The sequence below is a fragment of the Muntiacus reevesi genome, chromosome 4 (genome assembly GCF_963930625.1).
Source record: "Muntiacus reevesi chromosome 4, mMunRee1.1, whole genome shotgun sequence".
NCBI lineage: Eukaryota > Metazoa > Chordata > Mammalia > Artiodactyla > Cervidae > Muntiacus > Muntiacus reevesi.
In genome coordinates this window covers 66,595,495-66,719,876 of record NC_089252.1, presented here as the reverse complement: position 1 = coordinate 66,719,876, position 124,382 = coordinate 66,595,495, and the positions used below count along the sequence as shown (strand labels likewise).

The following is a 124,382-nucleotide window of genomic DNA, read 5'->3' as shown; positions in this document are numbered from 1 at the left end:
TGGCTGTTTGGCACAAGAGGCTGAGCTTTCAGCCTGTCTGGGCTTTCGACATGCCTTCCTCATTAAGCTTAATCACTTCTAGCTTTTGATTTAAACTGAGATACATGTGCCTCCTCCTTTCACGTGAACACTTAGGAGGTCATTGAAGGGTTATTAACTGGCCTAATCTCTATACTGTTGTCTGAGGGAACAGGGAGGCCTGCGGAGAGGGAGAGAGATGGGGAACGAGCAGTTGGAACACACACATTTATGGACTAAATTCATCATCTTATATGGGCATGGTTTGTGGTGCCTGAAAACAAACAGTAACATCAAAGACCACAGATCACTGAAAGAAGCATAATAATGAGAAGGTCTGAAACACTGGGAGAATTACCAAAATGTGACACAGACATGAAGTGAGGAAATGCTATGGGAAAAATGGACTTGGCCCACATAGGGTTGCCTCAAACCTTTAGTTTGTATAAAACATGGTGTCTGTGAAGTGCAGTAAAGTGAAGGGCAATAAAATGAGGTGTGCCTGGATTGTTTTTTTTCCCTGTGAAAATCTCTTTTCAATTTAAGAATTTGCTGCTGCTGCTAAGTCGCTTCAGTCGTGTCCGACTCTATGGGACCCCATAGATGGCAGCCCATCAGGCTCCCTCATCCCTGGGATTCTCCAGGCGAGAACACTGGAGTGGGTTACCATTTCCTTCTCCAAAGCATGAAAGTGAAAAGTGAAAGTGAAGTCGCGCAGTTGTGTTTGACTCTTAGCACCCCCATGGACTGCAGCCCACCAGGCTCCTCCGTCCATGGGATTTCCCAGGCAAGAGCACTGGAGTGGGGTGTCACTGCCTTCTCCAAAGAATTGTCGAGGGAACAGAAATTCAGACTTTTAAACTGATTTCCTACCCAGGGCTGCATCTTCAGTTAGTGCTGTTAAATGTCTGTGCTCTGTGCAGAGACAGCTTGTGTATTTAACATGCTCGTGCACCGATACCCTGCAGGGAGTCACCTATGAAGGGAGAATTTTAAAATGTACAAAAGTAACTGATGCCGAACATTCTTGCCTCTAGATTTTCTTACAGTTTTAAAATATTGGCCAAACATTTACCTTGTGGGGCTAAGAGGTGGAAATAGCCATAGAGAGAAATTAAATGCCTAAAGCATTTCATTGATTTGTCATGAGTGGGTAAATACATCAAATGAAACCTGCCCCCCCTCGGGTTTCATTCTATCGAAGAGAATGTGATGGTTCTGGAAGGGCTAAGAGGTGAATGCAGACAACAGAGTGTAAGCACATTCTATTATACTTGGAATACTATTTTTCATCCCCAGAAAACTACTCTTCTTGTTATGCTGGCCGTGTTGCATGTGGCTTTACTTTTTTTTTTTTTCCCCTTCTTTCTCCAGAGAAAAATTAAGCCCAGTTCAAAACTTATAGCTTCAGGAGAAAAACAGAGAATCATTTTGTTGTCTAAAAATTCACACTTAAAAATTATTCATGAACAAAGTCAGCATTCAAAAGAAGAAATAACAACTTCCTTTCAGCTAAAAATAAATGTTTTTTTTTGTTTTCTGGGTGGTTTTTTGGAGGTGAACTTTCAAGGCAACGCTAAGCGTCATGCTCTTGAAAAGCCACAAAGAAAGACATGAGGGCAAGTCCCCCCACCCCACACGGACACAAATGAAACACTGATCTCTTGAAATAGAGCCCTTGAAATTGATCCCTTTGGTGCTTCCAGTTTAGGAAAGGTCCACAGCTGGTTGCAGTCTATTTGGAGGCTATTTCAAGTTGGCTAACGAAAACTTTTACCCCAGAAGCTACTTCCTATAAATGTGGCCATGGTTGTAGAAATCTCTCTCTCTCTCTCTCTCACACACACACACACACACACAGAACATAAAAACAGGCTTCTTCCTCATGACTGTTTCCAGAAACAGACCTCTTAGGTTACAGTTTCTCTGCCTTTCATGGAGACTTAACTGCAATACAAAGCCCTTAAAAATCCACCCGGCAATGTGAGATAATGTAAAAAAAGAATATATATGCTTATATATAAAGTGTATCACTTGCTGTGCACCTTAAACACAACACTGTAAACCCACTGTATTTCAATTTAAGAAAAATTGATACACAGCAGGTACGTGGAAGGTGAATATGCTTCTGCGAGTGTGAGAGCGGAAGATGGACAGGGAGGCAGGGCACACAAACCCTGACTAGTTATTTCAGCTTTTCCTGCAAAACCAGCAAGTCGCAGGCTGTCCGGGGGACGCCTGGGAACAGAACTCCAGAAAGATTGCGGGCAGGTGTGAGCTGCAGAAGCCGAAGCATTGAGACCACAGGTGGGGCTCAGACAGGCCTCCCGTGCCCCCATTCCCCGCAACCACTTTGGACCCACAAGCCAAGAACATTCTTCACTGCTCCTTTCAAAGGTCTGGGGTGGGTGTCATTAGACACTGGAGAAATCCCAACTCTCCTTCTTATACAGGGGGAAATAGAGCTTGGGTGAGGAATCAGAGGAACAGGAAAACCAGCACGAACAACACACAGCAGAAAGAAATAGCACCGCCACATGAGCAGAACGGCGGGGGGCCAGGTCCCGCTCCTGCTCACCAACTACACTAACATTTCTATGGTTTTTTGTTTTTCAAAAGAGGCTCAGTTTGAAAAATCACCCAAGGTACATTGTCATGCCAGCAAGAGCCATCCTGCCCAAGAACACTTCCTCTGAGCGCACATCTGCCTCCCAAACAGGCATCTTCCTACTGTCTCCTAAGAGCTGATAACAATGTTACAAACGATTCAGGCTGGAGCCTAGAGATTTGGGACCTTCGGGTCACACATGTTCCACTCAATATGGGACCTCTGTCTCTGGGGTCAGCAGGATGGTTTTAAGGTGCATGCAAGTATTTATTCTTTGAATGGTTACGAGTTTATTGTAATCAGTGTTAGAAACCAAACCACCAGCGCATCGGCCACGGTGCTCACAGCATCACTTAAGGGGGCTCATTACCAAGCTTCAAGGTTAGGCTCGTGAGATGCTTTTGGTGCCAACTGGTCAGCGTGTGAGAATCATGGATGCCAACGACCCCCAGGCTCGGGGAGATGGATCTCTCTGACACACTGGCCCGTGGACAGTGTCTCCCTGCAGTATCAACCCTGGGCAACCCTGGGAGGGTGAAGAACTCCCCGCAGCCCCCAGCCTCAGGCTTCAGCAAAAGGTCTCCTTTCTTGAATGAGACACCATCTTACCCTGGATTCTGCAACATTTAATCAAAAGAGAATCTAGCATTTTTAAAAGTTCGGTTTATAAACTTGATGCATTCTTCATATCAGTAGTTCATCTCTTTCTACATTGCCTAAGAAAATAAGGTCTATGAAGACAGCAACAAGATAGTTAAAGAGTTCATCAGAAGCTACAGCAGATAAGTATCCAGTTTAATTGTAACAAACCAGTGTGAGCAAATTTAACTAAGTATATAAAAACATTAGTTAAATACAAATCTCTGGAAATATACATTATACCTACAGGTTTGTTTTTTGTTTGTTTGTTTACAGTGAGTCTTCCTTTTTTTCCCCCCTTTTAATTTTCAAAATGGTGAATCACTGTATGGTCCTGGATCTCCAAGCTATAAAACTGAAATAAGTGTTTCCAGCATAGCAGATGGTAACCAGGAAGGCGAAGAACTGGAGAAAACAAAACACAATAGAAAGAAGGTTTAGGATGCATCCTAATTAGCAAAAGTCATCACTTTACTTCCGTTGAATAATGTACTTACAGCACCCCTTGACTCCAAGTTTTCTCATCTAAAACTGCTTTATTGGTTCAATTACCTTCCTTCTGGAATGGATTTGTGCTGTTTTTCTTCCTTGGGACTATCTGGGAAGCCTGTAGTTTTACACCAACCCCCTGCCCTCCTCCAGGGGATCTTCCCAACCCAGAGATCGAACCCGTGTCTCTTATATCTCCTGCCATGGCAGGAGGGTTCTTTACCACTAGCGCTGCCTGGGAAGCCTATATATACCTCTCTATATATAGATATAGATATATATTCTTTCTCATATTATTTTCCATTATGGTTTATCACAGGGTGTTGAATATAGTTCTCTGTGCTATGCAGTAGGACCTGGCTGTTTATCCATCCTATAATAGTTTGCAACTGCCCAGCTAACTCTTGCTGTGTGCGTTAACTACAACAGACCGTGATTTTTAATCTCATGTGGACTCATGCTGTTTACCTTCAAATAGGGTAAAGCACCCGCTCCATCCTTACCTGCAGAATCCCATGAACAGGGGAGCCTGGTGGGCTACAGTCGATGGGGTCGCAAAGAGTCAGACATGAATGAAGCAACTTGGTATGCATGCATGCAGAGATTTTGAAATGTAAGTTTAAAGCGCTGGCACAATAAACACCCATGTATCACCCATGAGCTTTAACATCATCCTGCTGGCCTTCCTGTGTAACTGCCCACTCCCCCTAACACTTCTGATGCTGGTGAAATATTTTAAGGCCAATCTCAGAGCAACTTGAAAAATTCGTTTTTTAAATTTGAAAAATACACACGATTCAAAAATGCCAACAGTACAGAAGTACATGAATTAAAAAGCAGAAGCCTCTCATCCCACACCCCTCATGGTCCATCACAGTCCCTGGAAGGAACCTCCGCTAGGGTTTATCCCTCCAGGCATAGTTGGGGCGTAAACAACAATTTCTACTTAAACAGAATCCTAGAGTGCTCATCTTCTATCCCACCCCACAACTGATGCTGTAGGCAGCAGAATTATTCTTAGAATGCCTCAAATGTTTTCTCTCCCACAAATATTTATTTTGTTCCAGAGTCCGGCTTTCACTCCAGTGCACTATTCCAGCTTCTTCATGCTCCAGGCCATCGGAGGCCCCGTGATATGCAAAGCAGAAGTTCGTTGCCAAGAAGGTCCCCTGGAAGGTGATGCTTTCCCTACAAATGTGCTGTCCTCAGTCACTCAGTAGTGTCTGACTCTTTGTGACTCCATGGACTGCAGCCCACAAGGCTCCTCTGTCCATGGGATTCTCCAGGCTACAATGCTGGGTTGCCATTATACTGGGGAGTGGGTTGCCATTCCCCTCTCCAGGAGATCTTCCCAACCCGGGGATCAAACCCGCGACTCCTTCACGTCCTGCCCTGACAGGCAGTTTCTTGACTGCTGAGCCACCTGGGAAGTCCTGCAGGCAACTCTGTCCTCTGCCCTCTGATCCGCAGCCGGCCTCGGAGAGGAGGAGACCCCCGGGATGACAGGCTCACTCACCGACGAAGCCGCCCAGCTGTTGAAGTTGTGACTGTCTCTCTCCGGGGAGACGGAAGATGCGTCCACAATAGCGGCTGAGAGGTATAAGGCGAAGGCACTGCCGTTAAACCACAGACCCTGGGAAGCAGAGGTGCAGAGTGTTTAGGGAGCCTGGGAAGGTCTGGGCACCCCCAGACCCCAGAAGCAGCTAGAATCGCACTTGGCAAGGTGCTCATGTGGATGCAGGAAGAACGCAGTGGACAAGGCTAATGAGAAGGCGGCTCCTTGGTGCCTAGGGGGTCCCTGGTGCATGCTACTTCCTCCATTCACACAGGCATAAGGGTTTGCAAAAGGGCTCCTCAATGAAAGCAGCAAATAAAATATCCCAACTAGAAGACAGACACACCTAATCTTTATTAGCATCCACTGGCAGTACATGAAATTTTCAAAATTTGGCTGCAAACATCTTCGAAATGGGGGAGCTGAAATAGAAACCCAGATTTCTGGATTCTCCAGGGAGGGAGAAAAAGCCAACAACAGAAGACGAAACACAGCCTATTTCTAGTTGAAGACTATTCTGCAGGTGTTTAAGTCTGTGGGTCTGGGTGGCAAGGATTCTATACTCTTTGAGTTTACACTCATTCATCTGACCTTCTGGTCTCCTCGCATGTGTAAGCATGCAACTCCTGATGCAAAGGGGTCTCCTGGCTGCTGGCCAGGGTTCTAATTACTTCTCATGCAGAGAAACACCCAAAGCAGGATGATGGCAGGAAAAAACTGCTGGGTGAAAGTCGAGAGACATGGGCCCAGCTGTGTGTGAATGTAAGCAAAGTCAGGAAGCTTCAAACCTCAGCTTCCTTATGGTAGAATGGGGACATGCCTCATGATGACAAATTCTGAAAATGCAAATCAGAGCATTTTAAAACTAGGGAGTTTCAGAAGGAAGCATTGTTAAACAAGTAAAGAAAAAAAAAGTAACATTACAGGCAATGTTTTAAATTTTTAATGTAATAGATCAATGAAGGAATCTTAGGCTTGGCGGAGAGAAAGAAACTAACAGATGCTGTAGGCTGAAGGTCAGCAAGATAAAGAATCCTGACTAGCAGTCAGCAGAACGAGACTTGGAGTCCCTTCAGAAGCGTTTAATCCCTTTGTTGCATCAAGAAAGACCATCGCCTCCCTCTCAGGGCTGCTCACCCATGTGTGAAAAGGCCAGAGAAACTCAGTCTACCAGTTTTTTTGTTTTTTACTTTTTTGCCTGCACCGCTCACAACATGTGGGGATCTTAGCTCCCCAATCAGGGATCGAACTCGTTCCCCCTGCATTGGGAGCACTGAGTCTTAACCACTGGACCTCCAGACCTGCCAGTCGTTATGTAAAAAGTTTTGCTGGAGCACAGTCATACTTGTGCACTTGCTAAGTGTCTAAGGCGGCTCTCCCATGATAAGCGCAGCTGAACGACTGCGACAGAGAAAGTCTGCCAGCCTCTGGTCCAGAGCATCGGCTCGAAACCAAGACTTGGGCAGAGGCGGAAGTCAGGGTCCTGCCCATCCCCACGTCTGGACCACTGCCTCCCGTGTTACCTCTTCCAGGCTCATCTTCTTCCCAGCACTCAAGCATTTCCCTCAAGACCTAGTTCAGGACTCTTCTTCCTCCAAAACAGCTTTCCTTACATTTCCCCAACTCACTGTGACTGCCCCTCACCTGGATCCCCTGTGCCACAACTTCGGGGTGCCAGCCTTCCATGACTCCCTCATCCAGACGAGGCCGTCCTTCCTGCGCCTGCCTGGGAAGCAGGGGGCCAGTTCCAATAGGTCTGCCTCCACTGCCCCAGGCCTGTGTGGAACCACTATGGATTTAACTCTCAGAAACTGGACCGGGTTCCTGAAGGTCTTTATGGGGAATCCTCACTTTTGTTTTTGGGTAAACAGATGGGAGTCAGTCAAACTGCTTCCCCAAATACAAACGTGGGCATCCCACTTGGTACATCCCCCCACGCTGGTATGTATCACAGAGTGCTGGAATGATTAATCTGACATGTTAACTTATGCTGGTACACTATTCTGGATGTGTATCAAGGTGTTTTTAGATAAGATCGATGTCTGAATCAGCAGACTGACTGGGTAAAGCAGATTGCCCTTCCCAGTATGGGTGGGCCTCACCTAGTCAGTAAAGGTCTGACTACAAAAAAAGGCTGGCCTTGCTGTGACTAAGAGGGAACTCCTGCCAGACAGCCTTGAGCTGGGACCACCAGTCTTTGTTCCTGCTTTTGGACTTCAACTGAAACTTCAGGTCCTCTTGGGTCTCAAGCCTGCTAGCTCTTGGATTAGAACTTACAGAAGCAGCTCTCCTGGTTCTCAGGCCTGTTAGGTCTCCTGGGCCTCCAGCTTGCTGTCTGCAGTCTCGGGATGTCTTAGGCTCCATAAGCCCATGAGCTGATTCTTAGAGCAAATCTTTTTATATAGATAAACATTCTATTACTTCTATTTCTCTAGAGAACCCCTGATGAATACAGAATTTGGGGCAGAGAGTTGGGTACAGATTTTGGAACTAGAATTAGAGTGTGGCTGTAACAAGAAAAACTATGACCAACCTAGACAGCGTGTTAAAAAGCAGACACATTATTTTGCCAACAAAGGTCCACATAGTAAAAGCTATAGTCATATATGGATGTGAGAGCTGGACCATAAAGATTGAGTGCTGAAAAGCTGATGCTTTTGAACTGTGGTGTTGGAGAACACTCTTAAGAGTCCCTTGGAGAGCAAGTAGATCAAACCAGTCAATCCTAAAAGAAATCAACCCTGAATATTCATTGGAAGGGCTGATGCTGAAGCTGACGTTCCAAATACTTTGGCCACCTGATGCAAAGAACGGACTCACTGGGAAAGACCCTGATGCTGGGAAAGACTGCAGGCAGGAGGAGAAGGGGGCAACAGAGGATGAGATGGTTGGATGGCATCGCTGACTCAATGGACATGAGTTTGAGCAAACTCTGGCAGATGGTGAAGGACAGGGAAGCCTGGTGTGCTGCAGCCCATGGGGTCACAAAAAGTTGGACACGACTTAGCAATTGAATAATAATCTCAGTAGAAGCCATGAATAAGTAAGGGATTATACCAGTAGAAACACTGCCAGTTTGAACAGAAGGGGATGGAAATAGGCCAGAATGAAGGAGGGGTGCTGAACGTCTTGGATTCTGCAGGACAGAACCACAGAACTATATGCCTGTGACAGCTTTATCTTTCACAAAAAGAAAGGCGATTCAGAGATCATCGGGGCTGGCACTCCTGTCACGGGCCCACTGCTCAGTTTCAAAGGGTGGGGCTACTTCTCTGGTTTCTGTGATCTGGCATGTCCCCACCCAGTGTCACAGGGGGAGGTCACCCTGCAGAGGCACTGGGGTTACTGTGCTCTCCTGATGGATCCAGAAGATAGCGCACTGAACCAAAAAGGATCATTATGGAGCCTTAAGATCAGATGGAATTTGCCTTGTAACTTTCTGGGCTTGCTGGAGACCTGTCACCCCTTCCTTCTTTCCTATTTCTCCCTTTTGAAACGGGAGTATCTGTCCTGCCGCTGTATTTTGGAAGCACTCAACTTGCCTGGTTTCACAGGTTCTTAGCTGGAGAGGAATTTTGCCTCAGCGTGAACTGTACCTCAAGTCTCACCCATATCTGACACAGATAATATTTAAAGTAGACTTTGGTTTGGGGGTAGGTTTTTGTTTGTTTTTTAAGCAGGATTAACACCTGTCTGATTTATCTTTATTTTTTGTTTTATTTACTTTTACGTGCCGCATGAGGGATCTTAATTCCCTGATCAGGGGATCAAACTCATGCTCCCTGCACTGGTAGTATAAAGTCTTAACCACTGGAGAACCAGGGAAGTCCCTTAAAGGAGACTTTGGACCTAGATTTTAGTTGATGCTGGAGTGAGTTTTAGGGACGTTGAGATGGAATGAATGCACTTTGCATGTGAGATGGGTGTGACATGGGTGGGCAGAATATTATGCCCACCCAATTTCCCCCCCCCCGAATTCATATGCTGAAGCCCTAACCCTCAATGCGATAGTATTTGGTTAAGGGGCCTTTGAGGTATTTAGGGTCACAGGAGGTCATGAGGGTGAGGTCCATTTGAGAGGGTGAGCACCCTTCTAAGAAATGAAAGGGAGTTCACATCCTCTCTTCTCTTTCTGCCATGTGAGGACACAGCAAGACTGGCAGGCATCTGCAAGCCAGGAAGAGAGTTCTCACCAGAAACCAACTCTACTGACACCTGATCCTAGACGTCTAGCCTAGACGGAACGAAATTTCTGTCACTGAAGGTCTAGGGTATTGTTCCGGCGTCCAAGCAGACTAAGGTTCTGTAATCTATACGTTTTCTTAGCCATCCACGGCCCGCATCTCCGGACTTTGTTTCCCTTTGTTATCCTGCATCCCGCATGGAGTCAGGACCACAATCCAGTCACTTTTGACTACTCCTGCTCCCAAATATGAGCACACCTAGTTGTCCTAACAGTGCTTTTCATTTTTCATTCTAACTCTTTGCATCTCAATATCAAAGAACTCTGCTGCCCAAAGAGTTAAAGCCACGGCATCAGAAGGGGCTGGAAGGATAAAAGATCTACTGCGGCTGTGCCCTGACAAAGCGGTATCCAGCTGTCACTGTTGACTGAGAATTAATAAAACAAGAGGTTACACAAGAGAACAGAGCTTCTCTTGGCTCAGTCTTCTGAGGACCGCTTTGCTACTTTGCCTAAAAGGAATTCCTGGACCTTCCCGCACGATGCTCCACACTCAGGTGTAAAACACCAGTGCGGGGCTCTCCCCGGCTCTGCCCTCTGCTTTACTGGCATAGAGACGATCACAAATTGATTGGAGGACTAAACTCCATCCCATCTCAGGGGCAACGGGCAGAAGAATACTCATGGTTGGCTTACCACCGTGGTCCAGGGCACCTGGGGGATCCTGGTGTAGGTCATCGTTAGGTAGATGATGAGGAAGAAGACGGTGAGGACCCAGTAAAACACAGCTACGAACATGACCCAGCCAAAGGCAGGGACCCGGAAGTACTCCGTTCCAGCGATGAGCGTCCATACCAGCAGTCCCAGAACCTGTCAAACGGGAGAGGCAGTGGGAAGGAAAAGGGAGATGGGAGAGAAAATGAAGGAGGGGGAGGAAGTGGAGACAGAGAGAAAAAACAATCAGGCAAAGTGTCAACTACCAGTTTCATGCATACATATGGATACATGCAACAAATGTGACTGGGGGCAAACTCACATTCCCACGAACACCAGAAAGGGAAAATGAATGAACAGGGCAGGCTGGGCAGAGACCAGGGCAAGCAGGAAGCCCATGCCTCGTCTCTGCCCAGCTCCGGCCAGTTGCTGTGGGCTGGTTTTCTCGCTCTTTCTCCCCGCCTGCCCCCAGGAAAACACAGAAACTCAAGTTTGTATGTGCTGATAATCTTGATTTTTAAATGCCAACCCTGGAATTCCCTGGCAGTTCAGTGGTTAGGACTCGGCACTCTCACTGTGAGGGCCTGGGCTCAATCCTTGGTCAGGGAACTAAGAGCCCGCAAGTCTCATGGTGCGGCATGCATGCATGCATGCATGCATGCATGAATGAATGAATGAATCAACAAATGTTAGCGCTAATAAAGAGGGACAAAACAACACACATCTGTGGCTGGAATCTGTTCCCGACACCCGTCAAGGGAACAAGAAACAAGCTGTAGGTTTATTCCAGCAACAGTCTCCCGACTTCACCGCTGCTGCTGGGTAGGACCAGGCCCAAGCTCTGTCATGTCAGCACTGAGTGAAGGAAGGATGCTGTGGGGATTTCTGGTTCTCAAGGAGGGAGGCCACAACGAAGTGTCTGTCTCCCACCCAGCACCTTCCAGGGCCCGGGAAGACTGCATTCCTGAGTCACAGGCAAGTTGGCATCTAAACCCTATCTCCAGGAGACAGCATCAGGTGTCTGGGACAGGCGCTGGCTGCTATGACTCAGAGCAAGCAGTTTCCTTCCTGTCTCAGCTCTCTCCATGGGATGTGACACAAAATGGACTCTGATCACTCTGGTCATTCAGCCTTGACACCTGAGCACCTACCACGGGCCAGGCTTCCTGCTCATGGGCCCCGAGCACGGAGCCAGGCAGAAACCAAGCAGACCTGCTCATGCACCGCTTAAGAATCTCGTGAGGGGAGATACACGAACAGTCACAATTGTGAACATATGCTATGAAGGAAATGAAGGGTGGGACCAGAGTCTCTAACAGGGGGCCATGAGCTTGTGGGCAGGAAAGGAAAGAATCAGAGGGGGCTATGCTGAGGAAGAGTCTGAAGACCCACTTAGAGCTACGAAGACGGCTGGGCGGATGCTGTCCCAGGCAGAGGGCATGATGTGAGCAGAGAGCTGCAGGGGAAGGGCCTTCTAGAGCCTGTAGAAAAGTGGAGAATGTTAGGACATGGGTACAAGATGTTGGAAGGCTTGGCGACGGTCAGATTCTGTGTGCCAGGACACCTAAGGACTTTGGACTTTATGCTAAGGGCTAAGGGAGGGTTTTGAGCAAGACAATGATATGAACAGGTTAAGTTTTTGTTAAGATCACTTTGGCTGCATGGCAAGAACGGGTATGTAGGTGGCTGGCTTGTGGGGTGGAGAGACAAATTCAGAGACTGTTGTAATAATCCAAGTGGAAGAAGGCAACGATGTGTTTAAGACTAAGATGCTGGTGAGTACTGGGAAGTGAATGACTGAAGGCAAATTTCAGAAGGAGTCAGGACCTTCACGGATTTGAAGGATTAGATTACGATAAAGTGGAATTACACCCGGATCTCTGGAAAAACTCCCCAGTGGATTAGGGTGTTACCTCCTCAGCTGAAAAGATGAAATACAGGAACAGGTTAACAGGGCTGATCTGGGCTCAGGTTACAATCTAGCCCATTGGAGCGAGCCTGGGACCTTGGGATGGGATTAGAAGTGGATGGTCCAGGGGAAGAGTTCAGGCCCTGCTTTAAGAAGGAAGACTTCCTGGGAGCATCACTGAGTGAGCATCACTAAGACAGGTTTCTGGGGGACCTATGAAAGTGCTCATGGAGACAAGCCCACCTCCCTGTCAAAGTCTGGATGTCTGCACTGGGGAGCAGAGTCCAGACTCTCAACACTGCTACTTTCCCTCCTTGGAGCTGAAAGCTGAGGTTCTTCTATCTGCCTGATGTCCTATGTGAATCCAAAGAAGCGTTTATGTACTTTGGGGCTCACACCTGTGGCAAAGGAATTTATTGAAAGCAAAGAAGTATCAAACAGGATAAAATTCCAGAAAGTGTCAAGACTCCCACCCCTGGGGTTATGGTCCAGAATTCATCATAACTGACAGATAACCTACACACACAGATGTGACATTCCATTGTATCAATAGGACAGGCAGCACATGTCATCTGGCATGGCAGGATCTGAAATAACATCAAGGGCTTCTTGATTCAAACTGAAGGGGTGGGAAGGGTCCTTTGTGGAGGATTCACCCAGGAAATAACCATGGGAGGAGCCACTGCTAATGGGGCTGGTATCTCTCCAGGAGCATGCAAGGGTTTGAGAGTTGCCAGGGTAAGCTCATATCCAGCTACATGGGCTTAACTAAGAGCTCTTGACGCTGGATATGAAAATGCTTTTCATTACTAAAAGCAAGTGGAGTCCACTGTCCAGAGATGCTCTAGCATGCTAGCAGTGGTCATCTTTTACAGACAAGGGTGGTATCTCTAAGTGAGTTATCAAAGAGTAGGAATATTTGACCCAATATCTCATCAGCAACACAGGAAAAGAACTGTCAAGAAAAGACAGTTTTCTTGAAAATTGTCTTCAAGAAAATTCCTACCCAAGTGAATTTCTTGGGCAACTGAAATACACCCGGAAGCAACTTTCATCTCTCACTATAACCAACGCTGATGAAAACCACTCTACAAAACCACTCATCTCCTGGGTGTGTGTGTGTGTGTGTGTGTGTGTGTGTGTGGTGTGTGGTGTGTGTGTGTGTGTGTGTGTGTGTGTGTGTGTATTTAAGACAAACTCTACATCTTTATTTGCTTAGACTTCAAAAATTGTGTTTGTTTTTCACTGACAAGCATTATTTTAGGCTAATACTTTTTTTGGAATGGTAAATCTGAGACCTAAAAAAAACTTTTGAAAGTGATAAATGCAGGCAAAAATAAACATGGCAGTAGATAAAGCATATATAAAGCATAAAAAGAAGTTATAACCCCCAGCTACCAGTTGTAAATTCTCAAGAGAAACCAACATAAAAATTTTATGTCTACCCTTCTTAACTTCTTTCGCTTGCATTTATCACTATCATTACCACCTGCCAATTCTTTTCTCTTTCCTTTGAAAATATGGACCACTCGGTACAGGGTGCCTATAACTTCTGTCTTTCGGTCAGCCGTACCAAGGAGGCCCTTCGTCCAGATCTATTTCGATTCTAACAGCTGTCCAGTTTTCCATAATTAATGGGACCTGTTCCCTATGGAGAAAAATTTAACTTGTCACCTTTATGCTTCTACAAAACATGTCCAGGGAACATTCTTATAGAATGTATGCTGCTGCTGCTGCTGCTAAGTTGCTTCAGTCATGTCTGACTCTGTGCGACCCCATAGACGGCAGCCCACCAGGCTCCCCTGTCCATGGGATTCTCCAGGCAAGAACACTGGAGTGGGCTGCCATTGCCTTCTCCAATGCATGAAAGTGAAAAGTGAAAGTGAAGCTGCTTAGTCGTGTCTGACTCTTAGTGACCCCATGGAGTGCAGCCTACCAGGTTCTCTCCATCCATGGGATTTTCCAGGCAAGAGTACTGGAGTGGGGCGCCATTGCCTTCTCCGATAGAATGTATACACCCCTGCAAACCTGAATTCCTGAATAACAGTCTTAGAAATGCAATTTCTAGGCTATTTTAAGCTTTGGAGGTACTGTCAAATTAGTCATCAAAAATCTTGTGCTAACTCATCTTCTCATCAGAGCATGCCTGCTCTTTCTTTCCAACCTCATTAAATGCCCAGGTCTTAAATGATTAAAAACCTGATTTTAAAAAAGAGTGAATGAGATCTCATTTTGCCTTTCACTGCTTGGCTGAAGTACAGGGCAGAGGAAAGTGCATAAATCCTAAGTGAACAGCTCAGTGGATTTTCACAAACCGGACTAACCTCTGTCACCAGCACCCATCTCAAGAAACAGAGCACCTGGGGGCTCCATCCTCACTCCTAGTTAACTTCTTCCTTCCTCCGACGGGAGCAAGGCCCCTGGCTTCTATCATCCGTGGTCTGGGACTTCAAAGACATGGAATCTTATCATCCACGCTTCCATGTTTGGTTTCTCTCACTCAGCAACGAGAGTTTCATCCATGACACTGACCACTGTGTTTTCACAGCACCAGAGAACTGCCTGAAAGGGTCATTAACCCTCAGGTGAAGAGGCTCCATTGCCAGAGTTTGTGATCAGGAGCAGATCTAGGAAGGGACCTGAGAATCTGTGTTTCCAACAAATTCCCAGACGGTGCTGCTGGTCCAGGGACCGCACACTAAGAACCATTCTTATTTTAGTCTGTATTTTCCTGATCAGTTGTGAGGATGGAAGAGCATCAAAGGCTTATTAGCCACTTCCCGTTCTGATTTACGGATATTTTTTTTACAAAATCACGTCCTTACTGATCTGTAGAAATCTTTACATAACAGGAATGGTAACCACCAACACTTGCAGCAATCTTTTCCCATCCAGTTTTTTTCTTAAACTTCAGTCTTCAATCACATGGGAGTTTAAAATTTTTACACAATTAATAGGTCACTCTCTGAGCCTTCTTTTATTCCTACGTGCTTAGGAAGGGCTTCTTCAGGACCAATATTACAAAAATATTCTCTGATATTTTCTGAGAGCTTTGTGTGTTTGCTTAATCTTCAAACAAACTAGAACTGAGTTCTACAGATGGGGTGAAGAAGGTCCAAGTTTCCTTCTCGCAAATGGTCAGGTGATCTGTTATCGCACACTGGTGACGTCTCACATACTGGGTCAGTGTCTGAAACCTTTATTCTGTTCCACGCATCTGTACTGACTGCTATGAGCTGTGCTCAGGTGCTCAGTCGTGTCCAACTCTTTGCGACACTAAGGACCTTAGCCTGCCAGGCTCCTCTTTCCATGGGATTCTCCTGGCGAGAATACTGAAGCATGTTGCCATCTTCTCCTCCAGGGGATCTTCTCGACCCAGGGATGGAACCTGCATATCCTGTGTCTCCTGCATCGGCAGGCAGGTTCTTTCCCACTGAGCCACCAGCAAAGCCCTATTGCGTCCACCTGGCAATGCTATGCTAGTGCCAACTCCTATAGCTTTGGCGTGTATTTCAGGTTTGGGGAGAAGAGATGTCAAAATGAACACAAGAATCTAATTTTGTTCCTTTGCCAAAGGCTTTTAAAACTTTCATCAGAATGAGATGAATAGGAAAGGAGACAAAAGTAACATATTTTTCTGAGCTTGGATGAATGTCCACCTAGAAGGGGCCCCCCTGAGTACCCAGCACAGTGGATGAACACAGACTCCACTGAGGCTCAGCATGAAATCTTAGAACCTCAGGTGCAAAGAGAAGATGCTTCAAACGACCAAAGACTCACCAAGGATCAGAAATCAGAATGGCTTTTCACCTTTTCCAAAAGCAGACAGGATGTTAGAAAATAATGACAAACGGTTTCAGATAGGAAAGTGATTTCTAACCCAGAAATGACCCAGGAAAATTACCAATGAAGAGCAAGAGGCAGAGGCTTTTTTTTTTCCTCCAGATACGCAATGTCTAAAAAAAACCACCTTCCACACATTCTTTCTCAGGAATCTACTGAAGGATATGACCCAACAAATGAGGGCATGAACTCTAAAAGAGGAACAAAAGAGTAAGCCAACAGAACTCTGGTAAGCTCCCAGAGGAGGGGAAATCTAGACATGATAGGCACCCCAGGCACAGACAGTAACCAGGTCAGAATGGAGCCAAGTGACTCGAAAGACAGGCATGATGACGGCCGTCAGCACCATGCTGAATGCTATTTTCCCTACTTTTTCACCTGGTGAGACTATTGGGGAACTTGCTCCACCCCAAGTGAGGGAGGAAGCCAAGAAAGAGGAAGATAAGGGATCCAGGGAACAAGACATTCAGCCCAACAGAAAGGTAGAAAGAGTTTCAAGGTGAAGGGAGATTCCCAGGAGAAATCTGTCCAAGTGAAAAATGAGAACTCTGATTATCTGACGGGACTGGCTTGTGGGAGACTTTACTGAAAGGCTATTGGACAAATGTGAGAGCAATTAGCTACAAAGACAAGTGAGCAAATTTTTTAAAATTATGCATGTTACTGACTTCAGTAAAAACCAAAAGAAACTACAGGAGTTGTTTGTAGTTATGAGTTCACTCTGATATGCGACTCTGATACTTACATAGAGATGATAATAAATATTGGATACTGACCTGAACAAATGATAATACGGAGGAGGAAAGCAATAGGGATGGGACGTCCCTGGTGGTCCAGTGGCTAAGACTCTGAGCTCCCAATGCAGGGGGCCTGGGTTCGAATCCTGGTCAGGGACTTAGATCCCACCTGCCACAACTAAAGATCCCACATGCTGCAACTAAGACTCAGCACAGCCAAATAAATACATTTTTTAAAAAAAAAGCAATAGAGATGATGCAAGGAACTGGATTCTTCAGTTACTACCTTGAGGAATAAGATTCCTTGCCCCATCCCCACTCCCAGCCCCAAATGGTACCAGATATCCGTGTTTTTCTATGAAGAAAAGTTTTTTAAATTGAAGGCCTTCCACCTGGTGACCTCTTGAGGCTGTCACTGAGCCTGGCTGGCCCTCTGCGTGTACTCGCCCACGCACAGCTTCCATACCCTCTGTCCTGCAAACCAAGGAAACAGATGCCTTAGGTTTTGCAAAATGACACTAAGTTTGTCCATGAGGACTCTCCTGCCTGTGAAGCCTCTGAGCCTTGTGACAGCTGTTCTGCTGCAGAGAGTTCAAAGGGCCTCGTTTATTCAAATGTCTACTGAGCATCTCTTATGAGCCAGGGCTTTTTCTAGGCACTACCAGCTGGCTGATTTCTTTCTGACTTTAGCCTGGAACCAGCATGATTACCATCTGTCTTTCAGTCTTCAAAATAGACAGGTGACTTCTGATGACGAACTAGGCTACCCTGGGAGCAACGTACCAGCTGTTCCCAGCTGCCTTTGCTCCTCAGAGCTGCGTTGATCCAGGAGGTGAGCTCAGCACATCTCTGAAATACCTCATTGGACTTGAAATCATTTACCATATTAATTCCTTGCAGCAAAATAGCATTGGAGACCAGCTCCTGTAGATTTACTCTTACGTGTCCTGCAAGGAGAGAACTGAATAATATGACCACGCTGAGTGGTCTCCTCTTGCTATGTTTAATACCACACACACGTGACAACATTCGATCAAAAAGCTCACTGAGTGTGCCCTGGTGGCGTCATGATGAGTGAAGCAGACATTTCTGCCTCTGGAGAAGATCCATCAACAGATATCTGACTATGAACTGTAACAAGTTCTACACAAGGAAACTAGGCTGATGCAAGACCATTAAGCACAAGGTCCCAACCTCATCTGGATGGTCAGAAGCAGTTGAAGACTGAGGAGGCAGGGACTTCACCTTAAGAATCCACCTTCCAATGCAGGGGACGCAGGTTCGATCCCTGGTCCAGGAACTGAGATCCACATGCCAAGGAGCAACTAAGCCCTCACAGTACAACTACTCAGTCTGCATGTGCGAGAGCCCAAGCTCCACGATGAGAGATGCCTGTGCACCACAACTAGAGGAAGCCCGCATGCCGCAACGGAGACCCAGCAGAGACCCAACAGAGGCTGACACCAGAGCATCCCTGCTGCAAGCCAGATGCAGGGCTGGTGCTCAAGGGTCCAAAAGTGAGCAGGGCATGAGTGCCTGCCCCTGAGGACTTGACTACCTCACGTGAGAGATGAACACAGTCCAGTTCCTGCTTCTGCACAGGGGTTGATAACCATGGTCCATGGCTACCCTTAGCCCACTGCCTGTTATGTACAGTCCACAAATGTAGCCAGTGCTCGTTCATTTAAGCACCATCTAAGGCTATGACAATATAAGTTAAATAAGCAGGGTGACAATATACAGGCTTGATGTACTCCTTTTCCTATTTGGAACCAGTCTGTTGTCCCATGTCCAGTTCTAACTGTTGCTTCCTGACCTGCATACAGATTTCTCAAGAGGCAGGTCAGGTGGTCTGGTATTCCCATCTCTTTAAGAATTTTCCAGAGTTTATTGTGATCCACACAGTCAAAGGCTTTGGCATAGTTAATAAAGCAGAAATAGATGTTTTTCTGGAACTCTCTTGCTTTTTCAATGATTCAGAGGATGTTGGCAATTTGATCTCTGGTTCCTCTGCCTTTTCTAAAACCAGCTTGAACATCTGGAAGTTCACGGTTCACGTATTGTTGAAGCCTGGCTTGGAGAATTTTGAGCATTACTTTACTAGCACGTGAGATGAGTGCAATTCTGTGGTAGTTTGAGCATTCTTTGGCATTGCCTTTCTTTGAGATTGGAATGAAAACTGACCTTTTCCAGTCCTGTGGCCACTGCTGAGTTTTCCAAATTTGCTAGCATGTTGAGTGCAGCACTTTCACAGCATCATCTTTCAGGATTTGAAATAGCTCAACCGGAATTCCATCACCTCCACTAGCTTTGTTCATAGTGATGCTTTCTAAGGTCCACTTGACTTCACATTCCAGAATGTCTGGCTCTAGGTTACATCATGAGAAACGCTGGGCTGGAAGAAGCACAAGCTGGAATCAAGATTGCCAGGAGAAATATCAATAACCTCAGGTATGCAGATGACACCACCCTTATGGCAGAAAGTGAAGAGGAACTAAAAAGCCTCTTGATGAAAGTGAAAGAGGAGAGTGAAAAAGTTGGCTTAAAGCTCAACATTCAGAAAACTAAGATCATGGCATCTGGTCCCATCACTTCATGGCAACTAGATAGGTATACAATGGAAACAGTGTCAGACTTTATTTTTATGGGATCCAGAATCACTGCAAATGATGATTGCAGCCATGAAATTAAAAGACGCTTACTTCTTGGAAGGAAAGTTATGACCAACCTAGACAGCATATTAAAAAGCAGAGACATTACTTTGCCAACAAACGTTCATCTAGTCAAGGCTATGGTTTTTCCAGTGGTCATGTATGGATGCGAGAGTTGGACTGTGAAGAAAGTTGAGTGCCGAAGAACTGATGCTTTTGAACTGTGGTGTTGGAGAAGACTCTTGAGAGTCCCTTGGACTGCACGGAGATCCAACCAGTCCATCCTGAAGGAGATCAGTCCTGGGTGTTCATTGGAAGGACTGATGCTGAATCTGAAACTCCAATACTTTGGCCACCTCATGCGAAGAGTTGACTCGTTGGAAAAGACCCTGATGCTGGGAGGGATTGGGGGCAGGAGGAGAAGGGGTTGACAGAGGATGAGATGGCTGGATGGCATCACTGACTTGATGGACTTGAGTTTGAATAAACTCCGGGAGTTGGTGATGGACAGGGAGGCCTGGTGTGCTGCAGTTCATGGGGTCGCAAAGAGTTGGACACAACTGAGTGACTGAACTGAACTGAAGTGAAGGCTATGACGGCAGGGTCCATGGTCTTTGGCTACAAAGCATAAAGCATCTATTATCTGGCCCTTTATAGAAAAAATGTAGCCAATCTTGACCAACGGTCCCCAACTTCTGATATCTAATGCCTGATGATCTGAGGTGGAGCTGATATAATAATAATAGAAATACAGCATACAATAAATATAATGCAATCGAATCAGACCCAAACTGATCTCTGGTGCCTAAAAGGGGGGGGACCACTGCTGTGACCATCACACTTACTCTCCGTATCAGGAAATATACACACGTGCACATACTGCTGTTTTATTTGTTTCCTGCATTGTTTCAAATAAATCAGATTATTAATATATTGGGCCACAGGAGATGACAGAACAATAAGCCTGTATCTCTTCTCTGTACCATCAAAGAATCACACCGTCCTCAAGATGATGGCTCCCAACACCAGTGGAGCTGTGTTTAGTCACCCCCACATCACAGATCAGCAGTGCTTCTCTTTTTTTGAGTTTCTATTGTGTCAGTCGTGTCCAACTCTTTGCGATCCCATGGACTGTAGGCTGCCAGGCTCCTCTGTCCATGGACTTCTCCTGGTAAAAATACTGGAGTGGCTTGCCATTCCCTTGTCCAGGGATCTTCCTGACCCAGGGATCGAACCTGGGTCTCCTGCACTGAAGGCAGATACTTTACCAGCGGAGCCACCAAGAAAGCCCAAGTTTCTATTAGTAATCATCAATAATTATGTTTTATCACATACCGGTTACAAGGCAGGTAGTTAAAATTAGATTTTAAGAAATTTTCCATCCATATGGCAAATGTATGTATCTTAAATTTTTAAGAATCTATTTTTTCTTTTTTTTTCTTTCTTTTAATTGGAGGATAACTGCTTTACAATATTATAAAGCAATTATCAGCAGCATTTCTATTCAGCAAGCATGGCCACGTTTCCCATTTATCCACTAGAGGGTGACCAAACCCTGCTTATGCAAGAGTCAGGAGCTCCAGTCCCTGTTCAGTGGGAAGAAATCAGAGTGTACCATCTGTCTAGAGGTGTTCTTCCACTTGAAGCACATTCCACAGAGGTGGCAAGACGCGGAATAAACTCAGTCTAGAACTTATCCATTAGACCCAGACGTAGCCTGGAAAGAGATCCGACAAGAAATGTAGCCAGCAGCTGCGGTAAGGATTAATCAATACAAAGACTTGGGAAGGCAAATTTAATCTGTGCACCCCTGCGAAGTTTTACTGAAGTGTGCTTAATACCTGCTGCTTTCGCCAACAAGAAACTGTGCCTCTTTGGGCCTCTGCTTTCTGATCTGGGAGGCGGAGAAGGTCGAGTTAGAAAAACTGTTTTCAAATGGGAGTAGGCGGCCAGGACCTAGGAAATGCAGATGGGAATGAAATGCAGATCAGAATGACCCTGGGCAGTGGTGGGGGGGGGGGGAGGGAGGGGGGCCGCTTCTAACCACTTTCTTCTTGGTCATCTTCCTACTTTCACACACGCCAAGGAAGTGGGTGTCTCCCCCTGGCCCTCCCTGATCCCTCCTCAAATGCCACTATAGGAGACCCTTAGGTGCTGCAGAGCAGAACAAGGCTTGAGCTTAGGTGATGCTAGTAGTTTGTGACTTCACCTTGCTTTTACTTAGAACTTTAGTCTGACATGTATGGTCAATTAAATCACTGAGGGGGCCTTCTCTGCTGGTCCAGTGGTTAAGAATCCACAGTGCAATGCAGGGGATATGGGTTCGAGCCCCGGTCAGGGAACTAAGATCCCACATGCTGCAGAGCAAGTACTAAGCTCATGTGGTACAACTAGAGAGTCCATGCTCTGAAACAAAAGGTCCCGGATGACACAGTGAAGACCCCACCTGCCACAACTAAGACTCGACAAAGTTAAATAAATAAACAAATAGTTAAAATTTTAAGTCACTGAGGGAATCCACAGAAGCCCAATAGTGCCAGCAGGCAATGGAATGGAAATCTGCATACTGGGCTGGTTTAAAAATATATCTGTGTTTAATAGGAGGTTGCCTGCCTGAATGGGAGCGGGGTTTGGGGGAGAACGGATACATGTATATGGTATGGCTGAGTCTTTTCACCGTTCACCTGAAACCATCACAACATTGCTAACTGGCTATACCCCAAAACAAAATGGGCTTCCTGGGTGGCTCAGCAGTAAAGAAGCTGCCAGCAATGCAGGAGACCCAGGTTCGATCCCTGGGTCAGGAAGATCCCCTGGAGGAGGGCATGGCAACCCACTCCAGTACTCTTGCCTGGAGAATCCCGTGGACAGGGATGCCCAGCAGGCTACAGTCCGTAAGGTCACAGGACCGAAGTGACTTAAGCAGCAGGAACAAAATAAAATGATTCTGGTGTTAAAAAATAAAATTTTTTTTTAATATATCTACAAATTCTTTGACGCACTTCTTGGATACAAGCGTCCCTCAAACGATTCTGATGAAGTGTGTGGCAGAAATGATGCTGCATGATTTGGGAGACTAAGTCATGGAAAGGGTCATGTTGTGAGCACACGCAAGCGGTCTTGAGCGGAGAACCAGAGAGAGAGGAGCAAGGTCTCCACCAACTTGCCAGCCAGGTGAGCGGCTGCCCTGGAAGTGGATTTCCAGGCTCAGTCAAGCCTTAGCCGACTGCAACCCATGAAGATACCAGACTGACCCTCAGGTAAACACCTGACCCAGAACTGCCCAGCTAAGCAGAACCTGAATTCCTGGTCCACAGACACTGTGAGTTGTAACACGTGTTTACTGCTGTTTCAAGCTGTGACGCTTGGGGGTTATCTGTTACACAGTAAAAGCTTCCCACAGGACGCTAGTGGTAAAAGAACCTGCCTGCCAAAGCTGGAGACGTGGGTTCGATCCCTACTAGGTCAGGAAGATCCCCCGGAGGAGAGAATGGCTGCCCACTTCAGTATTCTTGCCTGAAGAAGCCCATGGACAGAGGAGCCTGGCAGGCTACAGTCCATAGGGTTTCAGAGTTGGACACGACTGAAGCGACTTAGCATGCACGTAACAGGTGACTAATACCCCAAGTGCATCCAACATGGGCTGTATCCAAGAAGCAGAGTGGTAGGTAGAGAGAACCAAAGACCTAGGTTCATCACTAACTTTCTGTCCCTGCTAAGCCTCAGTCTGTGCTTCCATAAGATGGGTATAGCACTACCAAGGTTGCTACAAGGTCTGAAGGTGTTCTGTGATCTCCAAAGATCTAGGTAAACAGCAGTCATTACTAGTCTCATATTTTTCTCCTCCAGAGGATGCTTAACAGAGTCGGCATCTTGGCAGTTAAGGGTCCAAGAGTATTTAGCCAGCCGAAGAAAGTGGGGTCTGTTCTCATAGTCAGAACCGTGGGGCTCAGGTGTCAAGGACATGCTACAGTAGGTGCTGGCACATTTTTTTCTGGGAAAGGCTTCAGAGTGAACATTTTGGGCTTTCTGGGCCACAAGATCTCCATCACGACGACTCAATTCTGCCCCTGTGCCATGAAAGGGGCCGCAGACACACGCAGGAGAATGGGAGTAACCGAGTTCCAAGAAAACTACAAAAGCAGGCGGCAGGGACTTCCCTGGCAGTCCAGGGGATAGGAATCCACCTTTCACAGGAACAGAGATGCAGACACAGAGAAGAGACTTGTGCACACAGCAGGGGAAGGAGAGGGTGGGGCGAATGGAGAGAGCAGCACTGAAACACACACACTGCCACGCGCAAAGCAGCTGGCTCGTGGGAAGTTGCCGTGTAACACAGGGAGCAGGGCTCGGGGCTCCGTGATGACCTAGAGGGGTGGGATGGGGGTGCGGGGAAGGAGGCTCAAGAGGTGGGGGACAGATGTATACTTAAAGCGAATTCACCTTGCTGTACAGCAGAAACAAATGCAATGTTGAAAAGCGATTATCCTCCAATTAAAAAAGGAAAGAGAACCCACCATTCAAACGCAAGGGACTCAGGTTCAATCTCTGGTCGGGGAAACTAAGATCTCACATGCTGCGGGGCAACTAAGCCAGCACGTCCCAACCAGAGAATCCAAGTGCTCTAGAGCTCACGCTCCGCAGCACGAGAAGCCCCCCGCAGACCACAAGAGACCCAGTGCAGCCAAGAACCACTAAATAGATGGCAAGTGGGCCATCATCTGCCAGCCTCTGCCCTTGAGCCTTGAAGAGGCAGAGGGTGTGGTCCCCACTGCAATGCGGTCACATAGGCGCCCCCCATCCTCCCGTCCTGCACCATCGGCGCACCCCACCCTCCCGCCCCGCACCATCCTGAGCTTGTTAGAAATGCACTCTCGGGCCACCCACGAGTTCTCACAAGTCTCCAGCAGCTTGCCTTTAAGAAGGCCCTTCCTCCTCTCTTCCCTCTGACTCCCTCAGGAGCCCCATGCGCCCGGGACTTACAACGGATCTTGGGTGACAATGACTAGATCAGAGATCTCCTCACAAGGGACACACACCAGCTCCAATATTCTCCAGGAATCTGTGAAGAACACTTGATTCATGGTCCTGGGTAACCAATAAGCAAAGGAGAAGCCAGTCCTGGTCAGAGAGCATAGAGTCTTCCAGAACCGAGAGTGGTAGCCACACTCTCGGGGTGAGAAGACTGGATTTGGCAACACCCTAAGGCCGCCTACATCCCCATGGCTGAGGATGCTCTCTGAGGTCAGACCCCCGCCTGGCTCCCAGCCCTGCTGGCTTCTTTCCACAAAATTCCTTGCTGATTTCCTTCCATTTGGGTGAAGTGCGGGCAAAGCGGGGAAGGAAAAGGGATACTTTTTAAGGAACAGTAAAGAGATGACAGGTTTATAGGGACGTCCCTGATGGTTCAGTAGCTAAGGATCTGCCTGCCAATGCAAAGACATGGGTTCAGTCCCTGGTCTGGGAAGATTCCCACATGCCTCGGAGCAACTAAGCCCATGAACCACAACTCCTGAGCCCACACTCTGCAGTATGAGAAGCCCCAACAGCAACTAGAGCGGGGCCTCCACTCGCCTTAACTAGCGAAAAGGCTTCCACTCGCCACAACTAGAGAAAAGGCCTCCGCTCGCCGTAACAAGAGAAAAGGCCTCCGTTCGCTGTAGCCAGCGAGAAGGCTGTGCAGTAGTGAAGACTCAGTGCCGCCAAAAAAAATCTTTTTTAATTTCTAAAAAAAGAAGAAGAAGGAGGGGGGAAAAGGCTTATAGGGAGGAAGCAGCAGGAAGGAAAAGGAAAAAGGAACTGCTACGAAGCAGCACCTCCCTCTTCTCCACGGGGGAAGCTCTCGGCGGCATCACTGTCTGTCCATGGTAGCGCCACTCGCAGCACGCATCTCACTCAGACACACACAGCCGCACGGTGCAGAGGGTCACGGCCCCCTGGGCAAGGTCAGGTCCAAAGCCGTGGTCTCCAAAGCCGGGTCTGGGGTTTCTCTCGGCTACGGACCCTCCCAGGACCGCCCACAGGGGCACAGCTCCATCTGAGGTCAAAAACCCATCTTTGATGAACTAGTCTTCCTGTACGCTGCCACCGCTGCATCAGGGCCCCCTGCAGGCACGTGCCCCTGGGTGAGTCTGTGTCCACGATGCGGGCAGGGATTGCCACCTCTGTCTTCTCTCTGAGGCACCAGGAAGGGAGGAGATTAGACGGAGCGGTTCGCAGCATCAGGAGCCACACGGCCGCTCTTTAATGTCAGCCTTAAAAGCCCTGAAATAAAAGCCAAGCACAGAGGTATGACCTGCTTCCCTCTGCCAAGGATGCCAGGCACTCGCCCACAGCGGCGGGTGTGAAAAGTTACTCTCATGTCAAGGAAGTCGGACCACTGCATTCCAGGTCGGGGAGCTCTGCAGCTGTCTGTCCAGGCTGCTGTCCTTCCCTCGGTCCACACGCTTTGTGGGTATCTGACTGCCTCTGAGTGTAGAAAATAAGGCTGGGCATCTTTGGCCGAGAGCTCGGATCTCTCGAGTGGCAGATCCCTTTCCTTCTAGGAAGCTGGAAAGGCCATTCTTGATTCCGTGGTTTATGATTATCAGGCCTTTTTGTTTCAAACAGAAGGAAACTGGGGTGAGTTATACACCATAATCCCTGGAGAAGGAAATGGCAACCCACTCCAACATCCCTGCCAGGAAAATCCTATGAACAGAGGAGTCTGGTGGGCTACAGTCCATGGGGTCGCAAAGAGTCAGACGCGACAGAGTGAGCACGCAAGCACACATATATCACAACGGTCAGTCCAGGAAACGCCTGGGGCCAGGCAACCTTCATCACGTGCTTGACCCAATTCGCCTTTGCCCTGGGCACCAGCTAGACCAGGCTCAGAGGGGGCTGAAAGCCACGGTCAGTGAGGTTGCAGCTGCGGAAGTGGGGAAAGACAACCATCTGGCCCCTAGAGACAATCAAGAATGTCAAACTCTGAAGTGAGTCTGAAGGTGAGTCCGACCTCCACGTTTTTTGGACACCTCTTCGGAGTCCCACCACCTGCCAGCTAGTGCAACTAATCCCCAAATACCAGCTCAGTCTACACCTGTCAGGACATGAGCACAAACACGCTGCAGGCAGGAAGACTGGCATCAACAGGAAGGCACCATACTGTTCCCGCTCTCCCAGAAAGAGAGCTGGGAGGGCCGGTGCAGAGGGTGCAGCCCCGCACCAGCTGGACAGACCCATGCGCATCCCTGGAGATCAGCTCTGGCCCTTCCTTCCTTCCTTTTCAGACAGGAAAGCCCTGGAGTTCTTGCCCCAGGCTGTCAGAGAGTAAGAAAGAGGTGTGTTCTTTTTGGGGAAGGTGAAGAGGGTTGAGAGGCATGTGGGATCTTGGTTCCCCAACCAGGGATCAAACCCACGCCCCCTGCAGTGCAAGTCACCAGGGAAGTCCCCGGCAGAGGTGTGTTCTTACTCAGAGAGCAGACAGGCACCTAAGGAGAGACTAGCACCTGAATGTTAATTCTATTTTCCATTTTTTGATGAAGCTTTATACGCTTTTTTCCATAGCAGCTGTAGTATTTTACATTCCTACCAGCAAGGCACATGGCTTCCCGCATAGCTCAGTCGGTAAAGAATCTGCCTGCAATGCAGGAGACCTGGGTTTAATCCCTGGGTCAGGAAGATCCCCTGGAGAAGGGAAAGGCTACCCACTCCAGTACTCTTGCCTGGAGAATCCCATGGACAGAGAAGCCTGGTGGGTCATAGTCCATGGGGTTGCAAAGAGTTGGACATGACTGAGGGACTAAACCGCCACCAGCAGGGCACGAGGGTTCCAATTTCTCCACATTCTTGGCAACACTTGTCATTGTGTCTTTTTGACAGTTGCTACCCTACTCGGTGTGAGGCGACATCTCATTTGATTTTGATTTGCATTTCCTTAATGATCAGTGACGTTGAGCAGCTTTTCATGAGCTTGTTGTTGACCATCTGTGTGTCTTTTCTGGAGAAATGTCTAGCCAAGTTTTTTGCCCATTTAAAAACAGAATCTTTTGTTAAGTTGTAGGAGCTCTTTATATATTCTGGACTTTAAACCTGGACATATCCTGCAGATATGTCCTCTCATTCTGTCACCTGCCTTCTTAGTCTACAGATGACTTCCTTTGCTGTGCAGAAATTTTAAAATTTGATGTAGTCTTATATTCCCTACTTTGGCTTCTGTTTTGGGTGTTACATCCAAGAAATCATTGGTGAATACAAAGTCATTAAGATTTCCCCCTATGTTTTCTTTTAGGAGCTCTATAATTCAGGTCTTATCTTGAGGTCTTTAATTCATTTTGAGTTCCTTTTTGTATATGATGTAAGGTAAGTTGTCCAACTTCATTGGATGTATCCAACTTCATTATTTTGCCTGCAGGTATCCAAATTTCCCAATATCATTAGTTGAAAAGACTGTCCTTCCCCGTTGCTTAGCCTTGGCACTTGTGTTGAAGATCATGTGACCATAGATATGCATGCTAAGTCGCTTCAGTTGTGTCCAACTCTTTGCGACCCTGAGGACTGTAGCCCACCAGGCTCCTCTGTCCATGGGATACTCGAGGCAAGAATACTGGAGTGGGTTGCCACGCCCTCCTCCAGGGGATCTTCCAGAACCAGGGATGGAACTCACATCTCTTAAGTCACCTGCACTGGCAGGCGGGTTCTTTACCACTAGCACCACCTGGGACCATAGACATGAGGGTTTATTTCTAGGCTCTCTATTCTGACCCACTGGGCTCTATGCCTGCTCTTGGGAAAGGCAGTCTTGTCTGTGCAGTCTTCTGACCCTCACTCAGCTGTATAAGAAAGAGCCTCGGGCCTGAAATGCTGCATTACCCAAGATAAAGAACCCAGAGAGCCTAAGCAGGACTTATCACCTTGTCTGGGAATATCTCTTCCTGTTTGAAGTGCAACGGATGTTCTTTTGTCCTCTGTTAGTATGTACACAACAGCCCTCAGGCACTCCCCCAGCTTTCAGTATTTCAGACTACACAGGGGAAGGGTTGAGGTCTTTCCGCTGTGGCTTGAGAGGGGTGCTCCCAGGCCAACTGCCCTGTGTTGGCTAATGAGGGGAACCAGCGAATGAGGAGTGACTGATGTCTACTATTGAAACTGGTGTCTGTTCACCATATAGGTAAAGCCTTGGTAACTCTAATACCAAGATACAAAGGCAGAAGAGTCTGGAGTCCTTCCTGAGATTGGGAATCAGTAAGAGACATTCTGCTCCCTTGGGATTGTTAAATAGTGACAGTACTCAGCTTGACATCTGTCTTTATGCCAGAACCATAATGTTTTGATGACTGCAACTTTAAAATAAGTTTTGAAATCAGCAAGTGTAAGGCTTTACACTTAGTAAAAAGCTTTACTTTTCTTTCTTAAGATGTTTCAGACATTTGGGATCTTTTGAAATTCTGTATGAATTTTAGAATTTTTTCCTGCTTTTGAAAAAAAAAGTCCTTTGGGGTTTTGAAAGGATTATATTGAATCTGTAGACTGCTTTGTGCAGCATGAACACCTGAACAATATAAAGCCTTCCAATCATAAACACAGATGTCTTTCCACTTATTTGTATCCTCTTTAATTTCTTCCAGCAGTGTTTTGTAATTTTCACTGTACACATCTTTTGCCTCCTTGATTAAGTTTATTCCAATGTATTTTATTCTTTTTGATGCTATTATAAATGGGATTATTCCTTTTTGGACTGTTCCATGTTAGCTTATTAAAGTAGAATGGATTTTTGTGTGTAGATTTTGTATCCTGAAAGTTTGTTTAGTTCATTAATTTGTTCTAACAGTGGCTTTTTTTTTTTTGGTGGAATATTTAGGGTTTTCTACATACAAGATTATGTCATCTGTGAAGAAAGGTAATTTTACTCCTTCATTTCCTATCTGCTGCTGCTAACTCGCTTCAGTCGTGTCCGACTCTGTGTGGCCCCACAGACGGCAGCCCACCAGGTTCCCCCGTCCCTGGGATTCTCCAGGAAAGAACACTGGAGTGGGTTGCCATTTCCTTCTCCAATGCATGAAAGTGAAAAGTGAAAGTGAAGTCGCTCAGCTGTATCCGACTCTTAGCGACTCTATGAACTGCAGCCCACCAGGCTCCTCCATCCATGGGATTTTCCAGGCAAGAGTACTGGAGTGGGTTGCCATGGCCTTCTCCGCATTTCCTATCTGGATGACTTTTATTTCTTTTTCTTGACTAATTTTGTTAGGACTTTCAGTACTCTGTTGAATCGAAGTAGGGAGAGTGGACATCCTTGCCTCATCTCAGAGGGAAAACTTTCAGTTTTTCACCACTGAGTACAATGCTAATCATGGGTCTTCATATACAGTCTTACGTGGAGTTTGTTCCTAGTTTGCTGAGCATTTTTATCTTGAAAGGGTGATGAATTTTGTCAAATGTTTTTTTTTCATCAACTGAAATGATCACGTAGTTTTTGTCCTTCATTGTGTTAATGTGGTGAGTTATACACTAATTAACTTTCATATGGCCAACCATCCTTGCATTCAGTAACACATTCCATCTGGTCATGATGCACAGTATCTTTAATGTGTTGTTGAACTCTGTTTGCTAGTATTTTGCTGAGGATTTTTGCATCTGTGTTCAACAGGGACACTGATCTTCAGTTTTCTTGTAGCATCCTTGTCTCCTTTTGCTGTCACGGTAACACTTGCCTCCACAGAATACAGGACATGTTCTCTCCTCTTCAATTTCTGGGAAGAATTTGAGAAGGACTGGTATTAAGCCTCCTTTAAATGTTTGTTAAAATTCTCCAATGAAGCCATCTTGTCCAGGGTTCTTCTTTGGTGGGAGTTTTTTGATGACTGATTTAGTCTCTTTCGAAGTTATAGGTCTGCTCAAATTTTTCATTTCTTTATGACTCAGTCATAAAAGACAGTATGTTACAAAAAATTTGTTTCTTCTGGATTGCCCAATTTGTCGATGTAAAATTGTCTGCAATAATCTCTTGAGAGCATTTTTATTTCTGTGGCATCAGTTGTAATGTTTCTTTCATTACTGATTTTTCTCATTTCTGATTTTTTTCATCTCAGTCTTTTTCTCTTTCCTTAGTCTAGCTAAGGATCTGTCAATTTTGTTGATCTTAAAAAAAAAAATTAAGTGTTGCTTTCCTAATGATGAGGATCACATATCTCTATAACACAGATATAAATATATACTCCTGGGTTTTAACACTCACTGATTGAAGCTTTACCTAATACTGCAACAGAAAAGAATTCACATGGAGAAAGAGGCCATTCACCATGTTACTGAAGATTGACCAGGCAGTTTCTCTTATCAGTATATTCCATACTTCAGTATTTCTGACCAGTCATCTAAAAATTGAAATATCTCCTACATTAAGGACTAGTGGAGGCTGTGGAACAGGTTATATAATTTGATAGTTTGGAATGGACCCTTCCAGCTGCCCTCCAAAACTCCCCTGTGTGCCAAATCTGATATTCTGCAACTAAGAAAAATACAATGGGATTACTTTGGCAATTTTATTTCACAGTTTCAAATTCAAGTTTTTTTTCCTAAAAGAGTATCAAGTTGCTGTAAATCAAAATTCATAAACCTCTGAGAAGTGCCATTCACAAGATGCCTAAAATCCTGTTTGGGAGAAGAATTACCTTTTAATTTAGTTTCCATGTAAACTTGAGTTTTCCTGGATTGCACCTATTTATAGCACATCTGTGTAAAACTCCATTTTTTCCCTCCTTCCAACAGCTGACGAGGGTCACTAAGATTACTGGACACCAGGACAAGCAAAGAGACAGGCTTGCACGGGGCCAGAGAGTGTGTGCAAGGAAAAAGACACAGCCCTTTCCCTTGCAGAATGTTCAGTGTGGCCAGGGAGATGAAAGAATCAGAAAATCCTATAGCACAGCCCAAGGGAAGGGCCAAGAAAGTGCAATCACAACAAGAGATACTGGGCGATGCATTCGGGAGGAGCAATAAATGACTCTGGGTGCCCAGAGATGACTGGCAGCCTCAGGAAGGCCAGGATGGGAGTAGCTGCCCTCCAGGCAGGGGCAAGGCTGGGACTTGGCCCCCACCTGCCTTAAGGATGTGGGCAAAGGCCAGAGGGTTGGCAGGGAGACACACGGGGTGGCTGGGGCCACACTGCAGAGCTCAAACCAGCAGGTTAGGGAGTTCAGATTTGATTCACCAGGCAGGCGTCATAGGACCAGAGGCACTTTTGGAAACAGATATTTCTGGCATCAGTGTTTCAGACTAGGCACATTCTCAACATCTCCTTTGGCAACAGCTGCAGGGGAGAGCCAGTCATGTCAATGAGCGTGGGCGAGCTATCGGGAGGATCTGTTTCAATGTAATGTCACCAAGACAGCCAGCGGATGGGAGGAGCGCAGCAGCGGGGGCCCTGCCGGGCTGGCCTCCACACCACCTGGCTGCCTCTGCCTCTTGGGAACAGATCTGCGTCCGTAAGAGTAGGTTCTAAGCCAGCCATCCTGAGCTGGGTTCTTTCATGGGTACTATTAAGTGTTTGCATCCTAGGTGATGCCATCGTCTACCGCTGCTCCTGGGAGGGTGATGGCCCTCCACGCAGTGGGTTCAGATGCCCCACCTGGCATTTTATAGTCAACCACTGGCCCCCGGGGACATCCTTCGATAAGCAGGAATACTGTACACTCACCTAATCTTGCGGAAAACCTGGCACTCTGCCAGAGTATGGAAGTGAAAGCTGCTCAGTCGTGTTCAACTCTTTGTGACCCCATGGACTATACAATCCATGGAATTCTCCAGGCCAGAATACTGGAGTGGGTAGCTGGTCCTTTTTCCAGGGGATCTTCCCAACTCAGGGATCGAACCCAGGTGTCCCATATTGCAGGCGGATTCTTCACCAGCTGAGCTACCAGGAAGCCACATTATCTTAGTAACAATTTAAGCCAAAGATTCAGAGGTAAGTTAGGGGAAAGGTATTATAAGAGATAAATAACTAAGTACCTGCAACAGACTGAACGTCTGTGTCTCCCCCCACCAAATTCATATGCTGAAATCTAACCCCCAACATGATGGTATCCGGAGGTGGGGCCTTTGGCAGATGATTCGACCATGAGCCTGGAGTCGTCATGAATGGGGTTAGGATCCTTATGAAAGAGTCATCAGGAGGTTCCCTCTCCCCTTCACCGAGAAGCCAGCAATCTATCCAGTAGAAAGCAGGAGCTCTCCAGACACCTGCACTGCCAGTGCCATGGCCCTGGCGCTCCCATCTTCAGAACTGTAAGAGAGAAATCTCTGTGGCTGCAACCTCCCTGGTGTACCAGGTTAAAAATTCTCCTTGTAATGCAGAGGGCGGAAGTTCGATGACCGGTCCGGGAAGATTTCACATGCCATGCAGCAAGTGGGCCCACATGCTCTGGAGCCCACGTGTGGCAACGACTTAGCCTGAGCGCCACTATTAAAAAAATAAAAAAGATCCCGCATACCATAACTAAGACCCAACACAGTCAAATAAATACATAAAATAGTCAAAATTTTTTCTGTGCCTTATCAGCCCCCTAGCCTATGTTATTTTGTTATAGTAGCTGAGCAGACTGAGAGAGTACCTTTTCACTAAGAATCAGAATCAGAAATATGGCAGAGGGGAACACTGGCAGGAATTTTAAATATAAAATATAAAAATCACCCCAGTTAAAAAAAAAACAAAAAAAAACCCACCTGGGTTGCTCCAGGCCTAACCCTCAGATCCTCAAGTTTGCTCTCAGAGGTTGGGGATATTTTTGGTTGAAAAACTTGATAAGCCCAGATTCATGGAAACAACACTGGTTAATTTGGACAGGTACTGTCACATCTTCCTTCCACTAAATGTTGGAAGACAAATCCCCTCCGTCCCCTGGGAGAAACTTGTCGTCCAAGAAACTCGTTATCTTCTTTCCCTAAAGAAGAGGCACCACGGAGGTGTTTTTCGAGGCAGTCAATAACAATGCATCTCTATTTCTGGAACTTTTCCTCCTAGCTGAGTTACACCAGGAAGCCCTAAGTCTATTTCACTATTTCAATAGACAGGTGATGAAACTGGTGCTCCTGTGGGGAGAGAGCAAATTATCCGAGATGCTGTATTCAGACTCTCTCACCCCACGTAGTGTAAATGAGGACTATTAACACTGATATCACGTATAGCGCTTTGCATGTGCATCACGAGCTACCGGCTTGGTCACGGACTACTCTGTGTGGTATGCCCGTCTGAGCTTCACCAGCAAAGCCCTGGCGCTGCGGCTACACTGGAGCCATATCACAGTTATGTCATATGAGACCATGCTGTGGCTACATTACCGCTACATTACGGTTATGCAGTGACGGTTATGCTGCTGGGGCTGCTGCGTCAGCCAGGAGACTCCGTGTCATGGCCCCCGTGCCAGCCAGGGCAGAATAAACGTGTTCACAGTCACTACGGCTCCCCGAGTCTCCTTCTCAGCTCCCATTAAAACTGGAGTGAGGTGCTGCTGCCAGCCGAGCTGAAACCATAAACAGGTCACCAAGCTCCTGCCTGGGCATGAGGATGTGAGAGACCCCCAACCTCCTTTTCCCTTAGACGAGCTTAGCAGTGATAATTCCCTAAATGAGAAAAAGAGGTCCAAGCTTCACTCTTGCAGAGAGGCCTAGTAAAGCTTCACGTAAGAAGAGGACAAACAGGTCAATAAGCCCGAGATGATTACACTAAATTGGCAGCCTGCCCACTAGAGACAGAACGTTTCAGCAAACAGGCATTTATAATCTTTATAACAAGTTCATGTTCTCTCTTTGGAAAGGAGAGGCCCAGAGAGTCTTTTCACAGGGGATAACTTGAGGGCATGTGTGGATGGAAGCAGGTTACTGAACCCAGGAGATACAGCTCCCAGACTTGAGAAATGTTTCCATGTTATAAGCAAACAGCGTTGAGCCCAGGCCCCAGACACCACACTTGACCATTCCTAAGTAGACGACCCAATAGGTGGTGTTGCGAACCACCAGTGAAATGAGAAGTCAGATCACTGTGAACAGACGGAAAAGGAAGGTCAGTCCTCATGGAGAAATAAAGCTCAGCCAACTCAGCTGTAGAAACATGAGGCTGGAGTACAAGCCCAGGTTCACCAGAAATGCCCCAAGTCCACCTGGCCCGTTTCAAAGCCATTCAGTGCTGTGTGTGTGAGTGGGCTTAGGCGCTCGGTCGTGTCTGACTCTTTGTGACCCCATGGACTGTAGCCAGCCAGGCTCCTCTGTCCATCAGAATTTCCAGGCAAAATTTGCCATTCCTGTCTCCAGGGCGTCTTTCCCACTCGGGGAACAAACCCGGGTCTCCTGCATTGCAGGTGGATTCCTCACCACCTGGGCCACCAGAGAAGCCCACTGCTGAGTTCACCTGAACATGCCGGCAACTGAAAGAACCAATCGGCCTTGGGTGGGGCCTGCATCATTTTACAGGGGAAAATAAAAAGAAACAGCCAGCATTCCCAGAGTTTGTATTGTGGACCAAGGGATTTCTAAGTATCACCAGGACTCAATTTCCAAGTACCGCGGACCAGGCCTCTTCCTGGGACTGCCATGGGAAGGGAATCCCATCACTGAGCACTGTAGTTCAAGTTTTTTTGTGAAGGGCCAGAGAGTAAATATCTCAGGCTTTTGCAGGACAGACAGTTGCAGTAACCCATCTCTGGCTGAGACCTGGGAGCAGCCTGTATCTAAACAAAGGGGCATGGCCGTTTGGACGAATGTTCCTGAAAACTGGCACCAGGACAGGCTGGACCCCCTGACCGTGGTTTGCCTACTCCTGATCTAGCAGATTACAGCCACCACTTCCCTGCTCTTCAAAAGTAGTTCGGGATACTAAGGTCGGGCTCCCCTACCTGGGAGCTCTTCACCAGGATCGTCCCCTGAAGATGTCAGGGCAGGACGTGTCTCTCCCTCTGCTTCCCAGGAGGGAGGTCTGTGGAGTCAGTCCACACGCACACACTCACGCACACACACACGCACACTTTCACCAGCTGTGTGTTCCTCCCCCTCTCCCCAAGTGCGGTGCTAAATTGCTTCAGTCGGGTCCGATTCTTTGCGACCCCATGGACTGGAGCCCACCAGGCTCCCCTGTCCATGGGATTCTCCAGGCAAGAATACTGGACTGGGTTGCCATGCCTTCCTTCCGGGGTAATCTTCCCAACCGAGGGATCAAACCCATGTCTCCTGCATTGCAAGTGGATTATTTGCAGCTGAGCCACTGGGGAAGCACCCCCTGCTCCCCATACAGTTTTCAATTTGCAGCAGATTGTGAGGTGAACAAGCTGGTGCACGACCTAAGTCTCACTTAGGTCCCCGATGCCATTTAAATAGCACCACATTTCCCAGGGAAGCATGCTGATACAGCTTTTTCACCAGCAGGAAAATACACCTCTGACCTGGGTGTTCTTTTATTTTTTTATATTTTGGTCACAAAACCACTTGGCTTGCAGGATCTTGGTTCCGCAACCAGGGATGGAACCTGGGCCCCCTGAAGTGGAAACTTGGGAGTCTTAACCACTGGATTACCAAGGAATTCCCTTGGGTTCTTATCTTTTTTTAAATATTTACTTATTTATTTGGCTGCGCCAGGTCTTGTGACACGTGGGATCTTAGTTTCCTGAACAGAGATCGAACCCGAGCCCCCTGCATTGGGAGTCTTAGCCACTGGATCACCAGGGAAGTCCTACATGTGTTGTTTTTAAACTCTTTCTTTTTCTTGGGTCACATAAATAAAAGGGGCAGTTTTTTTCATACCAGCACTGATTTCTGAAGACCAAAACAATTGCCAACACAAGAAAACTCCAGAGAAGCAAAGTCACCGACTGTCACCCAACAAGTACAAGGATACTTTAAAACCAAGTTTTGGGGTGGTGGGAGAGAGAGAAAAAAAGAAGTCATTAGCTGCTAAAGGATCCACTGTCCTAACCTCAAATGAAGAGTGGGAAGTAAAATAAGACCACGGGGTCAAATAAAGTCACTTCTGTTTCCCAGTGATCTGGGAGGGAGATAAACGAGATTTGCATGGAGTTTCAGAGAGGAAAGGAAACCACATCTCCTTCCTCCCTCATCTCACCTAACACGTCCCAACCCCGGGGCTGCACCACACCCCGAGTCCAAGACAAAAACCAAAACAGACGCCGAGGAAGAGACTCGGGTACATTTCAAGGCACTGTAAGTAAATCCAGTGCCTTTAAAATATACCTTTCTTTCTTTCTTTCTTTTTTTTTTTTTTTTTTTTTTTTTTTTTTTTTTTAATATTATTTTATTAGTTGGAGGCCAATCACTTTACAACATTTCAGTGGGTTTTGTCATACATTGACATGAATCAGCCATATAGTTACATGTATTCCCCATCCCGATCCCCCCTCCCACCTCCCTCCCCACCCGACTCCTCAGGGTCCTCCCAGTGCACCGGGCCCGAGCACCTGACTCATGTATCCCACCTGGGCTGGTGGTCCGTTTCACCATAGATAATATACATGCTGTTCTTTCAAAACATCCCACCCTCACGATCTCCCCCAGAGTTCAAAAGTCTGTTCTGTATTTCTGTGTCTCTTTTTCTGTTTTGCATATAGGGTTATCGCCACCATCTATCTAAATTCCGTATATATGTGTTAGTATACTGTAATGTTCTTTATCTTTCTGACTTACTTCACTCTGTATAATGGGCTCCAGTTTCATCCATCTCATTAGAACTGATTCAAATGAATTCTTTTTAACGGCTGAGTAATATTCCATGGTGTATATGTACCACAGCTTCCTTATCCATTCATCTGCTGATGGGCATCTAGGTTGCTTCCATGTCCTGGCTATTATAAACAGTGCTGCGATGAACATTGGGGTGCACGTGACTCTTTCAGATCTGGATTCCTCAGTGTGTATGCCCAGAAGTGGTATTGCTGGGTCATATTTTGGCTGTGCTGGGTCTTTGCTGCTGCACAGGCTTTTCTCCAGCTGTGGAGAGCGGGGGCTACTCTCCAGCTGCAGTGCATGGGCTTCTCACTGCAGTGGCCTCTCTTGTTGCGGAGCGCAGGCTCAGCTGGTCCTCAGCACGTGGGATCTTCCCAGATGCAGGATCAAACCTGTGTTTCCTGCATTGCCAGGTGGATTCTTTATCACTGAGCCACCAGGGAAGTGCCAATGGTATTTAATAATAGCTTTACTGAGATATAATTTACTTTTTTAATATTTATTTATTTGGTCGTACTGGGTCTTAGGTGCAGCATGCTGGATCTTCAGCTGTCCCAATAAGAACTCTTAGCTGTGGCATGTAGGATCTAGTTTCCTGACCAGGAATCAAATCTAGACCCCTGCATTGGGAGTACAGAATCTTAGCCACGGGACCACCAGGGAATTCCTGCCTCCTGATTATTTTACTTTGTCAGACAGGCAATACGCTGACACAGCTGGAAGTGGAGAAGTACAAAGTCAGACAGTGAGGCACCTTCTGGTCACCAGATCCCTCTTGGGTTTCTTTTGCCACACTGGATCCCTCCTGCCCTCCTTCCGCCCAGAGGCAAACGCTGCTATTAGTTTCTCCTGCGTCTTTCCCAAATTATACTTCACTTTCCCCCTCCGCCTGCCCTTGCTGTCCTGACAATACGTTTCAGAGATCTCTTCCAAGAACTTAGAAAGCATCTGTGTGTGCATGTGTGCTAGGTCGCTTCAGTCGTCTCCAACTCTGCAACTCTATGGACTGTAGCCCGCCAGGCTCTTCTGTCCATGGGATTCTCCAGGCAAGAACACTGAAGTAGGTTGTCATGCCCTTCTCCAGGGGATTTTCCCAACTCAAGGATCGAACCCATGTCTCTTAAGTCTTCTGCATCGGCAGGCAGGTTATTTACCACTAGTTATTTACCATCCTTAGCTAGTTAATTAGTTAGTTCAGTCGCTCAGTCGTGTCTGACTCTTTGCAACCCCACGGACAGCAGCACACCAGGCCTCCCTGTCCATCACCAACTCCCAGAATTTACTCAAACTCATGTCCATTGAGTTGGTGATGCCATCCAACCATCTCATCCTCTCTCGTCCCCTTCTCCTCCCGCCTTCAATCTTTCCCAGCATCAGGGTCTTTTCCAATGTGTCAGTTCTTCATATCAGGTGGCCAAAGTATTGGAGTTTCAGCTTTAGCATCGGTCATTCCAATGAACACCCAGGATTGATTTCCTTTAGGATGGACTGGTTGGACCTCCTTGCAGTCCAAGGGACTCTCAAGAGTCTTCTCCAACACAACAGTTCAAAAGCATCAATTCTTCAGTGCTCAACTTTCTTTATAGTCCAACTCTCACATCCATAGGAGAAGGCGATGGCACCCCACTCCAGTGTTCTTGCCTGGCAAACCCCATGGACAAAGGAGCCTGGTGGGCTGCAGTCCACGGGGTCGCGAAGAGTCGGACATGACTGAGTGACTTCACTTTCACTTTTCACTTTCATGCATTGGAGAAGGAAATGGCACCCCACTCCAGTGTTCTTGCCTGGAGAATCCCAGGGACGGCAGAGCCTGGTGGGCTGCCATCTCTGGGGTCGCACAGAGTCAGACACGACTCAAGTGACTCAGCAGCAGCAGCACATCCATACATGACCACTGGAGAAACCATAGCCCTGACTAGATGGACCTTTGTTGGCAAAGTAATGTCTCTGCTTTTTAATATGCTGTCTAGGTTGGTCATAACTTTCCTTCCAAGGAGCAAGCGTCTTTTAATTTCTGCAGTTACTATCTGCAGTGATTTTGGAGCCCGCCAAAAATAAAGTCAGCCACTGTTTCCACTGTTCCCCCATCTATTTGCTATGAAGTGGTGGGACCAGGTGCCATGATCTTAGTTTTCTGAATGCTGAGCTTTAAGCCAACTTTTTCACTCTCCTCTTTCACTTTCATCAAGAGGCTCTTCAGTTCTTCACTTTCTGCCATAAGGGTAGTGTCATCTGCATACCTGAGGTTATTGATATTTCTTCCAACAATCCTGATTCCAGCTTGTGTTTCATCCAGCCCAGGGTTTCTCATGATGTACTCTGCGTATAAGTTAAATAAGCAGGGTGACAATATACAACCTTGACGTACTCCCTTCCCTATTTGAAACCAGTCTGTTGTTCCATGTCCGGTTCTAACTGTTGCTTCCTGACCCGCATATAGGTTTCTCAAAAGGCAGGTCAGGTGGTCTGGTATTCCCATCTCTTCCAGGATTTTCCACAATTTCTTGTGATCCACACAATCAAAAGCTTTGGCATAGTCAATAAAGCAGAAATAGATGTTTTTCTGGAACTCTCTTGTTTTTTCAATGATCCAACGCAAAGCATCCTATTTCTCATTAAACTGCTACATAATGTTCCCGAGTACAGAGTCTCGGTTAGTTGCTTCTGGTTTCCTGCTCTGCCAACAGTGCTGCAAGGAATCACCTTGTACAAATATCACTTTGTACACAATCAGGCTCGCTGTAGGGTAAATTTAAACAGCAGTGTAACTCCTAAGTCAGAGTATCTGTGTCTGTCCTTACAAAGAACAGCTGTTCAACTGCCCTTCATAAAGGTTAGACTTCTGCTCACTTTATAATTACTTTTCCACTGGCAATATGTGAATTTCAAAATAAAATCCAGACAATGTTAGGAGTATCTCTTGCCTCCTACCCTTTAACAGTAAGTCTTTCCTCCAACATGAACACTTATTTTCCTGCTAAATGTCATTTTAAGTGCGATGGACCAAGTCAGATGTGAAGAGTTGACTTTAGAGAAGTAATCACTGTTGACTACACTTACTGTTTAATCTATGTTTTAAGTCTTACATAAAAAATAAGCTAACATTTACTGGGCAGCCCCTAAGGGCCAGGTAGGACTGCAAGCCCCTTCCCTGGATCCACATTCTCAGACCTGGCACAATTCTGAGGTCAATTCTACCACCAATCTCAGTTCAGATGAAGAGAGACGCCCGAACCGAGTGACTGTCCCAGGACACACAGCTGGAGAGTGACAGACCTATGTCAGGGGTCCCCCTCTTTCCCCTCCACCGCCCTGAGAGTTGGAAAAACTTACAAATTCAGATCCCAGGCCACTTCCCAATATCCAGGCCTCTAATAGTAACATGTAAGTCTGTGGTTCTGTTTTCAAACACCGTCTTGTCCTGCATTTTTAGGAATAAATTATACACAAAAGCATTTTCTTATCAGAGCAAAATATCTACCATATTGGCAAACAGACTTTCAGATTGGGTTCACAACTGGTCAGATTTCAGCTGAGGGTGGAGTTCTGAAATATTAATAAATGGAAGATGTTTCACATAAAAAAAGGAGAGAGACTTCCCTGATAGTCCAGTGGTTCAGACTCTGCCTTTCAACGCAGGGGGTGCAGGTTTGCTCCCTGGTCGGGAAGCTAAGATCCCTTATGCCTCACGGCTGAAAAACCAAAATATAAAATGGAGCACTAGTGTAACAAATTCAATAAAGACCTTAAAAATGGTCCACATCAAAAAAGAATTTTTTTTAAACCCATAGCAGTCCATATATTCTATGATGTAGAAAAAAAAAAAAAAAGAACTGAACTTAGCACTGAGGTCTCTCACCACGTAAGCAACTGGTTTCTAAAAACTGAACTGAAAAACTCAGCTTTCAACTCAAGTGATTCAGTTCTCCTTCAGATCTCATCCCCCTCAAATACATTTTGAGTCTCAACAAAAGTTGCTGCTGTCCAAGAAAACTACTCCCAAATTCTAAAAGCAGGCACTTGTTTATTCAGCTTCATTTCATATTCACAGAGCTTCAAGCTCACAAATGACTTGACACCTCTGTAAGAGCCTACACGTTTGGCCACAAACTCTCTTACAGAGAAGTTCACATTCTTGTCCTGTCTTTTGTCAACTGGCTTCTAAGTTGCTCTGAGAAGCTGTCCATCTGTCAGGGCTCAAGACCACCCTTGAAAACACTAGGCATGTAAATCCATGGCTGATTCATGTCAATGTATGGCAAAACCCACTACAATATTGTAAAGTAATTAGCCTCCAACTAATAAAAATAAATGGGAAAAAAAAAGAAAACACCAGGCATCGGGAAGGGTCTGAGTTCATCTCCAGGGATATTTTGAGAAAGACAATGGCCTCAAGCTCATCCAATCGGCTCCACCAGGAGATGGATCCCAGCAAGTCAAAAAAGTGGAATGAGAGGAGTTACTGAGTACGATTTTAGACTTCAGTGAATTTCCTTTTGGAACTTCCCAGAGGATGTCTAGTTATTTCAAGGAATGTCAGGAGCTTCTCAAAAGAGAGCTAATTTAAGACTTCCCTGAGGGGTCCAGTGGTTAAGACACCATGCTTCCAATGCAGGGGCTGTGGGTTCAATCCCTGGTCAGGGAACTAAGATCCTGCACGCTATGCAGCCAAAAAAAAAAAAGAAAAAAAGGTAATAGAGTAAACTTTTTCAAAAAAAAAGAACTAATTCATTTTAAAAAAGGGGAGGTGGGGGAAGGGCATTTGGTTTTCTTAAAAGGAATAACATAGGTTGTCAACCCCAGATAATGTAGGAATTAGTGTCTAACACCACAAGTCACCAAAAACTATGCCACCAGCTCCCTAAGTCACATTTTTCAAAGTATGTTCTGAGACAGTCCAAAAAACAGGGTTCACAGTCCAATTAGTCTGGGAAAGGCTGGACTTAGTCTTAGAAATGTAGCCCATTACGGCCTCAGAAGGGCCTCCCAGGAGGCCTGGCCTTTTCCAAGCTGACTCAGCATGTACCCTCTTCCACGTCCAAGGTAACACTGCAGGGATCCCAATGTGATCTTCTTGGTACCACTGGCCCCTCTTTTCTGACGCTCTCTTCATCCTGCCTGTGTCTGGTCAGTGTCCACATCTCTTCTTCCTTTAACTGTAAGGTTTTGAAAACAGCGAAGGCGACTTAGCTCCGTTTTGTTTCCCCATTTACTTTACCCACCGAATGGATGCCCAAAGGCCCACCGAGGTGCTCCAGAGTCGGCGAGTAGGAACACAGAAACGGATGGATGTGATGGGAAGTTCCCCCACTTACTCAAGTATCAAGCTCACTAGAACTCACAATTCAACATCTCTGCAAGAGGCTGTCAATGTCTCCACCACTGATGCCTCCATCAGACCCACAGGCCCATTCTAGAAAACTCTCCCTCCTTACCAATAATGGAAAGAAAGAAAAAAGATATATTAAGAAAAAAATTTTCACAGGGAGCTCCCTGGCGGTCCAGTGGCTAAGACACAGCACTCCCAATGCAAGGGGCCCAACTTGAACTAGATCCCTCAAGCCACAACTAAGACCCGGCACAGCCAAATAAATACTTTTTTAAAAAATAAAAAATAAATTAAAAAATAAAAAATTCCTGTCTTACTCTTCTTACTCATACTCCCTGAGCAGAACCCTGCCTTCAAGTCAGGGTATTTCCTAAATGGTTAGTCCAGAGGCCCAGAGGCACGGTTCAAAGACTGTGCCCAGAGCTGATAATAAAGCATGAGCAGATAATCCCGGCAGTGAAATTCTCAGCTTCCCATGAGGAAACCCCCACACAATAGCAGTGTGACTGCTCTCTTGCATTGCAGGAAAATGCCCCTAGCACAAAGCAGTCAAGGGCTTGTAAGTCCAACCTAGTTTCATTGAACTCCTGTCTTCCATGGGCATCCCTTGCAGTCAGGGATGAAGCTCCTAATTAAGATGCCATTTACTGAATGGGACATCTCTAAAGCACCTCCAGAGGATGAGAGGATTCGAGGATCAGGTGTACTTTCCATTAGAGCAAAAGCATGCTGGACTGTAAAATCAAGCTACTGCCTTGCAGTGCAGGCAAAGTTCCTCTGCTCTACCCCCCACGATGGAATTCTGATGGGATCTTCCAACAACCTTCCCTCAAAGATGTACCCATGTGACTTCTTTTTTTTTTTACCACACCCTGCAGCATGCAGAATCTTAGTTCCCTGATCAGGCATCAGAGTTCTAACCACAGGACTGCCAGGGAATTCTCCCATGTGGCCTGTTAAAATCCATGTAGTAGTTTTGGGATATCTGAATGGTTGAGAAAAAAGAAAAAAAAAAAAACTCAAAAAAATTTTAAAGATCACGCATACCTTCACTGCTCCTTGCCCCACATGTAACTTACATGCAAACATTAGAAAGCAGTGAATTTCCTACTCGGCTTTTGTTTAGTCCTATTTTGAAATGTTCTTTGTTTGCTACCTCTCTCCTAAAGATTAAGCCAGGAAAAGAAAGACTGGATGTGAGAATCCCAAATGATCCTGCAAGATGCAGGGCCAACCCAGCACCGTCAAGGGTTGCAGCAAACCCTCCCCTCACCCGTGGAAGGAGGCTCCCTGAGTGCTGGTGCCACCGTACGAAGCTCCCGGCCCCTACTGGACTTCGTTGTTCACTCACTCAGTTGTGTCCAACTCTTTGTGACCTCGTGGGCTGCAGCATGTCAGGCTTCCCTGTCCTTCACCATCTCCCGGAGTCTGCGCAAACTCACGTCCATTGAGTTGGTGATGCCATCCTACTGTCTCATCCTCTGTCACCCCCTTCTCCTGCCCTCAATCTTTCCCAGCATCAGGGTCTTTTCCAGTGAGTCGGCTTTTTGCATCAGGTGGCCAAAGTATTGGAGCTTCAGTTTCAGCATCAGTTCTTCCAATGAATATTCAGGGTTGACTTCCTTTCAGATTGACTGGTTGGATCTCCCTGCAATCCAAGGGGACTCTCAAGAGTCTTCTCCAACACCACAGTTCAAAAGCATCAATTCTCTGGTGCTCAAGGACAAGGATGCTTCAAGGTCTCAGTGTCCACTCCCGACTTCCTGCTGGACCAAACCCTCAGCTAGAATCGCTGCATCACCAAAAACATGACTGGGCTCTCAGTGAGTGGGACTCCGAGGCAAAATGAGATACCAGGATACCCCAAGTCTGGGACCTTTTGTCGGCCGTGAGTCCAGCAAGGGGGCAAAAGAAGAAACTGGTTTTCAGCTCAGGCATGAGAGCTTCCCAATTTAAACTCAACTCAGCATTTCTTGCTGCAGCACTGGGGCAATGGAGGGAGGCTTTTCACAGCTCAGAGAAGGGGGTTACAGGTGTCTAGAGATCAGCCACTCAAGTCGTATGACCTGAGTGCCAACTGCCCGGGGCACCTCACTCTGTCTCTGTCTATGCTTCCTCACAGCTCCCTGCCCCCACAGGCCAGGGCTGTGCCCACGTGGGTGCTATCCACCCACAGGCACTGCTGACTGCAGCGCTCTCAGGACAGCCTTCTGGCCATAGTGCATCTCCAACCGGCGGGGCTGCGGTGACCCCAGACTGTGAAACCGTTTTGAACCTTAAATTCCAAGGGATGGTACTCCATTATTTTCATTAAAAGGTGACACCATGGGATCTAGCAGATAATATATGAAAATTCACTAAGCTCCACGGTTCCTATCAACCCATATTCAAATCTAATAGCAGGTTTTAGAAAAGAATCTGATGAAGAATACATATATTATATATGTGTAACTGAATCATTTTGCTTTACACTCGAAACTGACACAATTTGGTAAATGAACCATACTTCAATTTTTAAAAATCCAACAGCAGTAAATGCTCAGATTTACTCTAAGCAATCACTACGTGCCTGGCAGTGAGACACGAAGAGTTCAAGTAACCCTGAGGTTGTGAACAAAGTCGGAGTCCAATCTCCCCATGTCCTATGTCAGCGTCCCTCCCACGGGCTCACCCAACACCCGAGCTTCAGGGAAGGACCTGCGTGGCAGAGGCGCCCAAGGATGTGCCAAGGGTTGCTGTTGTTTAGTCACTAAGTCCTTTCCGACTCTTTGCAAACCCATGGACTGTAACCCGCCAGGCTCCTCTGGCCATGGGATTTCCCAGGTAAGAACACTGGAGTGGGTTGCCATTCCCTTCTCCAGGGGATCTTCCTGACCCAGGGATCGAACCTGCATCTCCTGCACCAACAGTAGGGTTCTTTACCACGGAGCCACCTGGGCATTCCTACAAATTTGTCTTGTCTCCTTCTGGGCACAGACACAGACACGGGGAGGAAGAGCTTGTACACGTGTTTCTCCTCGTATGGAAAATGTGACCGACTACTCTGCAGCTCGCTTGTCTTTTCTTCTTTATGCCACTAAGGTCCCTAACAGTCCGCAGACACGAACCTGCTTCTGTGTTGTCTGAAGCTGCTGAGAGCAGGACCACTGAGCCTGAAGGCATCTTCCCACCCAGATCAGATCAGACACGGGAGGAGGCGCGGAGGAAGGGGGCGCGTGACTCTTCATCTGTTTTATTTTTCTGGAAAGGAAGCTTATGCCTCCTCCATCCTGAAGGGGTAATGTTAATAGCAATGATGGTCATAATACGAACAGTAATAACAGTACTGTGTATGGGTGGGTGCTCAGTCATGTCTGACCCTTTGTGACTCCCCAGGCTCCTTTGTCCATGGGATTCTCCAGGCCAGAATACTGAAGTAGGTTGCCATTTCCTACTCCAAGGGATCTTCCTGACCCAGGGATGGAACCCACATCTCTTACGTCTCCGGCATTGGCAGGCAGGTTCTTTACCACTAGCGCCAACTGGGAAGCCCATAATAGTACTATTACTAATAGGAAAAAAAAAAAATCCCACTCTCCATCTCCCTTTTTACTCTTTTCTTCCCGAACTGAGTTCCTAAGAGGAATGACCTTAACTTTCATCTCAGTTCCTTCCTGAAGCAGCATCCTCTTGTCTTCCCAGAGCTTACATCTGCCGGACCCTCTGCAGCTTTATTTCCGTTGGCACACCCTCCCTGAACATGGGCCCCTACGTGTGCTTTAGTCCCACACTGGCGGTTCCCAAAGTGTGGTCCCCAGGCCAGCAGCAACATCACATGCAAGTTTCACTCCAGACCTACCAAGTCAGAAACCCCGTGTGCGTGGGAGATCAATGAGCTTCGATTTAATCATCTTCTGGATGATGCTGAGGTTTCAGAATCACTGCCCTGAACAGTCTCCGCCCCGAGGTCCCTTCCCCCACTGTCTCTGCCATAGCCTGAGCACAACGAACCAGCATCCACTCCAAGGAGGGCCATGCGGCGACGAGAAGCCACACAACGGATGGGTGTGCCGCAAAATGAACCGATTCAATAGCACGGAGCTGCTGGAAAAGAAACGAAGTGAGAAGATTTATGCAAATACACTTGTGTTAAGATATCCTCGAAAGTCAGTAAAAGATTTTATGGGTAAAAAAAAAATTTTTTTTAAAATCCAAGATTTATGTTTAAACCCTAAGTACAGTTGGGAAAGGTACAGAGGGAAAGGTAGTTAAGGGGTAAGAAATAAGATGCCTCGCAGGGGTCAGCGCTCATGTCCGAACAGAAGAGAGGTTTTGTAACACTCTACACTGACTCATTCTGTAAACGCCAACACAGAGGAAGTTCCTGTTCACAGCCGACTGCACCAGCTCCTCTCCAACAGCTAAGGTGGTGTGTAAATAAAACCACGAATGTACCAGAATTTGGTGATTCTCTACCGTCTCTTTTCCCAATAAGGTGATCAGCTTTGCCGTTGCTCAGTTGCTCAGTTCTGTCCGACTCTTTGCGACCCCATGGACTGCAGCACGCCGGGCTTCCCTGTCCTTCACCATCTCCCGAAGTCTGCTCAAACTCATGTCCATTGAGTCGGTGATGCCATCCAACCACCTCACCCTCTGTCGTCCCCTTCTCCTCCTGCCTTCAATCTTTCCCAGCATCAGGGTCTTTTTCAGCGAGTTGGCTCTCCACATCAGGTGGTCGAAGTATTGGAGCTTCAGCTTCAGTCTTTTGAGTGACTTAATTTTCTTCAAACACCTGGTGCCTCATATACTGCAAACATTTGCTGATAAATCATGTAAAAAGGAGCTTTCCCACCTTGGTACTCCTGACATTTTGGACCGGATATTCCTTTGTCATTGGCAATATATGTGGGTGGCGAGCGATGGTGTCTGTTTACTGCTGCATGTTTTAGCAGCTCTCCTGGTGAAGAACTGCCTGCAACGTGGGAGACCCGGGTTCAATCCCTGCGTTAGGTAGATCTCTGGAGAAGGAAATGGCAATCCACTCCAGTATTCTTGCCTGGAGAACTCCACGGACAGAGGAGCCTGGCAGGCCACAGTCCGTGGGGTCGAAAAAAGTCAGACATGATCGAGCGACTAACACACTGCCTCTACTTGGTAGATGCCCATAGCACCTTCCCGGCTGTGACAATAAAAAATGCTTCCAGATTTTGCTATATATTCCTTACGAGGCAAAACCACTCCCTGGCTGAGAGTCAGTGTCATAAAGGATTGGGCTACATGATGCTACGATGCTGAGATGGAACTTTACAAACATCTCAAATGAAACAAACATCTGAGATGACCAAATTACACCAGGCTCTGCAGAATACCTCTCCAGGAGGATTCAGATGGCCAGCATCTTCCCTTAGATGGTTCGCATCCACTGCTCCAAACTAAAGTCTTAGCTCACTTCCCTGAGGGGAAAGAGGAAATACAAAATCCACTTGATGCATCTTTAACTGATACACCTTGCCATACAGCAGAAACTGTAAATCAACTATATGCTAACAAAAATTTAAAAAATAAAAAACAAAATCCACTCAAAGTTTCACATCCATGCAGAGATATTTCTCAGATTTTAGCCAAACCTATTATTTTATTTTAAATTTTAATACACTTTATTTACATTATTGTGTTAGTTTCAGGTGTATAGCAGACTGAATCAGTTATACTTTATTTTTTTTCAGATTCTTTTCCCTTACAGGTTATTACGAAATATTGAGTATAGTTCCCTGTGTTACAAGGTAGGTCCTTGTTGGTTATCTATTTTGCTGTCAAACCTTTTATTTACAAAGTTTCAATGTCCCTTTAAGCCAGCAGTAGACAGTGCTGCCTCTTCTCTGGACTCCGCAGAGGTTGTTTATCCAGCCGGGGCTGCTGAAGCCCACGTCCCTGTTCTGTCTATTAACTAAACATGAAAACCGACGTGTGCTCACACAATTCTGCCTCATTTGTCTTGTGCGCGCCACCAGGGCAAACACCAGGCATTTCTATAACCTCACTCAGACTTTCACTAATCACTGCAGGCTACCGACTCCAGACAAATATTTGCCTTGGAGGTCTCTCTATGGGGAGAAGGAGCCCAACTAAGCTTCTTTTGTTCACAGAGACTGATTGTACACTCTGGAAACTACAGAGCGCTCACAGCATTCATTTCTTGCAATTATACAAATAAAGCAGCAATAGGGATGGTTCTACACAGATTTAATTGGACATCCTTTTCTCCTTTTTTTTCTGCTTTTCCTTGCAGCCTTCAGCAACACTGCAACAGAGCTAAGAAGAACATCAGCGGGTGAAAGTGCATTAGGGTAAAGTACATGCATATGGTTTCAAAATAGGCCCCCGCAGACCGAGGACAAGAGGGCCCCATTTTACAAGATCTCGCAGGTACGCCCGGAACCCAGGGACCACATGCGGCAACGCTGTCCTGGGAACAGCCCGTGATCAGTGCCTCCTGAGGGGCCCTGATCAGAAACACGCAGCACCACCCACCTGTATTCTCGCCCACGTGGTTTAACCTGAATCTCATCACGAGGAAGCAGACAAGCCAGGCTGTGGACCATTCCAGGAAACGGCCTAGACTCCTAAATGTCAGCGTCCTAAGACAAGAAAAGGCTGAGGACACTCCCAGATGAAAGATGATCAAAGAGACACGGCCACCAAATGCAATGTGTGACTCTGACTGGACCCTTACACAGAAGGCAGAGGCAAAGGACAGGACTGGGACATACTGGGGTGGTAAAGGACATTTGCGGGCTGTGAATATGAGCTGCATTAACAATCCAGCATTTGGTCCCTGGGTCAGGAAGATCCCCTGGAGAAGGAAGTGGCATTCACTATAGTATTCTTGCCTGGGAAATCCCATGGAGAGAGGAGCCTGGCAGGCTACAGTCCATGGGGTCGTAAAGAGTCAGGCAGGACATAGCAACTAAACCACCAGCACTGAACTGATGCTATTAATAAATGCCCTCAGTATGATGAAGGGACTGCAATTATATAAGAGTACCTTTGTTCTCGGGAGACACACTTGAGTATTTAGGGAGTGTCATACCTGAAAATTCATAGCAACTGAACAAAAATTAAAATAAGTACACATAAGGAGACACAGCAACTGCAGCAAAATATTAATTGGGAATTTAAATGGAGTCTACAAAAGTGGATTGAAATGTTCTTTCTTTCCTATAAAAAAATTTTTTTTGACATGGACTATTTTTAGTCTTTATTGAATTTGTTACAATATTGCTTTTGTTTCATGCTTTGGTTTTTTGGCCGAGAAGCATGTGGGATCTTACTTCCCCAACCAGGGATTAAACCCACAGCGCCTGCATTAGAAGGTGAAGTCTTAACCACTGGACCACCAGGGAAGTCCCTGAATTGTCCTTTCACTTTTCCTACAGATTTGAAATTTTTCAAAATTAAAGTTGGGAGTAAAAAGAAAGCTAAGTATAGATCTGTTGCTATCCATATGCAATCAAGTCAGAATGCTTCAGAAATGTATCACATGATGGGGAAGAAAGTATTAAGAACCTTATTTTCTTCCTCAAATCCAAAGATAAGTAACCAGAGTTACTTTAAGTGTTTGGAACCTAAGATCTACAATTAAAAAAAACCAAAATCTTTAATCGAATCATGTTTTGACTCTATTACCACATTAAGAATGGGAGCTGAAATCCAAAGTTTTGATGCATCAGAATTCTCAAAAATCCTAGAAATTTCTCACGGCTACATTAACAGGCTTCAAGACGCAGGCATGTACCAAGTGAATCCTTAGCGAAGATTAAAGTCATCCGTATGAAGATTAAAGTCATCCGTACGAAGATTAAAGTCATCTTTGCAACATGTTAACACAAGTGTTCTCATGAAAATATAGGGAAATCTTGCCAGGAAAGGCCTTTATTCCAGCAAGCAGTGACTCTCAGCAACTTAGAATAAGACAACAAAGATTTTCTTTGAAAACCCTTTCTTCTTTACAACCCAAATTTATTTTGGATTCTGGGACTTATGTAGTTGGACTTTGAGTGGGGAGTTCAAGTAATGGTGACCAAGAACAATTCACTGAGAAAAGGAGGAGGCTGCCCAATTGGGTGTGTGGCTGTTTGTGAGGGTTAGGGGTTAGAGAGAGAAAATTACCTTAACAGGTTTTTGTTTGTTTTTGGCCATGCTGTGCAGCATGCATCTGATCTTAGTTCCCTGATCAGGGACTAAATTTGCACTCACTGCAGTGGAAGTCCAGAGTCCTAACCACTGGACCACCAGGGAAGTCCTTATTTTAATAGTTCAATAGGGCCACTGGGCATTAAAGACCAAAGACGACAAGTTTCTACACCAAAGGCCCTGAATTTTTTGTTTAAATTTAGTGAGTCAATCTTTTTCTGTCTGGAGTTTCAAAAGATCCTGAAGTTACAGGAAAAACCTGGTGTGTGTGTGTGTGTGTGTGTGTGTGTATGTGTGTACAACTTTATGAAGAGAAGAACCCTAGATTTCCCTGGTTCTCAACAGACCCCTGACCGCCCCAAAAGGTTAAGGGCCAACGCCTTCTGAGAGCTGCTATGATCGCTCCTCTGGGCTTGAAGCCCTCAGGAGGCTTTACACACCCACAGGGGTGCTGCTTAACTAAAGAGGGCCTCTGATCCCTTACCTTCTGTCTCCATCTCTCTCCCCAAGGTCCTGGCTTGCTGGGATGCCAACCTGCCTTTTCAAAGCTGTGTTTCATCTTCTCCTCCCTTAGCCCAGGAAATCTTTGCTCTCAGACTCAAAAATCAGCTTTGAACCAAGAAGTGACCCTAAGGTATAGGAACAGACAGATCCCGTGAAAGGCACTCGGCAACATAAACTGAACGCCAACAGAGGCACACAATTCCATTTTGTACTTTTCCACCGCTTTCACTAAGGTTTCACAAGCTGTGCCAAAAACAAACAAAAATCAAACAAAAAACTAGTTAACGTCCTATAGGGCATAAAGCTTTTACCCTTAATGGGCCTTCCCTGCATGGGAGAAATCATTCTACACCTTAATTGGACAAAAATCATTTGCAACTTATTAATATCAGCTTGCTTTCATAGGGCTTGTGAACGAAAATGATTTTTACATTTTAAATGGTAGGAAAAATCAAAAGAAAAATATTTTATGACACATGAAAATTACATGAAATTCAGATGTCAACGTCCATAATAAAGTTTTATTGGAACACAGCTGAATGCATTTGTTCATGCATTGTTTATGGCTGAGCTCACAAAATGAGTTCACTGGTTACCTCAGAGACCAAACAGGCTGCAAAGCCTAAAATATTTACTAAGTGGCACTTTACAGAAAAAAAACTGCTGGCTTCCGCCCTACAATGCTCCGCCGGAGGCTTGTTAAACAATGCTCCAGTGGGATATTGAAAGCATACTGAGTAATCTCTTTTTGCCTTATATTTAAGTTTTGGATAAATTTTTCTTAGAAACTCCTTTCCACTGGTTTTTGATGTTTCTCAACGACCCCCTTATAAGAAAAACCTCTCTCTAGTGTAGGAACACCCAAGCTAGATAGAATCCTGGCACTCCTATGATTAACCCAAAGTACTCCAACCTGTTTACAAAATACTGGGTAACCTAAGCCAAAATTATCATTGAGTTAATCCAACGCTCCCTTTTGAACTCTTCTCCAAAAAGGAGGAGTAGAAGGAAGAGAACTTACATTTGGAAATGGTGCCCTGACATCCTCTAACCTCATGCTCTATGTCCTAGACCGTGGACTGTTCTCCATAGGAAACACACCACACTCTTTAAGGTGTGAATCCAACCAAGGTGGGCTTAAACTAGCCATGTGGGACTGGCTGATAGGAGCAAATGAAATATAAAATCAGGACTGTTTTCATTTTATAAGCAGAAACTGGATGTAAGGAAATTCCTAGCTAGGGTTTCCCTGGAAATAGACCCAGAATTCTAAAGGAAAAATTTTAAGAGAAGGGAAGATTTTTAAAAGCAAAAAGTCAAATGTCTATTGCATGCCTCATATTTTAGATCTTCCAATACGCAAAGCTTTTAGCCAGGGGATTATTGAGATTATGCGGAAAATCTATGAGCAAGGAAAACTGCCAAATGACCATGATGTGTGCTGGGAACACAAACCAGACCTCTTTACCTCCATCTACACTTGGGTTCCTTCAGCATCTTTAACTTTTAACTGTTATTCTTAGCTAGGGCTCTCTCAGAAACAAACACTTCAAATACTTAAATTTGTACCCAAACTACTCCAAATTCTTCCTACATACAGATCTTCTTTTCCTATTTCAACTGCCAAAGTCCCCTGAGTTTAACAACCGTATTTTCCTTAACTACCACAAGCTGGTAATTAAATTGTTCCTCCAGATAAGGCTGTTGAACAATAGAAGAAATTGTTATCTTTCACCACCACCATTTTGCACTATAAGGACATCCCTGGGATTTCAGGCAGACAAAGCAGCATGCAGTGTTCACCCCAGCAGCAGACAGGGCTGAGACCAGCCACGAGGTTTTCCAGGTGAGGCTACCATTTATCCCACAAGAGGCTTTGACGTCATGAATGCTGCTTCATAAAAGAGAATAGCCTGTAAAAAAAATTAAAAAAAAAAAAAAGAGAGAGAACAGCCTGGTTAAGAAGTTCAAGTTATGTGTCCATTCAAGGCCAGGAACTGGTGCAATCCCTCTTCAAAAGTAGAGCGCAACTTCCCTAAAATCATCTTTCTACACTAACACATAATAGAGTGACTTTTTCTCTTTGTCCAGTGGCTAGAACACAAATCTTCCAGAAAAGCAACCATCTTTTGAGAGCAAACATATGGGGAACGAGCTGAAAAGGTAACCTCATGAAGCTTATTAAAATAATGAAAATATGGACATTTAGGTGGGCTGCTCTGCTGCCCTCTACTGGCGGGGCCAAGGATCAACAACACACTAAGGCACCCAAACACGCACCCCTCCGGCACCTAAGTGGTTAATCTAGCCACTGCTCTTCCCAAGAAAAACCTGGGTGAACAAAGCAGGGGTCGTGACCTTGGAACCTCAAGTCCGACAGGAACATGTGAAGCAACACAGCATGTTACACTACCCTAAGGGCATCGTTCCCACGGGATAATGTTGACAGAGCTCCGAGTGAAGCCATCCCACGGCCCCAGCAGCTCATTTAACAACGGCTCCAGGAGTGCAGCTGGTCTCTCCAGGGTCACTGGGCCAGTAACGCACCAGAAGCAGAACCCCACTCAAGACAGTGGCAGAGGGAAACCGCGTTCCTACAAAGCAAAATGTTCTCCAAGTGGGCTGGGTGAACACACGAGAACACACATCCACGGTCCATCCTAGGCTTCAACCGTCTTTGCAAGAGCAAAAGCCTGGAAACAGACGTGTGGAGGACACGTGTCACTCAGGGGAAAGCAGATAAGGCTGAGTTTCACTGAGTGCCCTGTTCAAGATGCGTAAGACTCAGGACTTCCCCGGTGGTTCAGAGGTTCGGGCTCAGTGCTGCCACTGCAGGGGATGCAGGTCTGATCCCTGATCAAGAAACGAACTTCCTGCATGCCACGCGGCAGCCAATAAAGGGGAAAAAACACAGCACCTGACAATGAACAAATAAATAGACAGACAAATAAATAATGTGTAAGGAGGCAGGATGCGGGCCCAGGACTTAATTGTGCAGACCGCTGGCTTAACTTAACTCACCACACACCAGGCGGGTGCCAGGTATCTCTGTTAGGTGGAAACAGGAAAATTCAAGAAATAAGGTTTCCAGATTCATTCCTTTCCTGGATCCAGCCGTCACCACCCAGTGAGGCCACCGATCACCCCTGTCTGACAGCTTGGTAGAAGGGATTCGAGCTAAACTGGTGTCCTCCTTTCACTTCCAGCTACGGGGCTTTCAATAAGCCACTTAACTTTTCTCAGTTTCTTCATCTGGTTAAGTGAAACACCTTCAGGACTTGTCAACAGCTGACCTAAGACAAGTCAACTTCTCCACTGAAATTCATCTTCCCCTCTCCCCTCCCATCAGATTGCCAGTGGAGAAAGAAAACTGAAATCCATCATAGTCCAGTCCTATTCAGCATGTTTCAGTACTTCTGAGTCTTGAATAGTATATGAGCCTCTTTCAAGTGAAAACGGGAATTCCCTGGTGGTCCAGTAGTTAGGACTCTGTGCTTTCAATCCAAGGGCCCGGGGTTCAATCCATGGTCGGGGTATTGAGATTCCACAAGCCACATGGCATGGCCAAAAAAATTTTTAATAAAAAAAGTAAAGTGAAAATAATTCTTACAATAGCCCTCAGCGATGGCTAAGCCGTGTAATGTCAGTGTGAACAAGGGCTAAACATAGACTTTTTCTTTTAACTTTCTATTTTGTACTGGGGTGTAGCTGAATAACAGTGTTGTGATGGTTTCTGGTTCACAGCTGAGGGACTCAGCCACACAGACACATGTATCCATCTCCCCCAAACTCCCCTCCCATCAGGCTGCCACATAACATTGAGCAGAGTTCCCTGCACTATGTAGTCGATCCTTGTTGCTCATCCGTTTTAAATACAGCAGTGTTTACAAGTCCATCCTAAACCCTGTAACTATCCCTGCCCCCCATCCTTGCCCCTGGCAACCAGAAGTTTATTCCCTTTAGCCTGTGAGTCTATTTCTTAAATGCACGCCTTCTATTTATGGTTCCTTCACATTGATAAAACAAAATCAAATTTGCAATTAAATAGAACAAAAACCCACAAATCCAATAAACTTCAAATCAACACAACCAGTTATCTTTTGGTGGCCAGATTTTATGAAACTAAACACTCTGAAATTCAGATGTGGTACCAAGCGCAGGGTGGCAGTTGTTTTGTGCTCACTAGCCATGTCATATCCTGTGTGACAATACAATTCTCTGGTCACTTTACTCCAGCTGCTGCAAGCCCCTTCGCAAACTCTGGCATGACTTGACCTCGCTTGGTCTAAGCTGCCCTTTACAAAATCAGTCTGCTTGTTCTTCTGTCATTAGTCCATGATGGATGACTACAGTTCAGCACCGAGGTGACGCAAACACAAATACAAGTGTCTCCCCTGAACATGCCTGGCAACCCCTGGGTAAACCCAGAATGTCCAGAATTTGCTTATAACATTAAAGTTATGCAAAAAAAAATTTGTTTTACATTTCTGACCCAGTCTAATAAACACTGACATAGTAATCATTTCTAAACTCCATAGTCTAGCACCAAAGTCCTCTAAATTTGGTCTCAGACTATCATCCCGCTTCACATGGGAACACATTTTAGAAGCAGCCTAATTTACACATACCTTACACGTACCCACACAAAGATTTTGTGGTTCGGATTGTAATTACTTTGAATGAAATTATTTGCAAAAGAGTTGACATCTGTGCAATATGGATGCTTCCCATTTATGAAAATGGTATAGCTTTCTTTTTTTTCTTAGATCTTTATCTTTCAATGAATTTCATAGTTCTGCACTATAAAGGTCTTAGATAGTAAGTTTTAAAAATTGTATTTGCAAACTATTCATTGTTTGTGTACAGAAATGGAATTGATTTGGCCATCTCTATATGGTTGGGAGAATATATGAACCATGCAGATTTTTAATCAAAGAATAATTTTCTAAAATATTTATTCAGATTCTACCAATCCAATAAACTTTTAAAAGCTTCCCAACAGACATTTAGATATTTTGCTAAACTTTCATCTTCCTAAATCCAATGTCCTAATTTAATTGTATTCTGAATTGGCAGCATAATTATAATTTGTGTCATACACAAAGGCAAAATAAAAAACTTTACTAGTGGACTTCACCCAATCAATGAAACACTAAAACTTATTTGACCACTGAGAAAATAATTTACCTAGTACTAGCTTAAAAGTATTAGCCACTAAAGTATTCCATGATTTTAAGAGTAAAAGTAGTCACTACACTGGCTATTTAGGAACAAAATATCTAGGAGGTTTAAATAAAACTTTTGAGAAAAAAAATTATGACTATGTGTCAGGCCAGTTTTGATAAAGACAAAACATTGAAGAAAAACATCCGACTAAGAATACTGAGTGGCTGTGTGTGTGCGTCCAAAGGCATGGAGACAGTCTTACCTTAGTGCCTTCTAGCTGGGAACTGCCTCACCTCATCTGGGCTCAATTATTACAGAAGGTACCCAATAAAAACAGTGGTTATGTGCTAGAGACCTCATCTATTGTCGGGTGTCAGTTCTCAGAGCAGCCTGTTGATGTCCTCATTGCGTGAGTCTAACTACTTAGGCAGGAAAGGGGATTCAGTGGCTCTCGGCCAGCCCAGATTAAAAGATGAGAAGCACCCCAAACCTGACTCCACTACATATCGCAACTCCAACCCCAAAGTGGGCCCAGTGGGTGAGCAAGGGGCTGAAGGCCCTACTGTGCCCCCTGGGGCTGAGAGGGGCCGAGCAGGCTGAGCCCAAACCCATCTGACCTTCCAGGAGACAAGTCACCCAAAAAGACCACCTCGAGGGGCCTGGAACTGAGTGGGCTTCAGTGAAACCCACACAGGGGAAGGGGCTTCCCGAGGGCGACCAGGCTGGGTCTCCTGAGGCCAGAGGAGCAGCCTTCCTCCGGGCCAGGAGAGGGATCATTATGCCAACCGCTTGTGAGGGGAACATTAACTCTGCCCCCAGAGGCTCGAGCTTCCAGAGCTTCCGTGTGTGCCCATGGCCAGTGATATGGAGAGCAGGCTTGGGGAAAAGGCAGAGTCCACAGGCCCACGAGCTAACGGCGGGTCCTATATTTTCAAAGTGGGGGCGGGGGGGTGGAATAAAAAGAAGGCACACACTTCATAAAGTGAAAACTATATGAAATTCAAGTTCCAATGTCTGCAAGTAAAGCTGCACTGGAGTACAGGCAGGCTCACTCAGCTCCAGATCATCCATGGCTCCTCACTGTCCTGCAGAGCCACAGGGCCTGCAAAGGCCCAAACACGTTCTCTGTGCCAACCCCTATGTGTCACGCTAATTTAAAATCAGCATGACACAGTGTCATGATGTTTTCCTCATTTTTTGCTCTCAGGCAGGCCCTGAGTTCTACCCACATTGTTATCATCCGTGTTCAGTTGCTCGGTCGTGTCCGACTCTTTGCGACCCCATGGGCTGCAGCACGCCAGGCTTCCCTGTGCTTCACCATCTCCCGGAGCCTGCTCAAACTCATGTCCATCGAGTCGGTGATGCCATCCAACCATCTCATCCTCTGGCATCCCCTTCTCCTCCTGCCTTCGATCTTTCCCACATCAGGGTCTTTTCCAGTGAGTCAGTTCTTCGCATCGGGTGGACACAGTATCAGAGCTTCAGCATCTATCCACATTATGGACATTTAATTCTCCCGATGCCCGGAGGAAGAGCCACTGCTGTCCTCGCCACAGGTCAGAAGAGCCTCAGATTCTAAGTCACCTGTGCTACATTCACTCAAACACCTAGGTGCAAAAAACAGGCGCCAGGCTCCACGCTAAGTGGAGGGGAATTTAATAGTGAGCAAAACAGATACAGCTTTCAAGGAGTTTCAAGGGGAGAAAGCAAAGAGCAACATGTGGTTATCAGTCGGGATAAGGGATGGAAGTCACTGCTCAGCAGAGGGTCGTGGGGACTGACGCCATCTCTGCTGCCAGTCCCTGCTTTAAAAATTAATTTCAAAACGTTGTTATTTTAAATGAGAGACTCATAAGAAGTTGCAGAAATAGTACCCAGAGCTGTTTGGTACCCATCACCCAGCTTCTCCCATCTTACATAACCATAGTACTTCGTTAAAAACAGGACTCTGATACGTTAAGACAGGCACAATACCCTTAACCAGTCTACAGAAATTACATGGATTTTATCCACTTTGGCATACATATTTTTGGGTATATGTTTAATGTACATCTCTGTGCAAGGCCCTGCTTTATCACTACTGTATAATGTGCCTTCCAACTGAACCGCCTCCAGCAGGCACCCACGGCTGCCCCGGAAGCAGGAACACGTAGGGGCTGCTCTCCACATGCCCTGAGGGTTCTAAGCTTCCTTCCTGGGTCAGGTCGGATGAGCCAAAGTGTGTGCCTAGATTGCATTGTCGGGGCCTCCGAAACGCTCCCCTCTTTTCAACTGCTCTGTGATGCCAGGCCTGCAACTTTCCCTTGACAAGGAAAGGCTGTGTGGACCCTACGTCTGAAGGTTCTCACAAGTTTCCTTAAGGAAAAGATCCAGGATGCCATTCAACATTCCCAATATAACCGCTCATGTGAGAGAACTCTCAAAGACTTGGGGAAGGGGGGAGCTATAAATTAGGAGGCTGGGATTAACATATACACATTAGTATATAAAAAATAGATAATCAACAAGGACCTACTGTGTAGCACAGGGAACTATACTCAATGTTCTGTAATAACTTATAAGGGAAAAGAACCTTAAAAAAGAATATATACACATACACACACACACATATATATATATCTGAATCACTATGTTGTACACCTGAAACTAACACAACTTAAAAAAAATCCACACACACACACACACACACACATGAAAAACAAAACAAAACGAGCCAGAAAAAAAACCAACCAACCAAACTCTCCCTCAAACAACTGACTGGCTTCTTGCTTTCCAGTAAACAGAACTGTAACACCATTCATTTACTCAATAAAATATTTATCGAGTTCCTCCTGCCTTCCAGGTACTGGAGTACCGAGATGAATAGTCACAGTTCATGGCCTCAGGGAGCCGTGATCTTGGCAGGAGGTGGAGATAGACACCAACCATCTAGAATGTCTATTCAAAGTCCCATATCCACCTTTTTCAATGATGCTATAGAGCCAGTTATTTACTTTTCAGTAAAAAGCAACCTGATGCCCAAAGGGGAAAAAAACCACGCTGGGTGACCAACCAAAGTATGGCAGTCATGAGCGGGAGCACACCTCCCCAGTTTCTGGTTGGTGGGCAGCAGGTGAGCCCCCACTGAGAACCCCACTTCACCGCCCTCCCCCCACCCCCAGGGCTCACTCACCTGCCTCCTCCTGCTCTCCCAGGCTAGAGTTTTCCCCACTGTTGTTAAATTTCAGTGTATATTTGCACCGGGGATTATATATAATCAAAAGGTTACTTCAAACTCTTTTTAGAAACAAGTGAACTACAAATAAAATATCCAGTGAATTACTACAAACTGAGTTTCAGAAAATACTCCAGAGGCATTGCAAACATCCAGAGCATCATATTCCAGCCATAAACTAAGTGCTCTGGAGCCTCTGCACAGATTGGGTCACTTCTTCACTATTCCTTCTAGAAGCCTCTCTGATACCCCAGATCTCTTATGGGGGGGGAGGGAGTGGTCATGTGTGTGAAACACACTGAAGATGCTTTTTCGCTGTCAAATGAATCCTGGGAGCCAGAGGCGATAAACGTCCTGCCACGGGGTGAGGGGCGGGGGAAGTCCCACGTGATGGTCAGTATTAGCCACACTGGATGAGTTCAAGAGACTATGGTTCAATCCAAGAAGAAGAAATTGACGTAGCCTTTCCCTGGTGGTTCAGACAGTAAAGAACCTGCCTGTAATGCAGGAGACCGGGATTTGATCCCTAGGTTGGGAAGATCCCCTGGAGAAGGGAATGGCAACCCGCTCTTGCCTGGAGAATCCCCACGGACAGAGGAGCCTGGTGGGCTACAGTCCATGAGATCGCAGAGCTGGACACAACTGAGCGAGTTCCACTTGCTTGTTAGAATTGATTAGCCAAGTTCTGCTCAGTGACATGCAGCTGTCATAGATGAGATGACGGGCCGTCCCACACGGGAAAAGGCAATAGAACAACACAGCAGAAGGGTGACGGCAGCCTCGAGGCAACCACGTGCTTTGCCGCGACTTGGGCTGGGCCCACTTCTCAGCCGTTTCTCACGACGGTCTTTCACTCCCCAGGAACCTCTGTAAACATTTCTGTCCTAAAGCCTTCCGTTTCTCCCCACCATGAAACATGTCTTTCTTTTAACAAGCGTTTACTTAGAGTCTACTATCTGTGAGGAGCCCTTGGGGTACAGAAATGAACAATATAAACAGTCTCAGTTCTCACATCACTCTCATTCTAGTGGGAGCATCAGACCCCCCCATATTACACATCAGATAGTCAGATGGTGATAAAAGTTTATGCAGAAAAACAAGGCAGGTGCCAGGAGGCTGAGTGGCTGACCCAGAAGGGGAGTAGGACACAGGGTTTTGAAGATTGAACAGACTTTGGCTTTTATTCCAAGTGAGATGGATGGGGTATAATGTGACTCATCTTAGTGGGATCTCTCTGGCTGCTTTGCTGAAAACAGGTAGTAAAAGCATGGAGATCAGTTAAGAGGCAAATATATATATATAAAAAAGAAGAAGACAAGAGAGGACCTAGTTTGACTTCTGGTAGCAATACTGGAGGTGGTGAAAACTGATAGCATTCTGGATAGTATTTTTAAAAAATGTTTTTTCCTAATATAATCAAATCAGCATTATCATGGCTACAAAATTAACAGTAATATTTAATATTAATACTTATCAATATTCAAATATCCTGATAATCTCATAATTTATTTTTTTAACCATTTACTTGTTTTTATCAGTATCCAAGTAAGGTCCACATATCAAGATTGACATTTACCTCTTAAGTCTCTTAACTTATAAGGTTTCTCTTCCATCACTCCCTTTATTTTTTTTAATTTTTTTTTTTTAAGAAATTGGGTCATTTGTCCTATAAACACAGTCTGGATTTTGCTCACTGCATCCTCATGAGTTCTTTTAACATGGTTCTCTATCCTGTGTATTTCCCCAAAATTGGCACTTAGCACTGAGTTGTTGATGAAATATACAAGAGATAGTAAGTTGGTATATACAAATCTGGGATTTGGGGAAGAAGTTCAAGCTGGAGATAGAAACTGGAAGTCACAGACATAGAAAGTATAAAGCCATGATTCTGGAAATCAATAAAGATAGACAGGCAAGAAGAATATTCTAAGGCCTGAGCCCCCACGTTCCCATGTTTAGACTTGGGGAGATGAGGAGGTACCAGGAAAGCAGATGAGGAGCACATCCAAGAAATAAGAACAAATTTAGGACAGCAGCCCAAATCCAAGAAAAGGAAGTACCTAAAAGAAAAAAAAGCAGAATCATCAACTGGGTCAAAGTAGGTTCAATAAGAAGAGGACTGAAAGTTTGTGGCTGGGTTTGGCAAAATGGCACATTGGCGACCCTGACCAATGGTTGGGTGGGATAGTGACAGGCTGACTGGAGTGGGTCTGAGAGTGAATGGGATGAAAAACTTACAGGCCAAGATTTCTGATGAACATAGATGCAAAAAAATCCTAGGTAAAATATAAGGAGACCAAATTCAAGAAAACACTAAAAGCATCCCAGACCATGATCTAGTAGGATTCATTTCAGGGATGCAAGGACGGTTTAACATCTGCAAATCAATCAAGGTGATACACCACATTATAACAATGGATAAAAGTCATCTCAGTAGATGCAGAAGAAGAGTTTGACAAAATTCAACATCCATTTATGATAACTCAATAGCTCCTTGACATCAGTCTTACCCATATCTTTCTGTGTATGTCTCCTCAGGCAAGTTCAACTAAAGCAAAAGCACAAAAAAAAAAAAAAAAAAAGTGGTACTACACCGAACTAAAAAGCTTTTGTACAGCAAAGGAAAACCACCAACATTAGAATTTGGACTGGAAAGGCAATTTACTGAATGGGAGAAGGGATTTACAAATGATGCATCTGATAAGGGGCTGATATCCAACATATACAAAGAATTCAAACAAACATCAAAAAAGACGAACAACCCAGGACTTCCCTGGGGGTCCAGTGGCTAGGACTCCACGCCCCCAATGCAGAGGGCCCGGACTTGATCCCTGGTCAGGAAAACAGACCCCATGTGCTGCAACCAAGGCTCAGCGCAGCCAAAAAAGTATTTTTAAGAAACTGCAAAGTTACTAAAACACAGTGAAGTGTACACTTAAAAATAGATGAAATTTATGGTACAAAAATTATGCCTAAATAAAACTATTTTTAAAAATAGCACAGATAAACCATACATGTTTTTATGTACTATATGTACATATGCTGCTGCTGCTTAATCACTTCAGTTGTGTCTGACTCTGTGCGACCCTATGGATTGCAGCCTGCCAGGCTCCTCTGTCCATGAGATTCTCTAGGCAAGAATACTGGAGTGGGTTGCCATTCCCTTCTCCAGGGGATCTTCCCGACCCAGGGATAGAACTGGGGTCTCCTATATTGCAGGCAGATTCTTTGCTGCTGAGCCAGAAGCCCATGTCCATATGCAACTTATACATAAATAAGAGTAAGGTTTTTTTCACTCCCCCCTAACTGGAATCAGTTTTCCTTCCCTTGCAGATAACATCGCCTCAGTTGGGAATGTGTGTGCTAAAGTAACCAACACATTCCAAGAAAAGAATCCAGCTGCCCAACTCCTCCTACTTCCGTGAAAGTAAAATGAGTTCTATACTGGCCAAGGAAAGTGTTTTCAGAAGTATTCCAGGGAAAGCAGAGCTTATAGCTAAATCTGTAGTATTTTAAGTCTTTATTTAGTTTGTTACAATATTACTTCTATTGTTTATGTTCTGGTTTTTTGGCCACAAAAAACCAGATTTAAGCTCCCCCACCAGGGATCAAACCTGCACCCCTGGCATTGGAAGGTGAAGTCTTAACCACTGGACCACTAGGAAATTCCCCAAATGTGTGCTTCTACACAAATTCCTCCCATGGTGGGGCTATAAGAAAATTCAGTACTCTGACGGTCATATATACGGGCACCAAATCTCAGTTTTCCCCATACAAAGATGGCATTCCAGGGTCATTCACTCTCAAAAAAGTTAGGTGCAGTGAATTAAGCACCCACCATCTGGAGTCAGAAAGACCTGGTTTGAATCTCAGTTCTGCTACTTTCTGGTTGTGATTTTAGGTCTCCATAACCTCTCTTAGCCTCATCTGTAAAATAGGATAAGGGTAGTTCTAGATGTAATGGGCATGTGTTCTTGCCTGTTATCTCCCTCCTTGGAGATCAAGCTTCTCTGCGATGTAATCTGAGTGAGGTTGACTCCATCCCCTAGTACCAGAAGCAGACAGATAACTGGGGTGTGGTCACTGTGCTCGCTGGCCATACTGACTGGACCAGGCATGGCCATGCGACTTAAGGCAGGCCCATGCGAGGCTTCCTCCAACACCTGGTTATCACTATGAAGAGAAAGATTCATGTTCTTCTTCTTTTTTTTACCCTGGAATCAGTAACTATAAAAATAATACAGAACTGTGGGTGACATCTATGTCATCCTGCAGAGAAAGCCTTCCTAAGAACAAAGTCTACACTGAAAAATGCATGGCCAAGAGATGGAGAGTGAGACTGCGATTTGCTATCATTTTATTTCAGCTCTTGGTTTCTGCCGTAACTGAAGCTGGTCCCACACCTCTACTTCTCAGATACATGAACCAGTAAATGCTCCTTTCTGTTGCTGTTCCAGTCAGTCTGGGTCAAGTTTCCATCATCTCCAACTGGAAAGGCCATGACTAGCATGCTATTTCATTGTGGCACATTAAAAAATGTTTATAGAAGTTCTAGACAGTGCCTTTCTCTGAACATTCAATAAATGGTATTGATCATTATTCTGTGTTATGTACCAGGAATCTTGCAGGCTTTCAGGCTATGAAGTTAAGTAACAGGTTAACGTGTAGAATTAGCAGTTTGTGTATTAGGATGGGACAAAGCAGAGAGAACTCAATTTGGGAAAGGGAGGACGAGGTGAGTTATCCTCAGGAGGAGTTTGCCAGGCCTGAAAGGGAGGGAAAGTGAAGATGGAAAGTGAAAGTCGCTCAGGCACGTTTGACTCTTAGAGACCCCATGGACAGTAGCCCGCCAGGCTCCTCTGTCCTGGAAAGGGAGGGAAGGGAATCCTAAACAGAGGCAGCAAGAGTATAAAAGCCAGGGGTATCATGTTGAAAAAGATCATCAGGTCACAGCTGGGAAAGCAACCTTAAATGCGTCCTGGGACCAAGCAGGTAACACAAGTGAGTGAAGCCCGCAAGGAACAGCAATGACTCTTCTCAGTCGTGAGAAGACTGCCCAGGGTGGAGGGCTGCAGAAAGGTGAACACAGGGCTTACGGGGCATAAAGCAAGACCCACGCTCACCTCCTCTGCTCACGAAGAAGTGGGCTTTGGCTATTTACATGGTCATACAGACGGAGACCATGTTTCCCCAGCCTTCGCTGCAGCCAGACGTGGCTACACCAAGGACGTGCTAACAGAGAAGCAACGACATGTGCAACTTTCTGGTTGGATCCTGGAGGGCTGCATCCTCCACTCTGCCTTCCTCCTGGAGCAGAAGTGATGGTGAGCAACAGCACCGGGACCACGACGAACCCCCTGTGCAGGGCACAGTGAATCAGGCCAGGTGTGGCAGGACCCCTGGCACTTCAGAGCCACCCTGTCTGCTCTGAGCCACTAGCACGTGATTGCTGAATGGGAGAGAAACACGTTCCTGCCTGGTTTAAGCCCCTTATCTCGGGCTTTGTCACAACAGTCAAACATGCATGCAACCAGCACTCACAGGCAGGGGCCAGAGGATGATGCCACAGGGACTGTGAGCCCAATGTTGTGCCTTGACCCAATTTTCCAAGAGAAGATGGAATTCTAGATTTTTTATTTGAGGGGGAGGGTTGTGCTAGAGGGCTTGCAGATCTTAGTTCCCAGACCAGGGATCCAACCTGTGCCCCTTGCACTGGAAGCTCAGAGTCCTAACTACTGGCCTGCCAGGAAAGTCCGAGGAAATCTAGATTTTCCTAAAATTTCTGATTTTTACACATTAGTGGTGAATTCTGATTTTCAATGCTATACAGGCCAGTTTCATTTCTATTCCATGGGCTTTTCTGAAGCAAAGACTTTTCATTAGAAACAGTAATATAATTTAAAGTGACAATAATACCCAAGATGGTGGAGTAGAAGGATGTGCACTCATCCTTCTCCTGCAAGAACTCCAAAATTACAACTTGCTGCTGAACAACCATCAATAGGAGAATGTTGGATCCCACCAAAAAAAGACACCCCATGTACAGGGGCAAAGCAGAAGCCCCAGTAAGATGGTAGGAGGGGTGAAACTGCGTTTAGAATCAAAACCCCCCATACCTGCCAGAGACGCTCAGAGGGCTCAAACAAAACCTGTGTGCACCAGGAGACCCCACAGACACTGAGCCAGACCTGCCTTTGAGTGTTTGAGTGTCTACTGAGGAGGTACGGGTCAGCAGCGGCCTGCCGCGGGGGCAGGGCTCTGGGTGCAGCAGACCTGGGTGTGGCATAAGCCCTCTTGGAGGAGGTCGCCACTGACCCCACCACAGAGCCGCCAGAACTTACCCAGGACTGGGAAACAGACTCTTGGAGGGCACAAACAGAACCTTGTGCAACCAGGACCCAGGAGAGAGGAGCAGTGACCCCACAAGAGACTGGCCCAGACTTGCCCGTGAGTGTTCAGGAGTCTCCGGCAGAGATGTGGGTCAGTGGTGACCTGCTGCAGATCAGGGTCACTGCGTGTGGCAGTGTGCGCCTGGGGCCTTTTGAAGGAGGTCGCCATCACCTTCATTACCTCCACCATAGTTTGGTCTCAGGTCAACAACAGGGAGGGAACACAGCCCTGCCCATCAACAGAAAACTGGATTAAAGATTCACTGAGCATGGCCCCGCCCATCAGAACAAGACCCAGTTTCCCCCACAGTCAGTCTCTCCCATCTGGAAGCTTCCATAAGCCTCTTATCCTTATCCCTCAGAGGGCAGAAAGAATAAAATCACAATCACAGAAAACTAATCAAAGTGATCACATGGACCACAGCCTTGTCTAATTCAATGACACTATGAGCCATGCCGTGTAGGGCCACCCAAGACGGACGGGTCATGGTGGAGAGTTCTGACAAAACGTGGTCCACTGGAGAAGGCAAAGGAAAACCGCTTCAGTATTCTTGCCTTGAGAACCCCATAAACAGCAGGAAAAGGCAAAAAGATAGGACACTGAAAGATGAATTCCCCAGGTCGGTAGGTGCCTGGAGAAGAGCACCAGAATATGCTACTGGAGAAGAGTGGAGAAATAACTCCAGAAAGAATGACGAGATGGAGCCAAAGCAAAAACAACACCCAGTTGTTGTGATGTGATGTGACTGGTGATGGAAGTAAAGTCCGATGATGTAAACAGCAATAATGCGTAGGAACCTGGAATGTTAGGTCTATCAATCAAGGTAAATTGGAAGTGGTCAAACAGGAGATGGCAAAAGTGAACATTGACATTTTAGGAATCAGTGAACTAACATGGACTGGAATGGGCGAATTTAACTCAGATGACCATATATCTACTACTGTGGGCAAGAATCCCTTAGAAGAAATGGAGTAGCCCTCATAGTCAACAAAAGGGTCTAACATGCAGTACTTGGGTGCAATCTCAAAAATGACAGAATGATCTCTGTTCATTTCCAAGGCAAACCATTCAATATCACAGTAATTCATGTCTATGCCCCAACCAGTAATGCTGAAGAAGCTGAACTTGAATGGGGCTATGAAGACCTACAAGACCTTCTAGAACTAGTGCCAGAAAAAGATGTCCTTTTCATCACAGGGGACTGGAATGCAAAAGAATAAAGTCAAGAGATACCTGGAGTTGACAGGCAAACTTGGCCTTGGAGTGCAAAATGAAGCAGGGCAAAAGTTAACAGAGTTTGGCCAAGAGGATGCACTGGTCACCCTCTTCCAACAACATGAGATGACTCTACACGTGGAAATCACCAGATGGTCAATACTGAAATTAAATTGATTATATTCTTTGCTGCCAAAGATGGAAAAGTTCTATAGAGTCAGCAAAAACAAGACTGGGAGCTTACTGTGGCTCAGATCATGAACTTCTTATTGCCAAATCAGACTTAAATTGAAGAAAGTAGGGAAAACCACTAGACCATTCAGGTATGACCTAAATCAAATCCCTTATGATTATATACTAGAAGTGACAAATAGATTCAAGGGGTTAGATCTGATAGACAGAGTGCCTGAAGAACTACAGTTGGAGGTTCCTGACATTGTACACGAGGCAGTGATCAACACCGTCACCAAGAAAAATAAATGCAAAAGGGCAAAATGGTTGTCTGAGGAGGCCTTACAAATAGCTGAAAAAAGAAGAGAAGCTAAAGGCAAAGGAGGAAAGGAAAGACATAAGCATCTGAATGCAGAATCCCAGAGAATAACCAGGAGAGATAAGAAAGCCTTCCTCATCGATCAGTGCAAAGAAATAGAGGAAGACAACAGAATGGGAAAGACTAGAGATCTCTTCAAGAAAACTAGAGATACCAAGGGAACATTTCATGCAAAGATGGGCACAATAAAGGACAGAAATGGTATGAACCTAACAGAAGCAGAAGATATGAAGAAGAGGTAGCAAGAATACACAGAAGAACTGTACAAAAAAGATCTTCATGACCCAGATAACCACGATGGTGTGATCACTCACCTAGAGCCAGACATCCTGGAATGTAAAGTCAAGTGGGCCTTAGGAAACATCCCTATGAACAAAGCTAGTGGAGGTGACGAAATTCCAGTTGAGCTATTTCAAATCCTGAAAGATGATGCTGTGAAAGTGCTACACACAATATGCCAGTAAATTTGAAAAACTCAGCAGTGGCCACAGGACTGGAAAAGGTGTTTTCATTCGAATTCTAAAGAAAGGCAATGCCAAAGAATGCTCAAACTCTCGCACAATTGCACTCATCTCACATGCTAGTAAAGTAATGCTCAAAATTCTCCAAGTCAGGCTTCAACAATACGTGAACCGTGAACTTCCAGATGTTCAAGCTGGTTTTAGAAAAGGCAGAGGAACCAGAGATCAAATTTCCAACATCCGCCAGATCATCAAAAAAGCAGGAGAGTTCCAGAAAACATCTATTTCTGTTTTATTAACTATGCCAAAGTCTTTGACTGTGTGGATCACAACAAACTCTGCAAAATTCTTCAAGAGATGGGAATACCAGACCACCTGACCTGCCTCCTGAGAAATCTCTATGCAGGTCAAGAAGCAACAGTTAGAACTGGACATGGAACAACAGACTGGTTCCAAATCGGGAAAGGAGTACGTCAAGGCTGTATATTGTCACCCTGCTTATTTAACTTATATGCAGAGTGCATGATGAGAAATATTGGGCTGGATAAAGCACAAGCTGGAGTCAAGATTGCTGGGAGAAATATCAATAACCTCAGAAATGCAGATGACAGCAGACTTATGGCAGAAAGGGAAGAGAAACTAAAAAGTCTCTTGATGAAGTGAAAGAGGAGAGTGAAAAAGTTGGCTCAAAACTCAACACTCAGAAAACTAAGATCATGGCATCTGATCCCATCACTTCATGGTAGATAGATGGAGAAACAATGAAAACAGTGAGAGACTTTATTTTGGGGGGCTCCAGAATCACTGCAGATGGTGATTGCAGCCATGAAATTAAATGACTCTTGCTCCTGGGAAGAAAGACATTACTTTACCAACAAAGGTCCATCTAGTCAAGGCTATGGTTTTTTCAGTAGTCATGTACAGACATGAGAGTTGGACTACAAAGAAAGCTGAGTATGGAAGAATTGATGCTTTTGAACTGTGGTGTTGGAGAAGACTCTTGAGGGTCCCTTGGAGAGCAAGGAGATCCAACCCATCAATCCTAAAGGAAATCAATCCTGAATATTCATTGGAAGGACTGATGCTGAAGCTGAAACCCCAATACTCTAGCCACCTGACATGAAGAAATGACTCACTAGAAAAGACCCTGATGCTGAGAAAGATTGAAGGCAGGAGGAGAAGGGGACAACAGAGGATGAGATGGTTGGATGCCATCACCGATTTGATGGGCATGAGTTTGAGCAAGCTTTAGCAGTTGGTGATGGGCAGGGAAGCCCGGCGTGCTGCAATCCACGGGGTCGGAAAGAGTCAGACACGACTGAGCAACTGAACTGACGGTGACAGCAATGACAAGACATTCAGAGTTTTGCATGTTTGGGCCTCACTGGAGAGTTCCTACCAGCTCTAACTACTCTCAGTAAGGGCCCCAGGGCAGATCTGCCCCCGGGCCACCAATTGCCCTAGTCTGACAGCAACAGTAGGAGTCCTGGGGTCTTACCTGCCTGCAGCCCACACCCACCATGAGGAGCCTTCACCAGGGTGGACGCTTCCCTTTCTTTCTCTCTTCCCCTTTGTTTTCAAGATTAAGGGACAAACGGCAGTGTCATGGAGATGTCACTCATTTGTGTGAAAAACAGAAAGTGAAAAAGGCATCCCTCACAAGACAGAACCATATGGAAGGTCTGGGAGCCTCACCCAACAGGTTCACCCAGACAGACAGCTCCCTGGAGAAGGACTGGGAGGTGGCAGGAAATGCAGAAGGTGTGACACCCACTGCTCAGCCTGTAGGATCCATGCATGAGACAGGCTGCGGAAAACCACCTGAGTGCCGCCAGGCATGGCTCCAAGCGATCCTTCTAAGTGGTAATCTCCTGCTGATGCAACTTCAGCTGAGCCCTCCTTCTGCCCAGGAATGCAGGGGAGTCACTCACACTAAGGGCCACAGGGAGCCGGAGCCAACCCCTCCCCCTGCCCAGAGGCAGTGATGCCATCAAGGTACTCAGACAGGTACCTATCCTGTGACATCCTCGAGAGCTGATAAAATGATGAGAAACACCAGGGCTTCACTGTTGCACAAGCAACGCCATGAACAGAACAAAACTCAATCACCTTAGAGAAGACGAAGTTCCTATGTCTAACGCCATCCCTCTAGGGAGCTGGTTCCTAGCTCACGGGGCAGCCTATGTTCTGAGGCGCCCTCCGTGGGTTAAGACACACAAGTTGCAGGTAGGAGCTGGAGATGGTTTCCCTGCACAACAGAGGCAGAAGGATTTGGAGGTGAGGAGGGTGAGGAATCTAGGAGGAAACACAAGAAGGGGAAAGGAGGGAGTGGTCAGTCTGCACTGGCCAGAGCCCCACACCCATCACTGGTCACTACCTGAAACTCACCCAGCACGTGGAGAGCCAGGCTTCTTACGGACACTGGAGCTGGGCCACACGGAAGGGCACGGAGGTGGGGAGGAAGCGGGGAAGACGGGGAGAACACTGCTGGGGGCCTTGAGGCTCCTCCTGCAGAGATACTGAGGTCCTGAGCAATTTCACCAGTACCCTTGGCAAGGGGGTTAAAAAATCTGCCTTTCCATTTAGACTCACATGCAGTCTCTCCTTTGGGTCTGGTCTGAGTTTACATAGACTATGATGGGCACAGTGGATCTGAAAAAGGTAAAGAATCTCTAGAAATGTAAAAGAATTTAAATTTGAATATATGAATTAAACAGGGCTCCCGCCGCTAGTGACTCAGAGGTAAAGAATCCGCCTGCCAATGCAGGAGAAATGGGTTTGATCCCTGGGTAGGGGAATATACCCTGAAGGAAATAGCAGTTGACTCCAGTATTTTTGCCTAAAAAATCCCATGGAGAGAGCCTGGCAGGTTATAGTCCAAGGGATCACAAAAGAGTTGAACACGACTCAGCAACTAAAACACAACAATATGAATTAAACAACTAAAGAAAGAATCACTGAATTGGAAGATACAGCAGTAATATTGATATGTATATCAGGAACACACAGTTGGAAATTATCAATTTAAAAGATATGGCAAGGACTTCCTCAGTGGTCTAGTGGCTATTCCACATTCCCAACACTGAGGGCCCAGGTTCGATCCCTGGTCAGAGAACTAGATCCTGCACGCCATAACTAAAACCCAGCACAGCCAAATTAATTAATTTAAAATTTTTTTTTCTTAATACTGTCAAAAAATATAAAAGACATGGCAAATAAAGCCTAAAGACCTAATACACATTAAGAATTTCAGAAGGAGATGAAACAAAATGAGAAAGGCAATACTTCCAACATTTCAAGATATAAAAACTGAGGATTTTTCAATACTGTTGAAAGATCAATCACTGGATTCAAGAATTCCAACTAAACCCAAGAATAAATAAAAAGAAACCCCTCAGCTTGACTGATCACAGTGAGATTGCTTTATATAAAGACAGACAATTTTAAAAGCAAAAACAGCTCAGTTAAAGAGAAATGGCAAACTACATTTTGACTGCTGACTGTGACAACAGCCATGGAAACCAGTGAGACAAAGAATGATATCTTCAATGAACTGGGACAAAAATGACTGTCAGTGTGGAATTTGGCCTAGTAATCTTTCAAGAATGAGGAAGAAAAAGATGTTCAGAAAAACAAAGGCCGATGGGAGGTCTGAGATGGAAGAAAGAACAGTGAGCACGGATGTCAGGCAACTATGTGGATAAAACCAAACTGTCGATGGTATACAAGTGTCATGCCTAGCTTGCAGGTGGGAAAGAGGACAGAACTAAATTCCTAGTACAATTTTAGATTGTGAGGGATGTCATCTGAGTTAAGAGTTCCAAGGTCTTCTTTTTGTTTGGGAGCAGGGGAAAAATACAGACTCATTTTGACTTGGATGACAGACTGTTATGCCTGTTAGGATGGTTGGAGAATCAACTGACAGAACAGACAGAGAATAATTCACAAACAAAGAGGAGAAAGAAAAAAAATGAGAAATACAAAAAAGAGAACTTAATTCATCTAAGACATGGCAATCCAGGAGGTCATCAACACAGAAGAGGGAGATTACAGTATATTCATGTAAGGAACTACAGTACAAGTTCTAAACTGAGTGAACAGCCACATGTAGCAACATGGAAAACACTGAGTGATGGATTAAAGTAGCAAGTCACAGAAGAAAATATGTGATCCCCTATTCTCTTAACATTCAAAAGAAGTCCAGGCTGGGACTTCCTTGGGGGTCCTGTGGTTAAGACTCTGTGCCCCCAATGCAGGGGGTGGGGTCAATCCCTGGTCGGGGAACCAAGAGCCCACATGCAGCAAGGTGCAGTCAAAAACAAAATTATAAAATAACAATAATAATAATAATAATTGTTTTTAAAAGAAATGCCTTTGAAAGGGGTCAAGGCGAAACAATGGCCAGACCATGAACTTTACAGAATGCGGAAGTGGGCAGGCACACCAGGGGCCTCTAAGATCAGGCAATGTTCAGTTTCTTACCCTGAGTGGATAGCATATGGTTACTTGTTGTATCATTCTTTAAATCATACATAGGTTTCAGTACTGTTTGATATTCCACACAAAGAAGTTTGAAGGAATCTTAGTTCTGGGGGCATGATTAAATCTGCAGACAACACTTCCCTACTTCTCAACTGTATGCCAGCAACAAAAGGATTACGGCTCCATCTTTCTGAAGTCCGCAAGGGCTGGAGAACAGGCACGACTCCTATCCAAGCTTCATTCCCCAGCTGGCAGCAAAGCCAGCCCGATCTAACTAGGTAAGCTGAGCTCTGGTCTCCCACCTCTCAGGAAATCAACCTCATCACATGAAGGGAAGTTAAAAATCCAACCTTCGCTTCCCAGGGCAGTGTGAACATCAGCTCCTAATTTGAAATGTGGGTGAAAAGAAAAACCACTCAAGATTCATGTCAGAGTTAAAGGGGCCATGACTTCCAAAGTACAAGCTAGTCGAGGATTAGATATTGCTATTATAGATCTACTCAAACAACCATCTCTAAGGAAACTGCTGGGCCTTGAAATCAGAAGGCCAGAGTCTCAAAGCACACAGACTTTTTCCTCCTCAAGGAAATTTAAAGCTGAAGGAAGACGAGCTGACAAGTCTTCCATATTTTCTCCCTTGACAGCTGCACGTGGTGTTAGGCAACTGACAGAACAGCACTAGTTCACTTGCCTGTGTTAGACACGACGGCGGCTTTCTGTCTCTGGGAACTTCATTCAAGAATGGCCCTGGGAGTCTGTTCAAGGTTTAGTGCTTCAGATTAAGTGTTTCTTTTTCTAACGTGATCTTTGAAACTTGTCGATCTGTGACTGATATAGATTTCTAGTTGTATTCTTTAAAAACCTCAATTCAAAGATTTTTGTCCTGCCTCGAGTTCTTTCCGGAAACAAGGCGGGTTATAAATCAACGATAGAGACGTCTTTCTCCTCTGAATTACTTTTTCCCTGGAGAGTGGCATTTCTGGTAATTAGATTTTGGATAGACGAAGGAAAGGGTGAGGCAAGATAAGAAGTTCGATGACTTGCCTGTTTTCCAAAACAGGCCATTCAACTCAGACCTTTGGAAAATGAAGCCACCCAGTGGTTTTTTCAGACCTTCTCTGAGTAAAGTCTACACAGGGACACAAATCGATGAAACCTTCCTACTGCATCTACAAAGCTGGCATCACTCATAACTGTGGCCAGATCTTTCTATTAATCTTTCACAGTCTAAATGAACTACCAGTGTTGAAAGTTAAAATTAGCAGGTCTTTGTGGTTCTCAATGTAACTTCTTAACTTTTTTTAGTTAAAAGCCTGATCCTAGGACTTTCGTGGTGGTCCAGTGGTTAAGACTCCATGCTCTCACTGAAGGGGGAACAAACAGGTTTGATTCCCTGGGAAGATCAGGCATGCCTTGCAGCAGGGAAAAAGTCTGATCCTAGCCTTAATCCCACTACATGCCACAGAGGGCAAATTCTATATTCTTGCTCATTGCTGGGTGCATGAGAACTCACTAGAAACTAAGATTTGGCCACTCATTCCAAATGCAGCCCCATTCAAATGCAATTAATCTACAAAGTCTGGACCTACTGAGGGAAGAAGGGAAGAAATAAGCTGACATTTACCCAAGAAATTAACTAACATTTCCCTCTTGGATAGGGCTTATGTGTATGTTAGCTCACTTCATCTGCCAGCCTGTAAAGTCATCATCACCCTTCTCATTATTATAGATCGAAGTTCAGGAAATCTTTGACCGGTTGTGCAAGGTCACAGAGCTAGAAATCAAATGCACATCTAGAGGGAATTCCCTGGCAGGCCAGTGGTTAGGACACAGAGCTCTCACTGCTGAGGGTACAGGTTCAATCCCTGGTCGGGGAACTAAGATCCTGCAAGCTGCATGGAAGAAAGGAAGGATGGAAGTGAGGCAGGAAGACGCACATCTAGATGTAAAAGGAGCGAGTTCCTTAGAATGTTCTGGAAGTGTGACAAATCACAGGAGGTCTTCCACCTCGGCTGCAGTGACCCTGGTAAAACCCAATGGAGGTGGCTGCAGGGAGCACTGCATGGAGCACTCAGTTCCACTCCCCTCCCCTTGCAGCACGGCTTCCTCTCAAGAGACACGGGAGTCAGACTAAAGTTCAGGCCCCACACACGATGGGGTTTGGGCAGACACACCCATGCAGGACTTAGACGCCAAAGACAACATCGTGGGCCCAGAAGACACGCTTCGGCACCTTCTGCATCCCCACTGGCAGACTCAGCCAAGGCAGCGTTTGGTTTTTTGTGGCAGCTATTAACTGAAATCCCAGTCCCGCATCCCGAGCTTCAGAGTATTGAGAGATAAGCAGGAGGCTCGTGGGGCCATGTGTCACTAGAGAGGTCCAAGATCCAGGAGCCCTGAGGACATCCTGCTTCCACTTCCTGGGACAGGCAGGCCGGCTCTGGGCTGACATCCTGGGAGGTGCCGGTCAGCCTCCAGCCTCACCGAAAATTCTGGAAGCCATCCAGTAATGTATAATCAGTCTCTGGCTGCTCCCACTAGCTACAGCAGATGTTGTCTGCAAGTGAAATCTGACCGAGACAACAGATGTATTACTTCCCCGCAGAAGGGAGATTCCACCAGCCTGGTTACCATGAATGTCTTGGGTGAGCATGGAAGAGGGAGAAGCAACCAATGGAACTGTTTCACTTGCACCCCACAGGGTACGGCTGACTCACTCACATATAATTTGGGAACTGTTTCCTCAGATCGTGGCTCAACTAGAAATGGGAATGAAAGGAGGAATTCCCCAAAGTCTGGGGCTGGTTCATATCAAGTGAGATAATACCTGTGAAAAGTCAATGACTTCTAAATGCAGAGGAATGGTAAAGTGTGCATCTAAGGAAAAGTACTACCACCTTCCTGGGAATACTTCTAGTCATAAACCTTAGCAAAAATAGAAAGAAACTGTATTTTACATCTGTTAAATTTTAAGATTTAAGTCTGTGAGGTGAGTAAAAGACAAAAGGCCAGCAAGGAATAAATGACTCGAGTTTCTGCTCAAATTTGAAAATTTGAGTTTTTAAAAAAACTAGGCTTCAATATCATCCTACGTATATGTTTCTTTTCAAGTCTTACATCTTATCATTGACCATCCATTTAAATAAAAATAGAAAAGTATTATACCACCATATTCTAAATGCTAAACAAAGGTTCTAGAACACAATTATTCAACACACATTTGATGTCTGAATAAATAAGATACACATAAGTAATTTACATTGTAAAACTCACATTACAGATTGGAAAAGACCTTGAAGAGCTAAGAGTCAATAGGAATACTTAACGGAAGACAAAGGAACAGCTGAGGCATCTTCTTATTAGAAACTATAGAGTATAAATCTCTTTTCCAAAGTTAATCTAGGTATTATATAATAACCCATTCAAAAGCCAAGACAGGGATTTCCCCAGTGGTCTAGTGGTTAAGATTTCACTTTCCAGTGCAGAGGGTGTGGGGTTTGATCCCTGGTCGGGAAACTAAGATGCCACAAGGTGAGGCCAAAAAGTTTAAAAAATTTTTTTAAAAGCCAAGATAATTTCACAGAAAAGACAGGGCACGGCAATGAATGACTTCTTAAAAAAATCCTAAAAATTATGGGTGGGGGTGGTTTACCTTGTCAGATGTTAAAATGTATCTTTAAAACTTGGGAACAAAGACTGGAATAGACTAGGAAGTACAGCGTTCAACCCAAGTAGATACATGAACCAAATCAATGAAATAGAGGGAGCAATGCACATTAGTTAATGAAAAACAGACTTACAGATTATCAATATATCATGTTGGGGCAACTGAGAAGACATCTAAAAACAAAGTTATAGTCCAACTTTCTACCTCCAGCTAAAGTAAATTTTAATATTAAGGCTAAACATAAAAACATACTACAAGAAAAATCCAGGTCAAAAATTAACGTGTAAGGACTTCCCTGGTGGTCCAGCGGTTAAGAAGCCACCTGTCAACACGGGTCACACAAGTTCAATCCCTGGCCCGGGAAGACCCCGCATTGTGGGGGCAACTAAGGCCCTGCACCACAGCTGCTGAGCCTGCAGGCTGCAACTACTGACGCTCCACAGCGAGAGAGGCCACCGCAGGAAGAAGCCCAAGCAACACACACCATGAGGAGCCCCTGCTCACCGCAACCAGAGAAAGTCCGCGTGCAGCCACGGGGACCCAGAGCGGCCATAAATAGATGAAAATTTTAAATTTTAAAAAGCAATGTATACTTAATGATATTTAGTTTTGTCAGGGAGGTAGAACTTTCTAATGAACCAAATGTAAGGAAAAAAACACTACAGACAGACTTAAAAGACAAGCTTTTATAAATAAAGTCAAGGCATGAAAAGCTGGAAAAATACATTTTCAACTCAGAAAGAAGGTGACTATTCCTTATATTACATTCAAAATGCCTTCACAGGACTTCCCAAGTGGTCTAGTGGTTAAGAATCCAACTTGCAATGCAGGGGACGTTTGGTCTCTGGTCCCAGAAGATCCCACGGGTCTTGCAGCAATTAAGCCCATGCACCACATCTACTGATGAAGTCTGAGAGCTACAACTACTGAAGCCTGTGTGCCCTAGAGCCTGTGCTCCACCACAAGAGAAGCCCCTGCAATGAGAAGCCCCTGCACTGCAATGAAAGAATAGCCCCCGCTTGCAGTAACTAGAAGCCCACGTGCAGTAACAAAGACTCAGCATGGGCAAAATAAATAAAATGATAAAATACGCCTTTAGATAAATAATAAAACAGCAAACTCTCTCAAGGCAGCTGACTAGACCTGTATGTTTCTCTCTCCATCCTTCCTAAATCCTGTTGAAATGACAAAAAATAAAAAAACACCATACATATAAATAATTTTAAAATATGCAGTAGTGCTGAAAAGCTGAAAAGAGCAAGAGAAACAATATGTAACCATGAGGGAATCCTGGGAGGCATGTGGGAACAAACTAATGACAAGCAATAAGGTTTCCAGTCTTCAGCCCTGGAGAGGGAAATAGAGAACCGTCAAAAAGGGAAGTTTCCAAGCAGATACCCAAAAAAGTCCAATGATTAAAGGTAACAGCAAAGCAGGGGAAAAGAATGAGCCAAGGGTTATTTGGTAAGGAAAAAATTTAAAGACTTAGAAAGCTGCCAAGTTAATCATTCTCTCCACACCCTCTCCAGCAGTTACTTCTGGAAATAGCCCCCAAGGTAAAGCCTCAAGACTTCCAGGTGCTCCAACAAGCTATTTGCACATCTCATAGCAAAGTCCGAGCAGCCACCCTGCCCCCAGTGCTGCTCCCACCCTATTAACAATTCCTTTTCTCTAAAAAAAGACATTAGATCATGTCTTGAAAGGTCACGTGATGAAAACCTGCCTTCATTCCTGGGGGCTCATGGATTCTCACGTAAGCCAAGCAGCCTCCAACCATCTGCAGTTACAAACCAACTGGGCTGTGACGTGCTCAGTCACTCAGTCTGTCCGACTCCTTGCGAACCCCTGGACTCTAGCCCACCAAGCTCCTCTGTCCGTGGGATTCTCCAGGCAAAGATACTGGAGTGTGTTGCCATGCGCTCCTCCAGGGGATATTCCCAGCCTAGGGATCACACCCAGGTCTCCCCCATTGCAGGTGGATTCCTCACTGTCTGAGGCACCAGGGAAGCCCTACAAACCGACAATCATCAACAAATGGTTAAGGAAAACAGCCATATGGGAAGCAACAGACTCAACAAGAAGTGGTCTCTCTATAAACTAAGGAAAGCTTAAATATGGTTGACGTTTGACCAACACAGGGGTTTGGAGCGCCTCTGACTCTATGTGGTTGAAAATCTAAGTAAAACTTGTAGTTGGCCAACCTTGGATCCTGTGGTTGGATACTCCAAAAAAAAAAATCCACTTGTAAATGGAACTAGGCAGTCGAACCTACGTTGTTCAAGGGTCAACTGTATACCAACAGTCTTAAAGTGATTCAATAAAAAAACAACCGGACTGCAAAGTAAAAAGAATGACGAAACATTGGGAATTAAAACTATCACAGCCAAAATTAAAATTCAACAGTTGGGGTACTTCCCTGGCGGTCCAGTGGTTAAGACCTTGCTTTCCAATGCAGGGAGTGAGGGTTCCATCCCTGATCTGGGAACTAAGATCCCATAAGCCACAGGGTGTGGCCAAAAATTAAAAATAAATAAACACAACATTATAATATAAATCAATTATACTTCAATAAATTTTTTTTTAATTCAGCAGTTGGACTGAAGAGCAGAACGTAGTCAACTGAAAATCTGACTTTGAGCTATAAGTGTTATTTCCCTAGGACTCTGTAGGAGAACACAGAGAAGGAATGTATAAAAGAAAAGTTAGAAGATATTGAAGATAGTTTAACCTCTCCTGGAACTTCTGGATTGAATAAAGACTTTTTTGAAGGAGAAAACAGGAAGAACAGATGTAAGAAATACACGGAATTTCCCTGCACTGAAGACAGATCTGAGTAATAGTTATAAAAGGGTCCAAGGAGTGCTGGGGGAGATGAATTTTAAGTCACCCTCTAAAGAAGGGAAGAAAATTTCAAAAGGTTTCAAGGAGACTTTTTTTTTAATTTGGTTACTTAAAAGGACATTAAAAGAAAAAAGGAAGTGAGAACCTGATTCCCCTAGAGTTGTGGGTTTGAAAGCTAGTAAAACAAGTCTGTGACTTAAATACCATAAACCTCATAGTTCACTGAAATAAATGCAAAGGTTTGCTCTCAGCAGGGAACATCAGGCTACAGCTGTCCTGATAGGGGTTTCAAGGTCTTCTGGATTTCTCCCAGGATGGGGTGAGGGTATTCAGCCTGCCCAGGGACAGATCTCACCAGGACGCAGGAAACTCCAAGTGGAAACTCAACAATCTTGTTTTATTCCTAACCACATCAACCTGAAGCTCCAGTATAATTACCTCATATGGTTGCAAAACTGCCTTTCACGAGCCATTTCACCCTGATAGCATAATGACAATCCACCTACCATTTCTTGCTACACCATCCATACCAACTTTCTACATTCTTACGGTTATTGAATATGCAAGGCATCATTCACGCAAGGTTATACTGCAACTAAATCTGTGGGAATGGCAATCACAAGGTTAGGGGTTGGAGGTGGGGTATGGTATTACTGAAACCAACAGGCCTGTCTAGGGACTACCAGACCATCAGGTCTCTTATTAACAGCCTGGGATACGAGAAGACAATGAAGCAACATCTTCAAAGGAGTAATGAAAAGAAATTTTAAGACCTATCATTTTACCCAATGAAATTACTCAAGTATAAAGGTAAAAAGAAAGACGCTCTTAGAAGTGCAAAGGTTCAAAAAAATTCAACACCTTTAAACCTTTGCTAGAGGAATTACTCAGGGAAGTACTTTGAAAGTGAAAAATAAACCAAGAAAGCAAATGACACAAAAAGTAGCATGAAAAATTTTAAATTTGTAGTCGTCAAAACAGTCATTTGGTATTACAGGTGTAATATCAAATGGTATTACTGCTTGGTGGCTCAGCGGTAAAGAATCTATCTGCCAACGCAGGAGACATGGGTTTGACTCCTGCGTCAGAAAGATCCCCAGGAGAAGGAAATGGCAACCCACTCCAGTATGCTTGCCTGGGAAAACCCCATGGACAGAGAAGCCTGGCAGGCTATAGTCCATGGGGTCACAGAAGAGTCAGACGTGACTCAGTGACTAAACAACAATGTTATGGGTAAAAGCGTCAGACAACTGGCAAGAAATCATTCCTAAGAAATTAGTTTTTTAAACAGTAGCCCAGGGATTGTAAAATTATGCATTCACTTTGGAAAACAGCCTGGCAACTCCTCACATAGCTAAATATAGTTATCATATAGCCAGCAAATTCTACTCCTAGGAAGACATCCAAGAGAAACAAAAATATATGTCTAATAAAAACTTGTACATGTATGTTCTTAGCAGCGTTACCAATAGCTAAAAGGTGGGAAACAACCCAAATGTCTATGAACTCATGAATGGATGGATAAAATGAAGCCACACAATGAAATAATATTTGGCAATAAAAAGAAATGAAGTACTCACTCATGTTTCAACATGGATGAATCTTGAAAATGTTAGCTTAAGTGAAAGAAGTCAGGCACAAAAGATCACATATTATGGGATTCCATTAAAATGAGATGTCCAAAATAGGCAAATTTTATAGACATAGAATGTAGAATTAGTGATAGCATAGGAAGAGGTTGTGGGGAAATGGAGACTGGCTGCTAACAGTATGGAGTTTCTTTCTGGGGTGATGAAAAATATTCTAAAATTGATTATGATGATGGTTGCACAACACTGTGAATATTCCAAAAGCCACTGAGTTGTACACTTCAAGTGGGTGAATTGTATGGTATGTGAATTATATCTCAAAAAATGTTATTTAAGAAAAACATAAAAAACTGTCTAACACAAAGAGCATGATAAGGAAAAGGTTAGCGTTATATTTTGAATGGAATTATGTGGTTATACATCTTAATTCTCTGGGTAGTTAGCAAAATACGGATAAATACTTTGGGTAAAATTTAAAAGATAACTCCAAACAAAGTAGAAATAGAATTTATAACTTACAATCACTAGAGAAAAAAATAAGGAAAACTAAGAACTATAAATAAGTTATCACAACAAATATAAATGTGTTAAAAATTTCCATATTGAAAGACGAATTCTCAGACTGAGTACAGAACTAAAATCTAGTTACATGATCAATATAGAAGACTTAACAAGATGACAGAGAAAGGAAAAAAATTAAAAATTAAAGTTTCCTTTCAGAAGATGAAAATGTTCCGGAACTAGATAAAAGTGATTGAACAACGTTGTGAATGTATTATACTAAATGTCATTCAATTGTTCATTTTAAAATAGCTAATTTTATGGACATACCTCATTCCATTACACTTTACTTTCATCTGCTTCAAAAATACTGTGCTTTTCACAATTGAAGGTTTGTGGCAACCCTGTATCAAACAAGTCTTATTGACTTTTTCAAATAACAGTTGCTCACTTTGGGTCTCTGTCACATTTGTTAATTCTCAAAATATTTCACACCTCTTCATTATTATTACATTCGTTATGGTGATCCGTGATCTCTGATGATACGATTGTAACTGTTTTGAGGTGCCACAAACCTTGCCCATAAAAGATGGTGAACTTAATCGACTGCTGACGATCCAGAACATCATATAAACTTAGTTGATAAAGCAGTGACAGGGTGTGAGAGGATGACGCAAACTCTGAAAGAAGCTCTACTGTGGGTCAGGAGCTATCAAAGAACACAGCATGCTACAGAGAAATTGTTCATGAAAAGAAGAGTCAACGAATGCAGCAAACTTCACTGCTGTGTTATTTTAGGGAACTGCCACAGCCACCCCAACCTTCAGCAGCCACCACCTGATTAGTCAGCAGCCATCAACATCCAGGCAAGAGGCTCCATCAGCAAAAAGATGATGGCTCACTAAAGACTTAGGGATGGTTAGCATTTCTTACCAATAAAGCATTTTTAATTAAGGTATGTACATTGTTTTTTAAATGTATTGAATTAAATACTTATCAGTCTACAGTATAATGTAAACATAATTTATACGCACTTGGAAACCAAAAAATTCATTTGACTAGCTTTATTTTGGCACTGCTTTATTATACTGGTCTGGAACCACAATATCTCTGAAGTATGCCTATATGTTATGTGAATTTCATTTCAATTAAAAATAAAGGGACAAGAACATATCAGATAAATGCTGGCCAAAAAAAGCTGGGGGGACAATAGTAAAGTCGGACAAAATAGAACACAGCAAAGCGATCTAGAAGGCTGGTCTTCTATTAACACAAACAGAAAGCCCTCAGATATGATACCAACAAATCAAATCCAAGACTTAAAAAAGAAAGTTTTAAAATCCAATAGTTTCTTTAAAAAATACATTATAACTAAATAGAGATTATATCAGAAGTACAAGAAAGAGTCAACGTTAGATTTTCTAATGTAATTCACTCCCTTAACAAATAGAAGGAAAAAAACCCTCTATGCTGACCTAACGAAAGGCACCCTCCCAGCCAAATACTACCTCCTAAATTCAACAAGCATTCCTGATTAAAATATCTACAGTTAAACCTCCCTTTCTTAATTCAATAAGGAATATCTACCAGAACCCACAGTAAAACCTGTATTATAATTAAAGCATTGGAAACACTGCAGTTAAAGTTATGAGTCAGCCAAAGATATCCATCTCGTCTCAATCATTCAACATTGCACTAGCAGTCCTAACCTACACAATAATGAAAAACAGTATAAATATAAAAAGAAGAAAACCACCCTTGTTCAGATATTACTATAACTTATAAAATAATAATAGAACTAAATATAGTAATTAGGACAATAATAATTAGAACTAATTATTCAAATAAAATGGCTACATATAAAATAATCAACAACTTTTTTTCAAACTACAAACAGTTAAGAATTGCCAAATCCAATTCATTTTTTATAAATCCTATTTATCAAATATAGTAAGAAATACATAGACTCATCTGGCAAAAACTTAGGACTTCAAGAGCATAAAATGACCTTAAATAGATACAATATTCTTAAGTGATAAGATTCAATATCATAAGGACATCTCTTCAAATTAATTTATAAATTTAATGCAGTCTCAATCAAAATCAGAGTGGAATGTAAGAAACAATGATTTTAAAAATCACCTCCAAGTGTTAGTGTAAGTATACAAAAGTACAGCAAGAAAGAGAAAAACTGGTATGATTTAGAGCAAGGAGATCCAACCAGTCAATCCTAAAGGTAATCAGTCCTGAATATTCATTGGAAGGACTGATGCTGAAGCTGAAACTCCAATACTTTGGCCACCTGATGCAAAGAACTGACTCATTTGAAAAGACCCTGATGCTGGGAATGTTTGAAGGTGGGAGTAGAAGGGGACGACAGAGGATGAGATGGCTGGATGGCATCACTGACTCAATGGACATGAGTTTGAGTAAGCTCTGGGAGTTGGTGAAGAACAGGGAAGCCTGGCGCGCTGCAGCCCACGGGGTCAGAGTCGGACACGACTGAGCGACTGAACTGAACTGACCCTACTAAATACTTAAATGCATGATAAAGCTATAGTCAATTTAGAATTGACTCAGAATCAAGAAAGAGTTACATATATATGGGAATATGATTAACGGTGAGACAACTAGCTACCCATTTGGGGGAAAAAAATGAAACTACATTCTTTTAAATTTGCTTTTAATTGGAGGATAATTGCTTGACAATGTATCGGGGGTCTCTGCCATACAACAGTGTGAATCAGTCACAGGTAAACACGTGTCCCCTCCCTCAGGAACCGCGCTCCCACCGGACTAGAGTACCAGGCTAAGCTCCCCGTGCTATACAGAGACTTCCCACTAGCTATGAATTTACCCATGGTAATGTATATATGACAGTCGTACTCTCTCAGTTCATCCCAGCCTCTACTTCCCCTGCTGGGCCCCCTGCCCTGTAAATATGCTCATCAGGACCATATTTCTAGATTCCAAACATTCCATAGAATATATGATATCTGTTTTCCCCTTTCTGACTTAGTTCACTCTGGCAGGGGAGATACCATGATCACGAAATTACATTCTTATCCACGCAAAAAGAACTTATGCCTTCAGATGACAATTTTTTTAAAACGATAACCCTATATGCTAGACAGAAAAAGAGACACAGATATATAGAACAGACTTTTGGACTCTGTGGGAGAAGGCGAGGGTGGGATGTTCTGAGAGAACAGCATTGAAACATGTATATTATCAAGTGTGAAACAGATCACCAGCCCAGGTTGGATGCATGAGACAAGTGCTCGGGGCTGGTGCGCTGGGAAGACCCAGAGGGATGGGATGGGGAGGGAGGCGGGAGGGGGTTCAGGATGGGGAACACATGTAAATCCATGGCTGATTCATGTCAATGTATGGCAAAAACCACTACAATATTGTAAAGTCATTAGCTTCCAATTAATATAAATAAATGGAAAAAAAAAGAAAGAAAAAAAAATTGTTTATCTATTTTTGGTTGCACTGCATGGCTGGCAGGGTCTGTTCCTTGACCAGGGATGGAGCTCAGGCCCTGGCAGTGAACGCAGCAAGTCCCTGGACAACCAGGGAACTTCTGCTGGTAAATATTTTTAACATTTAAAAGCATGGTATTTTCTTCAAATATCTGTATAATCCTGGGTATAAGGAAGCCATGTTTAAGCAAAGTAAACCCAAGAAGGCTAAATAAGGGTAAAACTCTAGATTTCATACAAATTAGAAACTTATTTTGATGAAAATAGCATGAATGATACTAACAAGTGACATGAGAAAGTTAATACTTATACAGGAAACTTACAAATCAACAAAAAAGCAATAGGGAAGAATATCAAGATATCACTAAGTGAATAAGAACCTGCAGAATATGTATACTACACTCATTCATGCATATGTGCACGTCGTATACTATGTGTATACACATGCACACGTACAGAAAAGGTCTGTGAACGCTAAGTAGATGGGGGTAGCTGCTGGATAGAGTAAACGAGGTAAGTAAGCAGAGATGCTCCGTTTTCACTCTATATATATAAATGATATGAAGTTTTTTACAATGAACACACTGCTAAATTTCTTTAATTACATTAATGCATAAGTACATTCTCATTACAAAAAAACTAAAACCATATAAAAAAATAAGGAGTTAAAAAGCAAACCTCCCTATTCAAATACATCCCACAAACCAATCTTATTTCCCTCCTTGGAGGTAAATTTTCATAAACGTCTTCACTCCCTGGTGGCTCAGACAATAAAGAATCTCCCTGCAACGCAGGAGACATGGGTTCGATCCCTGAGCTGGGAAGACCCCCTGGAGGAGGGAATGGCAACCGGCTCCAGTATTCCTGCCTGGAGAATTCCATGGACAGAGGAACCTGGCGGGCTACAGTCCATGGGGTCACAAAGAGTTGGACATGACCGAGCAACTAATGATTTCACTTTTTCACTCCCTTTTCTATCTTTAAGACATTTTTAAAGAAAGAGCCCATTTTTTTAAGTGAGTAGAAGGGGAAAAACAGGCATTTACTGAAAGAAGAAATAAATGGCTAATAAGCATATTTTAAATGTTAAATTTTAATCATCACAGAAATACAAATTAAAAAAATTTTCTTTTTCACATGTCCAAGGTCCCCCTGAATATTAGCTGATGCTGTGACTGGTGGGTGTCTATGCCAAATCTTTTATTAGAGTATCTCCCACCCCAAGAAAATTGGAAAATGTTAAAAGTTTGAGTACTAGATGAAACAAACCCACTGAAACACTACTAGAGGGAATGCCAATTGGTATAAACCTTTCTGTTCAACTTGGCAGTAATACCAAAAGCCTTAAAAATACATAAAGCAACCCCACTCCAACACAAAACTATTAGAACTAATAAATGAAATCAGCAAAATTGTAGAATATAAGATTAAGGATACAGAGCTCAACTAGATTTCGATGATGCAGCAATAAGCAATCTGAAAATGAAATTACAAAAATAATTCCATGTTCAATAGCATCAAAAAGAATAAAATACTTAGGAATAAATTTAACAAAAGATATGTGATATGTACCTTGAAGACTACAAAACATTGTTAAAGAAATTAGAGGAGATGTAAATAAACAGAAAGTTACCCCATGTCCATGAATTAGAAAACAGTTTTCAAATAGCAATACTCCCCAAATTGATCTACAGATTCAACACAACCCATATTGAAACCCCAGCAGCCCTTTTTGCAGAAATTGGCAAGGTGATACTAAAATTCAAGGAAATGCAAGGGACTCAGAATAGCCAAAACAATTTGGAAAAAAGAGCAAACTTGCAAACTCACAGTCTGATTTCAAAACTTTCTACAAAGCTACAGTTAGTGTGGTACTGGCATAAGGACAGATATTTAGATCAATGAAACAGAACTGAGAAAGCAGAAATAAACCCTTACATTTACGGCCATATGATTTTCAACAATGCGTGCCAACACAATTCAGTGGGGGAAAAAAAATTGTCTTTTCAACATATAGTGCTGGGACAAATAGATATCCACACGGAAATGAATGAAATAACCCTCCTTCCTCACATTCAATATAAAAATGAACTCAAAATTAGCCACAGACCTAAATGTAAGACATAAAACTATACAACTTTTGACTTTACCAGCAGTCCAGAGGTTAAGATTCGGTGCTTCCACTGCAGGGGGCACGGATTCGATCCCTGGTCAGGAAAGTTATGCCTGCCATGCAGTGCAGAGCCAACTCCCCCCCTCAAAAAAAAAAACCTATAAAACTTTCAGCAGAAAACAGAGGAGCAAATCTTTGTGACCCTGCATTAGGCAAAGTCTTCTTAGATATGACATCAAAAACACAAACAACAAGGGAGAAAAATACACAAATTTCACTTTATCAAATTAAGAAACCCTTGTCCTTTAAAGGACACCATCACATAAAGTGAAAAGACAACACACAGAATGGAAGAAAAATATTTGCAAATCATGTATCTGATATATGATAAGGAACTCGTATCTAGAACAAGAAAAGCATGCTTACAAGTCCACAATAAGAGAAATTAGCTTTTTAAATGGCAAAGGATTTTTTGGTTGTTAACATTATCTTTATTAGGTTGCTGTTGACATTATTTTTCAACTTTTCAGGGCCTGGTTGTTCCTTTTAAATGGCCAAGGATTTGAATTGACACTTCTCCAAAGAAGCTAGACAAATGACATAAAGAGATGCTCAACATCATTAGTCATCAAGGAAATACAAACTAAAACCACAATGAGATATCATTTCATACCTTGTAGGATGATTAGAACCAAAAAGGCAGAAAATAAATCTTGGTGAGGATGTGGAGAAATCGGAACACTCGTATTGGTGCTGGAATTATAAGTTAGGGTCACCATTTTGGAAAGAGTCTGGCAGTACCCTGACAAATAGTAAACAAAGACCGACCGTATCATTGAACCCTCCGTTCCTAGGTAAATGCCCAAGAGAACTAAAAACTAAGTCCACACAAAACCTGTGCATGGAGGTTCACAGCAGTGTGTTCATAACAGTCAAAACGTGGAGACAGCCCAAATGTTCATCAACTGATGAACGGATAAACTATACATAAATATATGTATACTACAATGAAATAATCTTTGGTAATAAAAGGAATGAGGCATTGAGACATCCTGGAGCATGGATAACCCTTGGAAACATTATGTTAAGTCAAAGAAGGCAGACAGAAAGGGCCACATACTATAGGATTCCATCTACAAGAAATAACCAGGACAGACAAATCCACAGGGGCAGAAAACACATTAGTTGCTACCAAGGGCTGAGGCAAGGCGACACCAGGGAGTGACTGCTAACCAACAGAAGGTTTCTTTCTGTGGTGACAAAAATGTCCTAAAATCAGATAATGATCAAAGTTGTACAACTCTGTGACTATCCTAAAAAATTTCTGAATTGTACACCTTTGAAAGGTCAACTTTTTGTGTATATTTTTACTTTTCTTATTTTTTTTTGTTTTTTATTTGATTTTTTTCTTAAAATATAGTTGATTTTAAATGTTTCAGGTGTATAGCAAAGGACATACATATCCTACATATAAGCAATACCACATGATAATGGTCTTTGACTTACTTCAACTCTACGTCTATCCACGTTGCTGCTAAAGGCATTATTTCATTACTTTTTATGACTGAGTAATATTCCATTGTATGTATGTACCACTTCTTCATCCGTGAATCTGTCAGTGGACACTGCGGTGGCTTCCATTTCTCGACTGTTGTAAAGAATGCTGCAGTGAATGCAGGAGGGCACGTGTCTTTTCTCCCAATATATACGCAGGAGTGGGACAGCTGGATCAGATGATAGCTCTATTTTTAGTTTTTTAAAGAAAAATCATCAATCTGTTATGGCTAATAACCTCAATAAAACTGAATCTCAAACCTGGATATGCCCAAACTCATAGAATAGTACACTAAAAAGGGTAAATTTTACTGTATACATCAACAAAATTTTACTTTAAGGAAGATTCATATACCCTGTTACTCAATTCTAAGTACACATCCATAGAAAATCTGAAAAGAATATCCAGAAAGATGGAGCTTAAGGAATGTTTGTTACATCCTTGTTACAGGAAAGAAAGAAACCTAAATTGAACAGTAGGAGCCTGGATATTTATGGAGGTCATTGGGATTCCCCAGTGGCTCAGAGGTAAAAAAATCCACCTGCAACGCAGGAGCCACAGGAGATTCAGGTTCAGTCCCTGGGTCGGGAAGATCCCCTGGAGAAGGAAATGGCAACCCCCTCCAGAATCCCATAGACAGAGGAGCCTGGTAGGCCACAGTTCATAGGGTTGCAAAGAGTCAGATATAACTGAAGCAATTTAGCATGCATGCATGCAGGCAGCCATTAAGAATGACTGAAGAGCTTCAATAATTTTTTTAAAGCCAGGAGCAGAAGAAAAAATGTTTTTAAAAATTGGAAAACAAAACAAAACACAATGCCTAAAGAAATGAACTGCTGATGCGGAAAGGTAATTCATCAGGTCTTCCCAGGAAACTGGCACATTCAGATTGGGTAATCTGAGCGGAGTTTTATAAAGGTCTAATTTAGAAGGTAGGGTGCGGAAAACCACAAGCCGTTGCGCAGGCCCTGGCAATAGGAAGTGGCTGGGAGTGACCGGATGACAGAGCCAGGGAAAACAGCCCAGGGCCGAGGGCTGCCAGAGCCCGCCTTGTGCAGAGGGACGCAGCTGGACTGCTGAGCCCCGGCAGGGAGGAGTCCCAAGAACGAGCGCCCTGAACCTGCTCCCCTCCCACCTACCGCATCCTCCAGGTGCCAGGAGGACCCTGGAATCCAGTGTGACATCCGAGGGGACCCTGGAGACAGCCGGGTCCACGCAAGTCGCCCTGCGGGGTGGAGAGCTGGGTGGAGGGTGCCTCTGAGCAACAAATGGAAGATGTCCAGCACAGATGGTCTTAGCAGGAAACGAGGAGCAGTTCAGAAGGGACTGCATTTTTAAAAACTGCACATAAGTAACACACAACCACTGAAAAAATCCTGGAATGGTTTACTCCAAGGGGTAAACAGTGGTTCGCCCAGAGTTTCTCAACAGTGGGGCTGGAGGCAGCGGGCGAAGTAACTCTTCATGGCTGGTGACCGTCCCAAGCGCTTTAGGACATGAGACTCGCTGGTCCCCCAGGGCGCTAAACACCAGGAGAAACCCCAGGCATGACAATAACCCAAAGCCTCCCCACGCCCAAACATGGGTCAATATTGACACGCCTCACAGGAACCACTGTGCGGAACACAGTTCAAGGGTTTTTTTTTTTTTCTTACTTGCATTTTTCTCATTTTTCTACCAAGATTAGGAAACTTGTGTTCATCCTTCTTTAAAAAGAAATCAACAGGATAGACTAATTTAACTCCTCCTGGCCTCACCGCACAACATGTGGGATCTAGTTCCCCCCACCAGGGATCGAACCCTTGTCCCCTGCATTGGGACCTTGAAGCCTTAACCACTGGATTGCCAGGGAAGTCCCAGGGTAAATTAATTTAGATGCCAGTTCTCAGGAAACCCTATCTGTCCTCCCCCAACTGAGTTTGCTCATGACAGTAAGTAAATGAGAGGCGATCTGACTTTATTACCTGCGTGACCTAACTCATTTTGAAGTCGCCAATTAACAGGAAGGCTGCAATTTAACTCAGCTTCTGACAAATCACTTTTATTCTTCCAATCCTCATAACTGTTATGAGATCACAACATCCTATAGGTCACAGGTCAAGTCCTGGATTGCTTCTAGCTTCTTATAAAACTTTAAGAGGAAGGAAACCACTACAGTTTGGGTCCCATGCCATCTTACACTGGCACCGTCTAGGGTGTTTTAGCAGGTCACCTCTGTGAGAAAGCCAGGCCAAGGGATCCTGACAACAGATTTGGGGAAACACTGAGTTTTACTCTCTACTCTATTTCCCCCAGGCTCAAGCAAGAAGCCAGGTTCTTCATAATTCTTTGTCTCCTTATTTTGTTTTTGCAAGGCAGAAAGTAACATTCTTCTGGGGGCAGGTCTAACTTAATCTGAGGGCTGGAACAGCAGAAGTTTGAAACCTGCTCTGCCTCCACCCCCAAATAAAGAATCCATGGTTCCATTTTCCTTATGGTTCAAAAAACCATCCACTGTAAGCTACATCCTGACTCAGATGTTAAAATATAAACAGATGTTAAAATATAAACAAAAATAAACATATTTATAAAATATAAACAGTATACTGGATCAATAAAACATAGTATATACTATTTAGGGTGATTCTTAACATTTTGAAGAGTTCTGTGGAATCCCCTGGTGATCCAGTCGTTAGGACCTGGCGCTCTCACTGCTGAGGCCCTAGGTTCAATCCCTGGTCGGGGAACTAAGATCTCACAAGCCCCGTGGCATGGCCAAAAAAAAAAGAAAAAGAAAAAAAAAGAAATTTTTAAGAATCTCTTTGGAGTAGGAAGTGGCAACCCACTCCCATATTCCTGTCTGGAGAATCCCATGGACAGAAGAGCCTGGCTGGCTACAGGCCACGGGGCTGCAAAGAGTCGGACACAACTGAACTAATGAGCACACAGTATGGACAGTGAGTTCAGGAAGTGTTCTTCCGATGAATGAAAACACCCTCTCCCATTCCACATGCCCAACCTCTGTGTAGATAAAAGTAATCTATAAAATAGCACAACTGGAAGAAACTCTGCAATCATCAACTGACTCACTTGAAATATAAGTAATTGAAATTGTTAAAATAACTAGCTATTGACATTTGTTTTATAGATAATAGTATATTATGATAAAAGAAAGTAAGCATTCTGTAGCTGTTTTCTCAAAGGATCATCCAAGAACACTTTGCAATAGTATCTAGTGAGCTTGTTAAAAACGCTGATTTCTGTCTCACTGCAGCAAACTTGCTGAAATAGAATTTCTGTAGTCAGCACTCTAGAATGTGCATTTTAGTACAGTGCTCACTGTGATTTTTATGCTCATTAAATCTTTAAAGTCACTGTGCTAGAGGCTAAAATGGTGTAAAAGAAATTTTAGTTAAAACAGCATTTCAGTGAAGCTTTCTTAACTTTCTACAGCAATTTCCACTACAATGGATAAAGCAGGCTTAGAGAATGTTTCTTACTTCCTCGAGCCATTCTAAACATTTGACATAGGCAAACTGGAGTATGCCTAGAAAAAGAATAATTATCTTGGCTCAAAATTGGTGATCAACATATATTTGTTGAATAAATGAATATAACATAAACAGAAAAAAAAATCTCTTTAGGGGACTTCCTGGTGGTCCAGTGGTTAAGAATCTGCCTTGCAGAGCAGGGGGTGTGTGTTCAATCCCTGGCCAGGGAACTAAGATCCCATATACTGTGAGGTAATTAAGCCCAGGGGCCACAACTAGAGAGTTTGTGCACCACAATGAAAGATTCCATGTGCTGCAACTAAAACCCAGTGCAGCCAAATAAAGTTTAAAAAAAAATGTTTTCAATCTCTTTAAATGTCCATGAGTTTTCCTGATTGAGAGAACAAGTTCTTGGTATTGCAGAAGAAAACACTCATAAGAAGGCACACCACTGTGATGTCACAGCTCTCTGGGAAGAAAATAGATTCTATAGGTTTCCAGAAAGGGAGTGGGGGATCAAGAATTGGAATCTTTTAAAAAGAATTAGAAGAGCTAGAAGATAACAGAGGAATACTTTCATAATTCTGAAGGAAAAAATTTCCAATCTACCCTTCTTCACCTAGTCAAACTATTAACTATGTGTTACAGTGGAATGAAGACATTGTGAAAGATGCGCCTCTCGATTTACACATGCATCCTTTTTTAGGAGACTACCAGAGGGTGTGTGTTTCCCCTGAGTCAGAGTGAGTCCAGATGGAGGAGGACAGTGGTCCTGGGAGGCAGAGGATCCAACCCAGGAGAAAGGGGAAAGGGCTTTCAATGGCCACACGCAGGAGACCCCAGACCATCAGCTGTGTCCAGGTGAGAAGGCCGGGTGAGAGGAGGTCAGACGCTCCCAGAGAGGGCTGGTCAAGAGGACAACCCTGATAGAATACCTGCTGTCTCTCAGTTTCCTGAGTGAAGACTCAAATAGTAAAGTTAGTGACTAAGTATCTAAAGATCTCAGAAATGGAAAATTATAATCTCCAGGAAAAACCAGAAATTGGACAGCAAAGGAAAAGCACTCATAGACCGCTCAGCGGCTCCTCTTGAAAGTGTTTATGATATCCTAAGGTCAGCACTGGTTATTGATCTAACCCAAAGACATAAAGGTGTCCGTATAATGGGCATGGGGAAGGGGTAGCCCAAGAGGGCTAAAGCCCAATTTGTCAGAGTGCAAAGCCAAGGATAATAGCATTGGTGGGGGAAGAATCAGGAACATTATAAACACATTATTTAGGTCTAAGAGACGTGAATGAGGGTACCTCTGGTGCAGCAATGGTGGGGGAAAGTTATATGTCTACCTGTAGGCCAAGGACTCTAAAACCTGTGCATATAGAGATCGCCAAAAATAAAAACTCTCGTAGTAATTTAGGATAATTTTTCTCACGTGTTTTTCCACCAGTTTCCAAAAACATATTGAAATCAAAAAGTCTACAAGCCAACACATTAACAGTGGTTATTTCTAGTAACAGAATTGTGGGCCATTTACATTTTTTCTCTCACTTTCCTATTTCCAGAGAAAGCATGGAACATGGAGTCTGTTGATCATAAATCAGAAAACAAGAGGGGTTTTACTTTACACCTGGTCTGCATCCACACCAGGGGAGGAGCCCCACCTCTGTCACTGTAGCTGCCACTAGCTCAGGTGGAGCAGAGGAGCCTGCCAACTCCTTCATCCACACAGCAAATATTTGTTGAATTCCTATAAGCCAGGCCCTGCAAGGTGATTCCAATACCTGAGCTTTCTATTGGATCTCCCAAAAGCCTCAGTGCCAGCTGGGGGAACGAAATGGGGGATGGGCTAAGCCAACACTTCAAACTCTCTGTACACTGGAACCAACCAGGATGTATTCATTTGGTCTGGGGTGGCTCTGAGTCTCTGGAAAAGTGGATGAGCTATGTTACATGCTTTGTTGCAGGTTTCTCAGGGGAACTGGGGTCCTCAGGCACTTTGGTACCATCACAGCCCCAGCTCATATAAGCTAGATTTCAATCCCACAAAGGTTCAAGTGAAAGTATGAGGGATATGGGGCTTCCCCTAGGTGGCATAGTGATAAAGAATTTCGCCTGTCATTGGAAAAAGCCATGGTCCCCTGCCCGTTTGTATGACACCCTTTTTGAAATGCACCAGCCTGGAAACCAAAAACAAACAAACAAAAATAAGAATTCGCCTGAGAATCCAAGAGATGTGGGTTCAATCCCTGGGTTGGGAAGATCCCCTGGAGTAAGAAATGGCGACCCACTCCAGCTGCCTGGGAAATCCCATGGACAGAGGAGCCTGGTGGGCTGCAGTCCACTGGCCGCAAAGAGTCAGATACAACTGAACAGGGCCCAAGTAAACAGAGCGAGCTATGGCAGAAGGAAGGGATACCCCATAACAGTTAAGAGCAGGGCCCTGGAGACAGGGAGGCCTGGGTTTGAATCCCACCTCCACCCCCAGGTGTGACCTATTTCCTCTCTAAACCTCAGTTTCTTCACATGTAAAATGGGGTCATAATCAAAGCTCCCTTCACAGGATGGGCTTCCCACGTGGCTCAGCGGGTAAAGAGGCTGCAGTCCATGGGGTCGCAAAGAGTCGGAGATGAATGAGCGACTCCACTTTCTTTCACTTTTCACAGGATAGGGCTGTTGTGCGGGAAATGAGGGCAGGAGGGTATCTGAAGGGCTTGATGAGCCCCTAGCACCTGAAGAGAGTAAACAGTAGCCTCCGTTAGCTGTTAACAAGCCCGGGACCTTTCTCCGCCAGCAGGAAACCTGAAGGGGCGATAACTGGATGTCTCAGCGTCCACGTTCTCCTCCAGAGAGGAGAAGGCTGGTTCTGTGCCCCCTCCCAGGAACGGTCTGAGTCTTCAACCAGGATGTGCAAAGCACCAGACAAGAAACTCTCTGATCCTCAAAAAGCACCAGACAGGAGACCCTCGGAATTTATTCCGTAAACGCTTCCCGATTCACCTCAGGTTTACTACCAAGGAGATAATCAGGAAAAAGAAGAAGTCTTCTCCCCTGATCTTCGAGAAGCTTTGCTTTTGGGGAAAAGGCCACCCGCGTGGACATCGGGTGAGGGAGGCACCAGATATCCCTGACACCCATGAACACAAACTCAGTGTTCACCGAGCATCCCGCTCCGGGGACACGCCGCGGCCGCAGAGAGGGCCCAGCAGGTCGGGTTTCTCCCCAACAGTCCTCCCAAAGCTCATGACCCTCTCCCCTAGAAGAGCCCAGGGGGAGACGGGACTCTCTTCTGAGAGGGGATCTCGGAGTCCGGCACCTTGGGATGACGGCGAGGCTGAGCCTAAAGCGTTCCTCCAAAGCCGTCGGAAGGATGTGAACAAGCTCCCAGGCGAGGAGCACGGCGCGGGGTCCACCTGCGCCCCGGCGCCGCCCGCCCGCCCCGCCGCCCCGAGGCACTCACGATCTCCGCCACGATGAGGAGCCCGGGCAGGGTGCGGAGGAAGTCGCGGTCGTAGGAGAAGCTGCTGCTGGTGGTGGAGAAGTTCTCGGCGAAGGAGCTGGCGGTGGTGGTGACCGTGTGCGAGCGGGAGCGCTGCGGCTCCTCCATCGTCGCGCCGGGGCCGGGCAGCGCCGGCCCCGCCTCGGGGACCCCCGGCGCGTCCAGGCGGGCTGCGCGGCTCCGAGCCCGGGGACACCGGCCGGGGGCGGGGGAGGGGAGCGCGTCGGCGGCGGGACGGGGGCGCGCGGGGGCGCCCGCCGGGTCCGTCTGGCCGTGGCGCGAGTCTGGCGAGCGCGCGGCGCCCCCTTCTCCTCGGCGAGCGCGGGCTCTCGGGCTGCGCCGGGGCGGCGCGGCGGGAGACCCGGCGAGGGGGAAGCCGCCGGCGGCCGAGGGAGGCGGCGGAGGCCGGGCCGAGGGGAGGGGGCGTGGAGTGGGGCGATGCGCGGTGGGCGGGGAGGGACCGCCCCGCGGAGGCGCCGCCAGCCGGCGGGCGCTTCACCTGTTGCTCGGCCGGAGGGCGCGGGGGCGCGGCGGCGCGGCGCGCGGGGGCTGCAGAGGGAGGCCCGGGGTCGCGGCCGCCGGCTGCTCGGCTCAGCCAGGCGCCGCCTCCCGGGGGCGGGTCACCGCTGACCTGTCTCTTTGCACCTGGCGGCGGCCGGCCCGCGGCTCGGGGGCCCCGGGAAGAGCGAGGCCTGCGGGCCGCGTGGCTCCGGGAATGGAGGGGTGGGCGGGGCGATGACTCCAGGTGGCGAAAGAGCGGCTGGAGTTACGACCTGGCCGGACCTTAGACCCGAACGAGATCGAAGCGTGGCCGCCGGGACAGCCCTGCCGGAGCGTCTCCCCCTCCCGCCGCCGTGGCCGCCGCAGCCGGGCGGGATTTCCTGCCCCTCCTGCCGGGAACAATTTGAGGAACCGGCTTCATCGCCGGACTTGGAAGGCGAGACGTTTCCAGGCGCTCTCAGAGGCTCGATCGCGCGGATGCGGGGAGCCTCGGGGCCGCGCCTGGCCCGGAGATGGGAACGGGGAGATTTTGGGGGGCCCCTGGTCACGATGAATCAGTGTCCCATCACCCTTGGGAGGCAATGTTGGGGGAGAGCTTGAAAACTGTGCGGGTTGTGCAGAGTGAAGTTTCTGACTTTCCGCTGTGCTTTCCGGGGGTGCTGGAGGGGATGAGGGAGCCCCACGCATGGAGGCATGTCAGGCTGACCCGAATTTCAACACTTGCATTTCTCAGCCGTATGACCAGGAGCAAGGGGCCCCACGTCTCTGGACCTCAGTTGAACCGTCTGTAAAATGCCTAGGTGGGCACCTTGCTAACAAGAACATCTTCCTGGCACACTCTCCTTCTGTCTGGTGAAAGAATGGCAAGAAATATTCTATTTTATTCAGGAACGCCCTAAAGGAAAGGAAGTAATCCTTGTTCACAAATAGAGGGTTGCTCTCAGGTCACAGCGAAGGCATTCCATTCCCTCGTTATCTGTTCCAAGACACCTTTGGGAAAAGGTCAGAAGGGACATTTTTTTCCACTATGTCCTGTCAGCTGAGTGAGCAGAGCAGAAAGCAAAAACGATCGATACAATCTAGTAAAACAAGGAATTCGTCTCTTTTAGGTCTAGGGCCTACGCAGGAGGACCTCAGGAAGTAAAAGACTTCAAAAGCATCACTGGACTTCCCCGGTGGTCCAGGGTTTAAGAATCCGCCTGCCAATGCAGAGGACACCAGTTCGATCCTAGGTGGGCGAAGAGCCCACATGCCATGGAGCAGCTGAGCCTGTGCTCCACAATTGCTGAGCCCACACACTGCAACAAGAGAAGCCAATACAATGAGAAGCCTGGGCAATGAGGGGCCCACACACCACATCGAGAGTATCCCCTGCTTTCTGCAACTAGAGAAAGCCTGAGTGCAGCAACCAAGACCCACCACAGTCAAAAAATTAAATAAATCGTTTTTTTAAAATATAGGCAAAAGCTGCTAATAGACATTTCACTTCTAGGAGGATACATGGATGGCAAATAAGTGGCTCCCTAGCTTGCCTGTGGTCATGGAGGTGACAAGGGTGTGTGTACGTTTGTTTGTTTTTAAAAAAAAAAAAAGGCATTGCAAAGATGATGATATTTAGAGCAATTCCATCTGTGAACATGTGCTGAGCATCTCTGGCTGGTAGGTAAATATGACAAAAAAATATAGCCCTTTCCCCTTGAGCAGTGGTTCTCAAAGTGTGGTGCCTGGACCAACAGCATCAGTATCACCCAGGAGCTCTCAGAAAGGGAAGTTCTCAAGCCCCACCCTAGATTCGCTAATCAGAAACTCTGAGGGCAAGGACCAGGATGCTGTGTTTGAACTGGCCTTCCAGCAGACTCTGATATGCACTGAAGTTTGAGAGCTAGTGGATTACAGAAACCGATCTCGCAGCTGCAGAAATAAAAGATACACATGGAATGGCTTGAGAAGTAGTTTGTGGCATCACGAAGGACATTATCAAAGGCAGGAAGGGAGGAAGGAAGTTAAGACAGCTCTATTTCTGTATCACAAAGGACAAGCCCATCTCAGAAAACCCCTGAGACCAAATGGACTTCAAAACTCAGATCTTTAATTTAGGAGGGTAAAAATGTACATATGCCATACACTCTATGACACCTTCGGTGTTGTGGAATGGCACTTGAATCAAATACACTCCTCTGGGGCAACGAAAATACATGAACGAAATAAGTGTGTGTTTGGCTTTTCTACTGCCATGTGATAAATGCTTCCAAACATTAGTGGTTTAAAATAACAACCATCTTACTCATGAATCTGTGGGTCAGGAATTTGGGCGGGACTTGGCAGCAGATTCGACTCCTCATGCCTATTGGAGTCATTCACTCAGCTGATTTCAACGGGGGCAGGGCAGGCCTGGAAAGTCTGAAAAGCCTTCATTCACATTCTATTCACTTCCTTTCTGGCACTTCTCTCTCTCTCTCTCCTCCCCCCCCCCCCCATGAAGCTTGGGCTTCCTCACAGTATGGTGGGTTCAGAGTAGATGAACTTCTACACAGAAGTTGGCATCCTGGAGGAGAAAAAAGAGCAGAAGTTTCAGATCTCTTAAGGTCCAGCCTTGAAAACCACAGAGCATCATTTCTGCCCCATTCTATTGGTCAAAATCAGTAACCAGGGCAGCCTGATTCAGACAGGAGGGAAACAGATGAGAGGAGAAGAGCAGAAAACGATTGTGGCCGTGTTTTCATCCATGAAGTGGAGCAAATAAAGACAACGACTAACTTCCTACCAGGTTAAGCTGGCTGTTTCTCCAGATACATTTTCTGCCAGCTTGAGAGGAAGCTTTTGGGTTTCAGCATCTTAGATTTCAGAATTAACAAAAAAAGAAATTCTACACTGGTTGTTGACAAATGTCCTCTTCTTCCCAACTGCTGCCTAAACCCACGTGCTCATCTTCTGCCTGCAGGCCTCCCAATGGGATGTCTGTTCCTCCAATGACATATTTTTTCAATCCACCCTTCATTTTGCTGCAAGAATTATTGTCCTGAAACGCCAGGCTCAGATCTGGGCTGACGTCTCACTATGCACAGTGTAAAAGCCACGAGGAGGAGGTACACCCCACACTTCTGCCCCTTTCCCAACTGCTCTGTGATGCTTCCCATCCCAACCCCAAATACATTTTCACATGTCTCTGTAGGTATGACCGCTTTATACCCATCACCAGTTTTTCTCGGCCTAGAAAGCCTCCTACTTCATCCACACCTCCAGTCTGGATCCTTCAGGCCCATTTCAAAAGTCACTTTTCTGTGATTTCCTCTAGATTTTCATAAAGCTTGCTCTTGTTTTCTTTCATTTACAATTCATTAATTTTATGCGCCTCTCCTTACCTCTTCTTGAGGGACTTGAGTTACCCTTCCTTATCTCCCTCCCTGCCAGAGGAGGTGTTGAGTGAATGCAGAAATGCAAACTTCATTCTTTCTTTCTTTGTCTTCATGGGTCTTACCTGCAGCACGTAGGATCTTTCGTTGCGGCACACGGCCTCTCTAGTTGGGGAGTACAAACTCAACAGCTGTGGCGCCCAGGTTTACTTGCTCTGAGTCATGTGGGATATTAGATTTCTGACCAGGGATCGAACCCGTGTTCCCCTGAATTGCACGGTGGGTTCATAACCACTGGACCACCAAGGAACCCCCCCAAACTGTATCCTTAAGCACAGAAAAGTATCAGAGCAAGAAAAGGTAGGCCCTGCCCTCCTGTGAAAGACGTCATGCAGAACAGAGCTTTGAGCTGAGACTTGTGGGAGGTATATGATTTGTTAAACTGGAGGAGAAGGTGGACAGGTAAGAAAGACATCACCCCAGCCTATAGGACCGGGCCAGGTGACACCACAAGTCCCCCATGAGTAGGCCAGGTACAGATACAGAGAATCTAAGGAGATCTGTTTGCATGGAAGAAAGGGCTTGTGTGGGGTATGTTGAGGGTTTACACAGAGTCAAATTATGGTTTCCACTAGGTCATAATACCCAACAAGCAAGCGATGAGACAGTACTGCCAAGAGTCTGCGGAGCAAGGCTCATCAATAATCCAGTGAAAAGGGGGGCACCTTGTGATTTCCACCGGCTATCTAAAAGAGGATCAAGAGACATTTTCATTTATAAAGAATTTTTTAGAGATATGGCTAACACTTGTTTCTCTTCCTTATTATTCTAGTTTAAAACTAATTATGGTTGTTTCAGGCAATCATCATCAGTGGATATTAGAATTAGTGGATGAAAGTATGATGAGAATGAAAAGAATATTTGCATCATCTCAGAGTATCTCCCCAGAAGATGCAGTTTTCCCTCTGAATACTTAGAATTTATAAGTAACTTTACAGGGGAGGAAACCTGTGAGACACCACCAGACGTCAAAGTCACTGTCACCAGACAGCGTTGTGACTCCCAATGTGAGGCATCGAGGAGGAGGTAACGTCACTTCCATGGGCTTCTTATCAGGATGAATAACCCAACTTCAATCACGAGGAAGAAACAGACAGACCCAAATCAAGAGACATTTTACTTAGTATCAAGGTCAGGAAAGACAAACACTGAAGAACTGTTCCACACTTGAGAGCCAAGTGCAAAGTGAAATTGCTAGAGGACTCTGAAAAAAACCTCAGTATGATAGCAGGGAAAATCTGAATAAAATTCTGTACTTTAGATAGATAACTGCATTGTATCCATGTTAATTTCACAATTCACATCTTATGTAAAATGTTAACATTTGTGGGGTCTGGATGATACTTTACAGGAAGTCTTTTTTTTTTTTTTTTTTGCAACTTTTTGGTTAGCTTGAAATTATTTCCCAAAGTTAAGAAAATCAAAATAGTGATTTATGGTTGATCGCAAATACAGTTCTTCAATTCCAACTGTAATTCAGATCCTCCAAGCGCAGTTGACTGGGTGATTTATCCACCCCAGAACTTCCTGTTTCCCATCCACTTATTATTAAGGTCTTGTAGGGAACCCAGGAGCTTGGCTGAGAAGTGAGAATGTTCTTTCCACTCAGCCCTGAAAGCTATCAGTCAGTCTGGTCTATTCCTCAATTTGAGAATAGGCAGACATTGGGCCCAGATCCATTCACCTGGATCTGGATGTAGAGAGGGTCTGTTTGAGTTCCAAGATACTCTATTGATTTGACCAGAGACCTTAAATCCTCTGGGGTTTAGGCAGATAAGTTCAAACAAGTAGATGCATCAGTCCCTTTTATTTCAGAATGGCTTCTTGAATTATGGTCTTCTAACCAGATACACTGGGGCTTAAATATTAACTTTGTAGACAGTTCTTCCCTCACACAAAGGAGTCAGTTCACTCCCTTTTTTCTTGAAGTACATGCTCTCCTGGGTCACACTGTATTTTGGTGGTTTAGTTTTAAGCACAGGAACCAGAAATGTTTCATTTTGTTCTTACCATAAAGCCACATTTGGGAATCTGAGAATGTAATGAAATCAGTTGTGGGGGATGTAACACAAAGTGGTAGGGTCTGTGGTAAACAGGAGCAGGAATGCTTTAGGAGAGCCAGCTGGGTTTCTGCTCCGCCTGACAGCTACCTTGTAAAACTGGGCCTAGTATTGCTAGAAATCCCAGTATTCTATTTTATTTTACTTTATTCACACCATGCAGCTTTCAGGAGCTCAGTTCCAAAACTTGGGGCCTAGTATTGCTAGAAATCCCAGTTTTTATGTATTTACATTTACCGTTTGGCTGCACCTCTTGGCTTGTGGGAACTCAGTTCCCTGACCAGGGATTGAACCCTGGGTCATGGCAGTGAAAACCTGTAATCCTGGGACACCAGGGTGCTCCCGATTTAAAAAGTACCCCAATTTTTAAATACTGGTAGCTAACATTCATCATTTTAAAAAGACTGTATGTGTCACCTCTGCAGGCTGAACAGTGTATCCATCAGTTGGCTGCCTCTGAGACAAAGGGAGCAGCCCTCTTCTCCCCTCCTCCCTCTGGGAGGCTCTCTAGAAACCTGGGGTGGGGGTGTAGACTCCGAGCCGGGAGGGGGCATGCAGGACCTACTGAGGAGAGAGATGAGTGCCTGCTAGGGTTTTGTGGGGCCAAGGAAGGTTAAATATAGGGGGGGTTAAGAATCAGCTGGTTGGGTAGGATGATTTGAGAGAATAGCATTGAAACATGTATATTACCATATGTGAAAGAGATGACCAGTCCACGTTTGATGCATAAAACAGGGCACTCAAAGCCAGTGCTCTGGGACAACCCAGAGGGATGGGATGGGGAGGGAGGTGGGAGGGGGGTTCGGGATGGGAGACACATGTGCACCCATGGCTGAGTCATGTCAGTGTATGGCAAAAATCACCACAATATTGTAAAGTAATTAGCCTCCAATTAAAATAAATAAATTAATAAAATTTTTAAAAAAAGAATCAGCTGATTCAGGGAATTCCCTGGCAGTCTAGTGGTTTGGACTCTGAGCTTCCACCCAGGGGGGCATCAGTTTTATTCCTGGCCAGGGGAACTAAGATCCCACACGTGGTGTGGTTAAAAAAAAAAAAAAAAAAATCAGCTGATTTAGAAGTAGGTATTAATATTTGGAAGGTGTAAAAATTAATAATAAGTAATAACTAATTTATTATTGGTCTGTTTTGGGTCAAGCACTGCCTTAACTTGAATTCTATTTGATTTTTTAAAAACCTTCTTGGGAATTCCCTGGTGGTCCAATGGTTAAGACTCAGCGCTTTCATTGTAGAGGGCCTGGGTTAGATCCTTGGTTAGGGAACTAAGATTCCACAAGCTGTGCCGTACTAAAATGAAACGAAAATAAAATTAAAATTAGAAATCTTCTTAGGGGTCTTGATCTCAATGAAAAAGATGGATCCCCCAGAGTTCTTGGCTGCAGCCACTGGTTCAAGAAACACTGATCTAATATCCACAAGGTCCATGCATGATTGGGTTACACAGCTCGGTACGACTGTCCCTTCCTTTACTGACTATGATAGCAGGAGCGGGGAGAGAGCAGTGAGTGAGTGAGTGATGGGGGGAATCTCTGCCAGGCCAGGGGAGGTCAGCGTGCACTGAGAAGGCGGCATGGTCAGCCTGGGGACCAGGGTTCCTTTCTTCCAGAAGCAGACATTGAAGTGTTTTCAAGGGCCATTCAAAGTTAGCTAAGCAAAGAATCAGGGACTAGAGGAGGAAATTCCAGACGAAGGACACAATTCCCCTCCAGGAAGCACTGGATCTGTTTGTTTGCTGAGAGATGTGCCGACAGGGGGTTTCAGCCCTCCTGACTGTCCAGGGTGAAAAACAACTGGCCCTCCCTGCCCCCTCTCCATCTGGTCCATTAACAGTAATTGCACTGTGCCTGGCAAAGGGGGAGATAGGGAGAAATTCCATCAGCGACACTGATAAAGCTCATGATCGTGCCAGACCCTGAGAGGTACAGGGGTGTGCCTGTGTGTAAATGTATATATCATCTTCTTAGAGAAGTGAATAAAGTCAAGGTCAGGTACTTGAGACTTTCTTGGTCTGTAGGTTTTTTACTTTCTCTGCAATTGCTTTACAAGCCGGTAGAAAATTAAATGGGCGATACATGTACCATTCCTACCAAACCAAAGATCAAGAAGAGGACTGGGAGGTGGGGGTTGTGTACCAGGTCACTCCCCCCAGAAGGGCAGGTTAGTTGACCACCCCCACCTCTCCGCCCCCCCCCGACCCCCCCCACACACACCAGGTCTGAGAGTGGAAAATAACTGAGGTTTCTAGGAGGAAGGGCAAATTTTCCTGCAATATCTTGCAGGGACCCATTTATCACATTCAAAGAACAAAACAGACAGCATTGCTCACAAATGAATGGAAACCTTTGAATGTGTCTGAGAATGAGGCCCACGTGGCTGGGTGCTGGATTTAGAAAGGAGACCCGCTGAGTTTGGAATGCCACCCTAGAAAGTTCCAAAAGTGATGGAAAACCGGAAAAAGTGGCAGTTAACAATACCCTGGGCTTGTGAATAGTGCCTCATGGAAACTCTGTGGGCTAAATCTACAGGCTTTTGTAGGACCGAAAAAAAAGTTCTAGGCTCTTATAACAATTTGAAACAGAGGTGCATTTGAGGTTCCTGTTACCAACACCTTTTAATGAATAAAAGGTAATTAATGCTAATGAATAGTGTCAATTAGGCGCCCACGTGCGAATTCCTCTCCCCCAGTTACTGGATGAGCAAAGACCTGTCCCCACATAGCTGACTACACCCTAAGAAGCGCCAGAAATCTTCCCAAATGAGATCAGAAGCACGCCCCAAAACTGGACAGCAGAGATGAAAATGCAGGATAATTATATCCATCATGGTTCTCTCCAGAAAACTCTCTGAGAGGAGCGTATTAAGCAAGCGATTTAGGGAGTGGGTGTTTGCTTACCAAGTACATTTGCTTTAGACAGAATTAATTGGAGGGTTTGTTTCTAGATGGTTAACTATTTGACTGAAGAGAGAGGATGGAGCTGAGAAATTTAAAGGTGGCTAGGATCTTTAGCCAAAGAGTCCGAGAAGCACTAATAAAGCTCCCTGTTGGAGTACTCTTGCCTAGAGAACCCCATGGATAGAGGAGCCTGGTGGGCTACAGTCCCTCGGGTCGCAAAAAGTGGGACATGAGCGCAGCGACTTAGCAGGCAGGCAGGCATGCAAAATGAAAAGCATGCATTTGTACAAAAAGATACACTGAAATGCATTCTTGAAGAGTTGCTGGCAAATAAAAGGTAGAAGGCATTATGAGGTGGCTCTAGAAATTCTATTGCCTGTTAATAACAGGGTTTCCCTGGTAGCTCAGACGGTAAAGAATCTACCTGCAATGTGGGAGACCCGGGTTTGATCCCTGAGTTAGGAAGATCCCCTGGAGAAGGAACTGGCAACCCACTCCAGTATTCTTGCCTGGATAATCCCATGGACAGAGGAGCCTGGCAGGCTAGAGTTCATGGGGTTGCAAAGAGTCACACGCAACCAAGGCAACTTAGCAGGCAGCACGTTAATAATGCCAAGAATCACCCCTGTTTATTTGTCTTGGAATTCCCACGTTCAGATCCCCTGTGTTCACAGGGAAGGTACTGTTCCTTTCGGCACAACACGTGCTTGCCTTGGACAGTGGGAGAGAAGCTCTGAGCCTGGGTCACACGGCCTGGGCCTCGTCTGCATAAGGTTTATTAATGGATGGATGACAAACTGCACTTGGGTTTCTCCCCTCCCTTGGCCTGGTGAATCTGCAACCAGAAAAGCCAGTTAGGTGTCCTGCACAGTCAGGGGTGGGGGCTGATGGAGAAGAAGCAGGTGGACTGGACTTGTGGGGTGCTTTTCAGAGTGGGGGAACCTCTGAGAGCTTCAGGTGTTAGTCGCTCAGTTGTGTCAGACTCTTTGTGACCCTCCATGGACTGTAGCCCTCCAGGCTCCTATGTTCATAGATTTCCCCAGGTAAGAATACTGGAGAGGGTAGCCATTCTCTTCTCCAGGGGATCTTCCTGACCCAGGGATTGAACCCGGGTCTCTAGCATTGCAGGCAGATTCTTTACCATCTGAGTCATCAGGGAAGCGCCCCCCCCACCATCGCCCAAGAGCTTCAAAATGTATTGTAAACTTGAGAATGAAATTCATTACGGACTCCCACCCTGGTGCCTGCAAGGTGATAAGCACACAGGATCTGGGGAGGCAACCGGGTAAAAAGAATATTTTTCACAAAATCAGAGGATTGTGGGATTTCTAAACAGGTCGTCACAGACAATTGAGACAGTGCTCAACACAGAGGCTCACGTGTTATTCTTATTTTGATTATTGTTCCATGTCTAGAAATGGATCACATCAACCCCCATCACACAAAGAGCAGTTGACATAGGTATTTTAGGCCCAAATCGGAGATTGCAATCACTCGTCACCAACAGTACTTTCATAAAAGTTATTTTAGCAACTCTTACATGAGAGACCCTAATTGTCTTCAGATGTCCTCTGTCCCCTCCTTCCTTTAATAATAGAACGCCTAGAGTTTTAGCTGGACATACAGTCATCTAATTAAGGACATTTCCCAGCCTCCTTCAAAGTGAGGTGTGGGCATGTTGCTAAACAAATAACAACAACAACAATAATAGTATATCTCACAGTCTAATATGTGTTAGGTAACTATTCGAAGTGCTTTACATGTACTAACCCATTTAAATTTCACAATAACCCCATAAGGATTAGGAAACAGAGGTACAAAGACATTGACTTGGCCATGACTACAGATGGTAAGTGGGAGAACTGGGAATTTTTTTAACTCAAAAAGTGGAGCCTCAGAGATTGCCTTCTAGCTCACATTCAGCCCAGTGGAATGTGAGTAAACTTTCTAGGTCATACCCTCAAAGGGGAGAGGTTTGCTCCCCATCTCCCCATCTTTCCCTCCTGCCAACAGGAACTCACCGTCTTAAACTACAAGCCGGAAGCCGCCTGGGCTCAGTGGTAAAGAATCCACCTGCAGTGGAGGAGACAAAGGTTCAATCCCCGGTCCAGGAAGAATCCACATGCCGTGGAGCAACTAACTACTGAGCCAGAGCGCTAGAGCCTGGGAGCGACTGCTGACGCCCGCAGGCCCTGGAGTCAGCGCTCCGCAGCAAGAGAAACCACTGCAGCGAGAAGCCTACCCACCGCAAACAGAAAGTAGCTCCTACTCTCAGCAGCTGGAGACAGCCTGCGCAGCAACGAAGAACCCAGTGCCGCCAAAAATAAATAAATCAATCTTAAAGTTAAAAAAAAAAAGAAAAAAAGAAGGAAGCTGCTCATTGAAGATGGCAGGATAAGATGAAAGGCTGGGTACCCGACACCACATAACCTATCTGCCTAGATGCCTTTGTGATCAGCTTGTGACAGGAGAGAGAGGGAAATCTTCGCCCAGTTTTAACCATTGCTGTTTGGGGAAAGAAGAGCAGTCTTCCTTACAGTAAAACTGTAAGAACATAACCTAATGAACCCACCTTAGGTCAAGAGTGAGGTTGTGGAAGGAAGGTCATGTCTTTGAGCATCTACTGCACACCCAGTGTCTTCACAGGTCATCTCATTCACTCCCCACAGAAGCTCTGCAAATAGGCATGGTTAGCCTGTATCTGGAATGAGGAATCTGAGGCTCAGGGTAGTTAAGGAATTTGCCTAAGATCACAAAACTTGTAGGTGGATGGGCTGAGATTTCAACAGCCCTTTTCCAAAGGCCTCTTTTCCACTACTCCCAGGGATGCTCTGGGGAAAGGTGACTCATTTACGAGAAGCATTTCTACACCATCTGTATTGTGATCCATAACCCTATTATGAGTTGCTACAAAAAGCCATCTGATCAGATTGGTATTCTTAATTCCATGTTGTAGATGAGAAAATAGACAAGACAAGCAATTATACCCCCAACATCCACAGAGGGTCTAGATTTAGAAGTCGCAGCTGCAGAAATTCAAGGCTGATGATTGCTCTATAAAGAGAACCAATTTGAGAACCAAGATGTCCTTATTGTTGAAACTTAAGACGTGTCTTCTCATTTTTCAAGAATTTTAATGGTGGGGGATAGAAGCGGAGGAGATCAGTTGCTAATGAGATGGAAGTGTTGTGTTTAAGTTTTAGAGATTTTTCCTATTTGACTATTCAAGGTTTGTTGGTCACATCAGAGCTTCTGAGTCACAGGGGACAGTCACATAAAGATCCCCAACCTGGAAGCTGGCCCTCCCATAGAGACAGAGGTGGTGGTCACTGAGGTTCTCAGCCACTCTGGCCACAGACAACCTAAAGATGGCAGACCTGAAGACCCCCAAGTCCTTTGAAATGTTCTGCCTTATCTTGTGTTTCCAGTGGAAAACCAGCTTTCTCTGTTCCTGGTTTATCTGTAAGAAATGGTGGCCAAAAGTTCTCTATTCCATTTCTCTTGGGTTAACAAGGGCAGCCAGACCATGCTAGACGTTACATCTCCCACCCAAATTCCCAAGGAGGGGCCCAAGAGAGTAACTTATGCCCACTGCCTGCCCCCTCATCCCATCAACATCCAAAGGCTGGTGCATCACAACCCTGGAAATAACAGCCACCGGATAACTTAGTGCAGGAGTCCTGAAGCCTAGCTGCATGTTGGTCATCTGGGGAACTTAACAAACTTAACAAAGAAACCAAAGTCTAATCCCCATCCCCAAAAACTTTGGTTTCATTTCTCTGGATGAGGTGGTATATGGAACCCTGGCATCAATGTTTTGGGGAAAGTTTCCCAGGGGATTCCTTGTAGCCATAGAAGGGTGTTTGCAATGTATCTCTACAGCAAAGAGGAACATTTTCAGAAAGATTTTAAGCAGTGTGTTCTGAAAAGTTGTTTGTTTTGCTGTGATTTGTCACTGGCTCTATTCCTCTCTTACGTTACAGAAACATCTGACGATCTTGCTACCCGTGGTCCCTAGAGCAGCCACAGCAGCATTGGTACCACAGAACCTTGGGCTCCACCCCAGACCAGTTGGGCTAGACTCTGCATTTTAACAAAATCCTTGGTGCTTCCGTACATACTAGAAGCACTGCTTTAAGCCCTGGTTCTCAAACCTGGTTGCACATGGGAGTCACCTGAAAGTGAAAGTCATGTCCAACTCTTTGCGACCCTGTGGACATGGACATGGGGTGGGTAGCCTTTCCCTTCTCCAGGGGATCTTCCCAACCCAGGGATCGAACCCAAGTCTCCCACATTGCAGGCAGATTCTTTACCAGCTAAGACACAAGGGAAGCCCAGAGTCACTTGGGGAGTATTAAAAACTACTGAGGCCCGGCTCCACCCCCAAGGATTCTGATTTAATTGGCGTGAACTACAGCCTGGGTGGAGGAGGAAATGGTAACCCACCAGTATTCTTGCCTGGAGAATCCCACGGACAGAGGAGCCTGGCGGGCTACAGTGCATGGGGTTGCAAAGAGTCGGACACGACTTAGCGACTAAACCGACCATAGACCTCCCCAGGTGATCGTAATAGACAGCAAAGCTTCTGAACTATGGTCTTAAGAGTCTTCCCTTCCCACACACCCTATCCCACTTTTCTCCATGTACCCTCCCCCCTCCCCACAAGAAAAAACTAGGGGAGTAGTCCCAAAGATCCCACATCTATTAGGATGGTGAACTCCAAGAAAGTAGTTATCTTATTTGTACTGTTTGCTTTAGGCTTAAGGATGGTAAACAGTTCCAGAAAAAATACAGTCCTAAAGATTCGACTTGAGCTTTTACAAGAATTGATTTGGCCTGTCTAATTCTCTACCCCTTCCCTCTCCAGAGCCGCATCCCTAGGTGTCCACCTGGAGTTCTTGCCAAGCCACTGCTTGAGGACAGGGGCGGCTGCTGCTGTTTAGTTGCTAAGTAATGTCTGACTCAATGGAAGAAGAACTAAAGAGCCTCTTGATAAAAGTGAAAGAGGAGAGTGAAAAAGTTGGCTTAAAGCTCAACATTCAGAAAACTAAGATCACGGCATCTGGTCCCATTATTTCATGGCAAATAGATGGGGAAAGAGTGGAAACAGTGGCTGACTTTATTTTGGGGGGCTCCAAAATCACTGAAGATGGTGAGTGCAGTCATGAAATTAAAAGAAACTTACTCCTTGGAAGGAAAGTTATGATCAACCTGGACAGCATATTAAAAAACAGAGACATTATTTTGTCAACAAAGGTCCATCTAGTCAAGGCTATGGTTTTTCCAGTGGTCATGTTTGGATGTGAGAGTTGGACTATAAAGAAAGCTGAGCACCGAAGAATAGATGCTTTTGAACTGTGGTGTTGGAGAAGACTCTTGAGAGTCCCTTGGACTGCAATGAGATCCAACCTGTCTATCCTGAAGGAAATCAGTCCTGGATGTTCATTGGAAGGACTGATGTTGAAGCTGAAACTCCAATACTTTGGCCACCTAATGCAAAGCGCTGACTCATTTGAAAAGACCTTGATGTTGGGAAGGATTGAAGGCAGGAGGAGACGGGGACGACAGAGGATGAGATGGTTAGATGGCATCACCGACTCAATGGACATGAGTTTGGGTAAACTTCGGGAGTTGGTGATGGACAGGGAAGCCTGGTGTGCTGCGGTTCATGGGGTCGCAAAGAGTCGGACACAACTGAGCAACTGAACTGAACGGAACGTCTGACTCTGTGACCCCATGGACTGTAGCCCTCCAAGGCTCCTCTGTCCATGGATTTCCTAGGCAAGAATACTGGAGTAGGTTGTCATTTCCTCCTCCAGGGCAACTTCTGTGATTGAACTTGCATCTCCTGCTTGGCAGGCAGATTCTTTACCACTGAGCCACCTAGGAAGGGAGAATAAATATTAGGCTTCCAGACACTCACCTCTGTGTCCACAGCACAGGACTGCATTATTGTTTTTTAAATTGATTTGATGTCTCAACTCAGGGAAATTTTCCATTTTGGTTTGAATCTCAGACTTCTGGGCAGCTCGGTTTATGCTTTTTCCCTTCTCTGAGCAGTTAAACTGGAAAGCACTCCAGAGTCCATCAACCAGGGCAGATAGCATCAGAGGGAAATAATCGAAAACCATGGCAGAACAATTGTCCTTTTATACAAGGTGACCTTCGCTGGGGGAGGGGACTTCTTTGATTTATTATTCTCTAAATTAATCTCACAGGAAAAGGTCTGTCTTCTTCCCTGAATGCCCATCACCCCAGTCCTGGGCTTTTCTATGTCACCTTTCAATTTCACCAGCTCCTTCCTTTTCCTTTTCTTGGGAAAAGAATCATGTTTCCTGAAATGGGTTGAAGCAGATGTTGAAATCAAAACCAGAGAACTTAAATCTGTAGGAGCTTGGCAGCCTTAGTGAATGATGAAACACTCACACAGTAGAGGAAGACAAAATGATCTGAGAGGTAGGTCATCTTCCCATACCTGGCTCCAAGAAGCAGCCATCTGGAACTGTGAAAACAAGACACCATTCCTTAGATTTTCCTGAACCAGGCCTTGAAGTCAAAGGGTAATCTCCTGCGTGACCGCGTGGGTTTGAGCTTGCCTGTCCAACTGCCACTCATACCCCTCCTTCACTGTAGGCTGAGGATGGTGGGAGAATGAGTTTGATCTGTCCCTTAGCCCCGTGGCTGATCCCTGATTGGTTCAAAGCAATAGGGGGTAATCCTATTTCTGCAATCTGATTGGTTGGATCGAACCTCGGTCTCCTGCATTGCAGTCAGATTCTTTATCATTTGAGCAACCAGGGAAGCCCTGATTGGTTGGTAGAGAAGCCTATTGGGTGAAGGAGAGCCGGACTGAGGACCAAACCTAATAAGGGAGGAAGACAGAGCAGGAAAGCAGAGTTGCAGCCCTCAACGTGGCCCGGAGGAGTCAGCGCATCCACAGCCCAGCGTCCTCAGCCCTGGGTCCAGGCAAATCTGTGGCGTGTGTCCCATCCCACTTCTGAGAGCTTCTCAAGGGACCAAGCTTAGGTGCCCAGAGCCTGTAACTAACTTAACAACACCCCGTTTATTGGCCGTCTTCCCTTCCCTTTATCTCTTCCTAGCTCTTTTCTCCTGTTCTCTTCAGATTCCAAAATAAACTACTTGTGCTAAAATCCTCCTTTCGTGTCTGTTTCTGGGGGAACTCTAAGCTACGGCAGGTTTGTTCAGGTCGAACTTTTAGACCAGATGGGTAGCTTTCTCTTCAGGGATGCTGTTGTGCTGTTTGGCCCTCTGCTAGGATTTCCTAGACAAACTCCTACTTACCCTTCAGGATCCAATTTCCGCCTGTCCTTCTGTGCTAGTTCTTCCTAGGAGTCTTAGTCATGGCCTCCCTCAGGCCATCACTGGACTGTGAACAACACATGACTGTTGGAATGAACTTCTCAGACACAGACATTTACCTGGCAGCCTTTCTTCTGGACCGAGTACCTTGAGGTCAGGCACCTTTTCCCCAGGGACTTGCACAGAACACGGCACACAGCTATCACTCAAATATTTGTTGAGTTAATGTATGAATCCATGTCCTGATAGCAAGGTGGTTGCTTCACATCATCAGTTTCGGATGGTTCGCTACATAGCAGGAGCCAACCAGAACAGCCACTATTAACTTCTCACCTGTGCAAGCTACTTTTCACCTTGTGCAAGCTACTTGGGTTTCTCTGGGGACTCCAATGGTAAAGAATCCATTTGCAATGCAGGAGACCTGAGTTCGATCCCTGGGTCAGGAAGATCCCCTGAAGAAGGGAATAGCAACGCACTCCAGTAGTCTTGCTCGGAGAATCCCATGGACAGAGAAGCCTGGTGGGATAGAGTCCATGGGGTCCCAGAGTCAGACACTAATTAGTGACTAACACTTTCACTTTCACGCTACTTAAACTTTCAGATCCTCATCAGAAAAATGGGGATGATAAGATAGTACCTGCTGTCTAACTGGGCTTTTGTGAATCTAAGTTAAGAGATTCGTGCCTAATATGAAGTAAATGCCCAAGGAATACTTTCCTTGGGGCTCTCACTTGCAGGGCCAAGCACTGAACTCATGATCCTGCAGAGATGTTTAATAACCAACACAGGTGGTTTTCCAACGTGACCCTTTTCAGCAGCTTCAGTTCTGAGACTAATTCCTCTCCCAAAAGTTTAGGTCTTCACCTGCCACAGGTGGTGTTTATCTGGGCTCTAGGAGGCAGGGGCCTGTGGCACATGGGCACTTCTGCAGCCTTTCCCTGGCCCCACCCAAGGCCCAGAGGGCCCCCTTTAACTGCTGGTAGAGGAAACACACTTCCAAGTTGCCTTAATCACTGATTTTCACAACATCCTGCTGCCATTGTACGGAAGCTGAAGCAGCCAGCCTGTGACGGCCTGGCAAAGGCCTCATCTCCCCTCTCTCCCATCACCTGCTGAGGCTCCCAAGCAGCTCAAGAGGGCAGACTCCAGGGCAGTCTGGTACAAAAAACAGGATGGGAAAGGGTAGAGAGGAGAGCTAAGCGGGGCAGAGCGGAAGTCCTTCAGGCCAGCATCAGTGTCCTGATTGAATTTTCAGGCGGAAAACTGGAAAGGCTCAAAAAAGATGAAATCACTTGCCCAAGGATACAAGGAAATAGATAGTGCTCCCCGGAGGGATGGCCCAGTCATTCTCCTTACAAATAGGTCTTTGAAAGCAAGTTCCTTGATGTTATCAGAGCAAGACTTTTTAAAAAAATCTTTTGGTGGTAGTGGAGGGATGGGACACAAGTGAAATATATTTGAATCTTCTTTTAAGTCATATTTATGTCAAGTGCTCTCTCTCTCTCTCTCTCTTTTTTTTGGCTGCAGCTCAAGGCTCATGGGATCCTAGTTCCCCAACCAGGGACTGAAACCCCCCAACTCCCGCCCACCAGTCCCAGCAGTGAAACTGCAGAACCCTAACCACTGGACTACCAGGGAATTCTCCAATGTCAAGTAGTCCTGGTGGGAAAATGTTTCCCTCACCAGCTGGGCCTGGGGCTGGGCTGAGAGTGGGGAGACACTAATTCAGGTCACTCCCCCGAAACAGAGCGGGACCCTGTGATTCTTGCCCCTGTCCCACCCCATGTCCTTTGCCTGCCTTTTATCTGTGGAAAACTTTAGTCAAATAATAAGTTTAATCAGAGATGTGAGAAATGCAGAAACAAAGGAAAACAGTCAAAGGAGACCAAATAATAATGCAGTGATTAAGCACAGCCAAGGACCTTTAGTTCTTTCTTCAGGGCTATAGATAATATTCTGAGCCATATCCTGTGAGCTGTCTTATAGATACCAAAACCCCAGGTGGAGAAGTTAACTATATGATGACCAGACTGTACCCAGGACATGAGCTGCCACAATTCTGAGAACTGGCCTCAAAGAAATGGGAACAAATGGACCCTGGAACTGAAGATTAGCGGGACCTCAAACCAGATGACGCTGGGCAGACCCACCGATGACCAGTTCCAAGATGACTGTCAGAGATAACTGCTGTTTCTGCATGTAGCCCCCACCCCTGAACTCTGTATATAAAAGCTCTTGCCCCACAGGTTGCTTGGGGATCAAGGGATGAAGGAGAGAGTCGGCCTTTGGACAGATGTCCACCCTCCCCCCTTCCCCAGTTGCCAGCAGCTGAAATAAAGCAAACTTGGTATCCCAGCTGGTAAAGAATCCGCCTGCAATGCAGAAGACCTGGGTTCAATCCCTTGGTTGGGAAGATCCCCTGGAGAAAGGAAAGGCTACCCACTCCAGTATCCTGGCCTGGAGAATTCCATGGACTTTATAGTCTATGGGGTTGCAAAGAGTCGGACATGACTGAGTGACTTTCACTTCTTTTCTTTCCTTTCCACCAACCTGGCCTGTTTATTGGCTTTTAAGCAGCAAGCAGTGGACCCCACACACCTTTCAGTGACACCTTTGAACCCTGGAAATCACTGGTTTTGAAAGGAAAGACAGCCAACATTTTTGCCACTTTTCCAAGTAGGTTGACAGAATGATTTCCACTCAGTTCTTCCTTTACTCATATGTTTCAACTACGTCTGGGTTCTAATAGACACTAAACAGACATGTTTGTCCCTCTTGCTAGTGAGCAGTCAATATTTGCAGTATCTAAGGACTACATACTGCAGAAAAATGCCAGAGGCTTGGACCTACTTCAGACATGAGCAAAAGTCGGCCCATTTTGACTATCGCTGGCCCCTTGATCTCCCCGAGCCTTATCTGAGAGGCAGGAGTGTAGTCAGAAGCACAGATTCTGAAGCCAGAAGAACTGGCTTTGAATCCCAGATCTACCATTTCCAGCTGTGTGACTTTTGGCAACTAACTTAAACTCTCTGTGTCCTGGATTCCTCATATATGTATACATACACACATAAACACACATACACATATGTATACACATACACATATGTATAACTGAGGGCTTCCCAGGTGATGCTGGTGGTAAAGAACCCGCCTGCCAGTGCAGGTAGACATAAGAAACGCAGGTTTGATCCCTGGGTTGGGAAGATCCCTGGGAGGAGGGCACACCAACCCACTCCAGTATTCTGGCCTGGAGAATCCCATGGATAGAGGAGCCTGGCAGATTATAGTCCATGGGATTGCAAAGAGTTGGACATGACTGAAGCGATTTAGCATGCATGCTTGTATAATCGAATCACTTTACTGTTACTTTGAAATACTGTAAATCCACTATACTTTAATAAAGAAAAAAGAAATCCCTGACCTCTGGAGCTGACATTCTAATGCTGTTGGTTGTAGACTCAGAGGTAGCGTTATCATGAGGTCATGGCCACAAGCTCCTCTATTGCACAGGCCCTTCCAAAAGCTCAGTGAGGGTCCCTACCAATGCCTTTACATTTCTTGCCTAATTTTGTATTCATCATTGTGTGTTTTCTTTTTTCAAGAGAACCCTCAAAACTTCAAAAGCCTGGGACTTCACTGTGGTGCAGTGGTTAAGATTCTGTGCTCCCAATGCAGGGGGCCCAGGTTCGATCCCCGGGTCAGGGAGCTAGATCCCACACACAGCCCAACTAAAAGTTCGCAAGCCACAACCAAAGATCCCTCACTCCCCAACAAAAACTGAATATCCTGCAGGCTGCAACTAAGACCTGTGCAGCCAAAAATAAATAAGTATGAAAAAAGACTAGGACCTGAACCCAATATTCTTCTCTACAGTGGCTTGGATCCAGCATCCAAACCAGAGACAACCCATATTTGTCAAAATATCATGTAACAAGTATTCAGGTTTTTTTTTTTCCCTCTCTCACAATATACCTACTACTCAGGTATCTGCAATACACACGCAAATATAATTTCTAACCTGCCCCCATGGAGTGGCCTGTTTGGATGGCAAACAAGACTTTGCTCCAAGTGCCTCTGTACACAGAGCATGCGCAGCCCACGTCAGCCCCACCCCCAAGCTGATGTGGGAAAACACGGATTTGTCAATAGGCACAGCCATTAAAGACCCATGCAGAAAATTTACTTTATAGGTTCTAAGTCCCTCTAGAAAAATGTTTGCTTTTTCATCTGGGAATATCTAAGCAAGCAGATTTTATTTTTAATGTGGACTTTTTTTTTTTTTTTTTTTGAAAGAAGAATAAAGTTTATTAGAGCAGGGTGGAGGCGGGGAATCACTGAGAGTACAGCAAGCCGGCTTCCTGATAATCGGGGAGAGGAACTCCGAATGGGGGGTCTTTGGTCTGCTTTGGTCTGGGCCATTTTTAAAGTCTTCATTGATTTTGCAATATTGCTTCTGTTTCGTATTTTGGTTTTTTGGCCCTGAAGCATGTAGGATCTTAGCTCCCCGAATGCGGATCGAACCCGCACTTCCTACACTAGAAGGTGAAGTCTTAACCACTGGACCACCAGGGAAGTCACCTAAACAGGTAGATTTTAAATAGTTGGTTTCATATCAGTTATCTTGTGCTATTTATTGCCATTATGGGGAAAAACAGTATAAAACAGAATTGCCTGTCATATAGATCTCTGGGGGGAATTACATGCAAAATTAATTTACTCTTTAAGCCAGACAGCATATATAATTACCTGCTGTTGTTAGGACTGCAGTTTTAAAAACTTCTGGGAATAGCAGTGGGTGAAAAAGGAAGGATTTGGATGGGTGCTTTCAAATAATGACTCCATTGGCTTTGGTTTATTAACTCTGATATTAAACTACTATATAGATAGCATACTTGTTCCAGGAATTAATTATATTTAACCTTCTCCATGTATCCAAATGCCCACACAACTTTCAAAAATTGTGCTGGGCAATCTTGCTTTTAAAAATGCCTTTCAAGTGTTGGGGACAAGGATAGATTGCAAGTTTGGGACTGACATGCACACATTGCTATATTTAAAATAGATAACCCACGAGGATCTATTCTATAACACATGGATTCTGCTTAATGCACTGTAATAACCTAAATGGGAAAAGAATAGATGCATGTATATGTTTAACAGAATCATTTTGCTATACACCTGAAACTAACAAAACATCGTTAATCAACCTGGTCACCCTAATTCTACTGCAGGTCACGCTGGGTCTAGGTGTCTCCCAATAGAGACAGATGTTTACTGAAGGATTAACTACCAGTCACAAATGGACCAATATTTCCTACTGAGTTAGATTGACTAAGCCCATTGCTAAGGATTTCATTCTATTTACTGTATCATGCTGAAGCCCATTAGCTAATCAGCAACTGGCCATTAGTATGCTGGGAAAAAAATAAATGAGAGTTACAACCATATCCCAAGCAGAGGAAAACAAAGGAGATGAATGTGAAAAAAAGCCAGGGAGTGTTCCAAGCACAGGAGTGATCCCAGAATCTGTTTTTACTTTTAACGTTGGCTGCACTGGCTCATCATTGCCCCTTTGGGCTTCTCTAGTTGCAGCACCCAGGCTTCATGGTCCTGACCGGGGATCAAACCCGGGTCCCCTGTATTGGAAGGTGGACTCTTAACCACTGGACCACGAGGCAAGTCCTTGTTTTTTAAATTGAATATAGTTGATTTACAATGTGGTGTTAGTTTCTGGTGTATAGCAAAGTGATTCAGATATACATACATATATGTATATCTGTACGTATAAAAGGAATATATGTATAATACACATATATATTATTTTCCATAATGGTTTACTACAGAATACTGAATATAGTTCCCTATGCTATACAGTACTACCTTGTTATCTCAGAATCTCTTCATTTAACAAGATCTGCTACTGGGACTTCCCTGGTAGTCCAGTGGTTAAGACTCTGCGATTCTGCTTCAGGGGGTGTGGGTTTGATCACTGGTTGGGGAACTAAGATCCCACATGCCAAGTGGTGCTGCCAAATAAATAAATAAGTAAAGTATACCTGGTGGCTCAGACAGTAAAGAATCTGCCTGTGATGCCGGAGACCTGGGTTCGATCCCTGGGTCAGGAAGACTCCCTGGAGAAGGGAATGGCTACCCACTCCAGTATTCTTGCTTGGAGAATTCCATGGACAGAGTAGCCTGGTGAATTACAGCCCATGGGGTCACAAAGACTTGGACACAACTGATTGACTAGCACACTCTCCCACAAGCATGTCTGGATGTTAAAAAAATCCAACCACCAAAGTTTGGAAGAAATGCAGTCCACCCCACAGTCAAAAATTATTAAGCTCTTTCAATATTTTCAGTAATATCACAGCTGGAAACATAAAATTATTTATAGTGTATGACAGCTGTGACTGGAGAACGATATATTTTGATCTTGAAAAAATAAAAATGATGCTTTATGAAATTTTAATAACCATCTAATCCTTTATGAAAAAAATGTAGACCGCTTGGGGAAAAGCATACGAAGATTCAGTTTTAATTCAGTAGTTTGCTTTTATTTATCAGAGTAGTAGAAATTGTTTTGATGTATAAATTTATTCATGTGGAAATTATTCCCAAAACATAAATTATAGGGCCACTAAAAATGGAATAAGGTTTCCCTCTGATAATGAGGATTATTCAGGAACATTTTCACTGGGTAATTTGAGACTTAGAGCTGTTCAAGAAAAGTCTAAGGTTTCCTTCCCCAAATTATTAAAGCAATAAAAATTTATTGTATAATATTCTATCAATTAAAGAAATGACAGAAGTGAAAATTAGTTCTTCCCTATTCTGCTCTCCAGAAGTAACCATCATTTTCACTTTCAAGTTAAGTGGGATTTTTTTAAAGTGGGATTTTTAAAAAACAAATCTTTAAAGCTTAAAGCATTATGCTTTGTGCACAAAAGTGAAAAAAATTAGTAACAGCAATGCAGAGATACTTTTTCCAAGGAGCAGTTTCTCTTTTTCTTCTTGATGGCATAAAAATCAATTTCCAATCAGAAAGCTAAGATATAGTGATCCAAAAAAAAATCACTTCTTTTTTTAAATTTTTATTTTGAAGTGATTATAGTCTTGTTATGGACTAAATATTTGTCTCACCAAAATTCATATATCGAAGCCATAATCCCCAATGTGATAACTTTAGAAGGTAAGTTAGGTCATGAGACTGGAACCTTCACAGATGGGATTAGTGGCCTAAGAGGCCAGACAGCTGGCTTGCAGCCTTTCTGCTCCATAAGGATACAACCCAGGGGAGGCCTCTCATAGATCCAGATCATGCCAGCCCTCTGATTTCAGAGTTCCAGCCTCCCAAGCTGTAAGAAATAAATTTCTGCTATATACAAGCCATCTGAACTAAGAAAAGTCTCAAAAGAAGCTGCAAAAATAGGAGAGAGAGGAACTCCCTTGTGGTCCAGTGGTTAAGAATCTGCCTGCCAGCATAGGGGACACGAGTTCAATCCCTGGTTTGGGAAGATCCCACATGCCTCAGAGCAATTAAACCTATAAGCCTCTGCTCTAGAGCCCACGCTCTGCAACAAGAGAAGCCACTGCAATGAGAAGCCCGTGCACCGCAAGTAGAGAGCAGCCCCCATTGACTGCAACTAGAGAAAGCCTGCGCAGAGCAGTGAAGACCCAGCATAGCCAAAAATAAATAAATAATTTAAAAAATAGCACAGAAGTACCAGGTACCCTTCCCCAAGACTACAAAGTTATATCTGACATAACTATGGTGTCCTAGCCAAACCAGGAAATTGACTAGATCATTTCTTTTTGAAACACCAAGTATTTGGGGGGAAATTCTGCCATAAATATGATGAGGCCTATTGGATTTTTTATATTCAAATAAAATTATTCTACCAGGTATCTATACAGTAGAAGAACCTAGTAACCACCATCACTATTATATGTAACCTGAGATCAAGTCACTGTCCTAGATAGATGTCAAAACAGAATATTTCATGCCCTTTGATGGACTATGTATTGGTTTAAATATCATGTTTAAATAAGCTGAAGGCTTAACCACAGGACCCTGCAGTCCAGTGGTTAAGACTCCACCTTCCAATGTAGGCAGTGAGGGTTCAATCCCTGGTCAGGAAACTAAGGTCCTATATGCCTCAAGGTATGACCAAAAATTAAAAAAATAAATAAGCTGAATTTAAAGTAACAAAATATACTGATGGAAACTTTCATTTATCCTTAGTGGTTATGAGACTGTAAATGCATTTTTCTTTAAAATACTATTTAAATGGATCAAGTACACTTTGGAACTGCTTCAAATGGAAGTAAGCAGCATATACAATCACAGAACCTACTGCACCAACATTTTAGCTATTAACAGAAAAGCCTGCCTCCCAGGCCACATTGAGCATTAGTTCCTCAAAAGCACTGTTTAAATTTACTTTGGAAGCACCTACATTTGGTGCATCTTTTCCTTCATTCTTGAGGTTGCCTTTAGGAAAATCCAAGAACACAAATAATAAGTTAATGTTGGTATTCCCAAGTACAGTTTTATAGTTAGTAAGCAGATGGTTTGGGGCTTGGAAAACATGATGACAGTATATTTTTATATGCCAGAACTACTGGACAGGAGAACACAGCAGATCAAAGGACTTTTTAAGATTAAAAAAAAAAAATCAATTTATTTGTTCAAGAAATACTTACTGATGATCACCTGGTAGGCAGGCACAGGCCTGGGCATTGGATACACGATGCTGGATTAACCTTTTTTTTTTAATTCACAAGTTTTTCCATTGACCCCTCTGGTAGGATCTGAAAAAAGTGAAAGTATCAGTCGTTCAGTTGTGTCTGACTCTCTGTGACCACGCCGACTGCAGCCCGCCAGGCTCCTCCGTCCATGGTATTCGCCAGGCGAGAGCACTGGAGTGGGATGCTATCCTCTTCTCCAGGGGTTCTTCCCAACCCATGGATCCAGAAAGCACCAAAATCAACACTTGCAAAATGGGTGTGAGGTCACTGGAAAAAAACTCTAGAGATAAAAGTGGAGTACTTTCTAAAGAGATGCTGAATATAAGATATTCTTCATGTCTTAGAGAATACTATGTGGAAAAACATTCACATAAAGACTGTGGACGGACTGAAAAGTGGTTCAGAAGAATAAGACTACAAATGGAAATTTTATTACTCATATATATGTTATATCTGCATGCATGGTATGTATATATGTGTAATATGTATCATGTATACACATGATATATATGCATGAATCAGTAAATATATTCTCCTACATAAATGCAAGAGGGATATATGATAAAAATCTATGTCTAAATAAGTTTATTAAAAAGGCCAAAGACATCCAGAAAGAAAAAAAACATCTTTTTCAACAAATGGTGTTGAAACAATGGCTATCTATAAGAAAACAAAAATGAATCCCATCCCTAGTTCATACCACATACAAAAATTAATTGTATGGTTGAAAACTTTCAAAATAAAGTGATGGAAATAAAATATGTCTAAAACAGCTCTTGGAAGAAAAGTTATGACCAACCTAGACAGCATATTAAAAAGCAGAGACATTACTTTGCCAACAAAGGTCGGTCTAGTCAAGGCTATGGTTTTTCCAGTTGTCATGTATGGATGTGAAAGCTGGACTATAAAGAAAGCTGAGCACTGAAGAATTGATGCTTTTGAACTGTGGTGTTGGAGAAGACTCTTCAGAGTCTCTTGGACTGCAAGGAGATCCAACCAGTCCATCCTAAAGGAAATCAGTCCTGGGTGTTCATTGGAAGAACTGATGATGAAGCTGAAACTCCAATACTTTGGCCACCTGATGTGAAGAACTGACACATTTGAAAAGACCTTGATGCTGGGAAAGATTGAAGGCAGGCATAGAAGGGGACGACAGAGGATGAGTTGGTAGGATGGCATCACCGACTCAACGATCATGAGTCTGAGTAAACTCCGGGAGTTGGTGATGGACAGGGAGGCCTGGCATGCTGCAGTCCATGGGGTCTCAAAGAGTTTGACATGACTGAGTGACTGAACTGAACTGAACTGAAAACAGCTCAATCAATCAATATAAAATAAAATTTCCAAGTGGTAAGGAGTCAGTGTCTCCTAATTTAATTGAGAGGGCTTTTTTTTTTTCCTTTCTCAATTATACATACGATAATAATGTATCTTACAGTTCACAGAATTTCAGATTTAAAGAAATACGGTCGTTTTTAGGGTGGAGGAAAATATACTCCTCTCTCATCCTGTGGGACATGAATCTTAAGAGTGTGTGGTGTTAAGTGCTATAACGGTGGTGGGTGGTAGGAGTGCACCCCTAAAGTAAGCCTTACCTTTTCGAGTTTTGCAATTTGTATTAGGCATTCATATTATAGTTGCAATGAATTATAATTCCTTGTAATTTCTTAACCATCTTGCAAGTAGGTCACATGATTAGCCCAGTGTACATTAATGAATGAATGAGAGAATGAATGAACGCATAAAGAGCTAGAGCCCACATCATTAAAAAGTCTACAAACAAGAAATGCTGGAGAGGGTGCAGAGAAAAGGGAACCCCTCCCTATACTGTTGGTTAGAATGTAAGTTGGAGCAGCCACTATGGAGAAGAGTATGAAGGTTCCTCAAAACCTACAAATAAAACTACCATTTTAGCTTTGCGCAGTGGCAGTATCGTAGCCAATGAGGTTTATCCGAGGTGCGATTATTGCTAATTGAAAACTACCATATTATTCAGCAATACCACTCCTGGGCATATATTCAGACAAGAATTATAATTCAAAGAGATACACCCCTATGTTCATAGCAGTACAATTTACAATAGCCAAGACACAGAAGCAACCTAAGTGTCCATCGACAGACAAATAGGTAGAGATGTGGTACATATACACAGTCGAGTATTACGCGGCCATAAATAAAATAATGCCATTTGCAGCACCATGGATGAACCCAAAGATTATCATTTTAAGTGAAGTAAGTCAGATAAAGACAAATATTACATAATGTCACTCATATGTGGAATCTAAACTATAACACAAAATGACACATCTACAAAACAAAAACAGACACACAGATATAGAGAACAGACCTGTGCTTGCCAAGGTGGACGGGGGTAGGGGAGGGCAGGATTGAGAGTTTGAGGTCAGCAGAGGCAAATCCTTTTACAAGATGGATAAGCAACAAGGTCCTACTGTATAGCACAGGGAACTATATTCAATACCCCATGACAAACCATAATGGAAAAGACTATGAATAGATATATTTTCTGTACAGTCACTTTGCTGTACAGAAAGAAACTAAACACAACATTACAAATCAACTATACTTTGATAACATTTTTAAAAAAGAAACCAGGATCCAGAAAAATTAAGTATCTTAACCTAAGATCATCCAGCGAGTAAGGGCTCTAAGACTTGGTTCTTCTGCCACCTCTTCCTCCTAAACCATTTATCTTTGATTGACTTCCCTAAAAGCAGAGCCTGAGCTGAGGATGTCCTGTGCATGTGATTTATTGAGGTTGCTATCTCAGGAAAAACCTGTAAGAGATGAAGGGAGGCAGGATAGGGCCAGGGACTGAAGGCCCATGAAGATGAGAGTTCAGCCAAAGTCCAGCCTCAGCCTGCTCGCAGGACCCCTGGAGCAGCAGCATCCACCTTGGCGCAGGGGACGGGGCTTGTTTATTTAAACTCCCACATCAGCCTGTTCATGGCTTGGGGGGGCACCCACCTTCTCATGCAGCGGGCAGGCGTCTCTGAGCCAAAACTCAGCTGCACCTAGAGAAAGGGGGTGCCAGCCAGGAAAGGGAATTTGGATCAGGCTACACAGCCTCCACCTACCAGTGGGAGGAGCGTTCTCTTTAAGATTCACAAGAACATGCGGTGGCCCAATGGAATCCTGTGTGTGTGTTAGTCGCTCAGTCGTGTCTGACTCTTTGAGACCCCACGGGCTGCAGCCTGCCAGGCTCCTCTGTCCCTGGAATTCTCCAGGCAAGAATACTGGAGTGGGTTGCCATGCCCTTCTCCAACAATGGAATATGACTCCGCCATAAAAAAGAACATGATTTTGCCATTTGCACAACATGGATGGAACTAGAGATGATCATACGAAGTGAAGTAAGTCAGATGAAGAAAGACAAGCACTGTGTGATACCACTTACATGTGGAATCTAAAAAATACAACAACCTAGTGGATGTAACAAAAAAGCAGCAGAGTCACCAGCTGGGGAGAGGGGTAATATAGGCGTGGGGGAGCAGGACATACAAGCCCTTGGGTATAAGTTAGGCTCAAGGATGTATTGTACAACACGGGGAATATAGCCAATATTTGTAATAACTGTAAATGGAGTGTGACCTTTAAACATGGAATTAAAAAAAAGACTCGAGGAGAGGAGGCCTGATTTAGCCTGCATGGGTTACCCTTGGCTGTGTACTTTGGTCATGAAGAGTTCAGACATGAATTTGAGGGACTTTCTTGGTGGTCCAGTGGTTAAGACGCTGCACTTCCACTGCAAGGGGGCAAAGGTTCAGCCCCTGGTCGGGGACCTAAGATCCCGAATGCCATGAGATGTGGCCAAAAGGTTAAAAAAAAAAGATGAAGTCTGAGCCTGGCCAGTTCTTCCTTTAAAGGATGACAGCTACACAGGACGTCAGTACTCCCTAGACTGCCTCCTCCCCGTCCTCCCCTCTTCCTCCCCCTTCATCCTCCCCTCCTCTTCCCCCCTCCCTACTTCCGTCTCCCCTCCCCCTCCTCTTCTTCCTCTTCTCTGCCTTGTCTTTCTTTTTTTTAAATTACCAAGTGACTAAGAGCCAAGCACAACTAAATGAGGTGCTAAGGACGAATATTATCCCCAGGTTGGTGCTGCCCGCATTTTACATCCCTTGGGTTTCCTGAGCACTTCCCTGCACACAGGCTCCCTAGTCTA

The 124,382-nt window shown here is 44.9% G+C and overlaps 1 protein-coding gene and 1 pseudogene across 1 annotated transcript; one reads left to right on the top strand and one right to left on the bottom strand.

Moving 5' to 3' along the window:
• Positions 1-3,400: 3,400 nt before the first annotated feature.
• Positions 3,401-95,660, bottom strand: CMTM8 (CKLF like MARVEL transmembrane domain containing 8). Its single transcript, XM_065935230.1, has 4 exons — positions 95,205-95,660; positions 10,189-10,362; positions 5,271-5,387; positions 3,401-3,670 (listed from the first exon to the last, which is right to left on the bottom strand). The coding sequence occupies exons 1-4, from the start codon at positions 95,349-95,351 to the stop codon at positions 3,587-3,589; spliced, it is 522 nt and encodes a 173-aa protein (XP_065791302.1). The 5' UTR covers positions 95,352-95,660; the 3' UTR covers positions 3,401-3,586.
• A 26,454-nt stretch (positions 95,661-122,114) lies between these two features.
• LOC136167949 (U4 spliceosomal RNA) lies at positions 122,115-122,241 on the top strand (annotated as a pseudogene).
• The last annotated feature ends 2,141 nt before the right edge of the window (positions 122,242-124,382 follow it).

Excerpts from the sequence above, each read along its gene's own strand:
- CMTM8 (XM_065935230.1), bottom strand. The coding sequence starts at position 95,351 with ATGGAGGAGCCGCAGCGCTCCCGCTCGCACACGGTCACCACCACCGCC. Across the intron at positions 10,363-95,204 it reads TCCTCATCGTGGCGGAGATC|GTTCTGGGACTGCTGGTATG; the intron begins GTGAGTGCCTCG and ends CCCGTTTGACAG. Across the intron at positions 5,388-10,188 it reads AGGTGCCCTGGACCACGGTG|GGTCTGTGGTTTAACGGCAG; the intron begins GTAAGCCAACCA and ends TCTGCTTCCCAG.